Source organism: Thamnophis sirtalis, unplaced genomic scaffold (assembly GCF_051295495.1).
Source record: "Thamnophis sirtalis isolate CommonGarterSnake01/CBP01778 unplaced genomic scaffold, rThaSir2_p1.2 scaffold_5, whole genome shotgun sequence".
Lineage (NCBI taxonomy): Eukaryota > Metazoa > Chordata > Lepidosauria > Squamata > Natricidae > Thamnophis > Thamnophis sirtalis.
The window spans coordinates 129,936,588-130,039,068 of NW_028261385.1; the positions used below are offsets into that span (position 1 = coordinate 129,936,588).

Genomic DNA, 102,481 nt, shown 5'->3' on the forward strand with positions numbered 1-102,481 from the left:
CTTCCCCTCCATTTATATGAGTGTGCTAAGCTGGGGTTGGCTACCTTATAATTCAGAGTGTCTTCCAATACCGAAGCAGTTTTTAGAACACTCAATTGCACGAAAATACAGTTATATGCAAACTATTTCATTAATGGCTCAGCCTAAAATTTAGCCTTGTTCGAGCTGGTTGCCCAACCTGTTTGGATTATAACAACTCCCAAATGGACGCTCCCAGGGAAATAAGTTATCTTCTCATTTTTCTTGTTTCAAGCTACTTTTGGTACGGTTCTATGAGAATTAACTAACGCTGTAATAAAAGAGATAGGCATAATCTGAAACAATTCATGCTTTTCTCTCAGCCCTGAGGAATCCTTTAAGCAGAACTGGCATCTGCCTTATTCCTTTATCATCTGGATACCTTTTATTAAAACTCCATCATCAACCAGTTTGCACTTTAATTTTCTACATGAACAGCATGTAGAAATCAGTCATGTCTTGTTATTATTTGAGGTGAGGGAGTATATCCCTCTGCATTTGAGCAATCTTCTGAAAAGTACAGGATGACCCAAGTCATGGCATGACAAAACCGCGGTCCACTAAAGCGCGCCCGATTAAAGCGCGTACCTGACGTCATCAGCAGCGTGACAAATACGACCGCGGAGAAAAAAGGGCGCTTTAAAAAGCGTTTTTAAAGCAAGCCGATTCACGTAAAGGTAAGGGTTAGGTTTAGGGTTAGGGTAAGGGTTAGGGTTAGGTTTAGGGTTACGTTAAGCGTTAGGGTTAGGTTTAGGGTTAGGTTAAGGGTTAGCGTTAGGTTTAGCGTTAGGTTAAGGGTTAGGTTTAGGGTTAGGTTTAGGGTTAGGTTTAGGGTTAGGTTTAGGGTTAGGTTTAGGGTTAGGTTTAGGGTTAGGTTTAGGGTTAGGTTTAGGGTTAGGTTTAGGGTTAGGTTTAGGGTTAGGTTTAGGGTTAGGTTTAGGGTTAGGTTTGGGGGGGTTAGGGTAAGGTTTTCGCGTTAATTTTAACTTTATCGCTCACAGCGTGATGTTTTCGTCGCGCTGTGATGATGTCAGGTACGCGCTTTCGTCGAGCACGCTTTAGTCTACCGCGGTTTTGTGGTGGAACCGACCCAAGTAAGTCATTCCATTTTCTTGCCACACTTCACTTTTTAAATGTGTGCCTGCCAGATTTTCTAATCTATCCTACTGTTTAATTTTCTTTTTCAAGAGAAGTTGGCATCCTGCAAAGAAAAATGCCAGCTTCCAGTATTGCTTTTATTTCCAAATCAGGGGGGGGTCAGAGTCATTTTTAGAAAATGAAACTAGGGAGTAACTTCATGCCAGTGCTTTTGATGGGGGGGGACACAAATAGAAGTGGGGCAGGAGAATGGGGAACATCTTTACGAGAAATGCTAGGAAACTATGGCCAGCATCATTCCTGCCAGCTGGCCTGGTGAAGCAGATGCTGACTGGGTTTCCATGGCTGCTTCTGCAGGCATATGCAAACCGCACACAATAGCCATTTTATGAGTGTGTTTACGAGCTCACATTCCTCTCTTTAGCATGACTGAAGCGGTCTTGAAGCATTGCATTGCAAGCTCTGCCCCTTTAAGGTGTACATGTGATGTCACCCTACATATAGGAAAAAGATATGGCTTGTTTCACAACATTGCTTGTGACACAGTGACCTCCCCCTTGGTCTCCATTGCAGGGTGATGTGCATCCCCCCCCCATTTCAAAATGTACCAGCTCACACAAAAAATGAGAATTCCTACCTTTGGAGCATTAAAACAGAAGGATGAGATAAACATATCTTTTTGTTTGATATGTCTTATCAAACAATAGCTCAGTATATAGCTCAGGATGTCACTATGAAGTCCTTGGTTCTCTCTGAACTTGCTTGCTTGCTTACAAACATTTCATTACTCAATTATATAAAGTTATCAGTGCTAGAGAATGTGGGGTTTTGCTCCATGTTTATATACAATAGCTTGGCCTGCAATATTGGTGAGGGTGTGGTTTTCTGTAGATTGTTTACCTTGTGTTATCTGGGTATTGGCTGCTGGAAAGGATGTATTCTGGTCTTTTTTGTTTCCTTTTTTTGTTTTTTTATTATCTAAATGTTGTGTAAATCTTGTTTATCTCTATGAGCCTGTTAATGGTAGATTAGTCTAAATGTCAAACTTCCAGGAATTCTTTAGTATTTTTTTTTATTTGGCTTGGTCTAAAATAGTAATCGTTTTTCCAGTTGGAAATGTGGTTGAATTTATTTATATGTTGTGTGCCTTTGTATTTATTGAAACTTCTGGAAGGAGAAATATTTTTAAAGTTGGGAATTAGTATAGTTATCATGAGCTACTATGACTGATTCCTATTAGAGTCTGGATATTAACACCATGCCAACTGGCATAGTAAACAAACTTACATTCCCACAATATAGCACCAAGGGCTGTCTATTATCAATTCCCTTGTTGGCTACCAAATTTCCTGCCCCATCTCACTTTGGTTTATTAAAAACAAATAAATGCAATACTTGTATGCTGAAAACTAAAGCGCCAATCATAATGTCTTTATTTTCAGTGTCTCTGGACCCTATAAGTTCCATAGGTAGCTGCACCATTAAATCTCAGATAAATCTTGGGCCACGGTTAAACGTTCATGTAGAATCAGGTCAGAGGTGGTATTCAGCAGCTTCTGACCAGTTCTGGAGAACCAGTAGTGGAAATTTTGAGTAGTTTGGAGAATCAGTAAATACCACCTCCGACTGGCTCCGCCCCCATCTATTCTCTACCTCCCAAGTCCCAGCTGATCAGGAGGGAATGGAGATTTTGCAGTATCCTTCCCCTGCCACACCCACCAAGCCATGACATGCCCACCAAGCCACACCCACATAACTGGTAGTAAAAAAGTTTGAATCCCACCACTGGACCAGGTGAACAGGTGTCTTGTCTACATATGCTTAAAACTTGAAGTTTCTCAGAATTACTTACTTCAGGGTGCAATTTTGGACTTTGTCTTCCTTGAACAATGGCTGGGGGAAGAATTCACCAGAGTCAGAAGCTTTCAGAGCTGATAAAATATTTGAACAGTGTTGGGTAATATCAGCTTATTCTTGAAACTTTAAAAGGTTGTTCCAAAAGTACAAGCAGGTCTGTTTACAGCAAGGGGACAGAGTCAAATGTCTCCAGACAGCTCCATTAAGCTATCTCCCTTATACGTGTGGGCAAGCTGGTATGTCTCAAAGCTTCCTTGATACTGACTGACATGGACAAAGATAAGGAGATGTTAGCATCTGTTCTCAAAGTCAGCATTCCTCTGCTACTAAAGGCTATTCTGTGAGCTCATAAATCCTGCCCCTAAACTGCAGGTTTCCCTTTGAGCATGACTGCCTGATGGTTTCCCCATTAACAGCTACCCCTTTCCTTTATCTTTCCTCCTTCAGTTTTAAATCTATGTACACAAAATACAACACAACAATTAGCCAAACCCCCAAATTATTTCCATTTATAAAAAGCAGCTAAAAAAGGGAGGGAACTGATAATGCCCGCCCTGGATGATATCGGCATAGAGAAATTAAATATTATTCAAAGAATTGTAGCAGTAGCCCATTTTTTCTAACCTGGGTTTCAGTTGTTTTAAATGGAAGTGAGGTAACTTAAGGCTAATTGAGCCAAGTAACAGCATGCCGCAAACAATTCTATTCAAAATTATTCCTTTTAAACTGGTCCCCTTATAGTTCCAGGAGTGCCTGCAGGCTAAATATATAAAAGCTGTACAGATAGGAGCAATTTCGAAAGCAAAAAAAAAAAAGTTGGCAGAATAAGAGCCTACTATCTTTTTAACCACCCTCTGATACCTTCATCTTCCTTTTTTTCCCCTCCCTTATAAAATGATGGGCTCATTACACTTATCCACATATACTATAAAGTAGCGGTGAAATTCATTTTTTTTTTTACTACTGGTTCTGTGGACATGGCTTGATGGGCGTTGCAGGGGAAGGATACTGCAAAATCCCCATTCCCTCCCCAATCCTGGGAGAAGGATACTGCAAATTTTCCATTCCCATACTGCTCTGGGGCCAGCCAGAGATGGCATTTGCCAGTTCTCCGAGCTACTCAAAATTTCCACTACTGGTTCTCCGGAACCTGTCCGAACCTGCTGAATTTCACCCCTGCTATAAAGCTTGCTGCTTGCATTTGCAAACTTCATTCCTACATTGATCCCACAATTCACTTCTTACCAGTTTGGTCTAGTAATGAAGGAACCAAATTAGAAACCAGGAGACTGTGAGCTCTAGTTCTCCCTTAAGCATGAAAGTTGGGGGACTTTGGGTCAGCGACTCTCTCTCAGCACAATCCATCCTCACTTTGTTGTGGAGAAAGTAAGAGGAAGGACTAGTAAATATTTCACTGCCTTGTGTTATTTATAAAAGTAATGTTGTATCTTAGGATTAATGGTTGTAACTATGATCTGTGATATATGACCTACCACTTTGTTATTGTACGTACATTAAGAGCTTATGCACTGGAGGTAAATTCCCTGTGTGTCCAATCACATTTGGCCAATGATCAAAATGTGGCTGTGCTCCCATGTTGCACCCCTTTTAGGCGGCCTGCACTGGTTGCCGGTTGTCTTCCGGGTGCAATTCAAGGTACTAATTATGACCTTTAAAGCGCTCCATGGCTTAGGCCCAGGATATCTGCGAGACCAGCTACTGCCACCAGTAGCCTCCCACCGTCCAGTGCGATCCCACAGAGTTGGCCTCCTCCGGGTGCCGTTGGCCAGACAGTGTTGACTGGTGACCCCCAGGGGGAGAACCTTCTCTGTGGGAGCGCTTTCCCTCTGGAATGAGCTGCCCCCAGAGCTTCGTATAATCCCCGACCTCCGGTCCTTCCGATGCACCCTAAAAAGTTGGCTTTTCCAGCAAGCCAGCCTGGCCTGAACAAAACAAAACAAATTATTAATTATTGTTAATTTTAATTGATTTTTTTAAAATGTTATTGTTAATCTTAATTGGGTTTGTTTTTTGGATATTTATCTTTTTTTTTTTAACTTTTGTAATATGTGTTTTTTTAATGTTGTACGTCACCCTGAGTCCTTGGGAGAAGGGCGGCATATAAATCCAATAAACCAAACCAAAGCAAACCAATTAAGAATAAAAAAGAAAAAGAATAAAGGCAGGAGAAAAATATAGAAATGAATGAAATAAAAGTTGTCAGCTTAGCTATGGTTTGTTGACTATACAGCTATTAGCAGAGTTTATACAAACTCTCAGCCATAATACAAATTTGTTCCTTTATGAACAACAGCTGAAGAGAAGGTGAAGTGAGATATTTTGCTTCTTTGGGGAGGAAAGCTTGTCAACAAACGTTCCCCACCAAGCTTTCATCTCCCCTCTGCTGCCCACCTCTTTTCTCTTCCGGCTGCAGAAGGCAACTGCAGAAGGCAACGATGCTGCTCTTTTTCTCCCCACTCAAGCCAGCCAGCTAGCCAGACAGACAGGAAGCAACTAACTGGTGAACGGAGCTGTCCATCTCCACTCAAAGAATGAGGGGGGAGGGTTTTTTTTGGGGGGTGAGACTACAGAGGGTGTGGTCTGGCCCGGGCTGGCATCTGGGGAGATGTAGAACAACACATCTCTCACACCCAGGAACAGACACTGGGGGTTTAATTGGGGGGGGGGCTGAAGGGGCCAGGAGCAAGCGAGTACAGCTACTGGTGCGTCAGCTCTGAGTCACCGGAATGCATAAAGCAAGTGCTGGGAAATCAGGGAGAGGGGTCGACACCGAACTTCTCCCCAAGACACTCTGCTACTAGGTAAGTTCAAACAGAGACTGATGGCGAAGAGGGAGCCAGTATAGCCCCCCTTGCTTCAGAGGGTGGTGTTCAAGATCTAACCTGGCTAAATAAAAGAGGAAATTGACTCAGGTGGAGTGGACAATAGGGCTGCACAGGTGAGTTCTTCTCGCTTCCATGTTAAAGGGCAGTTCTGCAAGTGTCCCATCTTCTCTTGCTCCAGGCAAGTGGCTGGATGTTACTGGCATTGTTCTCAGCCTCGTGTCCCGCAGAAGAGAACTGAGGCTTGCTTTTTCTGAACAAGAAGTCTGTTGGGATAGGTTGATATTGAGGCTTCGCCCGCAAGATTTGTTTCAGTAAAGACAAGTCCGATTTTTGGAGCGTTGCAAAAGGAGCTCTGAAATCAATCTTTGGGGCTGGTGGCAAAGTTGTGGCTGCTCATCTGGAGGCTGCACAGCATTGTTGCTGAACAAGGATCATCCCTTTGGTGTTGATAGAATTTGTTGTTGACTTTACAATAGTCAATACATGAATGTAATATCTAAAATGTATTTATTCCAGTGAACACAGAACAAGCTGCCTGCCTTTTTGAATTTAAAGGAATTTACTTTAGAAATGGAGACGGGGGGGGGGGTTCTTACACTTATATGCTGGTCAAGAGGTGTATGTATGATTGGCCAGCCACATTGTACAATCCTCTCTTCAGCAGTTTGCCATGTTGCTAGATTTCTGTACTTCCATTAAACCCCCCCTGCCCCCCCAAAGCATTAGAAGAGTATTTTGTTTTTACAGACCAAGGATGCTTCAGAATGAAGATAGGATATGCAGCTATACAAAGAGTAAACCGCTGTAATCCGTGCCACCACCTTCAATTATAACGTGCAAAATAAGTGTGAAAGTTTATGAGGCTCCAAGAACAGAGTCAAAAAACAAAAAGTCCTTTTTCTCCAAAGAACGGAAACTTTTCAAAAATAGCAAGGCAGGTTTAGCACAGGATTAAGTTATTAAATAGTACAGAAAAGTCAGTTGCATTCCCCAGAACATACTTCTAGATCGGGGGTAGTCAACCTTTTTATACCTACCGCCCACTTTTGTATCTGTTAGTAGTAAAATTTTCTAACCACCCACCGGTTCCACAGTAATGGTGATTTATAAAGTAGGGAAGTATCTTTACTTTATAAAATGTATAAAGCAGAGTTACAGCAAACCCCTACCGCCCACCATGAAAGCTGGAACGCCCACTAGTGGTTGGTAGGGACCAGGTTGACTACCACTGTTCTAGATGGATAGCCATATAATATGTGGATGTACATGTCTATATCTGAATGAATGTTAGTGGAGAGTAAATAATTGGCTAAATAGTGGACAAGTCAGTTTGGTGTAGTGATATCAATGTCTGAAATGATATAGGGTTTCCTGCCTGGGCAAGGGGTAGACTAGAAGACCTCCAAGGTCTGTTCCAACTATTCTAATTCTATTCTATTCTATTCTATTCTATTCTATTCTATTCTATTCTACTCCACTCCACTTCACTCCATTCCATTCTATTCCACTCCATTCCATTCCATTCTATTCTATTATTCTAGAAACTGGGAGTGTGTGACTTCTAGTCCTGCCTTAGGCAGGAAAGCCAGCTGGTTGACTTTGGCCCAGGCACTCTCTCTGAGCCCACCCTCTTTCCCTTTTGTTCACTCACATACATGTAGGTGTACGTATATATGAAGATGTAGAGTGATTCAAACTCACCCTCACATGGTTGTCTATTGTGGGAAAAATAGGAGGGAGAAGTATTGTGTGTGTTCATCACCTTGAGCTATTTATAAAAGTAATAAAGGCAGGATAAAATTCCAATAAATAAAAAGTAACCATCCGAATTAGTGGTTAATATCTATCTGCCACTTAGAGCCTCTGGCTGGATTTCAAGTCCAAATCCAATTGCATTTTTTTCCTCTTCCCACTATGAGGTCAGCTTCTTATGATATTTTAATGCATGGAAATTGTAAAATAGTGGGAACTAACTGTTGGTAGTACTCAATATTGTTTTCCTCCCTTAGCATATCCTTGAAAACAGCTCCCTCTTCATACCCAAGGTGCTTTTAAAGGACCACAATGTCCAATTTCCTGGCCTGTGTAATTGTGCTTCTCAGGATCATCACAGCTAGGCCCACAGAGAAGGCAGGTCCAGCCCTACCAGAAGACGCAAATGCTCCATTCCTGCTGATTCAACAGAATGTCTGGGAGGAAAATATAAACCTTACTAGCTTGCCTTGTGAGGAGCTGAGGAATCAGATATCAATCGCCATGCAGATGCAGAACCAAAATCTCACTTCCTTCCCTGAATGTCTGCCGGAGCTTCTGGAACAACTGGATTTGAGTGTTAATCTTTTGCCAGAATTAAATAGCGAAGATGTGGCTTATCTGCCTAATCTGCGAATCCTCTCCCTGAGACAGAATCAGATCCGAAAGGTGAGATGGGGGACTCAAAATCCCAGTCATCTTCAGTTCTTAGATCTGAGTTTCAATTTGCTCTCGGTTGTACCTTCCTGCATTATTTCTTCTTTGGACAATCTGAGGTGGCTGTCTCTAGCGGGAAATCCTATCAGAGAGATCCAGCCGTTCGCCTTCTCCTGCTATCCTCAGCTGCATTTCCTGAACTTGTCATCCACATGGCTGGGAAAAGATGGGGAAATGGGGATTCCGGAATCTGCTTTTGCAATGAATTTGTCCCACCGTCCAGAGTACACTGAAGAAGCCAGAAAAGCTCTGATCAACATCCTTGACCTCAGTGCAACCTTTCTGGAGAGGAGTAAGTGTTAAAGTCTAACTGGAAAAATAGCAAGTCTCACCAAATTGGGTGGGATGGGAGAGGCGGGTGAAAAATTTGGTTGTAAAGTTTTCTAAACTCTGATTGAAGACTTTGGCAAAACGTGATCTTTCCCAAAGTTGTAACTTCTAACTATGCTAAACTACTAATCTTGCCTTGTCTGGGGATAATGGGAGATCCATAATACACTTGCATTCAATTTTAATTAGAATTTGCATTCCAGTGCTAAAATCTGAACATATAGACAACATATAGACAAGATTTTCCAATTTTCATTAATTTGTACAAATGAGATTATTATTATCATCTCTTTTATTCATTGAACATGAAACTCAGTCAACTGAACATTTAAAAATGTGTCACAAATACCATTGACTCGTGCTAATGGTTGATACAGGTTGCTGCCAGCATCCTAGGTATCATCATCATCATTATACTTTATTCATTAAACATGAAACTCAGTCAACTGAACATTCAAAAATGCACATTCACAAATACCATTGACTGGTGCTAATGGTTGATACGGGTTACTGCCAGCGTCCTAGGTATCAACCAAGTATCTTCTTAAAATATACAATGTTCCGAGTAGCGCAGTTTTTTTGGAGTTCCGCTGGTGTTATTGTAGGAAGCTGCAATTTGTTGATATATCTTATAAAATTCTTGGACATGGTATTATTAGTATTATTATTATCATCACAACAGAATTGTATCACAGCGGCCAGTTGTTTCGCCGGATTTGGCATTGGTTACTAGTCGGGCCCCACCCAGGGGCCTAGGACGTAGTAAAGTATTTTTGTAATATGCGTGCAGTTCCAAGCAGTGCGGCTTTTTGCATTTGACTGATGGTGATTTTCTCAATTTTTAACTGTTTTAAATGTAATTCCAGTGCTTTTGGAATAGCACCCAGTGTGCCAATTACCACTGGAATTACCACTGCTGGTTTGTGCCATAGTCTTTGAATTTCGATTTTTAAGTCCGATTATTATTTTAAGTCGATTATTATTATTATTATTATTATTATTATTATTATTATTGCTGCTGCTGCTGCTGCTGCTGCTGCTACTACTACTACTACTACTACTACTACTACTACTACTACTACTACTACTATTTTAAAAGATCCCTAATATACAATTTACATTACATTTAAAGATTTACAATAAATCTACGGAACTACTCAAAAGTAATATTCAATGAGACTCTCAGGAAAGTTTAGGAAAGCAACATCTAGTTTCACTTTTAAAAACCAAGAATGGGTAACTGTAGTATTCCAGCTCCCAGATATTTTTTCCTCCTGATGCCTATATTTTAGGATTCTTAGAAACAATGCCCACATTGTTGCCAAGTGTTCTGACCTGATAGGGCATTTGTTTATGTGTACTTTTACAGTGGCTTACTGTAAATTGTCTGTCTCATTTACAATACAGAACAAAATAAGCAACCCGGGGTCAGAATTATCATTTCCACAGCCGCATCCACCATGGTCCCTTGTGAGTTTTAGAATCTAGAATCTCTTGGAAGGCACTTGGCAGGGATGTCTGATTTGATCCAGAGATTAAGCACGGTTGAAGAGCTTCCAAACTGTCTATTCTCTAAACTGTATTGTGATATGATTGTGATTTAAGCATCATTAATATCAACCAGCACACTAATTAATGATTATTCAAAAGTTCTCTATTCATATCTAACTCAAATATAAAGTAAGGAAACAGAAAGACCTTAGAACCAATTCCTTCTTCACAGAATTATTTCTGTTTTATTCTGGTTGCAAAATAGTCTGCTTTTAACATATTGTCGGGCACACATGACTAAACATACAATTCCCTGGAGCAGAAGTAAGAAAGGGGGTACCCTCCAGGGAAATATTAAATTAGAAATTCCACGGGGAATTTCAGCTTCCTGAGGTCCAGAGGTCCCACCAGTGCCTTCAAGTGAGTATCGCCTTAAGTCTGTCCTTTGTTTGATCTGACCTCCTCCTCTTCCTTCTTCTCAGTTCACGAGGACTGGATCAAAGATCTGCCACAGCTCACTTCCTTCTACCTAACACAAATGCCCAAGCTAAGAAGACTGGATGCCGCTGTCTTCCGCAATCTGCCCATGCTAAGAGAATTGAACTGCCAAGATTCTCATGCACTAAGTCTAGTGGAAACCGAGTCATTCCACCACATACCTCTTGTGACTTCCCTAATATTTAAAAAGTAAGCTTTCCTGTGTCTACTTATTAGCAGGGGTCTATCTTAATTGAGCTTTCAACTGCTTCCTTCTAAACCTGTTGGGTTACAAGGTCAATTTTGTTTCGCCAATTGACTGTATAGTTTGAAGATGAGAACTTGTTGGAGTGACATATCTACAGGACATCAGGTTGGATAAAACCCATTGCAACCCTCCTTCTAACTGACTTCATTCCTTAATCTATTAAGTGAAATTTGTAATGATAATTGATTCAGCTATAAGGATATAGTTCAATCATCTGGTGTTTTTCATTATAATATGCACCTGTAAAAATGTTTTAGTATTGATGGAAAAATAAGTTATTTTTGGACCAAATTGAGGGGGAGGGAGGGAGGGGGAGAGAAAGAGAGAGAGAGAGAGCGAGAGAGAGAGATCCCAAATAGAAATTTCATGAGAAATTGTTTTTCACATCAGAAAATTAAGGAGGCTGAAGAGTGGATAGATCAGTAGTGGGTTGCAGGCGGTACACCCCGGTACAGGCATACCGGAGCCTGCCCAAGCACTGGATACCGTTCCGGAGAGCCCACCCACCCACCCAAGCTCCTTACCATGTTTTAAAGCTTTCGGCACTTCCACGCACGCGCATGGCACATACAGTGCCTGCGCAACGCTCCGCCAAGCAGCTGGAGCGTTGCAGAGGCTGGCGGAAGCGTTGTTTGCAGCTACGATGTATGTGCGTGCCACGCACGTCCTTGTGGGCGGCGCCAGGCCCGTTCCAACCGTACCAGTTTGAATGGGATCCGGAACCCACCACTGGAACAGATGTGTAACAAAATAAAAAATATATTGTACATACTACAATCTCTCTCCACCATTTATGACAATAAAGCAAACAATGCAGGTGGTCCTTGACTTACGACCACAACTGAGTCCAAAGTTTCTGTTATTAAGCAAGACAGTTGTTAAGTGAGTTTTGTCACATTTTACGACCTTTCTGGCCACCGCTGTGAAGTGAATCACTGCAATCGTTAAGTTAGTGAAACATTTGTTAAATGAATCAGGCTTCCTCTTTGACTTTGCTTGCCAGAAGGTTGCAAAAAGAGGCTCACATGACCTCGGGACACCGCGGCTGTCATAAATATGAGTCAGTGGCCAAGTGTCCAAATTTTGATCACATCACCCAACAGTGGTCCTAAGTGTGAAAAACGGTCATTAAATCACTTTTTTGCATGCCGTTGTAACTTCGGCCACTAAATGAAGTGTTGTAAGTTGAGGACCACCTCTAAATGTTTATTTGTTTGTTTGTTTGTTTGTTTATGTATTTATTTATGTATTTATATATTTATGTGTTTATTTATTTATGTATTTATTTATTTATTTATTTATTTGCCTGCCTGCCTGCCTGCCTGCCTACCTACCTACCTACCTACCTACCTACCTACCTAGCTGTAACTTGAGCAACTTCAACCCATGGAATCTCACTTCATCACACCGTCTCTCCATCAACCTCTACGGAAATCCTTTGGTTTGTCATTGTGCAATTTCCTGGTTGCTGTCAAATCCTGACACGGTCGTTCTACAGAGGTAAGAAGGGTTATGAGAATGAAGATAACTCCAGTTTTGGGGCCAAATTAGCTTTTAAAAGGGTAGGAGTTGTGTAACAAGGGGTCCAATGGCATTTAACGCTGTCATTAACTTTTGTGTAGATTTTTAATTTAAAAATAAAAAATCTTGAATCAGCAAGATCTAAAAGAAGACTGAAAAACAAACAGCAGTATGTACCAAAGGCAAATCTATGAGTTTCATTTTAGAAAAAGGCATCACATCTTATATTTCCATCCCTATTTTGCCATTTGTGAAAGGTTATAGGGGTAATATTTAAAGACTAACATAACTCTCAGATAGGGGAGCATAGGCCCATCAGTTGTAATTTGATTCTCATCAGCACCTTGCATACACGGAAAAAGAGACTGAGCACTGGTATATTTCACATGAAATAGGGTGTAAATCACAGGTGTTAAACTCGTGTCACGTTGCCATCACGTGATGTATCGCGATGTTTTTCCCTTCATGGAGCTGGAGTGGGCGTGGCCTGCACGCAACCCATCTGGCCTGCGGGCTGCCACTTTGACACCCCTGGTGTAGATGATAAGAAACGAGAGACAGTTCTCAGTTAAGGCTTTTAAAGTTAGTCAATCAAATCCACCAAAGATCCAGAATTCACTCTGATTCCTCCTATTTCCTCAAAGCACAAGATAGTCATAACATAATAAGGTATGAGGCAAAGCTGAACTTTTGCACTGGGAGGAGAATGCTAAAAACCTTCCCCCCAAAAATACAGAAACACAAATGAGGGATATAGAACAGTGGTGGGATTCAAAAAATTTTGCCACCGGTTCTGTGGGAGTGGCTTGGCGGGCATGGCTTGCCTTGGTGGGCGTGGCAGGGGAAGAATACTATAAAATCTCCATTCCCTTCCCACTCTAGGGGAAAGTTATGGCAAAATCCCCATTTCCTGCCGATCAGCTGGGACTTGGGAGGCAGAGAATAGATGGGGGCAGGGGCAGTCACAGGGGTGGGTTTCAACCAGTTCACGGCGGTCCCTGCGAATCAGTTGGTCGGCAAACCCAGAAGTAAGTAACTTCCGGGAACGGCGAAGGGCCCACCCACCCGCCCGCACTCCTTACCCGGTTTTGATGAGTTCTGCACTTCCACGCATGCGCAGGACGTATACAGCGCCTGCGCTATCCTCCAGGAGCAGCTGGAGCATCGCACAGACGCTAGTACGCATGCGTGCACTGCGCCCGTGCACGAGGACGCCGCCGGCCCCGTTCCAACCGGTTCGGTTGGAACGGGGCGAGAAACCCCCCTGGGCAGTCAGAGGTATTTACTAGTTCTCCAAACTACTCAAAATTTCTGCTACTGGTTCTCCAGAACAGGTCAGAACCTGCTGAATACCACACTATTGTGGCATTTTACATGTTACATCTTTCTACTACCTCATAGTACACGATTGATTTGGTCTCTTACTACCTTGTTTCAGGGCATCAGATACCATGTGCCATTTTTCTCCAGGAGATAAAGAAACATCTTCATCTATGTTGTTATCCAAACTCTATCATCAGTGCCAAGCTGAGACGACCACACATTCGGCCTTGTCTTTGGTTCAAAGCAAACTGTACCACACCCTTACCAGCATCAATACAGAAATATTGGCCGACTCTAATGCATTGCCTCAAAAGTCTCTCGGGGATCCCTTCATCCCTCAAAGCACATCTTTTACCTGGGGAGAATTAACAAGGAAGGATCCAAGTAAGACAGGCATTGTTGCTTACAAAGAGCAAGCAGTTCATAGATCTACTGAGCACCCACTGACTACTCCACCTCTTACTACAGAGCTCTCAGCAATCCTGGGAAATCTCTCTACTGAACCTCCTGAAGTGAGCACAACTGAAATGAAGGAAAGGGAAGATACCCCAACACCGCACCAGTCTACTTTACACAGTTTTACAACTGAAGTGACAGGAACATCTCCTTTCGAAGTTTCCAGTGCTTTGTTCATTTCGTACAGTAAAACAGATTCCAGCGAGAACGATCTATCCCTTCAGGATCCCACCAAATCTACCTCCTTTCCAAATCTTGCATCTACTAACAGTCTACCGGATTATACAGATGACTATGATTATGAAAACCAGCAAGTGGCATCTGTAGCCCAGACCATGGATTTGTGTGATTATGATCCATGCAGGCATCTCCAGAAGCCTTGTGTTGATCTCCAGAAGTTGTCATCCTGCTTGTGCCCAGGCATGTCGGATGAATTCACCGTCCCAGACCCGCCAAGATTTCATGAAATATCTGAAATGAGGGACACTTCAGCCCAGATCCACTGGTGCTCCCCAAATTCTGCAGTAAGATTCTACCAGCTTGCCTATCGTCCTAAAGGCAGCAAAAAGAATTATACTAATTCTGGAGAGATTTATGCCACCGCTAGGCGATACACTCTATATAACCTTCTTCCTGGTTCTACCTACCAGGTGTGTATAATTGCCTGGAACAAGGCAGGATCAAGCCAAACTACAGGCTGGAATGAGCATAATCCTCCATGCAGTACCTTCGTCACAAAATCCAGCTACACATCTATCTTTGCGGCTCTGTGCACAACAAGTGGTGTCTTTCTCATAGCCACCATATTGCTGTCAGTATGTCTGTGCAAAAAATACAAGACACCACACATAGAGCAATATAACACACATCTAGTATCTTATAAAAATCCTGCTTTTGATTATTCCATAAAATAAATCAGGGGAATGAGACTCGCAAATATAGGCCATTGTTGTAAACTGTTTACGCACTGTGATGATTTTTTTGGCCTATTCCTCCTCCTAATATCCCCCTCCCCCCAAAAAAAGTTAGAGGGTTTTTTTCAGTTGTTTTGCTTTAGTATTGCTTTCTCCTTGCTAAATTTCTTCTCCAATTGAAGCAATCAGAAATTATTTTTCAATATTTAAAACTATGAAAATGATCAAACAATTACCGCAAATCCTCAAAATTCGGACTATTTTTAGGAAGAGAAAACACTTAATCCAGCATTTAAAGCATTTAATCCAACTAGCAGAAAGATCAGACTTGCCAGCAAGAATGAGACACTGATTTTTTCTCTGTCCTCTTGAAGCTGCCACTATGCCTGCTCTTTGGGGGAGTCTCACAATTCCCCAGAATGGATTTGATGGGAGACTGCTAAATGTTGGTTGGCCCAGACCCATTGGATATGAAAGTTTTCATGGACCCCCCCAAAAAAGCTACCTATTTAAGATGGATTTTTCAGGATAACATCATATGAGTGTTACAATACCGTAGTGAGAAATCCAAGGACATAAAAATACCACCTATGCTACATATTGCATGGAACTCAAGATTCCTTCCCATCTTTCCCTATTGTGTCAGATTGGATGTTCATGTATTCATAGCATCTTATTTGTGCTATGGAAAGTGCCACACAATTCCATATGCATAAATCTACTATACTTCCTTCACTCCACAGTGGATATGTTTTGAGCAGTGACATCTAAGCAGGCTGCCAAGGGAGGATGCAGTATCATTATGAAAATATTTGGCATCATTGCTTCCAAATTGAGGACAGAATGGTCAGATTTTAAGAGTTGAAAAAAGTTCTCCCTTTCACTTGGAGGTGTTGCTCTTCCAATGGTCTACTGTAAGTAGATAGTATATCTTTCTTTTTCTCATCAGATCTGATCTATTGTCAATAGTGTATTATGTTTGCTGGGACCAGGGATCCAAAATGTAGATGTCAGACCTGGAAGCCATCTTTTACATTTGGGCTTTCAGGCCCGCCACATTTTCTACTGTGGGAAAATGGGAGAGGGGGATTATATAGAGCCATGATGACAAACCTATGGCACGCAATAGCAATAGCAATAGCAGTTAGACTTATATACCACTTCATAGGGCTTTCAGCCCTCTCTAAGCAGTTTACAGAGTCAGCATATTGCCCCCAACAACAATCCGGGTCCTCATTTTACCCACCTCGGAAGGATGGAAGGCTGAGTCAACCCTGAGCTGGTGAGATTTGAACAGCCGAACTGCAGAACTGCAGTCAGCTGAAGTAGCCTACAGTGCTGCATTTAACCACTGCGCCACCTTGGCTCTTGTGCACCATCTCGGCTCTTGTATGCCACGCATGCCACAGGTGGCATGTGGAGTCATTTGTGTGCACTGGCCAGCTGATTTTGGTCTTTTGAGGCCATTTTTTGCCCTCCAGAGGCTTCCTTGGAGGCTCCGGAGTGCGAAAAACCGGCCCTACGGGCAAACCAGAAATTCAGGAATGTACTTCTGGTTTACTTCTGGGCTGATTTTAGCCCTCCGGAGCCTTCAGGAAGCTTACCTGAAGGCTCCGGAGGATGAAAAACGGCCCTACAGACAAACCAGAAGTCCATTCCCGAACTTCCAGTTTGCCCGTAGGACCAGTTTTTCACACTCTGGAGGCTTCAGGGAAACTCCTGAAGCCTCTGGAGGGTCTCTGGGAGGTGGGGAAGGCTGTTTTCACCCTCCCCAGGCTGCTATAAAGCCTCTGGAGCCTGGGGAGGGGAAAAAAAGCAGACCAAAAATGGGTGGGAGCACTGGTCATACGCACATGCATGTTGGGGTCATGCGCAAAGCATTATGGGTGTGACACACCCATGCACGACCCCCATGCACTCCCCCCACTTTTGGCATGCGAGCCAAAAAAGGTTAGCCATCAATGATATAGAGTATGGGTGATATATAGTCAAAATAACATTATTTCTCAAGTCAAGGCCATCTTGTCTGCAGCTTCAATGAGGTGACTGGGAGGCATCTCCAGTTTTGGACAGTGCCTGATTGGTTCATGTGATGGACATGTGGGTCAGAGGTGGGTTGCCAATTTTTTTACTACTGGTTTTGGCACGTTCACGCACGCGCAATACTTCTGCGCATGCGTAGAAGTGTCCGGGTGGATGGATGGAGCCTCCCACCGCCGCTACTACCGGTTCTCCTGATCTGGGCCAAACCAGAAGCAACCCACCTCTGATGTAGGTGCTGAGCAGAGACTTGAACTTTCTTTTGGATGGGGAAAACCTGGGAGCTTTCAGATTCAGGTTTTCCCAGATATGCCAATATGACAACTCTAATAAAATGGAACTTTGAGGAAACTCAAGTCTCGGAATCTTCTTTCGTTGGGTGCAGATTTGGTCCATCCAAAGATCTGAGGATGATGAATGCCACATCACAAACTATAGGTGAAACCAGGAACAAAACCCAGAAAGAATAAGAAACCTTCCTCAATAGTAGTAACTGTGAGAGGGATCTTGGAGTCCTAGTGGACAACCATTTATGAGCCAGCAGTTTGCAGCAGCTGCCAAAAAAAGCCAACACAGTTCTAGGCTGCATAAACAGAGGGAAAGAATTAAGATCACGTGAAGTGTTAATGCCACTTTATAATGCCTTGGTAAGGCCACACTTGGAATACTGCATTCAGTTTTGGTGGCCACGATGTAGAAAAGATGTGGAGACTCTAAAAAGAGTGCAGAGAAGAGCAACAAAGATGATTAGGGGACTGGAGACTAAAACATATGAAGAACGTTTGCAGGAACTGGGTATGTCTAGGTATAGGGTTTCCTGCCTAGGCAGGGGGTTGAACTAGAAGACCTCCAAGGTCCCTTCCAACTCTGCTATTGTATTGTATTGTATTAATCTGGTAGGTATACAGCTACTCCTAGACTTACAACCATTCTTTTAGTGATCACTGGAAGTTGCAACAGCACTGAAAAAAGTGATGTGACCATTTTTCACACAACCATTGCAGCATCCCTATGTCAAGTGATCAAAATTCGGACATTTGGCAGCTCAGTTGCAGTGTCCCTGGGCCATATGATCACTTTTTGCAACCTTCTAACAAGCCAAGTCAAGGGGAAAGCACAAAGCTATCTATTTCACTTGAACAGTAGACCAAATTACATAGTTGCTTTAGCTAGCTGCAATCTGACTTACACAATTATTATTTTCAGAAATATTTTTTGTGAGAGAGGCCCAGATTTTTTATACTATAGGACTCTCCAATATAAAGGCCATATTTTGAGAAAAATTAGTCACCCTTTTAAGTTTATTTCAGTGTTTAAAAATAAATCTAATTGTTTCCAGTGGGGCTTACTCTTAAAAGTATATAAAGAATTCTAGAAAAAGGGGTGATATCAGAGCACTTTGCTCAGGAAGCATATACTATTAAACTTCCAAATAAATATGTTTAGGTTTAAGTTGTAAGCATAATTTCTTTACTGAAATCACTTAAAAGTCAGAATGCTTATCTTCTCCAACATATTTATTATGTATATGAGCTCTGCCTTAAATTCCAGTGTGAACCTGAAATGTAGGAATCAATATTTTTTGTAAATTCTGATTTTTTTTAAAAAAAGAAAAAATTGCACCCCAACTTTTGCCTTACTAATTTAAATTTGTTTTCTTAAATTCCAAATGAAATTATTTCATCTTCTTAGTGAAGAGGTAAATGTTTATACAAAATTCTTTTTAAACTAAATTGTATTATTTGCGGCATTTATTAAATAATCAATTCCATAATTTGCTATTTTCACTCAATTTATGTATTTTTGTCAGTGATAAAATATTAAATATTTTGCAACATACATTTATTTCTTCCACATTTTAGACATGAAGGAATGTTTCTGTTAAGTTTGCACAATGTATAGGAAAATAAGTCAAAAGTTTAGGAATTTTAAGCATTGCAATCTCTATACAATAAATATGTATTCAGAGAAGCTGATTTAATGTCTTATTCTACCTGGATTATCCAGATAGAATTATCCAGGATTAAAATGTAATTCATTGTTATAGAATATGATTTTAAATATAATTTTATCATGATTTCAAGTATCTATTTATTTCATTTGGTATAGAAAGTGTCATGTCAATGTGAGATGGAACAGATGATGATCAGCTAGTCGACAGATAATTCTGGCATGAAAATGAAGAACCAAAATAAGAAAGTTAGGCAGCATACAACAATTAGTTTTCCTGCTTAGATCCAATTCCAGATGCTAGAAGATATCAAGGTGGATTAAAGAACAACAGCTGTGAACAACTGTGAACATGCCGATAGTCTCTCTGTTGGGAATTTTAATCAGCATACAGATAGTCCTCAACTTACAATTGAGCCCAAAATGTACATTGCTAAATGAGACATTTGTTAAGTGAGTTTTGCCCCATTTTACAACCTTTCTTGCAACAGTTGCTAAGTGAATTACCTGCAGTTGATAAATTAGTAACCTGATTAAGTGAACCTGGCTTTCCCATTGATTTTTCCTTATCAGAAGGTTGCAAAAGAGAATCACATGAGCTTGGGACACAGCAATAGCCGTAAGTATGAACCAGTTGCCAAGCATCTGAATGTTGATCACATGATCATGGGGATGCTTCAAACTATCAAAAATGGTCATAAGTCACTTTTTTCAGTGCCGTTGTAACTTTGAATGGTCACTAACTGAGTTGTTGTAAGTTGAGGACTACCTATATTTTAAACCTGGTTGCACAACTTTCTCTTGACCAAGCATGCCAAGGACTACATCCCTAAAAGACTTAGGAACCAGGGCAAAGACTAAATGGTTTTATTGCCAGTTAAATGGATGTAAATTATGCATGAAAAATGCAAGAGATGCTTAAAATTGGAAGTATTGTTATTATTTAGAGGCGTGGCTAAAGAGACCGACTTTAAATGCACAGGACAAGGATGTCTCTTAAGAAGTGGAGCCCTTGAAAAATAAAAGATCTTAGAAAGGGCCTCTCCTGCAGATTTTAACATGAGTTCTTGTTGTTAGTTGCAGTCGTGTTCGACCTATCGTGACTCCATGAACAATGTTCCTCCAGACCTTCCTGTCCTCTACCATCCTCCGGAGTCCATTCAGGCTCACGCCTACTGCTTCAGTGACTCCATCCAGCCACCTCATTCTCTGTTGTCCACTTCTTCTTTTGCCCTCAATCTTTCCCAGCATTAGGCTCTTCTCCAGTGAGTCCTGCCTTCTCATTAGGTGGCCAAAGTATTTGAGTTTCATCTTCAGGATCTGGCCTTCTAAAGAGCAGTCATGGTTGATCTCCTTTAGGACTGACCAGTTTGATCGCCTTGCAGTCCAAGGGACTCACAGGAGTCTTCTCTAGCACCATAGTTCAAAGGGCTCAATTCTTTGGCGCTCAGCCTTTCTTATGGTCCAACTTTCACAGCCATATATTGTACATAACCTTGACTACCACTTTTGTTGGCAGGACAATGTCTCTGCTTTTTAATATGCTGTCTAGATTTGCCATAGCTTTCCTCCCCAGGAGCAAATGTCTTTTAATTTCTTGGCTGCAGCCCCCATCTGCGGCGGTCTTGGAGCCCAAGAAAACAAAATCTATCACTACCTTCATTTCTTCCCCATCTATTTGCCAGGAATTGAGAGGGCCAGATGCCATGTTTTCTTAATGTTGAGTTTCAAGCCAACATTTGCACTTTCCTTTTTCATCCCATCAAGAGGCTCTTTAGTTCTTCTTCACTTTCTGCCATTTAACATGAGAGTTGGGCACAAAGCCTTTTACAGCCTTAAACATTAATATCCTCTTATCAGCTTAATACGAATATGGACTTCCTGTGATGTGGTCATTGTACATCACTCATCAACTAAACCTTTTGCACCAATTATGACAGTATGAGGGACACTAGAGCAGCACCAGCCCCTGTCATGCTTGAAAAAGGTTCACACAACAGAATTAGACGCAGTGAAGTTGTTTAAAGGATTTATTTTGAAAGTGCAAAGGCAATGACTGCAGACAAACATGCATACCGTTCATTTTCAAACTTCGTGCATTTTGGCATTGGCAACATTTATGCTTACCTGGTTGAAAGTATTCTGTGGCTGTGTAGCAAATTGCCTATTTTGTCTTAACGAAATAGGGGGGGGACATTATATGCTGCAATACATTCAGATTGCAGCAGCCTGATTTTGTATAAACTATCAAAAATATTTTCAGCATACAAACTTTATAAAATTTAAATGTATAAAACGTATTTTGAAAATATCCTATACTGCATAGAATATCCCAACCATTTTAACTCTTTCCCTTCATTTCTAAAGTAAAACCATTTCTACTGAGTTATTTAACGCAATATTTTCACATTCATTTTCAGCCTAGCAAGTATTTTTATATTCAGGTAATTGCTTATCACCTATGAAACATTATTTGTTTGCATGTACTTAAGTGTGTCTGATCCCATTCTGTAACATCTCAAATAGGTCATTTAAAAAAAAAAATAGCCTAAATTCTGCTATTGTGGAAACTGGAGCTAAATATACATAATTGTTATCCTTTGTTTTGATTCCTGTACTTAATCAAATGGGCAAAATATCACATGTACAGTAGCTTAAGACTCTTGTCCCAACTTCCTATGTTTTAACAAATATCACATTTGATATCTGCAGCTCTTAATCATTAACATGCACATTTGCAAACTTTTTCTCACAGAAATCTCAACATCTTATTCATGTCAGCCGGATCAAAGAAGGACCTTCCTTGTTTTACTTTTAATACCCACTTCCTTAGCTGTCTGGTATTATGGCAAAAGATAGCTCCCAGATAATGGTATCTGCTTACCATACTGATGAGAAATGTTAGTGCTTGCATAAAACTTTTCCAAAGAAATCTGCAGTATAGTTTACATTTATTCAAAGCCATAATATTTTCCCTTCCGCTGACAAATAATGCATTAGAAAAGTTGCTATAGTCTTAAAATAGACTCTGGTCACTCTTCAGATTGTATCAATCTTTCACCTTTCCTACAGTTTCACCTTTTCTACAGCCTTAAAATAGTTTGATGAATTGAGACAAAAGATTGCCCATAGATAGGTCCATTTCTCCTATTAGCCTTATGAAAACCTCTACAAAATGATAGATGTACTCATTTTGTTATATTCCTTATAAAAAGCCTGTAAAATAGGCCAGGACAATCTCCAGAGGCTTACAGTACAAGCAGAACTAAGAAACCACAAATCAAATCATCTGTTTCATAGAACAACTGATGACTAAGTTTGTCACATAAGCTTTGCCCTTATTTCCACATTAATTATTCTGCGGGCCCTAATCAGAGAACATTTTGATCTCAGCCCCTTACAAAGCTGTCTTGGAAAATCAATTATTTTGATTCTCTATTTTGTATCTGCATACTTGTATATTTATTTTACGTACTGGTCATCTTTCAAAACAGTTTAACAAACTTATGTTAGCACATCACTGGGACAGTTAAAGCAGCTCTTTCCTAAATAGAGTATGCCCCAATATTAGACTAAGAAAGAAGTAACCCATGTTTTATCTTTAAAAGGCTATTTGCAACCATATTTAAACCAGAAGACAAGTGTATGAAGGGTTATAAAGATCATAGTGTACCTATATTCCATAGAATTTACTGCCTGCTGGATTACATTTATTTATTATAGTAACAGGTTGCACCATCGATCATACCGCATTTTAAATACAGTAAAACTCAACTAAATTCTGCTGGCATCAATTATTTCACATAACTGTTTCATTTGGGATACACCAAAGGAAACAGCACAGTGACCCACACCAAGTGCAAATTTCTGGACAGCAATCAACAAGTAATATCAGACAATTATCTTTTATATATATATATATATGTAAGTTCAATACAGTAAAAAATTATAATCTTTATTTGTAATAGATTGAAATAATACACTGAAAGTTCTGCTTATTTACATGATCAAAACTTCATTTTAACGTTGTGAAGGCATAGTTTTCACTGAGGCAAAGGTATCATTCAGAGTCTCTGCATAAACTCCACACAACCTGAATGAGAGGAGAGCAGTCATTCTGCAAAACTTCATTTGCCATTTAGAACCTGGACTGTTTTTCGACCATAATGGTAGTAACTGTATGCAGATGCAGTTGTTGTGAAAGCTGTGATGCACCTTCAGGGAGAAAAACGATTGTTTTAGTTTCCAAGCCCAAAAAGTAAAAAAAAATGGAGTTAATGCTAAGTCTAAAAATCACTGCAACACAATTTTTTAAAACCTATTTTAGCTAGGAAGAATCCTACTTGAGGTGGAACTGTTTTTGCTATGACAATTGAAATCTGATATATAAGGCTGGGCTACGTAAAATACCTAGACGTTTCAAAGAAATCCTATGTAAGCCAAGATTTTTTTTTAATCGACATATCATACCGTATGGTAGATGAATGCCAAGGCAATGTGAGTTCTGCCTTAAATCAAACAAACTCTTTCTATAAGAACATCATCCAGTGAGTTTTTATGTTGCTAGGGTTGTAATCCCATATATACTGACATTTTTTTTTATCGAAATCAACCTTAGAAAAGATACCTTGGAGTTGTGATTCTGTTCACCGCTTAGTTTTTCACCATCTAATTTGACTCTAAAATCGTTGAGCAAAAATTATGTATTTCCACCTTTACTGTCTTAAACTGACTAAAGAATCCACAGAGTTTTCTGACCTTTATTATTTGTGAAGTTTTTAAAAATGTGATTTTTTTTAAAGCTTCTGGAAACTTGGCCCCAATACAGCGGGACCTCGGGTGGCGAATGTAACCCATTCCAGGACGTCAGTTGACGCCCGATTTGGTCGTGACCAGAAGCAAGACAAACTGTGCATGCATGCATACACACAAAATGGCATGGGAGGGGAAATGGCCGCAGCAGGGGAAATCGCCGCGGCTGTGTTTATTTGGCACCCGAAGATGTGTGTGTAATGTGAGTACAACATTTAGCGGAGTTTTTGTTCGGGACCCGAATTGTTCGTGGTCTGAGCCGTTCGAGATCCGAGGCCCCATTGTGTTTATGGGTTGTGCCACTAACAAACTGAACCTAACATACCCTGGCTGATTCACAAGGCAGAAAGGGGTGTGTGTGTGTGTGTGAGAGAGTGTGTCTGAATTAGAGAGGAAGTAGCAAAGAAGCAGGTGGAACTATCTTCCTTGGAATAAATCACCTCTGGATCCAGTAAACCTAGACTCAATACTAACATGGGAAGAATTAGAGCATTAGCCATCAAGTGTTATGGGCTTATAGCGTGAAAGCTGTTTTTTAGATAGACCATCACTGTGCTTGCTCCCATTTTTATTGTATGTTTCTTCTTGCTTTCATGAACCATCTCACAAAACTGGCCAATATTCAACAGCATGCAATAAGTAAAATTACCTGAGCTCTCACTGTACTCCTTACATTGCCTGTTTTTCCACTCACTAATAGTATAACAAAAATTATAACGTTACATACCATAAGGTCTGAAGATACACACTGTCCACATAATTGAAAACTGGAGCAGCTAAAGAGGCTGCTACTAAGATGAGCTGTACTACGGTATTCACCTGGTAATAGATTAGATCAAAACTAAGGTCACACTGTGCATTTTCACAGAAAAAGTACTACACACACAGTACATGCCCGTGTAATGTAGGTCAGAGCAATGGACAATGGAAGAGTAAATCAAATATATTGAACATGTAATGCAGGAAAGAAAATACAGCTTTATCTAATTTACAACAACAAAATTCATCTTTCTCATTCCCTTTCTTCCTTTCTGAGGATATCCCTCCCATCAACTCATTCCACCCATAACTTTTTCTTCTTCTTCTTTCTCTTTGCCCATTCACTCTTCCTTTATATATTTGTTTTGCCATTCAGGCATCATTCTCTTTCAGCGAACAAAGGACTTCAACATTTTCTCTCATTATGGATGTCATCCATTTTTTATTATACTCGTTCATATTCCCTGTCCTCCACATGTGTCTGGGGCAGTGGATTACAGGTAATCCTCACTTAACAACCTTAATTGGCACTAGCAACTCCATTGCTAGCAAAGCTGTCAGTAAGTGAAATATCATGTGACTGTACCACTTAACAACAGTAGTTTCGGCAATCTTGGTTGCCATAATTAAGCAAATCCCACATAGTTATTAGGTGAAGACCCATCCAGATTGAAGTTGATCCTGGTTGAGTCCTTCCCAGCCCCAATTTTTTCAAGGCAAGAGATGCTTTCGGGAGATCACTGAACCAAAAGACATCAATTCCTATTTCCTGCCTTGCGTGAACAGCGCTGAGTTCTGGTTGAGGAACTTCCCCCACCTGCCCTCATCTCTGTCCTTTTGGCTGCTCTGCACAGTATAGATAGTCCTTGACTTAGGATCAAAATTGAGCCCAGTTGCTAAGCGACACAGTTGTTAAGTGAATTTTGCACCACTTTATGATCTTTCTTGCCAGGATTGTTAAATGAATCACTGCAGTTGTTAAGTTTAGAACATGACTGTTACGTGAGTCTGGCTTCTCCATTGACTTTGCTTGTCAGAAGGTCGCCAAAGGTGATCCCATGACCCCAGGACACACTGCAACCGTCATAAATATGAACCAGTTGCCGAGCATCCAAATTCTGACCATGGGGAGACTGCAATGGTTATAAGTGTGAAAAATGGTCATTAGTCACTCTTTTTAGTGCTGTTGTAACTTTGAACTGCCACTAAATGCATGGTTGTAAATCAAGGACTACCTGTATAAGTGAGATAAAGAGGCTATTGTATACAGGTAGTCCTCGACTTACGACTGTAATGGAGCAACCAACATTTCTGTTGTTAAGTGAGAAATTTGTTTAATGAGTTTTGCCTCATTTTACGACGTTTCTTGCCACAATGGTTAAGTGAATCACTGCAGTTGATGTTAGTAGCCATTAAGTGAATCTTGTTCCCCCACTGACTTTGTTTATTAGAAGGTGATCACATGACCTTGGGACACTCCAACCGTCATAAATATGAACCAGTAGCCAAGCATCCACATTTTGACCATATGATCATAAGGATGGGGCAAAGGTCGTAACTGTGAAAAACGGTCATAAGCCACATTTTTCAGTACCATTGTAACTTTGAATGGTCACTAAATGAACTGTTATACGTCGAGGACTACCTGTACTGCCATCTACTTTCCACCCTTCCAGCAGGGTGGCCAAAAGGGCATAGATATGGGGTGGGGTGGAGGAAAGGTGGGATATTGTAACCATTATAAATATGTGATAGTTGCCAGATGCCTGAATTTTGATTGTGTGACTGCAGGGACACTGTGACAGATTTAAGTGCGAGGACCCAATTGCAAGTCCATTTTTTTCAGCGCCATCAAACAACTTCAAACAGCCATTGAACAAATGGTTGTTCAGTGAGGACTACCTGGGTAAGTCAAGAAAGATAATCAAATTGCAAGATACAAAAAAAAATGCTGTTGCAAGGCAATATTCAGTTTGCCAAATGGACACCGCATGGCATAATGTTCTTCTTACCTTGCTGATGAACGTTGGCTTCAACTGAGCAGTGACATAACATGGATTGAAGTATCTACTTAACGTCTTCTGTGAGAAACAAAAATAATAATAATCTTGCTTTTAACAAACATGGTGAAAACAAAGCCTTTACTAAATTTACAAACTGATAACATCGAACTGATGGGTTTTTTTTACCGTGTTTCCCCAAAAATAAGACAGGGTCTTATTTTCTTTGACACCCACCCCCCAAAATAAGTGCTTGGCCTTATTTTCAGGGAGGTCTTATTATTTTTGAGGTGCAGGAGGCGGAGAGCCTGATCACCTCAAGGCTGTTGCTATGTTGCAATATTCTCGGGGAGGGCTTATTTAAGCGCATATGCTCAAAAGCCCGATTGGGCTTATTATCTGGGGAGGTCTTATTTTCAGGGAAACAGGGTAGCAACATAGCATATTTATTCCACATCTTCATGCTTATGTTTAACAGCATAATTCTTCATGCATATATCTAACTTAATCTATAGGTAATAGAGTATAAAAGAGGGTCGGGTTTTCACAGCTTCAGGAAAAATAGTCAAAATGAACAATGGCTCAAATATTTAACCTGTTTTAGGACACTGCGTGTTTTAATATTTTAATATTTTTATATTAGCTTCTTTTATAAATAAGTCAAGGTGGTCAACATACCAAATACTCCTTCCTCCTCCTACTTTCCCCACCAGAATAACCCTGTGAGGTGATTTTTTTCTGAGCAAAAGTCTCCCATGTCTATGGAGGGATTAGAATTCAGTCTTCTGATTTTTAGGCCAGCGCCTTCACCACTACACCCAATTTTAAAGTACAAGACGAACGCATGAAGCCAGCAGAACTTAGTAGAGTCTCTGCTCTTTATTTCAGCAACAAAATAAACAGGAAGATTATCTGATAGTTATGCCATTGAATTTGGATGGTGCAATCCTTGGGTGTTACAGAACAGGAGTCTCCAATCTTGGCAACTTTAAGACTTGTGGACTTCAACTCCCAGAATTCCTCAGTCAGCAAAAGCTGGCTGAGAAATTTCAGGAGTTGAAGTCCACAAGTCTTAAAGTTTCCAAGGCTGGAGACTCCTGTTATAGAAGGCTGCCTATGCCTTACGCTTAGACTGTCTACATCCTCTTTGGAGAGAAGATGGCTTACAAAAAATTAAATTAAGCAAACAAATGGGACTAAAGCAACCATGGAACAGATATGGAATCCTACAGGAGAAGATCTGTGATCGTTTCAATAATATTTTGGTTCAATTCAGTAGGATAGCTGGAAAAGCTCTTTGGAAAGACTGCTTTGAGGAGCAACATGGAAGTGGGGGAGGACGTCAAACAGACATTTTGAGAGAAAGGTTTAGGAACAGGAACAGAAATGGTGCCATTTCAATGGGAAAGTCCTCTTCTGCAGCGGAGAATGAGATGCTGGGCAAGAAAACAGGAAGACAGATGGTGAAAAGATGACATAAGAGTAGAGAAGTTGGCAAATTTTGAAGCTTGAACAAGAGTTTGAAAATGAATAGGAAGCCTGGAGTCATTCAACAAGTATAGCGTAGCAAGGTGTAATAATGAATAGTGGAGATCAAAGAAAATCCTGATGGACAAAGATTATGATCTTTAATTTTCACTGAAAGGTCAGAGTATTTTTATAATTTTGTAAACACTCAAGTGGGAGGCTGGGAAAATATTATAAGGAAATTAGCACGCACAGTTCAAGACTTCTGGCACAAGGAGAATTTGGGAGTCACAGTTCCAACTGAAAGGCAGAAGATAAGGAAGGTTGTCCTCTGGAAACAGTCAAAGAAAGATTTGTCTTGGACAGAAATACAAAAAGCAAGAGAGAGAGAGAGACCAAATAAGAAAGGAAGGGAATCCCTTTCACTCCCTAATTCTTTGAGACACAAACATTGTTGCTATTATTGTCTGTGGAGGGGGGAAAAAGTCCTATTTTAGCAAGCCTTCATTTGGGAACAAGCTTTACATATATTGTTTCTTCTAGGATTGCTTTGATTTCCTATCTAATGCATATTAACACATGGCAGGATACTTACCGGTGGAGGAAGAGTTCTGTATCGAACATAGAAAACAGCAGCAATTAATGTAATGTCCCTTAGAATTATCATTGATGTAAGAGGGACTGAAAAACAAATAGTGAAAGTCGTCTTAAATATATCTAAATTTCACTCTGGATTCTTGTAGTCCCTGCAGTTTTCTTGGCAACTTCTTCAGAAATAGTTTGCCATTTCCTTCTTTCAAGGGCTAGGAGTGGCCAAAGATCACCAAATGGCTCTGTGCCTAAGTTGGGACTTCAATTCATGGTCTAGTCAACCATTGCACCAAACTGGCTGGCATATTGAGACTACATATAAAAATAATTCCAGTTCACAGTATGTCTATACGGATTGCTGCAAAAGGCTAATTAGTCTGAATCACTGTTATTTAATTCTACTGTTTACCTACTCATTACCACAAACACAACACAGATAAATTGCAGTGGTTGCTGTAACTGAACAATGCATTTAGTTTCTGGCCTGGGCAAAAGCAGCATATACCTACAGCACTTAACTGCTTCTTCTCTATCCCCAGAAGGGAATAACCTCAGCCTGGGTAATAGGGAATTAAACACACAAGATCTGTTGCTGTTTTCTAGATATTGTTTTTCTAACAATAATCTGCCTTCTTTGGAGATTATATAGCTCACAATAAGTGACAATATAAGGCAGATGCAAATGCTATCACTTCTGACTGTATCAAACATCACTTTAGAATTACAGCGTTGTTTAACCTCTTCAAAGGTTCAGCAATTTAGTTTAGATAATAAAATGAAATCAGGAAATTTAGCTCAATGAACAACATCGACATACAGGATATACCAAAAATAAGGTCTTACAGTTAATTAACTATATAGCATATATCACATGAAATATTCAAATTGGATGCAGTTTTCTTTCAAACCCTTCCTTACTCATTTTACACATGATTTTTGAGCAACCCTAAATATGGTAACATTTTGTCTGAAAAACAAAATTAATAAAATTGGGCCATGGGGCCTGATTTTTGGTACACCCTGTGTATTGCATTTTTCCATTAGATTTGTTTACACTATTATATGAAGGTTGAATACTATAACTATGGTATCAACATACTGAGGTATCGAACTGTGCCAATAAACTGAAAGAGATTTGCTTCTAATATTTAACAATTCATTATTTTTAGATCATTCAACAGAAAGAATCACTTAAAAAGCCAGCTTCTTTGCTTACCTGGAATAAGATTTGCACATGTCAGGCTAATATATAGGATACTGATAAGGATTTTATCAGCCAGAGGATCCAAGGCACTTCCCAACGCAGATTTCTGGTTGGCCCAGTTTCGTGCAATAAAGCCATCCAACTGAAAATGCAAGTTAGACAAATAGTCTAATGGGAAAGAAACCGAACATTTACATTTTTGTCAGATTTATATCCCATCTTTTTTTCTCCAAGAGCACCTTGTGAGAAAAGGAATATATCCATTGGAAAGTTGCAGGTAAAAGGCTAGGAGTGAGCTTGCCAACCTCACTGAACCAGTTTTAAACTAACATAATTGCAAAATGTACCAGACACATTTCTAACGTGCTGACTTGTATGCTGCATTTTCTGCAAAGTATGTACTTGTACAAATATATTTAGAGCAGGAAGAACGAGATGGTGGGAAATGAGGAACTGAAAGTAGCGAACGGCTGAGAGCTTCAAATGTACATGGGTGTTTGCAGAGAGTGACGGTCAGTAAGAATGTAAGAAAGAACAAGGAAGTGAAACTATGGAATGTGTACGTCAGTTAAAAAAAGAAAGTATAAGAAATGTGACTTGAGTTGAGAATGGTGTCCTTTGCCCAATAGTAGTCCTTGTAGGACCTGCTATGTGTCATTGGAGCCCATTGCAATGGTTTAATAATGTACATTTTGTTGTGGAATTGCATTGCTATGTTGGCTATTCATGTTCCAAATTGCTCATGAAATAAACTTCTGAAACGTAAGAGTAGGATTTATTACTTGTGGTTTGCCTATGGTCCTCTTTGTTGGGATTTTTATGACAACCTGAAAATACAACTAGCACTAACTAATTATAAAATCATATTCAAGCACTAAGGATCTGAATTTGAAAATGTTTCCGAACTCACTTTTAAAGAAAAAAAGTCTCATTTTCATACAACATTGTACAATATATACATATAAAGGAATTACCAGGTCTGTTATTCCAGCCAGGGCAAACACACCCAGTGCTATGTTAAAATCTTCTTCAATAATCAAATAGCCCAAAATAGGTGCCAAACCAATCCTTGCCATTGAAAGTAGATTAGGGACAGTCCAAGGGTTTTCATACTAGAACCAAAAAAAAAAGCATAGAAAAAATTATTACAAAACAAATATAAATAATCTGAATTTAACGTACTTTGATAGTATGGAAGATAAGAGATAAATTCTGTATGTTTAATGTGCTTAACTGCTGCACTGGAATGTATGTATCTAAGAATTTTCTTAATTACAAAGTGACTTCCCAAAAAAGGCTCAGCTTTGATAACCAGCTGTTCCCAGCTCTCAAGAGCTGTGGAGACTCACTTCCCCATCATTACCAGAAGAACATACAAACTTCCTACTCTCTGAAACGCTATAAGCAACAAAAATGGTCCATGATATTGACCAATTGAAAAAGGTTAATTTGTTTTTGCACTGTTGCAAATCTCTTTGGAGATTCTTACATCAAAGGGCAAGGTAAAAATTCTTCTACTAAACTGCAAATGGGTTGATTTTCAGATTAATAAAAGGATATAGCTATACAGATATCAACTCCTCTGAAATTCTCAAATGGTCAAAACAAAGCAGCACATAGATCTCCTTGGGATGGTTATGTCTACTTCAAAAAACCCTTCTTATGTTTACTCCACTGAGATTCTTTTCTTCTAAAAGGACCTTGACTTCCTAACCTTCCGCTTTAACATACTGACTAGAGACCATGTTTTCCCCACCCACATCAATTCTGAGTTTATGATACTGTAGGTAAGAAGACACCTGCGTCCACCAATCTTAAATTTTTGGGTTACCAACAATCCCAAACTACTTTGCCATATAACTTGACTGTGATTTTAAAAAAAACAATCTGCATCGGCACACCTCTTTATTTAACATTTTTGTGACTAATCATTTGCAGTACTGCTTTTTTTAATCAACCACTGATTTCTTGAAATAACAATTTTCGTGTGACCATTTTCCCAACAATTATAACATGCTATCTCTAGATCCTTTCCTTGAAGGTTTTGTGGGTGTTCTAACTTTTCAACACAAATGGAGGAATGTTGTCCATGAGGCATGATGGGTCGGACACAACTTCGCAACTAACAACGACAACTCATTTTAAAAATAATTTGGGGGGGGGGATCCCAGAGTTTATTTCAGATAAATGCATGGTCTCTGGATGATGAGACACTACCTTAAGGTGAAATACCAGAATTCTTCTTTGTTTCCAAAACATTACAGCGTGGCACAACAAACCCGCGCTTGTCAAAATAGTGGTGATTAAACCGCGTCGCTAAAGCCGCGATGTCATCACCGCTGCGACAACAGCGCGGCGACAGAAGGGCGGAAGCTGGCACGGGGCAAAGCGGGCTGCCCAGCAGCAGCAGCCTGCGGGAAGGGTCCAGCTCAGCCGTGGGGGGCAGCAGGTTAGGTTTAGGGTTAGGTTTAGGTTTAGGTTTAGGTTTAGGTTTAGGGTTAGGGTTAGGGTTAGGTTTAGGGTTAGGTTTAGGGTTAGGTTTAGGGTTAGGTTTAGGGTTAGGTTTAGGGTTAGGGTTAGGTTTAGGGTTAGGTTTAGGGTTAGGTTTAGGGTTAGGTTTAGGGTTAGGTTTAGGGTTAGGTTTAGGGTTAGGTTTAGGGTTAGGTTTAGGGTGCTTCGGTAGGCGCGGATTTGCCCTCCGCGGTTATGTCACCGCGGTAGGGTCGTGTTTTTCTTAGCGCTTCGGATGGCGTGGATTTGCCTCTGCACTTATGTCGGCGCGGATAAGGGCTTTGTGGTTTTGTGGTGGAACCACATTACAGTGCCTTGTAAGATATGTAGCCATAGCTCCCTTACAATAGCGCATCAATTCATGCAGACCAGTAAATGATGCTTTAGTAATTGAGGACAGGTATGACCACATTATACATCTTATGCCATAACCATTTTTAGCTCATGTGTGTTATTTAAGCCACTATTTATATGCTTTGCCATTAAAGTATGAGCACATCAGGTTATGGGCGATCCTCATTTAGCGATTACTTGTTCAGTGACTCTTTGAATTTATGACGGCACTGAATGAGTGATATTTACAAGTGATCCTCAAAGTTCCAGCCATCAGTCACTAAATGAACTCTTATTAAGTCGAGGACTACCTTACAAAGTTCGCCTAGTGACCGTTTTTTCAGGCACTGAAAAAAGTGACTTACGGCCACTTCACAATTATTGCAGCATCCCCGTGGTCACGTAATTAAAAATCAGACGCTTTGCAACCGACTCACATTTATGACGGTTGCAGTGTCCCGGGGTCATGTGATCCCCTTTTGCAACCTTCTGACCGGCAAAGTCAATGGGGAAACCAGACTCACTTAACAACCGTGTTACTACTTTAACAACTGCAGTGATTAACAACTGGCAAGAAAGGTTGTAAAATGGGGCAACACTCACTTAACAAAAGTCTCATTTAGCAACGTACGTGTTGGGCTCCATTGGGGGTTGTAGGTCGAAGCCTACCTATATAGAGCTGAGGTGGCGCAGTGGTTAAATGCAGCACTGCAGGCTACTGCTAGATCAGCAGTTCAGCGGTTCAAATCTCACTGGCTCAGGGTTGACTCAGCCTTCCATCCTTCTGAGGTGGGTAAAATGAGGACCCAGATTGTTGTTGGGGGTAATATGCTGACTCTGTAAACCGCTTAGAGAGGGCTGAAAGCCCTATGAAGCGGTATATAAGTCTACTGCTATTGCTATTGCTATTGCTATATATAGCCCTGACTTTCTCATGATGGTAATTAAAGTGAGGCAAGCCAGCAAAACTACATGAGGACAATTTCACTGTGGGCAACCCCATCTAGTAAAGTATTGGGTTTAAAAGTGCCCATCAAAGGGGAAGAGGCCAGGGGACGTTCTGCTCCAGAAAGGGAAATCACTTTCCCTCTTTTAGGGATAACACATAAAAAGCGAAAGTACTGCAGAGGTCTGTCTGATTCCAGGAGGCATCGCTTTGGATTTCAAATATTCGCTCGGGATCATTTCCTCCTGCATGTGGCAGCCTAAAAGCCAAGGCGAGATGTCCACTTTGCAGAACTTTTTAAGAATTCTTTTACGGGGGCGCAGCCAATCGGGTGATGAGCCCGCTCCCTCAAGCGCTACAGCCTGCATTTAATAGGGGACATCATGTCAATGGGGACGAAAGGAGCCCCCTGCCCGCTCCTACCAGTTCAGCGAATCCATTTCTCTGCTCTGCTTTGCCGGCATCGGGTCGTTCCGAGGACTCCGCCGCGCGCCGAGCCGCTCCCCCGCAGCCGGCGCGCGAGCAGTGAGGCTGCCCAGATCCGCCGGAGGAGCAACCGAAAGGTGGCGCCCAAGCCGCAGTGCCTAGAAGATGCTTAGGGCTGGCCGGGCGCACGCGCAGTAGCAGACGTCGTCCCGTGCCCGGGGAAGACGGGGAGCGGCACTCCGCGAGGCTGCTGGAAGAGGCCGCGAGCGCGGCTCGAGGGCCGTCCCGGGGCTCGCCGCCGCCGCCGCCGCCGCCGCCGCCTCCTCGGCTCCTCGCGCCGGCGGCTGCTACGGTGGCCCGCAAGCACCATCCTGGGCTCGCGCTCCGCAAAAGACCCCACCCCCAAGCGCTGCCTTTGACCAACCAAGCGGCGGTCAGCATGGCTTGGTTGGGGCAGGGGGTTGGAGGGGGGGGGGACAGGGGAAAGACCTTTTTACCAACGAAGAGGAGGAGGAGGGGCAGAATTGAAACATGCCCCTCCCCTCCTGGTTTCCCCCCGCCGCTGGCCGTCCCCCTCTTCCATTCAAGCGCGCTTCAGCGCACCTTCTACCTTTTACGGTGCAGCCGGACGCGCTTTTTACGACGCCTCCCGCTGCACTTTACGGCAAGAGGCGCCCCGCTTATTAAAGAGACAGCAGCGCTGCTGGCGAAGATCGGATGGAGGTTCCTGCGGGCTGTGTAGTAATCTAATTATAAATTCCACGCCTAACTGAAGCTACGAGAATAAGTCTTTTCTTTTAAAACACCACATTATAATTAAACCGGGAACCAGTTAGCGAGACCACCGCTGTACCAGTTTGATGTATATAACAGGCTAGAAATCGGGAGGTCGTGAGCTAAATAATTCTGTCTTGGGCAAAAAAAATATATAGCTGGATGACTTTTTTTAATCATTAACATTTTTATTGAGTTATAAGATACAAAATACAAAAGAAAATAGGAAAACAATGGGGGGAAAGGGGGGAGTGAGGAAGGATTAGAAAGGGAAAAAAGCATCGACTTCTGACTCTTACAGTAAAATAGGGCATTAACACCAAATCACAACTTTTTGTTTTTTCATAATATGAACTAGCCATTTCTATATGGATCCATCAGCCTTAACTAAAGTTTCATTCTTTTCCACTTCAAGCACAAAGTTCAGAAGCAGTGGAAACAAAAGTATGTGTATTCTTGTTTAATCAAAATAGTCAATTTTGCCTTTTTAAATTGGATGACTTTGAGCCAGTCTGAAATCTTGCCCCCCACCCCCAAAAAATAATCCTGCAGAGATTATTTCAGGCAATTGCCAGGAGTCAACAACTGACTTGAAGGCACAGAAAATAAAATAAATTAGAAGTAGAACAGCCCCTTTTGCAAGCACAGCGTGTGAAGAAACAGCTGGCGGGGCTGGTCTTCAAATATCTAAGCAGGATCAGACTTTGTTTACTAATTTTAGGGGAGAACACTCAAAAAAAAATCCTGGCTTTTAGAGATCAACATCAAAGCTGAGAAAACTACACGGATGCTTCATAAAGTTGTTGGACTTTTGAGTTTGACCCCAAAGGACGTTAATAAAACTGCATGAATATGCAGGCCAGTATGTAAGCCAGGTGGTGACAGCTGAAAATGTGGGTGGGTGGAAAGGAGGGTGTCTTGATTTAAAATACCGGTACCTAACTTCCTATGGAATCAGTAGGAAGGATCCAGCATGTAGCTAAAGATTGGCACTGGGGAAAAACACAATCACAAATTAAATTGCTGTTCTTCATGGAGTGTGTTTAATTTAGGCAATTTGCTTTTTAACAGCTGGTAGAAAAATAGCAAAGTACAAATCAAATAAATTGACAGAAGTCCAAAACAGATAACTTAGTATTTTACTGGGAATCGAACCTGGGCTGTATTACATATTAGGCAGTTATATTAGCCGCTAAGCCACAGGCTCTCCTCCTTTATCAGCTAAGCCAGACACAATACATACATACATACATACATACATACATACATACATACATACATACATACATCAATCATACATACATACATACATATATACATACATACAGAGTGTGTGTGTGTGTGTGTGTGTGTGTAGAATCTTGACTGCTGCAAAATATATAGCAGAGTTGTGTAAGCGGGAGTCCTGGAACTATGTAAAGTTAGGGGATGGAATACCATTTTGTAGCTCTCAATAAATCACATTATCAAAAACCAGTGGCATCATTTCTAACAGTTTTACAGTTTTTTAAAAAGTTGAAAATATTTCCAAAGCCCTCCAAAATCTCAAAAAACAATCAAAAAACAAATACTCTGCTCATGTAATATGGCATACTGATATACCTCTCTGCATCAATGCTGTGCCCACCATAGCCCTCATTTTCCCAAAAAAGTGAAGGTAGAAAAAAAAAGACAAGTCCAGCTCAGCATCTGCTGTGCCAATCCCTTCTTTCCAGATATTTCTCCAACTGTATTGTCTGGCCTAGTGCTGGGATTTCTTCTTGGTATCCCATCCAACAGTTCTAGTGCAGCCAAAGTTGACTCAATGATACTACTTGCTATAGACTCCAAAAGAGTGGACTTTCCCTCAGACCTATTATCCTTGTCTTTAAAAATAATATGCATTAAAAATTACCAATGACCAAGTTGCTTTGTTTGAAGAATATCAAAACTTTATTCAGAATATCCATACTGGCATTCATTGTTTACCCTAGAATTAGCTATACATATATTTATTTAATTTGTTAGTGGAGTATACAATATTTGTAGATGACCAGTGAAAGTTCTCAGTAATGGAGTGATGGTAATTACTAGAGGTGTGGGACAGAACTCATAGCAGTAGTTGTGTAGAACCAAGAATAGAACTAAGCAGCAATGTATGTTATTCTTTCTGTTGCCATCTGGTTGGTATCCTGATTTTTGAAGCCCAGTTTTGGTAGCCCTAGCCAGGAAATCACAAAGATGAAGCCAGCTACATATATTGTTTTCCACCTTCTTGCCAAAACCTTAATGATAAATTTTAGACTAGATAATTTGACACTATCCAGCTATTTTGAATTTCTTATCCCATCAGCCCCAAATGTAAATAGTAAAGAAATTGAAATTGAGAAGGCGTTGAATATTTCAGCAAGAAATATGTCCAAAACATAACCACGTCAACCATCTACATGAAATAACACATCTGAAAGGCTATTTAGTCTTAAGAATATTTTGCACTACAAGAGTTTTGCAAGGAACAGTGGAAAACGTTGCGAAAGCAATTAAGATTTTTTATCAAAATGTATCTGCCAAAGGATGTGTTTAAATGTACTGACTGGAAGGATGTCCAAATTTGGAGCAGTTTCGGACACCCCTATAGAGTGCATGTAACCTCTGCTACACAAGTTGCACTGGAGCCAGTTTGCTTTCAGGTCCAATTGAAGTTGTTATTCCTTTTAATGTACTTCATGGCATGAGACCAGTTAACTGACAAACCATCAACCAGTTTGCGCTTCCCCCCCCCCCCCGGTAAGGCAGGGAAGATATGCTGCAAATCCCATTGGTTAAAAAATTTCAACCACCGGGATCTAGGAAGAGGACCTTTTCTGCCCCCACCCTTTGTAACCTCTTACCTCCAGAGGCAAGGGAAGCCCACTCTTCTGGCCTTCCAGAACCCTTGCTTGAAGATTTTCCCTTTGCCTTGCTAACTTTTAGCTCTGTTAACTTTTTAACTTTGTTTTTTACTTTTAACTTATAAATTTTAACCTTGTTTTTTAATTGTTTGTAAATGTGCCTTTTGGTCATTTTTATAGCAACTGCCGGGAGTTGATGAGATTGGCAATGTAGAAAATTGCTAAATAAAAATAAATAAATAAATGAAATCAACTGATACTGTAATTTCAAAAACATACATATATTACACAAGTGACAGATAATGTCATACTTATTTTTCAATGGGGAAAAAAGCACTAGAAATTGGTCCATACCGTGTCCAGCTATTGCATTGCCCAATGTGAGATGCATGCTTTCTCTTTCATTCCACTAAGATAATAAATTTAAGATTCTCCACATAGAAAACCTTCCATTTTTGTTCATTGGTGATTGTTATATATACTGATCTGTACTCAACTTATTGTCAAATTAAGGATTACCAAACTGTTTTAAATAATCCAACAATGTATTCTTTTAATGGTATAATATTTAGAACATGAACTTTGCTCATTCACAGAAGACTAAATAAATGCAAGTGTACTTTGACTTTAAAATATGCACCATATTCATAAATCAATAAATAATAGGGTTAACAAAATGACTCAAATCAGGCAAAATGTTAACAAGAGTGGTTTGAAACATTACTGTATATAGCTTTCAAAAGTATTATAATTAGTAAATGGATTGTTTTATGTCAATACATAGATAAATAAAGCCCCTTCACTTTCTTCATCCAGTATTTGAGATATTTCCCATATCCTTTGCATCACAACACATATCACCTGAGTTATCAGATTCTTACAGAACCTTTTTCAAGAATGTCAAGAAGAGCAGGGAAGTTAGTTTCTTCTGCCCTTACTACATTTACATTAATCTTGTTTCAGATTGTTTTAACCAATGCATGAATTCTACAAACACTCATACCGGTATTAGCAGGCAAGAATTCAGCTGAATAAGAAACAGGAATGAGTTGCAATCCTCTATGTTCCTTTCTTTTTCTTCTTAGTAAACGGTTCTCTTTAGGTATTGAACTACTTCACATTGTCTGAAGCTGATATAATCTCGGACCTTTCTTCAAGAAATAACCCTGATCATTTAAAGATGCAATGAAGTTTTCAAAGTCAGGTATCTAAAAAAAAACAAAAACCAATGGCTGTGTAATCAAGAACAACTACAAAATATTAAATTGTGTTGGAAAGGATTTTTAAAAAGGCTATCCATTTTTTTTAAAACTGGAGAGGAACTTCAAAATGGTATGGAAACTTTCCACTTAAAATCATATAGGGAACAAATCTACATATATACAAATCTATATGTGTAATCCCCAAAAGAGATTTTGTTTGTATGGGTTGTATTTTATTGATATTTGCGATATAAAAAAATTAACACTGATGCATTCACTACTGTTGTTGCTTCTCATAATTGTTTGATGGGACTTAATGTGTAATTTTTCAACATAGGCAGGAAAATAGTTTTGATTTTGTGGACCTCTGAAAGAGTCTTGGGGAACCCCCACTTAAGAACAGCCATAAGACAATGGGTTTGTTTATTTAGTACTTTAGAGTCAATGTGATTCCCTGCAGTTTTCTTAGCAAGATATTGGAAGTGGTTTGCCATGGCCTGCTTTCTAAGGCTGAGTGAGAGGGACTGGCCAAAGGCCACTCAGCTGGCTTTGTGCCTAAGGTAGGACCTAGAAATTCCATTCTCTTGGTTTCTAGCCTAGTGCCTTAACCATTACATTAAATTTGCCTTAATGTATCCTATCATATTTAATCTACTTCATTTTTTCAACTGATATTTCAAATGTTATGCTTTAAAAGATAAAAAATATAATGGAAATCTTCAGTTAAAATGTAGCAAAATAGATTAAACATACTAATATTATTATAGACTTTTATACAATAAGACAAAAATAATAATAAGAGGGAAGATTAGAAATTGAATGATGGTATTATGCATGTTTAAACAATATTGTGATTGGCACTGGAATAACGTATTGAAACATTGAATAATTAAATAATGAAAGTCTATAATTTAATACAAATATGTGTATTAACACTAGAACTACATAAGCTCGAGGAATGTAATAAATCAATTAATAGCACTATTTTTATTTGTACTAAAATGTATGATACCCAGATGCCACACTGTTCACGCATTGATATGGATGTATTGTAAAATAAAATTAAAAACTTAGGTGGGGGGAGATTAAGCACACTGAAAATTGGGCAGAAAACTTGGTACTAGTGCTCACATAGTAAAATATTGCAGAAAGAATACAACTTTAAAGGACTTTCAGTTAAGATAGCCTAAATATTACCTCCATCCAATAACAAGAACAAAATTCCTAAGTAACAAAATATATATATTTTTTTGTCATCTGCAAGTTACATTCAATACTATCAAACTCAAATATTGTTTCTAAAGTAAAGCTGGAACTCCAGGTCCCTTCAATCAATAGAACCAGAGATAGTGGAAGCAACAGTAACCCTCTCTCTTCCAACTGTTAACATCAATAGCTGATAATATCAAATAGCTAATTTTATCCTTCTAGAGTACATATTTATTTTAACTTACTTTCATATTAAATTCATTAGCAACCTGCCGGAGTTGATGAAGCTCAAAAATGTTGTTATAAGTTCTTTCTGCAACACGATGGAGGGCAGAAATAAATTTCTTTGCTTGGGACCTTTTGCTCATTCCAGAACCATGCTGAGAACGCTCAAAATCCAATTTCCCAAACTCATCAGAGTAAGTTCCTAACATACTTGAGAAAAGAGTGAACCAAAATGTACATAGTCAGCAAGAGCGTAAAATTAAAAATACAACTGCAAACGAGGCAGAGAACTTTCTTTGTTTTTTTTTCTTAATCAGAAAGTTTTAATGAGCTTAATAAAAGAGCACATTCACTTTATAATTCTACTAGGTTGTGCTAGGGTTATTGAATGCATGTTACTCTACTTTGGATTATTTTTCAAAATACTTTGATTTATATTTGTTGAAAAATGCATCAGTTTCAGTGGTGGGTTCCTACCGGTTCAGACCGGTTCACTCGAACCGGTAGTGATTTGGCGGCCTAGGTCACTGGAACTGGCAGCGACTCAGGCCTGCCATGCCCCCAAACTGGTTTCTGGGCAGAGCCGTAGGCTGCGTCATCTTGTTTTTCACTTCTGTGCATACGCAGAACAATTTTGCCTGCGCGCGGTGTGCATCAAGCGCGCGCATGAGTGAACCGGCAGTAGTGCCTACCGGAACCCACTGCTGACAGTTTGCATATTATTCAGTTTGCAGATTGCAAGCTCATAGATTTTTATTTTGTTACCATGGTACTTTATTAAGTTTGTACTACCTGTATTTCATTATTTCAACAACATCCTCAGCATCTTCTTTGGTAGCCTTTTCTCTTAACTCTAATCTGGATCGTGCCTTTAAAAAAAGCAGTAATGCTAATATTATATACAAATCATCCATATTTAATTGGTAGAAACATTGGTTTTCCTCAAGTCACAAAAACATTTAGATTTGATCAATTTTCAGTGTCAGGTAGCACCTACATGTGCCATTTAAAATAAACCAGATATAACCAGAAAAACAATCTGTATTATAGTCTCCATGTTTTAAAATCCAGTACTTTGGGCTGTCAAAATACACCTACTATAAAATTCTTAGTAACACTTACCTCAGTTAGGCGGATCAATGATTCTAGCTGTCGTGTTGTGATGGGTGTACTATCTGCTCTTTGACTTTGTTGTCTGAGCTCAAGATAGAATTTCTGGAGTATCTGAGCAGCTTCTAGAGATAGCTTGGGATGAACATATTGCCTTGCATAGCCAACATATTTCTTTAACAACTGATGTGGAATTGGGTCACAGTTTTCTCCTGGAACGAGCTAACAATTAAAAATACTATTTAGACATTATAATATTCCATTTCAACTGGAAAAATAAATGGTATGAGCAGATAGGAGCTATAATAGCCCTCAAAGAGAATTTAATGACACAAGTTAACCTCCCACCTCAGCCTCACATTGGAATGTTAAAGCATTGTACAAAAATGAAGCTTAATAATTGAGTTCTACCTTCCCAGTGTTTTGTCCATGGGAACTGGCATCTCTTTATCTCTCACAGAGTGTTTGCCCAAGAGGTTATTGCTTCCAAGCAGAAACTGAACACTTGGCTAAAAACTTCAAGGAAAGTTACTTTTACAAAGACTTTGCTGTTTTCACCTTTATTATTTTATAAGTAACTCAAAGCAGAGAACGTATCTACTATTTCTTCCTCCTATTTTCCCCACCACAACAACCCAGTGAGGTAATTTGGCCTGAGAGAAGGTTGACTGGCACCCAAATCACCCAGCCAACTTTCAGGCCTAAGGCGGGACTACTGTAAGTCTCCTGGTTGTTTCTAGACCAGAATCTTAACCACTACATCAAAATGGATCTCTGAAATCTAATGCTGTAGCCTTCTAAAATCACACAGAAATTTTAGGAGGGTTCAAAATATGAAGACTATTCTCATAGCAGAGACAGAAAACCCCAGCAGCCAAAAACTCTTAAGAATGTGCAAGGCTGCAATCCATGGCATCTGGCTTTCCTATCCTTTGTTTTCTAACTGTATATATTTTGTGGGGATGAAGACAAACTCAGAAAATTAAATCAGAAGTGTTATTCAGCAGGTTCTGACCAGTTCTGGAGAACTGGTTGTGGAAATTTTGAGTAGTTCGGAGAACCAGTAAATACCACCTCTGATAGGCCCCGCCCTCATCTATTCTCTGCCTCCTGAGTCCCAGCTGATCGGGAAGAAATGGGGATTTTGCAATAACCTTCCCCTGGAGTGGAGAGGGAATGGGGATTTTACAGTATCCTTTCGCTGCCATGTCCACCAAGCCACGCCCACCAAGCCACGCCCACAGAACGAGTAGTAAAAAAAATTGAATCTCACCACTGAATTAAATCCTAATCAGAAAAAATATGTATTGAATATTGCTAATTTCCACATATTATTTTCATATATTACAGAACTCTGATTTTCTGTCTAACCACAGATGTCAAACATTTAATTTTTTTTACACTTTCTAGATTACCCTATGAGGCCAGCAGCTCCCAGAACAGAAAAGATAAAATAAAGAATTCAGTCCCCTCTAATGCTATAATGTTAAGTTTGCAAACTATGCTGTAGCAAAACAGGAGAATCCTATTCCTCTAATAACTATACTCAACATCACAAACATAAAATGTACAAAACAACTCATCTCAAAACAATTTATCTCAAATATACTAAATATATCATTTTTTTTCCAGACATCATCAGCATTCCCTGATGATAAGATATAGTAAGTCAAAACATGAACAAATATTTTACCTTTAACCTCTCTGCTAGTGGTTTGTCTGAAAGAACTTCAAGGACCGATATATTTGAATTCTGGGAATGCTCACGAGTCACGGTAGCACTGCTGCATCCAGTCTGTTTTCCGTTTCTCATCGCCATCACATGTTCAGAAAGCAAATGATCATGATCTTCATTTGGAACATCCAACAGTATGAATACCAAGTCAAATCGGGATAACAAAGCACTTCCCATCCTACATGGAAAAAACAAATCCAGTACAGTACTACAGTTCTACCTCAAAGAACTGAATACAGCTTCAGAATTTACTCAAAATTCACACAAAAGCAATGTAATTAAAAAATCCTTACTTTTTTGTTTGTCTTGTAAACTATAAAGCAGACAGTTTGAAAATACAGTACTTACTTTAAATTCTCAGATACGGTTTTGGCTTTGTTATAGTGACCCCCAACTGGATTTGCTGCAGCTATAATTGATGTCCTTGCTGGCAAGCTGCAAACAATGCCAGCCTTAGCAAGACTAATACTTTGCTGTTCCATAGCTTCCAGCAAAGCTTGGTGCTGGTTCCCCATTTTATCAAACTCATCAATTCCACATATACCTAAAAAGAAAAATAATTACAAAGTAAGCAAGGCAATTAATTGTTCAACACTAAGAAGACTGCTGATATAAAATTCATCATGCTCAAAATGAAATTTATCCAGGGAAAATTTTAGTACTTAAATGTGAGAATTCCCTTTTCACTAAGCCGTAAAATCTTTCACGGTAAGCATTTAAACAACACTATCGAACTAATAGGTTTTTGAAATTCCTAAATAACGCTTATTATTAATAAATTGTTCTATATATTATTAGGCTACACTTTGATCTACACTTTATTTAGAGCTTGTATTTTTTTTCAAGATAACATAAATTCCTCGATTCTCATAAAATGGTTTCTGACAGGATACTTGAATTGCAACTCATCACATGATACGGAAATGTAGCCAATCATTTCAACAGTGGACTCCTTAGTACTCTCTAAGCTCAGTTCTTTTTTGCCTGAAGATGTTTTATTACCAGATTAAGTAAATCTTCAGTGCTTTAAAAAAAAAGGAGTGGTGAATTCTCATAAGGAAGGAAAATATTTAATCAGTTTAGCTCTCAGGAGCACACTGGCTCACATGGTTAGGAAGCTGGGTTGGAGGTTAGCAAGCCCACGTTCAAGATCAGAGTGCTGCTGTATGGCGGGATGAGCTGCCATCCCTTAACTCTACCTCCTTGACGGGGACAAGAGCCTCCACAGGCACAGACAACGGTGCAGGGTTGGTAGTAAAAAATGCAAACATTTTTACTACCGGTTCTGTGGGTGTGGCTTATTTTGTGGGTGTGACTTGGCAAATTTATGTTTCAGATTGGAGATGGGAAATAAAATATGCTGTAAAACTTTTTTGAAAAAGGCCAAAGAAAGCAGCAACCAGTCGCGCTGAGTTGAACGCAGGAGATCTGGAGGGTCCGAAGAGTGTGTGATTTTGTTCACTGCCTGTGAGCTCCAGAGGGTGGGGGCAGCAGCTGAGCGAGCAAGACAGCAATCTGCAGGCTGCCGAGCACCCTGCTCGTGAGTAAACTTGCTCACAAGTAAACTGCGGATTAAAAGCAGCCAGAAGATCCTGGCATGCTCGCTTGGCTGCTGCCCCTCCCCCCGGAGCTCGCAGGCAGCAAACAAAACTGCCGCCTCCTGCCTCAGTGCATCGAGGATGCGGCGAGGCTCAATCCCACTTAGGAGGCAGTGGTTGAGAAGCCTCAGGGCTCCTTGAAGAGCCCATGCTGCTTACCTGTGTGTAGGCACTAGGAGGCAGTTGTGTGGATGCATGTGGCGAAGACGAGGCATTGTGAGGCAGTTCGGGGGCGTGGTCAGCCAGCCATCACTACCGGTTCGTCGACCCACACCCAATTACCACTACCGGTCCGAACCGGGAGCAACCCACCTCTGCAGTGGTAATGTCACCAGCTAATGTTTTCAACCCAAAAAGTGCCTTAAATGGTACCTCCGACATGAATGGGAGGGGAATTTAGCTCAAAGTATCTGCCTATGTAAGTATTTGTTTTTATGTAAACATCACTACCAGTCTATACATTTTACTTCTTTCTCATCAGATTCCTCCCATTCTGTTTCCCAACATTTGAAAAATATATGCCTGTCAGTTAAGACTGCATCTCAAGTTTACAGTAAAAGGAAAGTTTATATCATCATAAATGTGCCCATCTATAAGGTTTACATAGTTTTCGTGTTCGGATGAATACACTTGAGCACACTACCTTGATCTCCAAGTACTAGAGCACCAGCTTCCAGTGCAAAATCTCCAGAGGAACTGTCTCGAGACAGAGTTACAGTCAGGCCAGATGTAGTAGTGGCATTACCACAGACATATACTCCCCGAGGTGCAATATTGCACACAGCCTGAAGAAACAAATTGAAAAAGCTAGCTTTCCATATTATAGGCCAATACCCATATTGATAACATACCCAGTTATACTAAAAAGAATAAAATGCCCAAGGAAGAATATATGTAATTATTTTGAAATAATACTCCGTGCATGTATAAACAAATGAACATCTGCAACATCTGCAACAACCTGCAACATCTGACTTTTTCCCAGTCCTGGATCTCCAACCATGAGAAGATGTGGGTCCCCTCGAATAGGAATCCTGTTTTTATCATCCATATATTTTTGGCATCCTCCAAATAATGCCAACACTAAACCAGCTTTTACCACCTGTGACACGAGAAAGCAAGCCATAAAATATTTGCAAGGGACAATTCAATCTAAGTACTACATGATCCAGTTATTCTCTATCAATATTTTTAAGAAGCTTCTAACTCTTCAGAAGTAATAAAAATGAAATAGTAACATACCAGGTTCAGACAATTTAAAAAAAAACTTTGTTTCATTTCTTTCAATCGTGTAAAGTGCAGCATTAAAGAAAGTCCTCCAAAAATTGTTACAAAATCTTTTACGGCACAATAGTGCCAGAACAGTAAAGATGTTGTTTTACCATACAAGTCTTTGTAACCATTATGCACTTTTTAATTCACAGATCATTTTAATAAAATATCCGTGCATTTTTATAGGTAGCTATTAGGCATATTGTCAGAACCCTTCCATATAGTTTTATTAAGGTCTTGAAAGCAAGCATAAATCAGATTATGTAAATAAAAAACTCATTTTGATGCTGATATAATATATTGAATAATATTAATAATGCTAATAGAGGGATTATAGTAACAGAAACACCAGAAACAATAACCTCATTCACATTTTCTTTGCAGACCATTAAAATATAGTTTATAAACTAGGGCAATATATTTTATTTTCTACTAAGAATTTGGGATACAAATAATTGAATATTTCTATTAGACTATACTTACCTCATGACCATAAATAGTAGGACAAAGAGAGCTAGGAAGAAAACAAATTGTATTACCAGGTTAAATATAATGGAAAAACATATTTAAGATTACGTATCTCAAATCTATTCATTCGCAAGCCCAATATAAAAGGAATGCAAATGAAGCACCATTCATCTGAATTATACATGTGCATTGTGCAATACTAATTAAGTATGGATGCATACTGGATTACCTATTGCAAGAGGGATTATCCTTTTGCATATACTACTCAAGGGGGCAAACATATCAATATTCAGTTCTATTTCCCCCCCCCCCCGAGCAACAATCCTGTGAGGTGGGTAGGGCTGAGAAATAGTGATTGGCCCAAAGTCACCCAGCTGGTTTTCATGCCCAAGGCAGGACTAGAACTAATAATCTCCTGGTTTCTAGGCCAGCACCTTAACCACTACACCAACCCGTTTCTCTCCTATCAAATTCTATAGCCTTCTAAAAGCACATAGGCAGATTACTACTATACTAGAGAAGGAACACCCAAGGTAGCATAGCATCTGGCTTTCCTATACTTTGAAAAATAAGTTTTCTAAATTATGTATTGTGGGGGCAAAGAGAAACTCAGAAAATTTAAATTCTAATCAGAACAAATAATATCTACTAGATATGAGTTACTCTTTGACCTGCAGATAGAAGTGAAACAACTGTGGCAATAGAAAGCAAATATGTACCAAATAGTAATAGGCACCTTGGGTGCAATCCCAAAACATGTGAACACAATTAACACTGCAAAATCACTAGCAGTCAATTGTAAAATACAGCTTTAGTTGGAACAGCTTGCATCTTGTGATGATACCTTTAATACCATCAAGTATCAACATCTGCCTATCCCTGATCCTTAGGAAGGATTCAGTAGGTGGATACCAATGCCAAATCCAGTCTAAACATCTGGCTGGCTGTGCAACTAATCATAATAGTAGCAATAATATTTTGTTGCAATGTTTTTAACTGTTTTAATTCTACATTAAAGCCACCCAGACACTTTTGGAGTTGATAGCCACGCTAAATCTAATAAATTATTATTATGCCACTGAAATCAATTCAAGTTAAACGTAATTAAGTTTAGGTGTCTAAAGCATTATCTTTTAGATTGGATAGGATTTCCACACTTGTATAAATGTTTACATGTTATACAAAAAGAATTCTTGTACTGTACTCTTTAGACTATCCTTTTAGATAACAAATAAGCAACAGAAATAAATCATTGTAGCCTAGTTTTAAATCAGTTGTAGACTGAAAATAATATTTAAAAGACAGATTGTCAGTTGACACATTGTAACTTTTTTAAGCCTCATGCTTTGTCTACAATGGTGTTTGTGCTGTCAAAAATGGTATAACTGACATCATCTCCTACATCTGAAGCTTTTCAAGAGTGCCATATTTTGCCAGCAGCACAGAGGATGGCATTATCTGCCATTTCCTATCATGCTGTAAGAACTCATAGTAAGCTTTTTACTGCATCCGTTCAACAGGGCGGTAAAATGTTGTCAGATTCATATCTTGCCTTTCAAAAGGGGGGGGGGGGAAGAGACAGACATAACTTTCCCTCCTATTTTTTTCAACCACAACGCTACCTGTGAGAAAGGTGGAATTAACAGAGAATGATTGGCTCCAACTCACTTACAAAGCCATAAGTGGACCTGTGTTGGCAGTTCCCCAACACCAATCAAACAGCTTAACACCTGCACCATGCTGGCTCTCAATAGTTCTATTATCACGTTTAAAACACCTACATTTTCTTGTTTTGCTGATTTATATATCTTATATATCTGATTGATATGGTAAGACAGATACCCCATTGTTGTTAGTCCCCTAACTTGCAATAAATGACATACCTGACAATAAGCTTGAACAGATTCTCTTCAGCTTGGATTTCTTGGACTGCATAAAGATCTTTAAGAGAAAACTCCATGCATCCTTGCTGGTTTAATCCATGTTCATAATTCTTGATTTTCTGGCCTTTTGTATTACTGATGGAGTTTGCTTCAATGTATAATAGGAAGACACATTTATCATTTTTATTTCTTGATGCTCCTGTTAAAATATCAATAGAAAGATCATGATCATTTTTCTGCTTTAAGATGTAACTTAGGTTGTTACCTGGTTTGTGTAATGAAACGTCAACCTGGAGCTAAACCAGTGGTGGGTTGCTAATCCCGTTCCAACCGGTTCGGTTGGAACGGGGGCAGCGGTGTCCTCGTGCACGCGTGCAGTTCACGCATGCGTCTTAGCGCCTGCGCGATGCTCCAGCTGCTCACGGAGAATCGTGCAGGCGCTGTATATGCCATGCGCCTGCGTGGAAGCACAGAAGCCTTCAAAGACCGGTAAGGAGCGCGGGCGGGAGGGTGGGCCCTTTGCCGTTCCTGGAAGTTACTTACTTCCGGGTTCGCCGACCAACCGGTTCGCGGGGACCGCCGCGAACCGGTTGAAACCCACCCCTGAGCTAAACGTATTTTCCTTTATTACACGGCTTTAACTGTCCTGCTTTATAAAGTATATTTATTTATTTACTGTATTTGTACCTCATCATAATCCAAGTGATACTTGGAGACTTATGTGATGGAGAAGCATTAAAATAGCCACAATAAATCTTAAAAACCAGTAAATAAAATAAACTACAAGATCCAAATAAACTAAGATAAAGTAACTGTAAGATAAAAATACAAAAACAGCTAAAACTGTGTTTAGTTACAATGGTCTCTGGAAACGTTGATTTTTCACCATCTTGAATACTATGAAGGACACTGTTCCAGAAGCCTGCTCTGCAACTAAACATATAGCAACTCTTGGCTTCAGCTGCCCTCACTACCCAGAAGAAAAGAACTAAGGGCAGTTTCTCTTTGAAAACACTGTTTTCAATTAGTTGTGTACCAACATACTGATCTCTTTGTTTTAATTTAAATCTCATGACAAATTAGTCTTTGAAACTAATTTTTACTTTGGCCCACTAATTGGGCAATATACAAATATACACATAGACAACTGAATGAATAGCCATTTTCAAAAATGTATAAAAATACTGTACAGATGTCAATACATAAAAGTTGATGTAGTTCACCTTCTTCCGTGTTCGATACCTTGACAATTCCTGCAACAGTAATCACATCGCCTGGAACACAACTGTCCACAAGATCATGAACCAATTCACATTCTATAGTCCGAGGAATTCTCCCAGCTTCTCGCTGATCATCTGACATGTGTTCTTGAATTCTGGAATAACAAGTTAACAAAAAAAGATATGATACCACTGATGGAGGAGAATTAAGATTTATAAAATATTGAGCATACAGTATATAGATAGATCAAAACAAGCTTTCTGGCTTTTCCTTTGGTTTTGGAATACCAATATATTTTTTGCAAACACTTCTCAGAGCTGAAGATAGGGTTAAATGAAATATGAATCAAAGATTATAACTAATTCCCACAACACTGTCAAATAATTTACTAAGACTGTATTACTATTATTCTTCTCTTCCTTCCTAGTATCTATTTCTTCCCACTTATGACTATAACCATGTTGCTTGTATATTTCAATTTATATTATTTTATTTGTTTCCTAGTATGATTTGACAGTTTATTAGTAACCTTGACTATCACTAAGTGTTGTATCTTTTTATTCTTGATGAATGTATTTTATTCTCCCTATGTACACTGAGAGCATATGCATCAAAGACAAATTCCTTGTGTGTCCAATCACACTTGGCCAATAATAATTCTACTCTAAATATGCATCTCAGAAAAGCATCCAAATCTTATGGAGAAAGGAGAAGTACAAGTAGCCAAAGTTCACACTAGATTTCTCACAATACCAATAGCAATAGCAATAGTTAGACTTATATACCGCTTCATAGGGCTTTCAGCCCTCTCTAAGCGGTTTACAGAGTCAGCATATTGCCCCCAACAACAATCCGGGTCCTCATTTTACCCACCTCGGAAGGATGGAAGGCTGAGTCAACCTTGAGCCTAGTGGGATTTGAACAGCCGAACGGCTGAACTGCAGTCAGCTGAAGTAGCCTGCAGTGCTGCATTTAACCACTGCGCCACCTCGGCTCTACCAATCTTACAGACGAAGGAGATTACTATCTCTAGATAACTTTATAGAAAAAAATGAGATATTTTCTTTGAATTGAATTATTTTTCAATGGAACTTTTTAACATTACAATAAAAGAGACTGTATAATTAATTCCTTGCATTTACTGTAAATATTCTAAATTTCCAAATTTCCAAAATATTACAGTAATAATATATATTTACTTAATCGACTGCCAGTCCACTGTAACTGTGTAAGGAGAACTTCTATCTGCAGTGAAGGATCGTCCATGACATTCAGGCAAAGAACACTGAAATAGATTAATGTTCAAATTTAGCACAAAAGAAAGTTTATATCACAACCATATTTGTTGTGAGCCACATTTGTTGGATATGTTTTGGGGAGGCTTGCACTTATGCTTGATTTTTTTTTCCATCATAAAGAATACTCCTAAAATGAATTACAATTTGCAAAATCCATTCACCAAGGTATGATGAGTGTTGTGGCCCAGCAGGAGCCGTTGGAGCTGCAAACAGACTCCGACAGCGAGGGGCCTTATGAGTTGGCTCTGGAAGATGTGGAGGACCCTGGACAGGGTTCCGACTCCGAGCAGGGATCAGAGAGGCTGGTTGGCCACCAGGAGGCGCCTGAGGCATGGAGCAGCGGTGAAAGCCAAAGGGAGTGTGCTCCTGACGTCAGGTCTTGGAGCAGTGGGGAAGAGACAAGGGAGTTGGTCCTGGACGCCCGGCAACGGCAGGCAGATTGACGTAGAGAACAACTACGCAGGTACAGAAGATAATTGGACCCAGGTGGTTGTAATTAGGCTCCTCTCAAGGTAGTATTTAAGGAGAGACTCTGGGAGGAGTCTGGTTGCAGGATTCAACTTAATTATCAACGCTGGAGAAGCTGTTATCTGTATCTGTCGGAGTCTGGGTTGCTGCCAAGGTTCTTTATCTGTTCATCGTGCTTGGGCTTTCAGCCACCAAGATTTATGTTTGCTGCTAATAAAGTGTTGTGGCATTCCAGCTAAGCTTGTCTCAGCATTCGTTACTGGACGGAGGAGGGGGTCAGAACAGATGTGTGTCCTTAAATGTGCAGTAAACAGCACATCATGAAAACTTTAAATACTACTCAGAAAAAAGGAGGAGGTAGCAGTTTTGATTTGAGGGCTTTTTTAATTACCTTGGTTGGAAGAGTGTATTTTCCATCAGGGAGAGGGAAACTCTGAGTATTTCCACAGGTACTGCATATAAAGGCCATCTTGGTGCAGATAGGTTTAATGTTACTAACACGCACAACAGTCCCACGTAAAGCAACATACTTCCCATAGCAATTAGCTCGAATATTCTTAATTTGAGTAATTGGATCATAGTTGTACACTCTAAAAAATATGAAAACATATTCAAATTAAATAAATATACGGATAATTCAGTGGGAGTTCATCATGTTTAAAATAGTACTATTCATATAATAACAATTGGTGAAAACAACGGTGTGTGCATAGGTAGATTAGAGTGGTAATAAAAAAATTGATTTATCATTACTTACATGTGTCATGGATTTAAATGAAACTGAATTAAATTTTCTCTACATGAAGCCAATGCTTTATTTTTTTCTAGAAAAATATACTACATATGTTAAAATAACATTTTTCTATTATGAATCAGTCTTAACACAAATCGATTATAATTGTAAAAACTTATTTCTATGTATCCACTTTCATTTATACCGAAAATTATTTTAGCAGACCAAAATTCAGAGAAATTCAGAGAAAAGTTGCATATATGTATGCATTTGGATATTAATGCATTTTAATAGTTAATCAGAATATTAAACATAAATCTTCCTGGGAAGGTTTTTCTTTATTAACTTATTCTTACATAATATAATTGTTACATTCAGCTTAGGAACCTTTATAATATCATAATCATATGCCTTCCAGAAAATAATAAATCCAATGGTACAAAAAATCAAAACATTCATTAATGTCTTGAAATGTTTAGCCCCGCTACTTCAAATAAAATTAGACTTTTCAAGCTGTAATACATCATTCCAATTATATAGCAATTTCTGCAAAGACATAATGGAAAAAGTCCTTCCACGGATTGGTACAATGATGAGATCTTTTCAAAGCAATATCCTTCAAGGCAGAAAATAATTACTGCTAGATGGTCTGAATGGAAATTCATACTGCTTGCATTCAGGCAGACTAAAACCCAAGATTGCATTCTGGAGAAGGGCTATTTCAGGCACACTTAAGCCCATTTAATTTTTAGGTCTATTTCTAAGTAACGTACTTCTCTGAAGTATGTTATTTCTGAGTGATTCATGAGTAACCTGACAGATGTCTATGGTTTCAATAGAATAGCTTCCCAGAGGAGAGAAAATAGAAAATTGCATTTGATATAAAGTAGAAATGAAAAAAATATTTGTCCTCACAAGTCAAATAAACAGAAAGATGCACTCTTATCAAGCTATTTCTCTGAACGAAGTATGCCTTGTTGATAAATATAAATGTGGGCAGAGAAATTATTCCTATATGCAACAATAATATTACTGCTCATGATTTCAATTATGGTAGGCGAGGGAAGGACTGGTATAGTAGGCTTGAGTCAAAGAAACTGCATTTTCATCTGTTTCCCTTTTTAGCAGCTTGCTCTGCCTTACACATTCCTGGGAAGATCATGTGGTTGCTATTATATAAAAAAATGCCATCCTTTCCCTCAGAAGCAGTAGATTTAAAGCCAACTTTCCTTTCCTTCTGTAGATAAATTATCTAGAAAAATTTGTATACTCAGCTATAAATTAGAGACAGAATGACAAGGACAAGGACTACAATATTTTACCAATGAACCCACCTTCTGAGAAGGCCAGCTACCAGTGGTATGAATAATTTACTAGTTGTTGCCTATTGCTTGCTAGTCATGATGTGATTTTTGCGTGGTTTTTTTTTTATGTATAAAAACTACGGTAATTTACTGTATTTTTCCAGAGGTTCTTGATTTGTGATTTGGATCCCAAGAACACCACTTTGTTGCTGCACAGAATAAAGAGGTTGCAATTCCCTGCCTTGTGTGATAAATTGGCTCTTTGCACCAGGTAAAAACAATCCTAGCATTGACTGGGGCCAATCCACAATTTGGTCAATATGTGTCAGAATTTTGGCAGAATGACTATTATTATGAGATAAACAGGAGCAAAACATAGTACACAGCACACAAAGCCTTGACAATTAATAAAGCCGTTAGACAATACATATATACAGACAAACACATTGGTAGATAAATCCCTTACCACTCAGCTATGGACACAAGGAGAGAAATGAGATACACGACAAGAGAGGGACATGCCCTCTAATGGCCACCTATATATAGACACCTCCTTGCATTATCCTCATTGCATCAGCTCACAGATTACAGATTACAACCTTACATCAGTTGGCAGCTATTAAATCCTCAGTACCTGACAATATGACTGGTACAAGTGGTAAACCAGCTTTCTGTAATACTCTAGAAATTAGTAATATTATTAATTTTTTCTAGGATTTCTTATGCTATCATTTTTTTTTCCAAAAATGTCTTGTATTCATATATAAGAAAGTTTGCAAAATGTTTTAAAACATTTTCAGTTTTTCTCATAATTGAATAACTAAAATAGATACCTTGCATGAATAAGTGGCATATTTATAATAGGCTCTTCGTCAATGGGCAGCCCTTCTTGCTCTTGCAGCTTTGCAGCATGCTTTTCAAGGTCTTTGATCAATACCTTAGAGAAGAAAAAAGAAACTGCCTGAGTTCCATTAAATAATTCGTGACCCGTCAAAACCGCGGAGGACAAAATCGCACTCGACGAAAGCGTGCATTTGACGTCATCACAGCGCGACGAAAAAAATTAAAAATTGAAATAAAAATAAAATTAAAGCAAGCCAATTCACATAAAGGTAAGGGTTAGGTTTAGGGTTAGGATTAGGGTTAGGTTAAGGGTTAGGGTTAGGTTTAGAGCGTTAGGGTTACGTTTAGCGTTAGGTTAAGGGTTAGCATTAGGTTTAGCGTTAGGTTAAGGGTTACGTTTAGGGTTAGATTTAGGGTTAGGTTAAGGGTTAGGTTTAGGGTTAGGTTTGGGGGGGTTAGGGTAAGGTTTTTGCTTTATTTTTACATTTTTCGATCACAGCGCGATGTTTTCGTCGCACTGTGATGACGTCAAATGCGCGCTTTCGTCGAGCGCGATTTTGTCCTCCACGATTTTGTGGTGGAACCAAATAATTAATATAGAAATATCATTTTTAGAATCAGATGGTGCTTTTAACTATCAAATGGAAACTTGTCTTGTAATTTATTTTTCTTTTCCACTGTAGTATGCATCATCCCTGCTATACTATTCCAAAAGATCTCCCAATCCCCACAATTGAGATTCTTTAGAGGCTTCTTGTAAAGAAGTCCTAATGCAGCTGTGTCTAGTTTTCATCTGCTTTTGTGTGAGAATTCTGATGTGAATGTCAGCAAAAGTACTGTGCATGCAACATGTGCAGATACTCAAACAGCTTTCGAAACAACTATGACACCTCTAAACAATGGGACTGCTTTAATTCATATTGTTCTTGCTAGCCTGCTTTACAAAACATAGGGAATCTTGCTTAACCCACATCTGCAGCATTTCACTGCCAAGCAGTTATAAAATATTCATAATCCTCCCATTTTTATTGTCACGTCATTTACCCCAAGAATATAAACTAAATAGTTATTTTAAGATTTGGGCTCAAACTTTATGTAAATTTCTAAGTTTAGTTGAATTCAGCCAGGATTATTTTAAGATGTGTTTATGTAGGAATTGTTCCTTTCTTTATATAAAGTGTAAATATAATTGTTCTTAGATAAGATTTGTATTTTGTGAATAATAAGGTTTTGGAATGTAAAAATATCTTATTATTTGTCTAGTGCATTTACCTGATGAATGGCCAGTCCCATGCAGTCCAATATTCTTTGTGGTGTATCTCTTAATTCAACAGCAACATCAGGTAATGATTCCACTAGTTCTTTATCACATATCAGTTCCTTATAATCCACAAGAATACTTCCTTTTCTTTCTACTTCATCCTATAAAATAGAGGCGTGTGAATTTGTGTTCAATAGTTACAATTCTATTTGTTGTTTACTCCATTACATATTATTTTAATCATAGTTATAAGCTGTTCAAGCATTCTCAAATATTAAAGAAAAATATTTTACTAAAAATACCAATGGTTGATTTAACTACCTCATATTCCAAAATATGCATCATCTGCATTATATGAGGATGTTCTCATAAATTCTTTGTTCATTGAACCTAGCAACACCACTAATATATGCTATAAAAATCAGATAAATTTGACTGAAAGTTTAACACACGCTATGCAAGTAATTAAATATATGAACAGAAAAATGGGTACAGTTCAGGACAAGACTTCCTTATTTTCTAAAAAAAAATCCTCTATTTGTCCATCCATCCAAATCTTAGCATTAAAAAATCAGACCACGGAGGGCTGAAGAATAAGATTAAATAAATTTTCAAACGGGTCTGACAGAATCAATTTGCAAAATTCTCTTTAAAAAAATACAATTAAATCCTCATAAATACCAGGATCCATGGATTCCCTCAACATATCAGAAAACAAAAGTATCCCAAACAACATATAGTCTAATAACTTACCTTATCATAAAACTCTATTCGAGATTTGAAAAAAGTTTCAAAAGCTACAATCTTCTGAACAAAAGGTGAGTTGATCTCATATGCTGAATTGGAGAATTTTGATTAATACAGTTAATATAGTTATGACTATAGATAACATTGAACACATAAGAACATATTAATCAACAAACATTGATTTTACAAGCCAATCTTTAATATACTTTAACATAACAATATATTTAGCTGCAGCTTTAAAAAGTTCTCCTGAGGATTTAAAGACACTCCATTAATATTTACAGCATTGAGAATTTAATTTCTTCAGGTAAATATAATTTTGTCTTATAGACCATCTTTTATCTTACAAGCATTACTTTGACTGCAGTTATCATAATTAATGAAGCTACATGCCAGAGAGAAATCTTATACAGTAGCTTCATTTTATGAAGTTTTAGGTGTGCCAAAAATAAGTAATAGAATACACATGATAAACCAGGATTTAACCGTCATGTGATGTAGTAGTAAGTTGTAATGAGAGAATTCACATGCTAGACCAAGACCAATGAAATTAAGGTTAGCACAGTGTGTGAAATCCAACTACAGGCTGTTTAGCATGCATAGGAATGATACGATGTTAATGTTTCATTGAACACAGGTTTACTTCATCATACATATTAAAACTATTGAATTGCATAACAAGGAAACTCAGTATGGTGCCATTGTGTTTTAGAGTAGTTATATTTAAAAAATTAAAAGTTTGTGAACTTATTATAAAGCACATATTCCATTTATTCCTGATAGGGTGACTCAGTTTTAACTTGCGTGCCTTTCAAAATATTACATCATTTTTTTAAATATAAATAGGTTTCTTTACTGCAAACAGCACAACTTACACGAACCATATTATTTGTGCATGAAACAAACAGTACTACTACATATGCAAATCCAAATGTTTAGAGAAAAGTATTCTACTTGCATTTTATTTTTTATATCATACCAGAGATATGCAATAAATCTTGTTTTTCATTTGGCTTGTTGCAGAGTTTGTGGTTGATAAGAGCTGAGAGGGAATGGCTTCTGTACCCAAAGGATGAATAGAATCTGGTCCCCCCCAACTCCTAGTCCATCTCCAACACTATGCCATACTAGCCCTTTCTCACTTTTAAAGTGAGGTTGTAATACTAAAATATACCACCTGCTTGTTATTTCATCACACCCACTCGACTTCTTCAATCTGTTGTAATTTATGTCGATATACAGTATGTGCCTCTAACAATCCAGCATAAGGCTGATACTCCAGTCTTGGTTGCCTCATTCAGGCAGAGAAGGAATTTATGTAGACAGAACAGGAATAATTTCTGCCAGCGATCCAAGCATAAGAGTGTACAAATCTTTTTTTAAAAAAAGTGACCCTGTTCTCAAAATTTGCTCATGGTCTCCCAGAGCATCACGACCTACAGCTTTTTAATTCCAATCCTAGCCAGCTCTCAAATGTACCATGTACAAGGAAAGGAAGACCTCACCTTCAGAGAAATAAAATTTCCAGCCTTTATATGGAGTAGCCTGGTCCAGCGTTGTTTGAATAAGATGAGGTTGCGCTGAAAAGTACCCCCTCAAAAAGTTAGTGATAAAATTGAGCATTTTAAATTTGTCATTAACAGCAATTTATATGCAACATACTGTAGCTGCAAATACTGCATTTAAAATGATAAAGGTAATAACTCCCTGTACTGTACAGAGGGACAGCTTGAACATAAGATTCAGTTTTAAAAGTTTTATCTAAATTATAGCATAATAATCCAGGCTTCTGGCATTGTATTATGCTATTATAAGCTATTATTTTTTTAAAAATCAGAAACTTTTTTAAGCCTCCAAAGCAAATAAGATCATGCAGGAAAGGTCCTGAGATGTAATTTGGAATGACTTTGATTGAAACATTCTAGAATGAAAACATTCATTTTTACTGAAACAATGTCACTTCATGAGGTGTGCCTTCTTGGTGGCAGCCCCTTCCTTTTGGAATTAGTCCCATCCCCCCATATATGGTTGGCCCCCAGGAAGGACAAGGAAGGCAGCCAAAGATAAGCAGAGTTTTCAACTGGTTGAGTTAAAATATATTTTATTTTTGCTTGCCATTTCATTGTTTTAGCAACATAAGCGGGGGGGGGGGGTGTTAATGGTACGTATTGTTTTCCTGGGTTAGGTAATTTTTGTACACTGCTCAGTCGGGCTTCTTGATTTGGGCAATCATAGGAATGCTATAAATAAATGAATAAACTTGTGGAATTAACATACCCAACACTAATTTTTCGCCAGCATTTTTCCAGTTTTCTCTCTGTCCGCTTCCTTTTCCTCTCCCTTGCCATCTTCCTCTTCTCCACCTTTGAAAACCACCTCCTCCTCGTCCAGAACCTTTCCTGCTTGGCTCAGTACTCATCTTGGCATTTTAATAGCTCTGCATTTTGAATCAAGACAATACATGTGTAACACACATTAATTTTTAAGTAGTTATTAAGGCAGACATCGATTTGGTTCTATGCTGGTATTTGCAGATTATTATAAATAGCAGTTTACTTCAGGTTCCTGATGTCTAGTCCCTCTATATGCCCCAAAGCTAAAGAACCATCTAAGTCTTTAAAACAAACTAAACCATGGTTTAACTGTTTTATTCAATAAATCACAATTAGTTACTTTTGGACAATGTTTTACACTTTTGTTTACAAATGGCAAACAGTAGATTCACACAATATATCAGGCCCAAATGAAACCTGTAATATTATTGATAAGCTCATATATGAATCTTCAATATCGAATGATCATTTCCAGTTAGTAACTGGGCCTCTAAGAATAGCATTTCAATAACATTTAGAAAATTTCAGTTCCTTATCCCTGACCTGTTAACTACTGTAGAAAGTTAGACTGATTTAGAGGAACTTCAATTGTTCGCTAATGTGGTAAATCCATGATTGTTGGAATTGGATCCAATAAGCGTAGCACACAAAAAATATCCAAATACGTGTTGCAAACCTATTTAGGAATCAATTAATACAATCAGGGTTACCTTCAAATACATTTTGATAGCACTGCACCAAGACACCATTTCACTACAAGCCCAAAATCATTTTTAAAAAAATTACACAGGTAGTCCTTGACCTATGACCACAATTGAGCCCAACATTTATGTTGCTACGTGAGAAATCTAGTTAAGTGACTTTGTCCCCATTTTACCACTTTTCCTGCCACATTTGTGGCAAATGAACCACTGCGGTTGTTAAATTAGTAACACATTGTTAAGTGAATCTGGTTTCCTAATTAACGTTGCTTGTCGGAAGACCACAAAAGGTGATCACATGACTCCAGGACACTGCCACCGTCATAAATGAGAGTCAGCTGTCAAGCGTCTGTATGTCAATCACGTGACCATGGGGATGCTGCAACAGTCGTAAGTGTGGAAAAACTGTCATAAATCACTTTTTTCACTGTCCTTGTAAGTTTGAGCCGTCACTAAGCGAACTGTTGAAAGTCGAGGACCACCTGTACAGGTAACTATTTAAAGAAAACATGGAATAAAACTGTCGTTAATCAGAGGACCCCCCTCCTTTCTTTTTCACTACCCAAGCACACTGCACTTTTTCACTACCCAAGCACACTGCACTGAGTCAATTTTTTTAAGGAGTTTAATCCAATCATCAGGGAAGATGGTCAACCTATATCTGGCATCTGTGACTTAGGGCAAAAAGTTATTCCCATAAAGCTCGGTGTTCATCTGTTTGAGGAAAGAAGAGGAAGAGGAAGAGAAAGAAAGAAAGAAAGAAAGAAAGAAAGAAAGAAAGAAAGAAAGAAAGAAAGAAAGAAAGAAAGAAAGAAAGAAAGAAAGAAAGAAAGAAAGAAAGAAAGAAAGAAAGAAAGAAAGAAAGAAAGAAAGAAAGAAAGAAAGAAAGAAAGAAAGAAAGAAAATCAATCAATCCTCGGCTATTCCGCGGGGAGACTCGGCTAGATTATTATTATTATTATTGTTGGTCTCCTGAACGCTTCGCTTTGGAAGTTTAAAGTCTCAGTTACCGCCGAACGCAGAAGGAGAGAGAAGTGAAAACGTATCCGACCGAAAGCCTCAAAGCGTCCCCGATCGGCCGCCCCTCAATCCCTTCGCCTCGTTTGGCTCCGTTCTTCCATTTCATTTTTGGCGCGGCGCGACGAAGCTTCCCTTGGCATGCCGGGGGGGTGGGAGGGAGGGAGGGAGGGAGGGAGGAGGCTCAGAACCAATCAGAATTGGCGCCGCTGCGTTGGCGAGATTCCGCACGCGACCCCCACCCCGCCCCAAACCTAAGGCAAGGATCTCCAACCTTGGCAACATTTAAGACTCGTGGACTTCAACTCCCAGAATTCCTCGGCTGAGGAATTCTGGGAGTTAAAGTCCACAAATCTTAAAGTTGCCAAGGTTGGAGACCCCTGACCTAAACGGCAAAAGGGCAAGTCACGTGGGCCTTCTTGCGTTCCTTAACGCCGCCTTTTCTTTCTTCAATCTCGGCGGGTTTAAGTCGCGCGTGGACGTCAACTCCGGGAGTTGTTCCATAGTACTTTTTAAAAACTTAAGGAACTTTAGAATAACTCTATTGTCACCTGGAATGCACATTAAATCGGCGTATATTAAAATGAAATTTCGTTGCATGCAGCTCTCGGAAGGGTCACCACTTCCAATGTACACTACATGGACATGAATAAAGAAATAAATAAATGCTTATGCACACACCCACATATAAGACACAGAAACAACGCCCGTCCCACATGCTTTTTCCTGCGTTTGAATCGCTGGGGAGAGACTTAAAATGCTTGAATCGAGAGGGGAATGTCTCTCCATTTGATTGGATTAAAGGCAGCGAAATGATTATATGATCCTAGCATAATTGTGTCATTGTACTGGTCTATTTCTTATCGATTCCCTTCCCAAAAGGCCTAAAAAATCCTTCCTATGAGAAAAGTTTTGAATTGAGAAAAATGTGATAGGATGAGACTTTGAAAGTTGAGACTTTGACACTAGAGGGAACAGAAAAAACCTTTTTTAAAAAAGCAGAAATTAAAAGCAGAAATTCAGTGCAAAAGAAATCCTTTTCCTCGGTTACTATCCAGTTTTTCAAGTGTATTCATGTCCTTTATCTCCTAGCAAGTTAAGCCTCTCCTGGAGTTGCAGGGCTGGGCGACACTCGTTTGTTGCATTCTGAGTGGAGCAAATGAATGATCGGACTCCGGGGCTTATGCTGTTAAAATATCTGTTTGAACGCATCTTTCGCCCATGGTCTAGGTCAGTGGTTCCCAAACTTGGCAACTTTAAGACTAGTGGACTTCAACTCCCAGAATTCTCCAGCCAGCTCTGCTGGGAAACCACTGGTCTAGGTAATATTGTTATCACTGTAATGAAACACTTTTTGAAAAATAACATTTTTACGAACGAAAGCAAATGGACGTGTTCTAGGATCTAGCAAAGAACATTTTGCATATTGAATTGATTATGTGCCATAGCAACGTTATGACCCTGACTTCCCGTCCGGCTCGAAACGAGGGTTGTATTAAAAGGAGCCCGGAAGCACCAGGTCCGTAAGTTATAAATTAGTACTCTTCTCTTTTTTTCTACCTCTCTCTACGTGATAAACATAGAGATGTGAAAAATAGAGCGGCCATACAACCTTACGAAAAGAAATCCCTAAGAGCCCAAGAGAGTCGCCGGTGATTGTAGTTGCCCTTATTTACTTATTTTTAACCGTTCATCAGACTCCTTCGATGGCACTACTCAACGATCAACATGGCGCTCAGCGCCTCTCTATCCCTCCATCTCTATGACCAAATGCCAATCAGACCAATCGCTCTTTCAGAAAGAGAGGAAACAAAGTCGCTCGTGCTTTTGGGGAAAACCGGAAGAGGGCTTTTCCGGAGTCGGCGCCTGTGCGCGAGAATTTCCCTTCCCACCGGGTCATTTTCCTCGGCGTGAGGATTTTGGAAGTGTGGTCATGGAGGCGCCTGCTCGCTCTCCTTCTCCCCATGTCATCTGCGAGGGAGACTGGGCTGTTCTCAAGCGGGGCGACGTATTTAAAGCGGTCGCCGTGGTGAAGCGAAGGTAAGCCTCTCCTCCTTTTCTTCTGCAGCAGCAGCAGCAGCCTTTTATTTCATTCAAAGAAGTTCCAATCCTCCCCAGCCTATTGGTTAGCCAATAAAACTGCCATAATTATGCCCATCTTCCTTTACTTTTGTTAATGCATTTATATAACTTCTATTATAAATATGTCATTTATGCTCTATTAAAAATACAAAAATAAAGAAGTATTTCTCAACCTTGGTGACTTTTAAGATATGTGAACTCCAATTCCCAGAATCCCCTAGCCAGACCTCCTGCCTGGAGAACTCTGGGAGTTGAAGTGCACTCATATTAAAGTTTCCAAGGTTGCTGTTAAGTGTTTATATTGCTGCTCCGTGTGCCTTCTGCTTTTAGTCATGCCGGCCATATGACCATGGAGACTTCTTCAGACATCGTTTTGAAACGGAGATGAGCACCGCCCCCTAGAGCCGGAAACGACTAGCATATATGTGCGAGGGGAACCTTTTAACTTATTGCTGCTAAGCCTCTATTGGCTTTGAAGGTGGGCCCTGCCAAAAACGGATAGAAAATTGTGTCCCTCACAATTTTCCATCAATCCCAGTCGCAATAACGCCTGACTTGGATTGCAGAAACACCTCCATGCGAACAGATTAACTGCACGATAGTGTGTTGTGGAACCCAAAGAAGACTTTGTGGTCATGCCTGAATTATGCAGATTCCACAGAAACATTATGTAAGTATTAAAAGAAAGTATTGGTAATGGTTTCCCTGTCTGTCGTGTCCGACTCTAAGGCATGATGCTCATCTCTATTCCTTGGCCGAGGAAGCCAACGTTGACCAAAGATACTTTCCATGGTCATGTAGCCAGCATGGCTATAGATCAAATGCCCGCAGAACACTGTTACCTTCCCACTGAGGTTGTACTTGCATTTGCATGTTTTCAAACTGCTAGGTGGGCAGGAGCTGGGACAAACAAAAGAAGTTCACCCTGCTGCAGGGGTGCTCAGGTCTTGAAGCTGGGCTGTCAGCTCTCCAACTATACCCATAAAGTAGTTATGGGTAAAAAAGGACTGTGCAAGGAGGGAAGGAAGGAGAGAAGAAAGGAGGGAAGGAAGGAGGGAATGTAGGAGAGAAGGAAGGGGGAAAGGAAGGAGAGAAGGAGAAAAGAAAGGAAGGAAGGAAGGAGGGAAGGGGAAGGAGGGAGGGAAGGAAGGGGAGTAGGAGAGAAGAAACGAGGGAAGGAAAGAGGGAGGGAGGGAAGAAGAAGTAGGACTGTTGTAAGATAAGATGGATCTATGGGATGTTAAAAAAGCAATCTTCAAGTATATTGTCAACAGTAGGGAAAAATTGTTATAAATACATATTATTAATAACAAAACAAAAAAAAGGACTGTGCATGCCAGCCTTGACTATTCATCTCCCCAATCCAAGTAGGAAGGTTTTAAGATTTCATTGGAATGAGAGCTGAAGACTGCATACAGCAGAGAATGGTGTGTAGGAGGTTTTTAATGGCAAGATCCTTCTGTTTGCACTTACATGTGGAGTTCTTTATTTTGTGTGCCTGACTATTTTCTGGGATGAAAAAAACAACTTCAGCTTATATTTTTGAAAATAGAAAGTCCATTGGTTGTTATCTTCCTTAGATGAAAGACCTAGGAAAGTGGTAGAGGGAAATGATAATTTTCACATTAATGAAGCTGGAAATAGATTTAAGTGTGTTATATTAAAATACCCTGTTTTCCCCAAAATAAGACCTCCCCGGATAATAAGCCCAATCGGACTTTTGAGTGTGTGAGCTAAAATAAGCCCTCCCCCAAAAATATTGCAGCACAGAGCAGCCATGAGGTGACCATGTTCGCTGCCCCCTGCATCTCAAAAATAATAAGACCTCCCCAAAAATAAGGCCAAGTGCTTATTGGGGGGGTGTCAAAAATAAGACCCTGTCTTCAGACATCGAAACCCCGTACTAAAATTATTTTTTAAATTAGAATAAATATTGCTATTCTACTGGAATTTCAATTTTCTAGAAAGAAGCAGCATTGTTCTTCCAATTGTGAGAAGACGGAACTTCATCTTTGTATTGGTAGTGGAGCTTCACAGACTGAGGGTACTGAGGGATTTTAATTTGTTCCCTTGAAAAAGAATTAGAATTCACTTAGGAATTCATAGCCATCATGACAGTCATGGTCTTTCCCCAAGTTACAGGTGCAAATTGTACGGAAAGCTACACATCTGGTTTCTGGTTTCATTTCAGAGCAAATACAATGGAACGTATCTTTAACATAATATCTTAGTGCAGTCACTAAGAAATTGTCTGCTGGAATATACATAGAGATGGCTACTCAATTAAATAGAAGAGAGTGGAATCCCTTCAAGTTCCCCCCTTACATGACGTAGGGTTCTTAGAGGCAGTTTTCAATCACTGCCCGCTTTTAACAAGTACCAACTTTTTGGGAATTCAGAAAAGTAATTAATACCAGATTATATCCCTAGAACTTTGAAGAGGAGATAAATGGAAAATTATATATTTGTATAAGTAGTAATGGCTTTTAGGTAACCCATCTTTCTGTTCTATTTCTATAAAAATTTTCTATTTTATGGAATGATCTATTGGTTTCACTCCTATTTATGTATAATTGGATTGTGAGCCAATCCAATTAAAATTGTATATAAGCCTAGTAAAATAAATGTTATTGTGATTTTAATTTACTTGCTTCTCTTGCTCAATGGTTTTAAAGTATTTCTGCTTACTTGCACGTGAAACTGGAGTTGATTTTATTCCTTTTTCAGGTTTTGGGTTGTGAATATTGCAGGATTCTATGTTTCTAATTGATTTATCAATGCTTTTGTTTTTAGAAAAATTGTTTTTGAAAAACAGTGGTTCTGCTTAGATAATGCCATTGGGCATGCTTACGGAACATCATTTGAAGTGACTAGTGGTGGTAGCCTTCAGCCAAAGCGGACGTTAGAAGAGATGAATCCAGGTATGAATCAGCTAGAAATTATTTAGATAGCAAAAGTATGGAATGTGGTATGCTTTGATATTATAATCCTGATACTTTTTTGTAGTTCTGATACTTTTCCTAAACAAAGTACAATAAGGGGTTGAGGACAAGAGTATATTAGTTACAACTTTCAGTCTATGCTTTATATGTGATAAAACCATAGACTTGCCTTGTAGTAAGATGGGGTGCCAATAAATCGGATGGATGGATGGATTGATACCTGCCAGTCTTTATGGCAAGATAGAAATTTTTTATCAACATATATTCAAGAAATGTGTTCTTACGTTGGTGGCATGAAACTCTGATAAGAATATTTGCCTATATCAATGGTTCTCAAACTTTTCTTCACCATGAACCTCCTTTAAATAACTTTTTGGCCACAGACCCTCAAGATTTAAATGATAAATTTAAAGGTTGTGTGCAGGAACATTCATCTTTGGTGAAAATGTGATGAGAAATGTTGAAAGGAAGTTTTATTACATGTATATAACTAAATAGAAATGATTCTATCTTTGGTTTTTTTTTTAAAGAAACAAAAGAAGCTGGTACAGATAATCGTAATATAATAGATGATGGAAAATCTCAAAAACTGACTCATGATGATATAAAGGCTTTGAAGGATAAAGGCATTAAAGGAGAGGTAATCTTGAATTCTCAGTTGAATATTATTGTTTCACGTCACAAATAAGTACTTTCTGTTTAGAAAGCTATATTGCTAGGAACAATTATAGTTAGAATCCTTTGCTGTTGAAGAATGTGAACAAGTGTCATATAGTGACTGAAATTTTAGACTTAAACTGAGGAAACACATTTGAGTCCCTACTCAAGCAAAAAATAATAATAATCACTGGATGACTTTGGACCAGTTGCAATGGTGGGTTGCAGGTGGAATGACCCGGTATGGGCATACCGGAGCCTGCCCAGAGCACCGGGTACCCGCCTGCACTCCTTACCTGTTCTTTAAAGCCTGCTGTGCTTCCGCGCATGTGCATGGCATGTACAGTGCCTGCGCAACGCTCCGCCAAGCAGCTGGAGCATCACAGAGGCATCACTGGAAGGTAAGATGCATGCGTGCACACCACACAGGTTCATGTGGAGGACGCTGGGCCCCGTTGCAACCGTACCAGTTGCAACGGGATCCGGAACCCACAACTGACCAGTTGATATATTTCAGCCCAGTTGGGCATCAGAGTAATATCACAATAAAATTAGGCTAGAATCCCATTTAAGCTACCTTTTGTTCCAAAGAAAAAGCGGGATATCAATTTATTATTAGGTTTATTATAAATCTAATAAATAAGAAAAGGGCAGTTGCCTTTCTATACTAAATACAAGCCACTCTTCTAAAAGTCTTGAAGGATTGAATCTTGAACTACTTCATGTAAAATATGAACTTTACAACTCAACTATATTTCTGTCCTCTGGTTCTTGATTGGATGGTATCTATCATGATCATAATGAATGGAATGCAACATATATTTTATGCAGTGGTGGGTTTCAAAAATTGTTCGAACCTACTCTGTGGGTGTGGCCTCCTTTGTGGGAGTGGCTTGCTGCCCATGTGACTGGATGGGAGTGGCTTGCTGCCCATGTGACCGGATATGAAGATGCCGTTGACACTTGTCAGAACCACCTTAAATTACCTCACACACAGCACTAGCATGCATAAGGATATAACCTAAACTTGCTTTTTAAAAGGCATCTTTGGTTTGCGTTAAAACAACTTCAACACACGCAATGTTCTGATTGCACCACAAACACAGTAGTCATCCTTACCTTTCACAGAGGCACTGAGTTTTATAAATATGAGCATGATAGTGTAGAATAACCATATCCAAGGACCAGTGGTGGGTTTCAAAAAATTTGGGAACCTCTTCTGTAGGTGTGGCCTGCTTTCCAGGTCCACTGGTGGAACCTCTTCTAACCGGTTCGGTAGACTTGACGAACCGGTTCTACCGAATAGGTACAAACTGGTAGGAACCCACCTCTGATTTTATGTACATTCAAGTCACTGGTACTGCTTTTCATGTGTAATTCTTTGGATTGTTTATGGCTAAATGTTGGCCTCACATTTGGTAGATGCAAGACTACATTGAGAATAAATATATTTCCTACACTGTGTATGTGCACACAGACACACACACACACACCTTCAAGTCAGTGTTAACTCTGGCAACTGCCTAGACAAGTCCCTGCAGTTTTCCTGGTATATTTTCCTCCCAGAAGTGGTTTGCCATTGCCTCCTCCTGAGAGTTTAACTGGCCCAAAATCAAACAGATGACTTTGTGCCTTAGGCTGGAATAGAACTCACAGTCTCCTTGTTTCTGTCTTGGTACTTTAACAACTACAGCAAATTGGCTCTCCTACTTTTTTATTTCTTTTTAAATTTTTACTTGGATGCTCCTTAGTCACAGTTTATATACTGGGGACTTTTGTGTTTTGTTTTGGTTGAAATGGTTTATAAATAGCTATGAGGAGAGAATGATTAACCTATCTTTTTTTGAAGGAAATAGTTCAACAGTTAATAGAGAACAGCACCACGTTTAGAGACAAAACAGAATTTGCTCAAGATAAATACATCAAAAAAAAGAAAAAGAAGTAAGTTGAATTTTAGAAAACAGAATTTTCAGTGAATCACAAATCCTAAATAGTTTTAACACTATTTGTGCTGCTTTGCTTGCAGATATGAGGCAGTTATTACGATCATAAAGCCATCTACTCGTATATTATCAACAATGTACTATGCAAGAGAGCCAGGAAAGATCAAGTAAGGCTTAATGTATTTCAGTTACATGGGGTATCTGTTGAACTAAATCTAGCAGTAAATGTGTGGATAAATGTCCTCCCACCTATGGTTATAGATGGATACAAATGATGCATGAAATATGGTTAAAGATAGTTTGTAATCATCTGTGGGAGTGTGGATTTAAAAAAATAATAGATTCTGATGATGTCTACTAAATGGACTAGAATAGTCTTATCTGCATGAATTTAGATTTTTTTCTCAAAGCTCTCCTTTTAGCAGGCAAAGGCAAAAAAATAAGCTGCAGATTTCTTCTGACACCTTTTTCTCATCAGTAGTACATAAACTATTATGGAACTGAGCAAACAATGTTAAAGCATTTTTCAGCTTCCATCCGCAACACTAGCCAGGCCTTTGGTGAGGGAGAATGAGACCCCTTGTTTCATTCCATCTGGAATGAACAGACCATCTTTTATTGATTATATTGTAATTTCTGATGGCAAGCTGCCCAGAGTCATTGGGAGCTGGGCAAAATACATGTTTAATAAATATTGTTTCTTTACAGTCAGAATTTATATTTGTCCAAAACATAAATTAGAACTAGAAATACAGTATTTCTAATGTTTGTTTAGATGTTTAGATGTTTATTAACATTTGTAGGCCGCCCTTTTCCCTGAGGGGACTCAGGGCGGCTCACATAAAATCAGGGAGGGGGAATACAAACAATGACGTAGACACATATAATAAAAGTAATAAAGCAACATACATTCATCATTCAGGAGGGGCGGCTATCCTTGTCCCCAGGCCTGACGGGCTAGCCAGTTCTTAAGGGCTGTGCGGAAGGCCTGGACGGTGGAGAGGGTACGAATCTCCACGGGGAGCTCGTTCCAAAGGGTCGGGGCTACTACTGAGAAGTCCCTCCTCCTTGTAGTTGCCAGCCGGCACTGGCTGGCCGATGGAATACGGAGGAGGCCTAATCTATGAGATCTAATTGGTCGCAGGGAGGTAATTGGCAGAAGGCGGTCTCTCAAGTATCCAGATCCACTACCATGCAGGGCTTTATGGGTGACTAATAGCACCTTGAAGCGCATCCGGAGATCGACAGGTAGCCAGCGCAGCTCGCGGAGGATAGGTGTTATGTGGGTGAACCGAGGTGCACCCACAATCGCTCGCGCGGCCGCGTTCTGTACTAGCTGAAGTCGCCGGATGCTCTTCAAGGGCAGCCCCATGTAGAGCACATTGCAGTATTCCAGCCTAGAGGTCACAAGGGCCCGAGTGACTGTTGTGAGAGCCTCCCGATTCAGGTAGGGTCGCAACTGGCGCACCAGGCGAACCTGGGCGAATGCCCCCCTGGTCACAGCCGTCAGGTGGTGGTCAAACGATAGCTGTGGATCCAGGAGGACTCCCAAGTTGCGAACCCTCTCTGAGGGGTATAGAATTTGACCCCCCAGCCTGAGTGATGGAATATTGATCGAATCTTTGGGAGGGAAGCACAACAGCCACTCGGTCTTTTCTGGGTTGAGCACAAGCTTGTTAACCCTCATCCAGTCCATAACGGCCTCAAGGCCTCGGTTCATCACGTCTGCCGCTTCATTGAGTTGGCACGGGGCGGACAGATACAACTGGGTATCGTCCGCATATTGATGGTATCTGATCCCGTGCCTGCGGATGATCTCTCCCAGCGGTTTCATGTAGATGTTGAATAGTAGGGGGGATAAGACCGAGCCCTGAGGCACCCCATATGTTAGGGGCCTAGGGGACGATCTCTGCCCCCCCACTAACACCGACTGTGTTACAAATTTTAATAAAATTTGTTGTACTTTTAAGTATTTTAACTCACGGCAAAAGTAATCTATTTTTTTTTCCAAAATGTCCTAGCCATTTGCGGTATGATACTCTAGCCCAGATGTTAACTTGGGGAAATGTTCATGCTGGCAACAAGATGATAGTAATGGAAACCTGTGCAGGACTGGTGCTGGGAGCTGTAATGGAACGAATGGGAGGTGAGAAGAACAGAATATAATCTTTACAGCTGGGAGTGTGAACATTTAATAGTAATATTTCTATGGGTAGCATGTGCATTTGACTTTAAATCTACATATTTTTTTTCTTTCAGTTAAGCCGGTAGGGAGCTTTCTAAGCAAAGCATTGATTACAAAATATAAAGACGCCAGAAGAGTAGAGAAATAAGATGCTTTTGGAAAGACAACTATGTTTTGTCCTTCCACTTTACTTATTTTTGCCTAAGAACTATTTTCAAGTTTTATGGAGAAGCAAACAGATAAAGAGGGAAATATCTGTTATTGTGAATATAGCTATTGTTAAAAGTGTTCACTGAATTTAGCTTGAAGAGTTATTCAAGAAATGGCTGCTTGGATAAGTCAACTGGAATTTTTGGTTTGCTTCTCTTGACTGGTTTTGTCCCATTCCATTTTGCAAATACTTTTGGAACTCAGCTGAGTTTCAGAACACATTTGCTAAACAGCATAGGGAAACAAGGAAGGCAGATGCTGTAATACAAAAACACAGTACCTGACCGAATGGCCAAGTTTATGAAAGTGGACCAGGACAAGTTCAAATAATCTTTCACTTGTCCATAGTGATTTGAATTGAAATCACCTGTAAATGCTTGTGTAAAGCTCAAGATTTTTTGATCACATGAATAATCCATTATTTGCACAGATGAATGTGTCAGGTAACCAATTTTGAAGAACATTCTTTGTGCTGATGTTAAGAATTGTAGATGACTTCTATTTTCTTCCATGCAAGTCACTGCTGTATTTGAGAGAAAATGGTTTGTTTAGATTGTCACAGTGTATTAGTGCAAATCCAGTTTATTCTGGCTGTATTTGACTTTGATCTATACTTGCAGGTTATGGATCGATTGTTCAGATATATCCAGGAGAAGGACCTGTTAGAGCAGCCACAAGTTGTTTTGGATTTCCTAAAACTTTTTTTGACACACTCTCTGAGTTCCCTCTCAGCAAAGTGGCTAGCGTTCTGTCTGGAACATTTTCTTTAACACCATTGCCTTCAGTGTGTGAAAAGAAGACACCAGTGGCAGAAGACAAAAATGGCTCAGGGGATGACAAGGAACTTTCTATACCAGAAGTAGACATGGAATGCAGTCCGAAAGTAGCTATGGAGAGCGGTCAACCTGAAGATCAAGAAAAAGCGGAATTTGCATCGGATGCACTTGATGATCAAGCCAAGGGAACAGTAAGATCCTAACCTTTTATGATAGTTTAAATGTAATTAAATAATTGAACGCATTGATATTTAAGTAAATATGCTTCTCAATTCATACTGCAGCATCAGTTATTACATGAATGTTTACTCTGTTATGCTTATCTGCATTATATGTTAATTAATTGCAAGATCTCTTGATAGACATCAGATTTAATAATAATTAGAAATGTGAATAAGTGCAGTGTACTCTGCATTGCTAAATATAGTCATAGCACCAGAATAATTTTATCTATTGTGAAATATTTTGGGAGTAATTGTGATTTCTGTTCATGTTCAGTCAGCTATAAGTTAAAATATATCAGTATCTAACGCTGATATATAGCAATGTAAGTAAATTAGGATGTACCATATTTTTCGGAGTATAAGACGCACCTTTTTCCCTCAAAAAAGAGGGTGAAAATCTGGATGCATCTTATACATTGAATACAGTATTTTTGGCCTTCCGAAACCCTATCCCCTTTGTAGAAATTGATGTGCAGAGGGTTTGAGAGGCTTCCAAAGTGCTCCTGGGGGCTGGGGAGGGCAAAAATGAGCGAAAAACAGGCTGTTATTTGCTCAGTTTTGCCCCCAGGAGCACTCTATAAGCCTCCTAAAGACTATACATGCCTCTTTTTTTTTGAGGAAAAATGGGCCATTTTTGCTCGTCGTCCCCCCCCCCAGCTCCCACGAGCACTCTAAAAGCCTCCTAAAGACTATGCATGCCTTTTTTTTTTACAAAAAACAGGCCCATTTTCACAAAAAATGCCGTTTTGGGAGGATCTGCAGAATGCAAAAACTTTTTTTTTTAATTTGTGTCTTCAAAATTTTGGTGCATCTTATACTCTGAAAAATACGGTAAGATTGTTATCTGACTTTATTGCAATAATATTTAACACAAGTACTTTTTAAAAAAAAATTAGCAAAATATTTAATTATTTGAAGTATTTCAGGTTGAAGCACTAGAATACATTTTGTTGTTTTTAACAATTCTACTTTTATCTTTCAAGTAGACCTTACAATTTGAGTAAGGCATTAGGAAATTAAGCCCAAACCAGCCTTTTGCAAAATATTAGAGATAAATGTTTTTAGAACTTCTATAGTTCTTAAAATCATTTAATCTGAATTTATACATATTTTAGACTCATGACAAACAAAAGAAACAAGAGGAAAAGAGGAGACAGCTGATAGCAGCTGCTGCTTTATTGAAAAACAAGGATGCTGATGGGTAAGAGCTGTCTTGTAGCATTGAACATGTCCAGGAATATCATTGTTTTGTAATTGCTTTCAAAAGAGAATTTGCCATTCTAAAAATGTAACTGGGTGTGGTAGTGCTCATCGTTTGTGAATAAGGGTTACTTGTCTATATAGCTTGAAGCTTAAAGCCAAGGTTCAGCTCTTTCTGGGTTTTCCTTTTTTCATTAGCTTGTTAAATTTCTGTGTTTGATCGAAAGATGCTGTCAGTGGTCAAAATATTTTCAGCACCGACAGGATGACAATAGCCTGTACAATTATCCCTATGACGGAGAGGATTCATCAATATATCAGCTGTGATGAATGGTTCAGCCTGTCTATAGGGTTAAAGATAAATATCCTTATATAAGGAAAATAACCAGTGCATTAAAACATAATGGTTCAGATCTAAAATAAAGTTGAGGAAATTCATGAAAAAAAATTCTCCTTAATGTGGGCAGCAACATTTCCTCAAATTTTGGCAAACTACCTGTAGCTTGAAGCCTTTTCCTTCCATGGTTTTTTTAGATTTAATCTGGGATTCAAACTATTTTTATATCTTTCAATAGCCAAAAAGTAACAGTCTTGATGTTTAGAAATGCAACTAACCTGTGTCTAACTTTCCATTACAGTTTAATTGTAGCCAGTCGATTTCATCCAACAAGTTTATTACTCCTGTTGTTAGAGCTGGTAGCTCCTTCAAGGCCTTTTGTTGTCTACTGCCAATATAAAGAGGTGAACCTAATATATTTTCTTAATTTAATATTTTTAAAGATTTTTCAGTAAGTTCATATAACCAGATGTTCTTGTTTCAGCCACTACTAGAATGTTATGCAAAACTGAGAGAGAAAGGTGGTGTCATTAATCTGAAACTTTCTGAAACATGGTTGCGAAACTATCAGGTAAGAATTACAAACAGATAAGTACCATAGAAAATGCAAGTAAGCCAGGGAAATTATGCATCTCTGATCAAATGGATATTTGAAATTGTGAAATAATGGGGGGTAGAAAATATTGTATTTTTTCGGACTATAAGACGCACCAGCCTATAAGATGCACATTACCTTTAAAGGAGGAAAACAAGAAAAAAAATCTGCCTATGCCTTCATAGCCCATTTGCCGCCGCCAATTGCCACAAACGGGCGGCGACAATCCCAGCTACCTAGAACAGCTGATTGGCGCCACACCAACCTCCCACCGCAATATTCGCTCTATAAGATAGACATTCCCACCCACTTTGGGAGGGGAGGGGGGAGTGTGTCTTATAGTCTGAAAAATATGGTAGGTCATTGTTCAGACTATGCCAAGTAATTTCATATTATAACTATTCTCTGATTATCCACTGGCAAGCCTGCCACTTATTGTAATATTTCATCTTGTTTTGTTTTTATTGTTAATGTATTTTTGTTTCCAATTCTGGTCAATGACCTAATAAAAATATTCATTCAGTTTGATATTATCATTGATTCATAACTCATCAATGTAGCATAATGGTAAGAATTTCTTTTTATGAAATTTCTGCAAGGCAAATTAAGTGGCATCAAATGTCTAATTTTTACACTTGTTTAATATGTGTCTTCTTGACATCTTTTATTGCTGTCTGATCCATGAGCCTCACAGAATGTCCTATTAGTACTGCAATTATTACATAGCTTATTTGCCATTTTCTTATTTTTAAGATCTTGCCAGATCGAAGTCATCCCAAATTGTTAATTACTGGTGGCGGTGGATACCTACTGACAGGTATCACTGTTAAAAAGGAAAGCATAAATACCAGTGACTGCTTAGACGAGCCATCTTCTAAAAAGCGTAAGCTTCAAGAACACCAGTAATGCTTCAAGAAGTTATCCTTGTGCTCTGTTACTAACTGAATTTAAAGGCCTAGCGGAATGCACTTTGTTTTCCATTTGCAGCTGAAGGTTCTTTTTTAAATCAATCAAGTTCAACCAAATGTTCTTATTGCCAATGTCATTCCAGACTCAGGTCGTCCCCGTAACCTATGGAGCATTACTTTAGAACAGGGGTGTCAAATTCGATTTTATTGAGGGCCACATCAGGATTGTGTTTAGCCTCATGGGGTGGGCGTGGTCATGGTGGATGTTTGACACAGTCTCAAGATGCGCCTGGATTTCCCTTCTTTCTTTCCACAGTTCTTTACTATGACAATTTTCCTATCTCTTCTACCAGATATTACAGGCAAACGTTTATTACTTATTCTTCATACTCCACTAAACTTTTTATTTCTAAATTTATACCCTATTGTTTAATAATAAATTGCTTTTTCAGGCAATTTATGCTATTGCCTGAAAAAGCTATTTATACTATTGTATTTTTATTATTCAACTAATAATAAAAATACAATGGCATAAATAACATGATAACACAAGACCTAACAGCAGAGATAAATTCCCAGGATAGTAAATAGTAATGACTGTCAATTATAGATTGTTAATTGTAGATTAAATGGACCTACAGTATGTAAAAATGTATTAACATAGGATGTTGTTTGTTTTCTATCCAGATCAGGCACTTACTTGAAGCCACATAATTGCAATCCAGTCCTCCTGCAGCACTCTGCCGGCCATGTGGAGGCCTCATGGGGCCTCCACACAGCTCGTTTTTGGCCTTCGGAGTGCTGCTGGAGGCCAAAAACAGGCCTCACGGGGCCTCTGGTGGCTCATTTTTTTGCCTCCCTGGCCTCCAAAAGCACTCTGCTTGCCAAAAACAGGCCTCACGGGGGGGGGGGGCGTATGTGCCCCCCCTCTGCAGCCTGTTTTGACTGCCAGAGGCACCATGAGCTGTTCCTTTGATATTTACAGGGTGACCTCACGGGCCAGATTTAAGCACCCCTTGGGCAGCATCTGGTCCGCGGTCCTTGAGTTTGACACCCCTGCTTTAGAAGGATATGATTAAGTATCAGTCTTCCTGGAAATGTTGCAAAAATTGACTGAAAGTCCAGCTTGATTCTGTTTCAGAATTTTGTTTTGAATTCAAAAACCATGTTCACACTAATCCCATTTCCATTTCTGTATTTCAATTCATTTCAATTCCATTTCAATATTTTTTTTAACTAAGTGAAATGAATGTTTCAAAATGCTGTACTATTATCAGTAAGAAAGGCAAGATTGATGCTAGACTATTGCACATTTTAACCATTGTGAATTTCAAAAAAAAGCAAACATTACATATTACTTTGCAAATGTTAAAGTAATGCTAGTCTTTTTTCACTTAACACTTAAAAAAAAAGAAAAGTAAAACTGGTTTCCATCTTTTTAACATGTGATAACTATATTTTTATGTGGAGTTTTTAATCTGTAAATTTGCATTTGAATAAATTATATTATTTTGTAATACATGAATTATTTTTTCTTTTAAGCAAGAAAGGATTGTTAAAGTAAGACGCCTTCTGGAGGGCAACCAAACTGGTGTGTTTCCCAACGTGCTCATTGGCCACAAAAGTTCAGCTGCCATTATATTGGGCTCTGTATTGTCTTGTATTTGTGAATTGATCACCATTCATCCAAATTCAAACAAGATCTAGCTAGATATTTATCTTAGTAGGGACCATAAAATTCTTACAACATTGATCATATCTTTCAGTTTTAATTTTGGTTCTGTTGCTGCTTTTGCAGCTTAATTTATTTCTTCAGTTCTTTGTACACTGCTTTTATAAGCTGTCTTGAATGACTCAGGGAAAGAAAGTTAAGGTATAAAGAGTCTAATAAAGAAAAAAAGAGGCAGACCCATTTGAAAAAGATATAAAAAGAGATCCTTGAAATAGATGGGTTTGATTGAAAGAACTGTAGACCAGTGTGGTGATCCTTCTATAAACATGATCTAAATCCCTTTTTTCCCTTTGAATCCAGATCATAGAGCAATCCTTTATTTTTAATTTAAGAAGATAATCAACAATCAGCTTTAAGACTTGGCTTTTCCCCACAAGCATTTGGGGCTGCTTGTTGAATTTCCCCGTTTTTATGATAGTGCTTGATTACCAGCCTATTCTGTATTTCAATTTATACAGTATATCATGTATGCTTTAATGTTACATGAATCTTTTAGGGGATTTTTTTTTTCTCTCGTTGTTGGACACTGCCTGGAATCACATTGTTTGAGCAGCCTTATGAATCTGGTAAATAAATAAATAAACAATCCCTTGTAGAGGAAGACTGGACAGTATTTTGTTACAGTGGGGCAGAATGAGTGGTACCTACAACTGGTCCTTGGAGGTCCAGCATCACAGTGTCCTCACGGTTGTGTAATTGCATTCTGGGTGCTTAGCACCCAGCTCACAATTATGACATTGCAGTGAGCTGCGGTCATGCGATCCTGAATTCTGGGGTTCCCCGCCAGCTTCCCACAAGCAAAATCAAAAGGAAAAACCGGCAGGAAGTTGGAAGTCAGGGTCACATGAAGCCCTTGTTTAATGACAATATCTGGGACTGCTGGAATTACTGTCACTAAGTGATGCAGTCACGTGCTTCCATGCTTTATGGCTAAGCAACAGCAATTCCTGTCTAAATCACTATTATAAACTGAGGATTACTCACATAAACACAAAAATTCATATGAACCTTGTGAAAAAAATCTTTGAAAATACATAAATAAAAATCTAGCCCCCACTTGGCTGCATTATCATTGCGTCCACTGCAGAGCTTGATTTGCTAAGTAGCAGAGCTACTTGGGAATAAAAACACTTATTGTGCCATGAACTTGTTAATAACTAACTTCGTCACTAGAATATATCGCAGCAAGGCTGAGAAAAGAATGATTTGTGTGCAATGTGTTACCTTCTACTGGAGTTTTGCTTCTTCCTTTTTTTCCCCCATACCCATATTGAAAGTCTTGCTGGGTAGGTATGTAAATTGTTTTACTAAGCAATTTAACTACTTGAAATTTGGTGTTGGAGGAGACTTTTGAGTACACCTTGGACAAAAGGCTCATTAAACAAATCAACCGAGAATTGTCACTCGGGGCAAAATGATAAGGTACAAATGATCGTACTTTGAACACATTATGTGAAGTTCTAGCTGTCTGAAAAAGACTAGTGCTGGGAAAGGTGGAAGGGAAGGGAAGAGGATGTTCAGCAGCAAGGTGGATGGACTCGTTACGGTGATGATGAATGCACCATCGGAAGACTTGAAAGACCAGGTTAGAGATCTGTCGTAGAGAAAATTAAGAGGCAACATCGACGTGATGGCACATAAACAAAAGCTTTCATCTCGTTGGTTAACATAGGTAAGTGCCTCAAGCGTTATGCAAATATTTTTAGTAGTCAGACTATAATAGTATCCCATGTATGATGTTAGCAAACTGCATTTCAGCGGAATGGAACAGTTTAAAATCCTGTGGCATTCTAATATTGACAACAGTGAAATCTATAATGTAATCTAACACCTGAAACTTGGGGCCCAATCACTAAAATGTATGTTTTATTTCCCAGCTCAGTTAGGAAGATCATTCCGGCCCCTGAACAATTTTGTCTAATCAGTTTCACTAACCATGTAACCATTGAATAACTAAGCTTCTGTGAGAGTCATGTGTAACATAGCTTATAAAAACTAAAACTGTTATTACTTTAACAGTATTGGGAAATTGCTCCCCCATGCACTGGACTGATCTAGAAAAAAAGCAGTTTATAAATGCAACAAATGCATACTTCACATATATCGCAGGTACAAAATCAACCTGGAGACACTTTTTTCCTCGGTGAATCCAGGTTATTAGCCGACTTTCTCAGATTTTAATCTCCCCCAGTTGAGTTATGGTAGGAAGAAAAAACACTTGGAGTTGATTCCCCAACCTATTTAATTTGGCCTTGAAAAACCAGAAGGAACGTTCATTTATGCTCATGATATGAAGCAATATTTCCAACATCCAGTAGGTGGCAATTAGAGAATCAAGAATAGACAATCCTAGTGATAATAAATGACCTATGAAAATATTGATTACCGCAGATCGACAGCTAACAAGCCTATCCACAATTGTGTTTTATATTCTTTTAACTTTTTAATTGAATGTTTAATGTGTTCAATATTTGTGTGACTGGTTTGGTATTTTGAGACCAGGATGCCTTTGGCTAGCCGGCCTTAGTGCTAAAATTTTGGACCCTGAAATCTTAAATTGCAATCAGTGCAGTAGATATTTTTTTCCCCCTAATAAAAATCATTGATACTCCTGGTGCTTTTGGAGAATAAACAAAGCCTGCTCACTTTCATATAAAGGAATCATTTTCCAGGCCTGTTGTCAAGATTCAATAAAAACAATCTGCTTAAGGGGTACTAGAATTAACAGCTATAAAATAAGTTGGAAGTCTTGTGAAGATCTTCAGCATCAGAATATGATGAAAAGCAGAAACTTTGTCCTGTTGAGTACCTCACTACCATAATTCCTTCAGGTATTCTGATACTACCAGAAGGTTAAAATTCAGTTTTCTTTTTAAAGCTGGGGTATCTAATTTTTGTATTGCTTGAGTAGTGGTGAGGATCTTATCACCAAACGTGAGTGAGACCAAAATAAAGTTGATTAGTGCACAATAAAAGCTAAATATATATTACATTAAAATTCATTGCTATAAAGGCTGTGAACATTTTAGTTTCTTTTAATCCCACCTTTATTATATTTATCAACAATGCAAGGCAGCAATTATGTAGCTAGCCACTTAGGTATCAATGACTCAAAAATACAGTTCCATAGAAACTTTGGGGGTAGTTTAAGATGCACATTCAATGCTTTTGTGGGAGAACTGCAGCCAGTGTCCTTTTTTCATAAGCTGTGAGTGTTCAGTTTATCTCATAATAACATAGGAGTAGATGGCGCATCTATTTTGGTGCTGTCAGCGTTCCAAAATAGATTTTAAGGTGCTACAAAATAAACTAATCTATAAGGAACAAAAAACTAGTTCCAATATAGACTTACAAGCATACTACTGTGTCGTCTCTGACAAACCTGTGTAACTCATAAACAAGCTATGCGGGAGCACATGCAGTTAACTACGGTATGTAGACAATGTAAAGTTTATTATTTTTTACCAAGATAATATATTTCTGAAGAACGCACACACAATTATCTTCAAACATTTCAAAATTCAGAAGGCAAGAATTCATGCTGATCTTAAGAAATCTTTTGGAACAGAAAGATGCTTTGTACTGATGTAAATTATATATTTAAAGGATGGTAAACTATTTCTAATTAGGGAGAAGAACAACATTTGAGGCAGTGACTTTACTAGTAAATACGGGATAGTTTAAATAAAGCTACTCTTCACCATACCACATTAGGTCAAATAAAATTCATCCTCTCTGGTTATTGTTGAATTTTTCAGCTATCTTCTGCAGTTCCAAATCCATAGCAGCCAGGTTTTCCAGTTCTTTCTCCTGTGATAATGGAAAAGGAAATCCATGTAGATTATGACCTTAAAAGCATACAACACTTTTTTTTTTATTTTGAGCATTTGATTGTTAGACATTCATGCAATTGTACTGCATAGTGATCTTGGGTTTAGATTTAATTAGATTTGTGGTTCATATGCAAGTATTATGTTTGGATTTTTAATTCTAATGTAGTTCTAGTTACTTTTTCTGGCTCTTCCAATAGCTTTTTCTATTAAAGCTGTATAAAATAAGCAACATATGTAGGCACACATGTGTGGGGACATCCAGGGGCTGCTTTCACAACAGTCAAGAAATCGATCAGAAAAAAGTACTCAACGTTCTATAAGAATTAAACATTCTATTTTACTAGATTTTAATTACCTATGTAATGTTTGCAAAATACTTGTAAAATATGGTTTTATTGCAATAAAATTTTGTAAATGCATAATCTCCCAACATCACTCAAGAAAACTGAGAAAGGAAATGTAGGGCAGAGTTCTAAATACTCCTGCATTCTATTTTTATGATTCATGTGATCCATTTCCGTAAGGAGAGCACGATGAAATTAATCTTACTTTCCATCAAAGCATAGCGATGATTCCTAAACATGGAGATCAACCATGTGATGTTAACCTGTGCCATTATCATGTTTGTGTACTATAGTAATTCATATTTTGTGTATTTATAGAGAACTACAGTTTCTCTAGGAATCAGTTTATAAGTGCCAATTGTTTACATTTTGCCAAAATGACCAGAAATCATCATCATGCATTTCTTCAGATTTTTAATTCTTCTCTGCATCCTCATAGTTGTCAAGGATATTTGGCACTGATCATTTGTCAAGTTATGTGGTCAGATGGTTTTCCCAGAACATGAATTTATAGTATGGCAGTTATGTCACTCCGTGCATACTTGCTTGTAGTTATTTCAGTGAGACATGATACACCATGTTGTGTAATATTGAAAGTCAGGATGTGTCATTCCTGAAAACGTAGGCAGCCTGATAGAAATCTGACTATTTCTAAGTAGGAAGTATGGGAGGAAATGAGGCCTGCAGCCCAGAATTTAAATGAACACATGAACAGAACAGAACAACAGATTTCAAATGAAATATTGGTTACTCAAAGTTTAAACAGGTCACTGTTGTGATGAGCAGTGTTGAGTGTCATGCAGCTAAGCACGTATCTATGTATATACACAGATGTATCTTGCTTGAGTGAAACCTTACATTAGGTGACTGGCCTGGGTCAAAGTATTCCCTATATATAACATTTTAATTAGTCCTCTTCCATATTACAGTGAAAAATGTAGTGAATGCCTTAAAAGCAATAGTTGAAGCCTATGAGGAACATAAAACACTTGTATGTCTTAGCAGCAGTTACCAGTCCAGAAATGCAGCTATATTAACTAGATCAATTTAAAGCAAGAAGAATGAGCCTATTGGCTTACAATCTGAATGCCTTTCTTAAAAAATATATATGTAGGACTTCTTGGAGCTTACCTTTTGTTCAGGTATTTTGTAAGAAGTAACATCAGAACTTAAGGTTTCACTCTAGCTTAGTCTATAACTAGAAAGATCGTTACAGATTATCCCCAGAAGAAAGTTCTTTGCAGAAAATCAGTCTTGCCTTAGCCAATGTTTTGCCATGCCATGACAAAGAAGTTGATTTAAACAGGGACTAAGCAGATTGCACAATTCTAGATATTTTCATTTCAAATAAGTTACTTGGAGTCTTAACATCTTCTGCACTAAATAAATCAGAACATGTCCTTGATTGACAGCTTCCTAGATATTTTTAACACTCAGGATTTTTCTTCCCTCCTCTTTAAGATCCAGTTTTGCTGACAATTTCAATAGGGTAATTATGAAGCAACTTCAGCAGGTTGTGTCATTCCAGTGAAGTACAAGTGTAAATGATACCTAGACACAGAGAAGGCTAAGTGAAAAACAGCTAAAGCCGGATTATTAACTGGAACACATTGATGGTCCTGTCAGTTATTTGACAACTGTATGAAGCCTGAAATAACAGGGCTTCATATTTTTTTATCACATACAAAGTTGTCAACATGATACTGAGAATATAACCCTAACGTACAATATGTTGCGCCTAGCCACATACTGTATTATTTTGCTGAAATAAAAGACTTTTTTTAGAAAAGAATTGTTCTAGCTTTCTTAGAAATCATAAAATAAATACCTCTTCTGGTGTCAGAGGCCTCTGATTAAATTTGTTCTTGCCACTTCTTATTACGTGTCCCCTTTCAACGTCTTCTTTTGAGCTGTAGAGTTCTGGAAATTCTGCAGATTTCTTCCGGTAGCTCAGAAGATGGGCCAGCTCATCCATTCTATCATACTGCCTTTTTGTCTCAGGTTTATATAGCCTCTCAGGATTATTATTGCTGTCCTGTTTGGGGCTTAAGCTATCCAGGATCTGTTTCTTCTCCCACAAGTCATAATCATTATATTCAGGAAAGAATTCCCTCTTATTCAAGTGGGACTTGCGTTCTTCACTCTCCAACAGTGGATTGATGATGTCAGCGTTCTTGTCCACAGGTCTGTTTTTCCACCTGGGCTGTTGGGAATATAATGATGTTAAAGCTCTTTTTACATTTTCTACAAGATAGTGGCTTCTTGGGTAGCCCTCCTCTAGCAGAAGAGTCCTTTTATTCTCAAAGTGTTTTCCTCTCTCGCTATAGTGTGGAGTTTCTAGCTCTCCATCATTTCTGGCATAGTGTTTTTCTTCTTGGCTATTGAGTTGCTGCTCTCCATCTCCTTCTCTCTCTTTGTTTTGTGGTTTTGCCATCTCTAGCTGTATGCTTGGTTGGCCATGGTGCCGTTTCTCATTTATGCTATCATGGCTTTGTTTCATACCTCCATTTCCCTTCCCTGCTTTGCTGTAAGGGACCCTTACTTCATAGTGATGTCTGCTCTCCCTTGATGGCCCACCGAAAAGTCTTTTCCTCATGTACTGATACTGTTTCCTTTCATTTTCCTCGCTCTGTTGCTTCATGTCTTCATCACTGTCCTCTTGGCTGGGGTAGTGTTGATCCCAATATCCTTGGTTCCTGATCTCTCTCTCCATTTCCTCGGGCCTATGCATTTCAATAGCGTTTCTTGGCTCCACAAAGTAATGTCCTCTCTCATAATGGTTGGGTTGATGACTCCTTTTACTCCAGAATTCACTTTCTTCCTCACTGGGCTCTTCAGATGAGCCTCTTTTTTCACCAATATGATGACTGTTGTATTCACGGGACTTACCCAATCTTGGTTTTCTTCGGTAATGTCCTGATTTGTGGTCTTGCTTCTCTGTTTCGCCACCGTCCCTCTCTGAGGAATCTTCAAATTCTTCATGAAAGCTATGACGATACTTTTCATTACTCTCCTCTTCTTCCTCCTCCTCCTCTTCCTTTTCCTCCTCCTCCTCCTCACTGTCTTCATTTTCCCTTTCTTGACTCTGAATTATTTCTTCCACATACTTTTGGCCATGAGAATGCTTGTAATCTCCCTCATTCACTTTTCCAGATGTAAGAATGGACTTTTTCTCTAGAGGCACAGATTCTATTTCTTCGCCGGCCTTTTTTTCCTTGCTTCCATCTTCATTGTGGTGATTTCTTTTGTAATTATCTTCCTCGGCTCCTTTTTCATTCTCTTTCTTTTCTTCTTCTTTATGGTCTCTATCCAAAGCATAAGAGGTCCCTTGGGAGGCAGTTTGTGGGTTGCTGCTTCCCCCTTTTTTTTTCGTTTCCAGGTGCCACTTATCATCTTCTGTCTGTCTTTTAAACTCTTCTTCACTCACATCTTGTTCTTCCCTCACAGTCCCTTCTGACTGCTTAGTTAATTCTTCTGATTCCGATAAGGTTCTTGTGCCAAGTTCCATGTCTTGCTGTACATTTTTCTCTTTTTGTTGTTCACCTGCAGCAAAACAAAATATGCTTCCTCGTTATAATACAATTACATTTTCATGTTCATTGTGGATTACCTGTCTTCTGTCGCTGATTTTCTTCCATTTTTCCTTTCTCTTCAGGACCTCCCAAAGAGAATCAACAACCATGGGGTTGTTTTTTTTTCTTTGTACTATTATTACATTGTGCATACCTCACAATGGTCAGTGGTGACTTCATCACTTGCTCACTATTTCCCCAACATTTCCTCAACTCTCACCTGGCAACAGCCATGCCATCAAGCTGCGTGGCACGACAAAACCGTGCTCGACTAAAGCACGCCCAATTAAACCGCGTCGCTGACGTCATCAACAGGGCGACAACAGCGAGCGCAGAGAAAGAAGGGCGCTTTAAATAGTGCTTTGAAAGCAAGCCGATTCAAGTTAAGGTAAGGGTTAGGTTTAGGGTTAGGTTTAGGGTTAGGTTAAGGGTTAGGTTTAGGGTTAGGTTTAGGTTTAGGGTTAGGTTAAGGGTTAGGGTTAGGTTTAGGGTTAGGATTAGGTTAAGGGTTAGGTTAAGGGTTAGGTTTAGGGTTAGGGTTAGGTTTAGGTTTAGGGGGGTTAGGTTTAGGTGTTAATTTTAGGTTTAGCGTTTACACCGTGCTTCTGTCTCCGCGCTGTTGTCGCGCTGTGATGACGTCAGCTACACGGTTTCGTCGAGCGCCCTTTAGTCGAACGCAGTTTTGTGATGGAACCATCAAGCTGTAGCAAAGAAAACAAAGGGGCTCTTCCATGAGCCTTATGGGATAGAAATCAGCAATTTTTGAATCCGTATTTACAATCTGAATGGATACAAATATTTAACCTGACCTTTAAAAAAAACCAGGTCACAGAATGCACTTACTCTTCTACAAGCATGCAAAGGTTCTTGCCTATAAACATTGATCTGTCAAGAAGAATCTTAGGGACCTTTGCTGCTTTAGCTTGTCCTAGAACATGGGAGTCCTTTTTTTATGAATAAGGTTAACATTATGGTTGTATATATGTGTTCATGTCCCCTTTTAAAACTAAGTTGTTTAAAATGTTCCCAAGCCTGAGGGCTGAATTTATCAAGGGCCCCATTTCCTGGCTATATTTCTAACTGGCCAAGCATCTCGGCTACTGTGTACATTTATTTTGGATGCTTGTTTTATTGTTTTAAAATATTTTAGTTCCTTCGTTATAATATATTTTTTGAATTGTAACCCATCCAGAGTCACTGAGTGAGATAGCTGGCTATAAAACTGACTGGCTGACATTTTGCACCAAAACTTTATTCAGAAATCAAATACGAAATTTACCATTTACACTATATTGCCAAAAGTATTCGCTCACCTGCCTTTACTCGCATATGAACTTACTGTAAGTGAAATCCCATTTCTAATCCATAGGGTTCAATATGACATCGGTCCACCCTTTGCAGCTATAACAGCTTCAACTCTTCTGGGAAGGCTGTCCACAAGGTTTAGGAGTGTGTTTATGGGAATTTGTGACCATTCTTCCAGAAGCGCATTTGTGAGGTCACACACTGATGTTGGAAGAGTTTACATGGCCTACCACTTCGTGGCTGAGTTGCTGTCCTTCCCAAACACTTCCATGTTCTTATAATACAGCTGACAGTTGACTGTGGAATATTTAGGAGCGAGGAAATTTCAGACAGGATTGGTTGCATAGGTGGCATCCTATCACCGTTCCATGCTGGAATTCACTGAGCTTCTGAGAGCGACCCATTCTTTCACAAATGTTTGTAAAAACAGTCTACATGCCTAGGTAATTGATTTTATACATCTGTGGTCATGGAAGTGATTGGAACACCTGATTCTGATTATTTGGATGGGTGAGCGAATACTTTTGGCAATATAGTGTATATTGTTTTATGTATCTCATGCCATAATATGTATATGTGTATGTATTTGTGTGTGTGTGTGTGTGTGTGTGTGTGTGTGTTTTCATTCCAGTATAACTCTGGAACGCCTTGAGCAATTTCAACCAAACTTGGTACACAGATGACTTACTCTCTGTAAACAAATATTGTAGGGGTAAGATACCCCTAACATCCCTCAGGGTGTGTGTTCTGTTAAGATGCAGCCTGTTGTGCCTTAAAACAGCTTCTATTGTACTGCTGTAAAATGGCTTCAGTGGAGTTGCCATGGTAACGGCTTCACAGTACTCCACAAGGGGGCTTCCTCTGGTAAGGGGGAAAATCCAACACTAGAAATTATGTTTGGTCCGGACATTTTCAACAAGGCTTGATTATTTTTGAGGACAAATGTATTGCCATGATCAATGAAACATTACTGCAACTCGGCCTGTCTTCACCACTATGAGACCGACACGACATTCTTCAAACAGATTACATATGAGAAAAGAACTACATTGAACAGCTTAGTGCAAATATTGCAGACAAGAAACCACTTCTAATCCAATCTAAATCAGAAAAAAAGCATACCAAATGATCATGGATCAGCTAGCAAAACAAGGTGGTATCACTTTCCTTGACACTTTTTGGGGACACCGGGAAAACATTTGTAACTAATTTAATTGCAGCCGAAATCAGGGCTTTTCCTGTCTAATGCAGGATTAGGATAAATAAATACCCAGGCAACGCCGGGTTATCAGCTAGTATATTATAATAACGCTAATATATTATAAAAACAATTCTTAGCCCAAACTTCCTGAGCAAGCACTAGGGGATTGAGGCAAGTGGATCTCCAGTCCAAATAAATTCCATTTTTAGATATTCTTCATCATGTTTTCTATTCAGACTTGTGTGTGTGTGTGTGTTGCTTGTGCCAGATAAGAATTCCATTTAATTGTGCATGTGGATTCATAATGAGTAACTGCACTTGGAACCCATTAACGTCAGCTTTCTGAAAATTAGTACTCACATTGCTATTTGCATTAATACTTGTACTCTTCAATGAGCCAGTTTTCAGCTAGATCTCACAGAATGGGTATGTTATAGGTTCCATTGTTTAGAGGCCTATGTTTGGTAGGCTGTAGGGACTTTCTGCTGTGGCACTTTAATTGTGGAATCTTCTCTCTCAGAGATAAGATTGACCACATCATGAGTTTTCGAAAGTCCCTCAAGATCTGGTTATGCCAACAGACTTATGTCCCCGGGGGAATCAATGAAGTTGTGAGGTTGATTCCATTATCTTGGGAACAGACAGATGAAGGCTTCAAGGGTTTTAAGTGGGTTCTGACCTCTGTTACTTCCACCACTGGAGGGATTCTAAGCTTGAGTCTTGAGTCCATAACCCACTTTAGCTGGAGATTCCACCACAATATGATTCTTCAGAGAAGAAGCAATGTATTTCAGCTTCCCTATAATTTGCTTGCTGGGAAGCTTCACTTTCCCAGAAATGCCTCCTACTACCTCCTATACATAGTGCCATATCTATTAGAGTCTATTCTAGGTAGTCAGATAAATTTAATAAATAAATAAGAAAGACTGTGGATTCTTAAGCCACTGTCAATTCCATTTACACTAGGAACTTGGAATATGTTTCTTCAGATATTGTTGAGCTACATTTCTCAACAATTTCTAGTAGTAATGGCAAGATTTGTTGGAAATTGTAATTGAGCAATTTTGGAAAGTCTCTCAGTCTACATTACATAAATATTACAATATTATATAATGTTCAACTAATATAAAGGCTAATGGAAAGTATGCTAGGTTTTTTTAAAGATACACACTTACTTTTCTTCAGAAGCTCCTTACACTGTGGATTAATAAGCGGAGAATTGCCTTTTGACAGACTGTTCAAAAGGACTTCTATAATACATCGGGTTATCTAGATCAAAAGCAGCAAAGGAAGATTCATTTAGTTTTGAAATATTTCAACCAAATAGTCAAACTAATTAAAATCATAAACATGGAAAACAAATTTATAATTGGAAGATTCCAAGTGAGTAAGTAATCCTGAAGCAAAGGAAACTAAATTTCTAAGTTATTTAATAGTTGCTCAAAAAAAGAAAAAATGCCCAGCTACAATAATAGCATCTTTATTTTCACCATCAGGATATAAACAAGAGAAGGAAATCCAAAAGTTTAGGCCAATAGATTTCCAAAGCATGTGACACCAACAAAAATGGGGTTTTTTTTCATATGCTTTACTTATTTCAAAGGGCCTCCAGCCCCACATGGAAATTTCAGCCATATTTTTGTGGCATCTAATCCCCATAGAATCATGCTGCTGAATTTTAAGTACAGTAGCTTTGTAGCCAGCTGGCCATCAACATTTTCTTCCCTCCTCATTAACACCATCTTCTTCCTGCACTGATCTCAATTTTAGTATCTACCAAGAAAGATATGATGATCCTGCTTTTTTGAGAAGACAGAAAATATAAAAGGTTTAAAATTATATAAACACCAGTCAAATATCCTGCATTGTATTATGAAGTACTGCACAAATCCAGTTTTTATTTCATAAGATATGGCTAAGTTAATTCAGAGTCACTTATGGAAAGATTCTAGGTTAGGTGATTTGGACTTGCCATGAAATACTATGTAATAAGACATAGTAGCTGGAATTCCCATGACTTCAGTTAGAGTTAAGGTGTCTCAATGTAAACATTTTGTGTTCTTGTCTTAATATTGTAAAAATCGACTCCTAGAAGAGATGTTTTGGTTGACAACAGAAATATGGGAAGAGAATGAACATTTCTCTGGTTTGAACATCCATATGGAAATGTTGAATTGGGCACAATCCAGAAAAAAAAAATGCACGAGAGAAGAGGAGGCCACCAGGTACATTAAATTATCTTGCTTACAAAAGACTCCTGTCCCTGTCCCTTGCTAAATTGTTCTGAAAGGTCCTTACTCCAAAGAAAGGAGTTGTCATCCATTAAAACATGGTAGTGCCTATGTATAAGGCACTTCGTATGTCTCTAGAGCATGCAATAATTTCTAATTATCTGTGAAAGGTGTCAGGTGCAAATAATCAGGACCATGTGTTAAGTTCCAATTAAGCTGATTTATTGCTCATGCCTATTCACAAGAATCTAGTCAACTATAATTCAAGAGGGGTTGAATTTAGATTGCTTGTGGGAATATAACAATTCTAAGCTGATCCCTCTCTTAACTCTGCCCCAGGCCCTGCCACTCCTTCTCCTACAAAAGTGACCTAATACATTTCACTTTTTAGATAAATAAGTTTTCTGCTCACCATTTCTCCAGCATGGTCATCATTTTCTACTGGAGCTGAATGAATACCTATAAACCAAAAAGATAAACATTAGAAGAGAGTTTAAAATTACACCTTTAGAAAAAGACAACTATATCCACTTTGGTTTTACCGAATATTTCAAAGCATTTTTTTTCAATCAAAGAATAATTTTCATGCCCTAGTTTTAGGGCTCCCATATCACCATTTGCACAACCATACACCCTGCTCATTCTGATTAAAAATAGTTCTCTTTATTTAAAAAGGTACTAGTGGGAGGTTAGAGAAATGATAGCAAGCAGCATCCGCTTTATTTCCAGCAGTGCAGAAACTGCATCTAATACATCTAGGAGCAGGCTAGCCAAGTGTGACAGAGAGCAGCCTGATGTGGTTATTTTGAGTTATTTGGATTGCCTGTATTTACAATGTACTGTATATACAACGATGCGTATTTGTACAGTGAAAATACAACCATGCATCAACACTGCAGTTTGTTGTGACTATGACTTGCAAAGCTAAAGCAATAACTAGTTCTGAGTTTTTGAAGAGGCTTCCCTCCCCTCCCTTTGCATACTCACATGTAAGCAATACACACACACAGTGGTGGGATTCAGCCAATTCGGTTGGTAACTTTCTAAGCAGTTTGGAGAACCGGTTGTTGGAAGAAATCTCATTTTGTTTTTTTCCACTTTACAGGGCTAATCCTGTAAGGAAGGCAGGAAGGAAACATTCTGATGTTGTTTCTAGCCTAATCTTTATTGCCCTGCTTACAGAAACTGCCTCTTCGGTTAACCCTTATTACATTGTAACAGCTAAGGCGAAGCGCCATCAATGTGATTGACATTGAGTTGGCCGCACCCATCCAGTCACAAGACCACCAAGCCACGCCTACCCAGCTGGTCATTAGGGCAGAGGACCGGTTGTTAAATTATTTGAATCCCACCACTGCACACAAACATACAAACACACACACACACACACACACACACACACAACAGAGAGAACTATTTGGTTTATTTTGTTTGGTTCCACTGGGTGGGTATTATTTCATTTTATAACTGTATCTTTGTTTAGATGCTTCTCCTTCCCAATATGAAAAGCAAATATTAGTTTACCACCCTGATTTGCAAGTCTTACTGAAGCTGATTTATATGATATTGTGATTTTTCCATTATCAATAAAGCATGTTATTTTGTATTATTCCACTAGCATGATTGTATGAAACCTTTTAAAAAAGGTTGCTTGGGTTCAAATAATAACAGCTATAATGGACCAAGAAAGAAAAACAAGGAAGTAAGTATGATCAACTAAATATATCAATATAATCTTTTAACTTTCACATTATTTTTGAATTATGATACCGTAGTACAGGGGTGGGTTCCTGCCAGTTCTAACCTCTTCTATAGAAGAGGTTCCACAAATCTACAGTGCCGTTTAGAACCAGTTCCAGCTCCCTCCCCCCGCCCATCCACACATCATCAAGAGTGTTGGAGTTGAAATCCACAAGTTGAAGTCCACAAGTCTTAAAGCTGTCAAGTTTAAACACCCCTGGGGTTTTTTTCTAAAGGGTTAGGGATGCAAGGGTCTTGTAACTTGACAGCTTTAAGACTTGCGTGCTTCAAATGCCAGAGTTTCTGAGCCAGCATTTTGGTTGCTAAGCAAGAGCGTTGTTAAGTGAGTTTCACCACATTTTACATTGCCACGCCCACAAAGCAGGCCACACCTACAGAAGAGGTTCTAAAAATTTTTGAAACCCACCACTGCCGTAGTACCAATGCAAAAATCCATGGCAAGTTGCCAGATGGCATTGGGAGTGTCTCTTTCCCCACCTTAGTGTGTCAAGGGAATGGTGGTTCATGTTCTCTGCCTCTGTGTTTGAAATCATCCCACCCTCTGCCTCCCCCCACTCCCACATAAGTGCCTGCCTCCATCTGCAATGCAGGCAGTAAAAAGCAGATGCAGACACAGCACCAATGTAAGCAAATTGGTTTGCTCACACAGTTTAATCATGAATGAACATCTAACGTTCAGCCATCCATCAGGCAGGACATTAATTGGTAGTGCAAACCCCATGGGTGCCCGCCCAAGCCGTGTTCAGAAGAGTGGTGGCGTAATTTCTCACCCTCGTCCCAAAATCCGTTTGCAGCTTTGATGCTACAAAGGGCTAAGGTATACTTTTGGAGAGAGAGAAAATGAAAACAGCATTGATGGCCCGGTTGGATCATTCCAGCCTCTTCCAAGTGACAATGCCTATTAAATAAGGCGCAGTGATCGAACATGATATTTGATACTTCATAAAAGAGGGAACGATATGGTGTGAGAGTAAATTAGAACAGGCTTTGAATAACATATTGGAGAAACCCTTTGGGCACTTGGCACGTATTCCATTTTTCCTAGCATGTATCCTCTGGTAAAATTGCTTTTTACTTCAAGATATTTGTCATCTGTCAGCAGAACAGCCAGTGGTATAGGAGGTAGCTGCAACTTCCGCTTAAAGGGTCTTGTTCATCTTCAATCATTTATATGGGGAAGCTGGTTTGGTCCTGAAAGTTAAAGAACTCATGATCTAGAGTAAAAAAAAATGCCCACATGCAATCACCTACCTCCTATAATTATATAGAACCCCATCATTTATCCTTTTCCTGCTTAACAAGTAGTCAAACCACAACCTGCGTCAATCCCTTTAATTCTGTTTTGTGATACCTCCCATCCCAGGGGTGTCAAACTGGCGGCCCACGAACCGTATGCATCACATGCAGGCCATGCCCACCCCAGCTCCATGAATGGGGAAAACGTTGTGAAACATGACATGGCATGTTTGACACCCATGTCCTAGAGGATTGAAATTTTGCAGTTGTTTAAATAAACCTCAATGATTGTAATTGCTTCATGAAAATCACTACAAGCATTAAAGGCACACATTGTATTATTTTTTTATTACGGTCATCATCATCTAACTTCTGATGTGATTCTCCTTTTTAAAAAAAAACAAAACATGATTCCCGCTTGGTGAAGGGGACCTCTGGTCCCTATAGTATGGGTCAAAATACTGTTAAAGAACTTCCTCAATGTGATTTAAAAGGATGCCAACAATTGTCTAGAAGAAAACACAGCAATTAGTATTAGTTATTAGAAGGGTATAACATAACACATCAACATTCTACTTAATACCATCAAAGATGGCAAAGACTTGTTCTTTGCTTCCCCAAAAGGCATGACTTGACCTAAACAGAGATTTTAGTTGAACATTACAAGAAATGTCTTCATGGTGAGAGAATGAAGTTTGAGACATGGCATGCTAGAAGAGCAGTAGAATCTCCCTTGCCTTCAGTCCCCTCTGTAGAACTGGATTATTTCACAAGTGGAAAGTTTTTATTATTTTTTCAGGAGACCAGGGTAACAGGAAATTGAGCTGTCAGGTTATTTGTCACTGAAGCGAATGAGAAAGGGATTTCTAATATTATTGATACTGCCGCCTCCTATATTTTTTATGAACATAACGATAAGCTTATTGGGATATTTCTAGCTGAAAGTTAGCACAAAAAAAGCATTGTCATTATCTGGCCATTTGTGGATGAATGTTGGCATTGCAGTCCAGGGAAGAGATTGTTCTTAACTAGATTTCATATCTGCCCCATAAATAAAGGAGTTATAATGCAAGAGCACTATAATGGAAAGCCAAATGCTGTGCCAGATCTGACACTCAAGCCAAAACTCTGCCATATGTTCCAGGACTCCAATCCTCATCATACATGAGAACTTACCATGATGCTGAGACTGCTGGAAAGGACTGAAATTCACCACCTCCTAAACTAACTGCCATTCAAAATGCTTACAAAGGAAAGCATGGTAGGAAGCAAGTGAAATTGCTGTTGAGTTTAATTCCCTAACAGTAATTTAAGCACTGAACACAAAATGCTACCATCTGTCAGCTGGCAAAAGAGCATAGAAGACTATTTATTTGGACCATATCCCTGAAGCACCATTCATTGAGTCTCTCTCTCTCTCTCTCTCTCTCTCTCTCTCTCTCTCTCTCTCTCTCTCTCTCTCTCTCTCTCTCTCTCTCTCTCTCTCTCTCCCTCCCTCCCTCCCTCCCTCTCTCTCTCTCCCCTTCTCTCTCTTTCTTTCTTTCTCTCTCCCTCCCTTCCCTCTCTTTCCTTATATAAACACTATATTAAGATTACAATATTGTTCACCAATATTTATGTTGATGTTTTCCATGGTGGGATGCCACTTGGACCAAATGGAAGGAATTTTAGATTCTAGACCAAAATCCTTCTTTTGTGGTGTGGCTGCAAAGAAGGTTGGATAGAGATCTGACATTCTTTTGATCCTGTCTGATAGGATCACACAGTACAACATACAACAAACTCTAGTGTCTGTATTGAGTCCAGCTGGAATGCATCTGTTTTGGATTTCCCCTCCGTCTGCATCTTTTGTGCCCCACTCTGTACAGTTGGAGAATCTGTGGACCAAATTTGAAATGGAAGGGATGCAGGGGGGAAAAGAGAAGGGGTAATGAATCCCATTTCTAATGCATGAGAAAAAAAATCTACATGGGATGTAGTCCTCTTATTTCTTTTAATTGAAGGAAAATCTTGAGGGATTGTACCAGAGGTGGTATCCTCTGATTGTACCAGAGGATGTCATCATGGATCTTCTGTCCATACACACACACTCCTGCAACCAAATCAGTAGTGAAGATAAGAGGATACCATTACTGGATTGTACCCTACAATTTCATGTGTAGATTAACAAACACTGAGGTCCATGTGATGAACAGTTACTACTCATTAAGCTGCTAGATCCTGATAAAAGTCAAAGCAATGTTTCAATAAATTGCTATATTGCAACATTAAATAACAGTGAGATAAGAGGTCAAAAGGACCTGTCTAAAGTGGTGACGTGGTTTGGGGAAGGAAAATGCATCACCAGCAGAAGGGTGTCCTTTAAGCTACATTCAATTTTTGCTAGTTCCAAATGTCGATAAACTCAGAAAGCATCAATGCACTGCCTGTTCTTTCTTCAACTTGTATCAAACGTTTAACTAGCACATAAGAGAATCACTGAGCGTGAAGTTTTATCCTGACATTTTCTACAGCTAATTAAAATATATCAATTGCAATGGCCATTGTTTAGCCAGGATCTGAGTGTTTAATACAGACTGAGAAATTTAAGAAAAGGTCTTGTCTCAAAGCTGTGAGGCTACATGAGATTTAAAAGACAATGCATTTGACCAAGGAGGAAGTATATTGAAGGTGGAGGCTACAACCCTTTGCCATAAGCTGTGCAAGCTGAGGATAAAAAGGAATTGAGATCCAAAACAGGCATCCATTAAAGAATAGCGTAAACATTTGACCCGATATAACCCTAACTTCCCAAATTTGTTGCAAAAATCATAGTTTTAATTCCAGGCATGGACAATTCTGTTTACTCCCTACTGTCGGGATCCTTCCGTTTTAAATCTCAGACCAAAAATAATGAAAATTTCATTTTGAGAATATAATTCTATGAAATAAAATTTTAGAGCAATGACAAGAAATTGTGTTTTTCTAAGTCCTGAGTCCTGTCTTGGATTAAATGGAACATTAAGAAATTGCTTAATATAATTGTTGTGACTGATATGATTACAATCCATATTAAGCAACACACACAACATAGTTGCTTCTTTTGTCTGTGTTGTTGTCTGTTGAAAAGCTATACTATTATACATAAATGTTGATGTCCTCCTTGGCATGAGGTGGGTGTAGTTCTATAAGATATGACAACTGTACATGTATAATACATGAGGATAGCATCTTCCCATTACAATTCAGTTGTTCAGGATTAGAGAAAATGGGTCACGTTGAATAGAAATAACCCTCAGTGATGGTGATAAATTACTGTTACTGCTGGTAGGAACAATATCGCCTCAGATTACTAGAGATCCATCTCCCAGCAAACAACTTTATTAATTTATTATATCCTAAAGCTATGAAAATATACACATGTTGTGCCTTTCTCTACCAAGTATGCTATACTTGCTTATTTTTCATTAGATGAAACATTAGAGTTTTGTTTCGGCATACAACAGTGAGTTCAGGTGGATCAGCCACCATATTGTTCCTTAACTTTGTACAAGTCTATATATCCCATTAAGGTTAATTAAGGTTACGGTAATTGCAGCTAGCTGAAAACAGCACAAAATAAATAACCCTAATTTGCTAATGCAGAGCAAGCCTTCTCATAGTAGGAGGTGCTCAAGAACATGGTGTGTGTGTGTGTGTGAGTGTGTGTGTGTGTGTACACAACACACACACAAACACATACCAACTTCCACTCATGCAAAAATCTCACCATATGGTTCTGAGTAGGTCATTATCGCTAAACCTAATCTAATTCATTGGGTTATGTCTCACTATTATCAAAGCTGCAAAATAGATAGCCTGGGGACAAACATTATAGTAAAACAGATTAATAAATAATCAGGCTGCCTGCTAGTTGTCTGTTCTTGCTTCTATTATATTTAACCTACAGCAGAGAATTATTCATACATCATACTGGAGGCAATCCAGGTTGGATGACTCCCTGGAGTCAATACATCTTCTAGGACCCTCTTCTAAGGTACATGAATGCTTCATTAATCCTCAACAGCAGGCATGCCAATCACTCAGACTATGAAAGCAACTAAAGTTAATCTTCCAGTTGGTACAAAAGCCACTGACCAGTACAGATACTGTTAAAGCCTGTAAGATTTGGATGCTGATGAAGTGTTTTAAGTTAATGAAGTCAAATGAATTTTAACCAGTGTGTGAGGACTGTAATGGTGGTAAAGAACCTGAAATATTGTGACTGAGTAATATACAAATATACAAGTTTCCTTCCTTCCTTCCTTCCTTCCTTCCTTCCTTCCTTCCTTCCTTCCTTCTTTGCCTTGGTTACCACATTGCCAGCAATAGAGCTATGCATTGGAGCATCCTCAAAAATGGAAAAGGCATCAGCAATATATTATCCCTATGTTTCCAATACTGAAAAGAGGGATGGAAGGCTTTTTATCCTTGGTGTGGTCAGGAATCCTCAGGTGAGAGAGGACAAGGGAAAGAAGTTTGAGTGGGCAGTCAGATAAAGGCTTTGGAAGTGCAGGGACCTCTCCATTCTGTTTATTAACCCAATTAGTCCTGTTCCCACCCCCCCACCCCAACTTTTTGGGTACTGCAGACTAGTTCGATGGAGAGCACATTTTCTGCAGACCAGGTGGGGGTGTAGTTTCATGGTTCTGCATGTGCAAAGGGGATTCCACTTGCTTGCATGGATCAGTCCCTGACAGGCCATGGATTGGTGCTGGTCCATGGACCAGGGGATTGAGAATTCCTGAACTAATCAATAGCAACATGATTCCAATGGCATCAGGGAGAATTCCTTGTTCTGCTGACATTATCAAACTTCAGAAGCAATAATAATATATGATATTTCTCCACATTTCTTGCTTAAACTGGATTTAATATGAGAATAATATGCCTTAGGGATCCCTGAGAAAACTTTGAACACTCTCATATTCTGTATGTATGATGCGCATATATATACTGAACAATTTTTTACTTATATACGTGTGGCTAATGCTTCCTCTTCATTCCAGAAAATTAAGAGTGATTGAATATAGAATATTATATTGACAAATAGATGTTCATGAGAAAATGTAATGGGAATTAAAGGTTTTGGGGAACTCTTATGAATAAGACAGTTTTTGGTATGTCACAAGATAATGGAATTATAGAATTAGCCATTCAAATTGTTCTGCTTGGTCATGCCTTAACTTAAATATAGAGCCAAGGTATAATTTTTACATGCAGTTCTAAATCATTCTTGAAGATTACAGTACAATAGTAAATGACCAATTAGCTATTTATCTTTGATTCTATATTTCTTTGTGGAGGGATGAAATTATTACATCTTTACACTGTTACAACACTTGATTTCAAACTACTGTACAATATATATGTCAAGTTATATTCTGGGACAACTCCTAGTGAGTATAGAATGATAAACTGACTGTTCTCTTATATAAAAATGCTAACTTGTAAGCTTCATTAAATTTAGTGGTGCTGATACTCTGCTAAGTACATAGAGCCTATAGGGGAATTGAGATTTGCATTTCATTATTGTAACAAGTAGAGTTCAATCGAGATTCAATCATAATAGATTAGACTGAATAAAATGGTAGGGACTTAAATAGTCCATTCCCAATCTGATTCCAATTCATATAATGGATTTATTTTTACTAGATCCGGGATAAATTTCTGATATGTAGGCATGCGATTTTACACAACACACACAATTTGGTCAACATCTGCATACATTTTTGTTTAATTACTTTTCTGCATGTGCAGCATTCAGATGTACAAAGATGTGAAGTTCAAGAATCATATTTTTCCATTCTCGCTAAAACTTTAAAACCTGAAAAACAAAATCTACACACTTGTAAGGGGAAACAAGACTTAAAAAAAAAAAAGAGGTCTAAATGCCACAGGTTTTAAAGGAAGAGCAACAATACTTAAACAGTGACAATTACCCTCAAGAGTACTTCTGTTAAAAAATAGTTGCTTTTATTTGATGAGGACTAAGAAGCATTTTCTTAATCGTCTGCTTGTTCAAGCTAATGGAGAAAAGTCAAACGTTATTTTAAAAGCATAATAGCTTTTTATACGCTTTTGTCAATTGATAAAACACAGAGCCACTAGTAATATTCCTGTCAAATTACTGTATATTACTTTTCTTCAGTGATTTTAATATTTAGATTTTTTTTAAAAAAGATCTTACTTCCAAAAAGCATAATCTGAACATTTGCTTAATATATATAATCATTGAAGAATTAAACCATATATTTATATATTTAAAAACACAAAAAGAACAAACATGTACCTGCACTCAATAACTACACAAAAGTTTCCTTCTTGCCTCTTTTCTCATATACAAGAGACAAATACGGATACAAATATGTCCATTCACACATGTATACATATACACACTGCATTAATTTCCTCCAGCCTCAGTATCTTCTCTTTTCCTCTGCCCTCCCCCAAACGCAGCCCAGTTTATGGATGGGTGGTTCTGACCTGGGAAATCTAGTGCACGTCTGAAAGGCAGAAGCTGTCCATTGACTGGATATACCAACATACTTGTGAGATTTTGGCTCTGCTAATTTGCACAGCAGTGAATCTGGCTGGAGCTTCCTTCAGCAAAGACATGGAAACGCTCTAGCTATCATTAATCATTAAGTATGCCGTGCATCCACATTCTTGTTTCTGTCTATGTATGATAAGAGCATGTATTGGTGATAATTAATAAAACTTCTAGCCCAAACATTTTATATGAGATGAGAGCCACAGGCAGACTGATATATCAGCTGTTCATGGTCAGAAGACGACTTCCCTGTGCCAATTCTCAACCAGTACAGAAGCTCTTGGTTGGTGAGGGCTGTGGAATTCCCACTGAGCTTTTTCCGCGCTCGGCAATCCCTCCGCGGTCCTCAATCCCATCGCCGCTGTCCAAGGTGCTGATCCAGGTCGGACTTACCTGCCAGAGCTGCGATTCCGAGCAGGCTGAGCAGCGCCACGCGAGGCACCATGGCCGGCGGAGCAAGCAAGTTGGCACGCAAAGGCTTGAAGCTTCTTCGTATCAGCTCTCTTCTACGAGCAGATCCAGGCTATTTAAGGGAGGGAGGGGGGGATACGCGCCTGAGTCAAGCGGAGGAAGGAGGGGAGTGTTTTGCGTCAGAGGTGGACCCCAAAGGAACGGGGCGGAGAATTCCTGAGATGGCCTTAAAGACCCTCCCTTAGAATCCGCTAAGGAAGGACTCCCACCACCTCTCCATCTTTCCGTTTGCCGCAGAAAGCCTCCCCCCCTCCCCAATTCCCACTCCGGTAGGATGGACCTTATTTCTCAGAGAAGGTAAAGCCCCCCTCCCCAATCCTTTGGAATTAACAAGCACTGTTTCCAAGAAGGCCACCTATATCCTATCTCCACCCCATTTGGAAATACAAGTGTCCCCTTTCTATCCTCATCCAAGCCTCCCACGCTGCTTGGCCTGATATTTTCCTTTTGATCTCCACCCAAGCAGAGTCGTTGCGAAGCTCTTTCGGTAGCTTCTTCCTAAGCCTTCCTTTGTACTGTGACTAGGATTTCTAAACTATGGCTTCCATTCCCCCAAAAGGAGAGGTCTTCTTTTATACACGGATAGAGAGCGAGACGCCCACATGAATCTGCTTATAGAATACAAAATGTGAGGTACAAGGCAAACTGCACAGTCCCTAAAGACAATCGTCTGTGTCCATGCGAAGCCTTGAATGCTTAAGAAACTCTGGCTGTTCGATACAAGCTCATTAATGAAAAGCCCTCTTCCCCTTTCACTCACTGGTCCGCTCCCCCGCCCTCCCGCCCACACACCTTCTCGCTCTCTCTCCCTCCCTCCCTCCCTCCCTCCCTCTCTCTCTCCTTCATTCTCAGCAGAGATATTCAGTCCGCGCGCCCCCATTCGTGGCTTTTGTTCTTTTTGTCTCGCTTCATCCCAGAGGGGTTCAAGGGATGAGAGAATGATCGCATCTTGAAAGGGTTCCGCCAGCAGAAATTTACGTCCTGTTTATTCAGGCGTTTGTTATGATGTGGAGGAAAATGGAAGGAACCCAATGAGAAAAGGGACGGCTGCCTGCTGACGTCCTGTTTTCTCCAAAACGCTCTGCGCGGTTGGATGTTCTCTCTTCCCCCTCATTCTCTCCAAGAGCGGGAGAACGAATTGATCTTTCCCCACAGCCATCATCCATATAGTATTCATTTCGACACATTCTTGAAGGGAGACCCTTGTGCAAAGAATTCTCCTCTTCCTGGTCTTGTCTCTCCTTATTTTTTTTTCCTGCTATCTACTTTCCCCTCTAAGCTTTTCCCTGATTTGGGTAAGACAGTCTGTGTCACCTCATCTATAGATTTGTTCCTTGCCGTTAAGTCTTAGTTGGTTTGTTTCACCAAGAATTGTTGAATAAGTCATAATTTAGCTGGGTTCACAGAATCCCCTCAGCCAAACCCAAGTAAACCATATTAACATAATACATGTTCCTAATTAAGAGAAGTGTTGCAGTTTCCTCTCTTAACAGATCATATTTAATATGGGGTGAAATGAACTAGGCTGTGGGCTCTTTTAGAGCTAAGGGTTGAGTTACAGGAGCTGATTTCAAGTGGTCACAATTAAGGCTTTTAAAGCGACAACCATTGTTAATAGTCATGTTTATTAATGATAGTTTTTACTCTATTGTGATGAAGTGATTGATGTGTTGGAGTGAGACAGGAGACCCAGGTTTTAACCCACTCACTGAAACATACCTAATGACTTTGTGTCAGTCTCTCCCCCCCCCCCCGCATCCAACCTATTTCATTCGATTTTTGTTTTGAAGTAAATGGGGAAAGAGAATGACACAGAATCCTTCTTGAGCTCTCGAAAGAACAGTGGAATTTAACAAGTAAACAAAACTTATTTTTCTGCATGGACAGAGCAATTCTGTAATCACCTTAAAGCTATGACTAAGGATAAGACATGGCTATGGTAGAAGAAGGACCATTGCTTCCAGAACATGTTGAACATGGAAGGGGAAAAAACACACACATGATAGCCGATGAGGAGGCAGCAACCTTGGAAAAACTGACAGTGACAACAAGTCCAGGACTGTGCCAGCAATCTCTCATGCAGCTCAGACAGCCACACAGCCTTTGACCTCACAGTGATGCAGACACTCTACCAGCCCACAGCCTGTACTGGTATCCATACAACTTGCACAGTGCCCATGTTCAAGGACTTCAGAGGCTCAGGGACTCTTGCCAACTTTGCTACTGCCGCCCCAAAATTTGCAACCATCTCAGGGCTCACGAACACAATTCAGAAACACAGCACACAAAAGGGGCAAAAAGAGAAGACCCACGACCAACCACCTGTTTACAGAATGTCAATACAGGTAGCCCTTGGTCAACTAAGGCAATTGGGTCCATGGTTTATGTCATTGGGGGGCATAGTCATAAAGTGTGATGATACACAATTGTGTCTTTTAGCAATGGCAGTTTCCCAGTTCTGGTTTCCCATCATTAAGCAAATCCTGCACTGTGGTTAAGCACAACATTATATAGTCGCCATCTGTCAGCTTCCCTATTGGATAGAGGGGTGGATGACTGAAAACAGTAAGAGAAAGTGAGTATTTTCATTTTTGCTTCTGGGTTTAGCAATTGACAAATTGCTCGATGAAACAGGTTTATAATTCTTTCTTCATTAGTGTGAGTGAAGTAGTTGTGAGAATATCTCTGTTGTGTACTAATTATTTTTAGGCAGTATCCTTTAGTACGTGAATTTATCTGCACAGATGAAACACAGCTAAGTAATACGTAACTATCATTAAAATATTCATTTTTCTAAACAGGGTAATAGTTGGAGTTAATTGAAATGCTTCAGTTAATTAGATTCCAGCGGGATTAATGATTCATCCCAATCTTTTCGCAGGCCTTTTTTCAAGTCAGTATTACTTATGTCATATTTTCATGCTTTTCTCTTTAATAAAAAACCTCATTTAAAAGAATAACAGCATTGGAAGGGACCAATGGGAGTCTTCTAGTCCAACTTCCTGTTTAAGCAGGAGACCCTATATCAGTGTTGGCAAACCTTTTTGGCACTAAATGCCAAAATGAGAGCGCATGCGCGCATGGGGGAATGCGGGAAACCAAAAGAGCATCTCCCTGGTGCACATGCACAGAAGCACCAGAAAACAGAAGAGCATATCCCTGGCGCTCACGTGCGGAAGTGCGGGAAACCAGAAGAGCAGTTCCCTGGTGCGCGTGTGTGTGCCGGGAAGCCGAGCTTCTGGTTTCTGGCATGCATGCATGCGCAAAGACCAGCTGGCTGGTCCGCATGTGTGCACTGGAAAACCAGAAGAGCAATGGGAGATGGCTGGCGTGCCCGGAGAGATGGCTCTGCATGCCACTTCCACCACACGTGCCATAGGTTCACCATCACAGCCCTATATGATTCCAGAAAAGTGACTGTCCAGTCTCTTCTTAAAAGCCAAGGCGTTTAATCCCTAAAATTGGTTGGGAGTGATACAGTAAGCCTCAACAGTCTGTGGTCACTTTTATATCTCTCTCCAGGACCATATTCACTTCTGCCAGCTCAGAAATACTGACAAGGATGGACCATCACAATTGTATTCCAAACTGCTACGTGACCTTCTACAACAACAGCCACGTTTTTTCCACACACAGCCCATTTCACACACAGGTTAAAGGGGAGGAAATGTAATTAAAATCATCAACAACAATGAAGCAGTCTGGTGATTGATCTCAACAGTTTGGTCTACTGTGATGGAGCTTTGAAACTAGCATCCTTCTTCCAGGACTTTATAAAACAGCCAG

General features: G+C 39.2%; 4 protein-coding genes across 7 annotated transcripts; 2 read left to right on the top strand and 2 right to left on the bottom strand.

Annotated features, from left to right (window-relative positions):
- The first annotated feature begins 7,883 nt into the window (after window positions 1-7,883).
- Window positions 7,884-15,527, top strand: LRRN4 (leucine rich repeat neuronal 4). Its single transcript, XM_014067030.2, has 4 exons — window positions 7,884-8,580; window positions 10,592-10,796; window positions 12,217-12,354; window positions 13,814-15,527. The coding sequence occupies exons 1-4, from the start codon at window positions 7,884-7,886 to the stop codon at window positions 15,066-15,068; spliced, it is 2,295 nt and encodes a 764-aa protein (XP_013922505.2). The 3' UTR covers window positions 15,069-15,527.
- Window positions 15,528-21,070: 5,543 nt separating this feature from the next.
- On the bottom strand, window positions 21,071-58,880 carry MCM8 (minichromosome maintenance 8 homologous recombination repair factor). Of its 4 annotated transcripts, XM_087716880.1 has the most exons (23): window positions 58,606-58,863; window positions 57,834-57,908; window positions 56,335-56,417; window positions 55,593-55,742; window positions 54,311-54,414; window positions 51,832-52,030; window positions 50,874-50,959; window positions 49,677-49,828; window positions 48,454-48,652; window positions 46,586-46,616; window positions 45,792-45,932; window positions 45,474-45,615; window positions 43,581-43,776; window positions 43,191-43,410; window positions 41,510-41,719; window positions 41,180-41,256; window positions 40,408-40,597; window positions 30,866-31,003; window positions 29,904-30,033; window positions 28,692-28,777; window positions 26,642-26,710; window positions 24,598-24,689; window positions 21,071-23,273 (listed from the first exon to the last, which is right to left on the bottom strand). In XM_087716880.1, the coding sequence occupies exons 1-23, from the start codon at window positions 58,745-58,747 to the stop codon at window positions 23,186-23,188; spliced, it is 3,000 nt and encodes a 999-aa protein (XP_087573006.1). In that variant the 5' UTR covers window positions 58,748-58,863; the 3' UTR covers window positions 21,071-23,185. The 4 variants fall into 4 exon arrangements, 3 of the variants coding, with proteins under 3 accessions (XP_087573006.1, XP_013922504.1, XP_087573005.1); XM_087716879.1 differs by lacking the exons at window positions 21,071-23,273; window positions 24,598-24,689; window positions 26,642-26,710; ... (1 more) ...; window positions 29,904-30,033; window positions 30,866-31,003 and adding an exon at window positions 37,939-38,959 and having other exon boundaries at window positions 58,606-58,880; XR_015696809.1 differs by lacking the exons at window positions 40,408-40,597; window positions 41,180-41,256; window positions 41,510-41,719; ... (12 more) ...; window positions 57,834-57,908; window positions 58,606-58,863 and adding an exon at window positions 34,105-34,722 and having other exon boundaries at window positions 21,071-21,231; window positions 23,062-23,273.
- Window positions 58,881-62,223: 3,343 nt separating this feature from the next.
- On the top strand, window positions 62,224-75,955 carry TRMT6 (tRNA methyltransferase 6 non-catalytic subunit). The gene is made up of 11 exons (XM_014072317.2): window positions 62,224-62,419; window positions 65,255-65,382; window positions 65,934-66,043; window positions 67,910-68,001; window positions 68,087-68,170; window positions 70,025-70,149; window positions 71,019-71,365; window positions 72,514-72,599; window positions 73,237-73,339; window positions 73,420-73,506; window positions 74,284-75,955. Exons 1-11 carry the CDS (start codon window positions 62,313-62,315, stop codon window positions 74,434-74,436), a joined length of 1,422 nt encoding a protein of 473 aa, XP_013927792.2. The 5' UTR covers window positions 62,224-62,312; the 3' UTR covers window positions 74,437-75,955.
- Window positions 75,956-79,604: 3,649 nt separating this feature from the next.
- On the bottom strand, window positions 79,605-98,764 carry CHGB (chromogranin B). The gene is made up of 5 exons (XM_014072318.2): window positions 98,618-98,764; window positions 89,069-89,115; window positions 87,601-87,694; window positions 82,176-83,890; window positions 79,605-79,980 (listed from the first exon to the last, which is right to left on the bottom strand). Exons 1-5 carry the CDS (start codon window positions 98,667-98,669, stop codon window positions 79,897-79,899), a joined length of 1,992 nt encoding a protein of 663 aa, XP_013927793.2. The 5' UTR covers window positions 98,670-98,764; the 3' UTR covers window positions 79,605-79,896.
- Window positions 98,765-102,481: the final 3,717 nt, after the last annotated feature.

Coding starts and splice junctions, on each gene's coding strand:
- LRRN4 (XM_014067030.2), top strand. CDS start 7,884: ATGTCCAATTTCCTGGCCTGTGTAATTGTGCTTCTCAGGATCATCACA. Junction 10,797..12,216: donor ACTTCCCTAATATTTAAAAA/GTAAGCTTTCCT, acceptor CTACCTACCTAG/CTGTAACTTGAGCAACTTCA. Junction 12,355..13,813: donor GACACGGTCGTTCTACAGAG/GTAAGAAGGGTT, acceptor ACCTTGTTTCAG/GGCATCAGATACCATGTGCC.
- MCM8 (XM_087716880.1), bottom strand. CDS start 58,747: ATGAGTACTGAGCCAAGCAGGAAAGGTTCTGGACGAGGAGGAGGTGGT. Junction 55,743..56,334: donor GAATAGAGTTTTATGATAAG/GTAAGTTATTAG, acceptor TCTATTTTATAG/GATGAAGTAGAAAGAAAAGG. Junction 46,617..48,453: donor CTGTTCAAGCTTATTGTCAG/GTATGTCATTTA, acceptor TTTTCTTCCTAG/CTCTCTTTGTCCTACTATTT.
- TRMT6 (XM_014072317.2), top strand. CDS start 62,313: ATGGAGGCGCCTGCTCGCTCTCCTTCTCCCCATGTCATCTGCGAGGGA. Junction 66,044..67,909: donor ATAAAGGCATTAAAGGAGAG/GTAATCTTGAAT, acceptor CTTTTTTTGAAG/GAAATAGTTCAACAGTTAAT. Junction 73,507..74,283: donor CATGGTTGCGAAACTATCAG/GTAAGAATTACA, acceptor CTTATTTTTAAG/ATCTTGCCAGATCGAAGTCA.
- CHGB (XM_014072318.2), bottom strand. CDS start 98,669: ATGGTGCCTCGCGTGGCGCTGCTCAGCCTGCTCGGAATCGCAGCTCTG. Junction 87,695..89,068: donor ATGACCATGCTGGAGAAATG/GTGAGCAGAAAA, acceptor CTTTTGATCTAG/ATAACCCGATGTATTATAGA. Junction 79,981..82,175: donor GGCCTCTGACACCAGAAGAG/GTATTTATTTTA, acceptor CCATTATCACAG/GAGAAAGAACTGGAAAACCT.